This window comes from Euprymna scolopes, chromosome 9, assembly GCF_053919585.1.
Source record: "Euprymna scolopes isolate OS-2025 chromosome 9, ASM5391958v1, whole genome shotgun sequence".
Classification (NCBI taxonomy): domain Eukaryota; kingdom Metazoa; phylum Mollusca; class Cephalopoda; order Sepiida; family Sepiolidae; genus Euprymna; species Euprymna scolopes.
The window spans coordinates 13,093,923-13,238,101 of record NC_136490.1 but is presented as its reverse complement, the minus strand read 5'-3'; the positions used below and the strand labels follow the sequence as shown (position 1 = coordinate 13,238,101).

Here is a 144,179-nt window from a genome sequence, read left to right as displayed (position 1 = left end):
CTTGGTGTATGATTACTATTTCTTGTTAATTTCACTGTTATGTGACCAATAGTTTAAGAGTTTATCAGTTAAATATTTTCACACATACATACATCTACAGTTTTATTTATGCAGATTACTAAATGAGGAATTATTTCCATTTAAAATTCGTTTAGTATTATGCATGTAAAATTGAGAAAAGCATGCTTGAAATGTGCCAACATCAAATGAATAAGCTAAATCAAAACTTGATCACCTAATTTGACCTGATGTCTTGTTTATCTAAAAAAACAAAACTTGAATTTTCACTTGAAATAATTCCTTGTTTAATAATATTTATTAATAATAAATAAAATATAATGTTTAACAAAAACAATGTCTAAACAGATATTTTCTCATCTTTTCTGACTGAGAGCTTTAAACATTACGATGAAGATGCAATATGGCAGCGATGGAACTGGAGTTTGGCAAATTGTGTGAAAAGTTCTAAAAAGAAATCAAATACAAGGATTATTTTTGGTTAAATTTAGATTGAAAACCTAAAATTTGACTTTCTTTTTTTTTTTTTTTTCAATTTGAAAAAAAATTGAACAAGTAATTTTTTCAAAGATATTTTTTATATAATCTGAAAATTTTATACTTAATCAGTGGCATTGAGAAAATTGAATAACAAAAAAAAAAAAAATGAGAGATTAGTGTATAAGTGCACTGAAGATATTAAAATTATTGTGCCAATTTTGTTAAAATCTCTGACTTAATAAATATTACCTTTTTGTTCAAACCAAAGATGGCAACTAATTTTAAGTTTACTGTTTTGCTTTAAATTGTTAATAAAAATGTAGAAATTAAAAAAATTAATCGAAAGTGTGGTTTTGCTTATCAATTAGCATCAATTAATTACTTAACTATTTAGTAATTGATTAACATTTTAGTAATGAAAATATTGGATTTGTTTTTCTACTTTTTAATCTCATGTAATAAATATTGGTTAATTAGACAAATTTTCTATTACATCAATGATTTGGAGCTGTCCATGTGTGATTTTTGTGATAAAAAGTTTTATAGGCAACATTATTTTTTATTGAGAATTGTTTTGGTATTGACACTTTATAATAAAACTAACAAGCTAACAACACTGCCCATAAATAAATAAGGGGACCTGTTTACTCCTACTCTCAATGCTGATTCCCTCTGTTAACATTGTTATTCTTATTATTTAATTTCGATAATTTTCAATTTTAATTTCTTCTGAGAAACCACTTTAAAAGCATTGTATGGAGTTATTTCCCTTGATTGTTTTTTGTTTTTTCAATAGAATAAAATGGTTTGGGTTTTTTTTTTTTTTTTTCGCAGTCACTAAATTTATTCTCTGATGACCCTCAAATGAATTAATATTATAGTATTTTTTTTTTTACCATGACCAGCTTAAGGTCACACTAAATCAAAATATACAAGGTTTTTAGCTGGATAGATATGACAAATTTTCTTTATATAATAGATGGTGGAATAATGTCAATCAGATTTTGACCAATGAAATGCCAGTGCTGCTGCTGCTAATATTTCTCAATAACAAATAATGTGATTTATAATCGTTGTTGAATTTATTTTACATTTTAAAAAAAAATTGAAAATTATATGTGAGAAATAGAATGCATGAATCAATTTGTTTGATTTTTTTTTTTAATTGGAAATAAATGTTTTATTTTTATTAATTTCTTGTGTTTATTTATTTAATGAAACATTGGTGCAATGGGAGGAGCAATTCCCAGTTTAAAAATCTTTTCTTTTTTTTTTTTTTTTGCTTCTTATAAAAATTTTTTTATTTCTTTAAGATTTTGTAAGAGAGAAAATTCATTATTCTTATGTTTCTATTTCGTATAAGACGCAACTGGATCAATTCTTAAGGTGCGTTCATTCTATCTGCTCATTTCATAATGAAAATGCAATTTTAAACAGACGTGACAGATCAACCAAAATGCTATTTCAAATTCTGCCCTGCTTTTATGATCTTATAGATTTTCACCGCAGAACTAAGACCTCGGAGAGTGTTGGGAAGTGATTCATGAAAATTTGTTAGAAGTGAATGACCAAGGACGATGGTTAGAAATTATTCACCAAGGCACACAAATGTGGTAGGATGAATATGGAAATACGATGAGGATGAGTCATTTTCCACTTAGACTAAAACAAAAGACTGGACATAGGATTTCCAATCTTGAAGTATATTTAGAAGTTTTGAGTTTGCTTACCAGACGCAAAATAAGCTGACTTTAACCAAATGACAGTGATGGCCCTGACAGACAAATTATTTCAATTGGGTCTTAGTTGATACACTGAAACTTAACCAAGATATGGGTATTAACGCTTGGAGGGTTGTTTTCCACAATGACATCACACACCCATACCCAGTGTTGCAATATTTTTGATTATTAATGGGGTATGGTCCCTCATAGTTGGGAGATTTTATTTATGAATGATACTGCTAGGAACTGACGAATCAAATTAATTCACGTTCTGCTACCAACCAATCAGAAACCAGAATTGCTCCATAAAAATGAAACCTTTTCTCTAGCAACCTTGCATGTGTTTTCTTTGCACCAACACGGGGGAAAAATCTTTTGCTCTATGGCTACAAAATTATAAAGTCGGGAACCTGTACAAAACAACTGTTTACTGAGAACCAGTCATCTCCAGGACTTGTATAGAACAACTAACCATCGAAACTGTTCTGAAACTAAACATGGCTTCCAACTCAAGATAAATGATATCTACACAATGTGTCAGAGTTTGTGTTTTTTGTTGGCTTGCATTGTTTTTTTTGTAAGCCAGTGATTGTTCCTTTGATGACAACTCTGCCAGAACAAGAAGAATAGAAGACAATTAGAAAATCACAACAAACAGCATTGTGATCTCTGGTTGTCGAGAGGGACAGTATAGTTTTAAACTTAAGCATGACAGATCCTGGGATGCTTTCATGAATTTAAAGTAAGATGCCACAATTCAATATGGACATTTACTATGGAAATACTTTTTTCAGTTGAAATGTGACAGATTGACAGACCAAGCTTTTAATAGAAATGTGCATTTCCAAAAACAATATATGTCACAGCAAAAGAAAAATAATTTTTTTAAATTGAATCATTTTTATATAAATTGTATTCTCTAGACCAGGGTTTCGTAAACTTCAGGACACTATGAGGCCCCTGGGCAGAGCAAAGATTTTTCACAGAGCCCTAACAAAATACTTTCTATAATAAATATGAAAGACATTAATTTCAAATTTTAACACAAACTAATGATAATGTTTATAACCATTTTTTGTTTTTAATTAATCAAAAATTGTTGCATTTTTTTTTTTTTTTTTTTTTTTCATGAACCATCCTCAAACTGTTTACATCTGTAGTTATGTATCATATGTTTTCAGTAAAAAAAAAAAAAAAATCAATAATTAAATGTCTGCAGCCATTTCATTTTTCAAAATAAAGTATTTGGTCATCTTTGAGGCGCCGGAAGCCATTTCTTAAAGCCTCACTCATGGAGCCCCAGGGCTCTGTGGAGCCCACTTTGAGAAACCCTGGTTTAGATTTAGCACCCATGCATTAGCATCCTTTTAAAACTTTATATAATGATTTTAGTGACTCTCACTTACTTCTACAGAAGAAATCTAGGTGCTTGTGTAGTACAATGGGATTTCACGAGATTCATTTTAGGTAAAAACACTTCCATACTTGTGTCATGTCGAAATTAGTAAAACCTCCAAAAATTATGAAAGATGATTGCGTAGAAAAATAATTACAAGTAAAAATAAATTTATCGAATTTTATCATTTTTATTATTTTTGTTGAAAACTTCTTAAAATTCGGAGAAAATATTTCAAGATAGAATATGGCAGACTGCTAATATTTGGTTTTGGATGCGTTAAAATTAACCAGCCAATTTTTGCCTCATTGCACCACATGCTTAAGGTCGGGGAAAAGAGATCTTGGTTGTTGTTGGCCTTTAAAGTGTTGCCATAGATGGTAGTATCATCAGCGTATATGTCAGTGAAGGAAGTTAGAATGTGATTTGGGAGATCATTGATGAAGATAAGGAAGAGTTACCCCTAGGATAGATTGAGGGATGCTGACATTGATACTGTGAACTTTGAAACTTTGCATATCGATAACTACTTATATAAACTTATTGGAGAGAAAAGATTTGATTGTTGAGAAGACATTTCCAGATATTTCCTTGCTGGAGATCGTTTGAAGTAGACTTTTATGCCAAACCCTGTCAAATACTTTTGATATATCAAGAACTATTGCTCTATAAAGAAAACCTCCATCAATAGATTTATTGATCCTATGTGAAATTACAGTCAGTACATCAGCTGTAGATTTCGCAGGATGTAAACCATATTGCTTGTCACTGAGTAGGTTGTTTTTGCTGAGGTGGTACATAATTTCTTTACTTAACACGGATTCAAGCAACTTACTCATGACACACAGAAGACTGGTTGGTCTGTACTGAGATGCAGAAGACCAATCTCCAGTATTTTTAAATACTGGGCAAATGAATGAGATTTCTTTATTTTTATTTGAAACAGACAAGAGTTAAATACATTCTAGGATGGAACACTCCTTTCACATATGGAGAAATTCTGCTCAACGCACTCTTTTTTGCTTTGAAAGAGTATAAAATTCACTTCACAATCTAGTGAGGAAATGATGTTTTTTGTTTTCTATCATCCATTTTTCATGGAAAAGACGTTGCTACTCTATCATTTTCATGCTCGAACGTGCTCTAATCTCTGATTCTTTTGTAAGACACCCACACAGCGAGAATTAACTTTGGTATCACAATGGAAAAAATTCCCTTTTCTTCATTCATGTGCTTAACATTAAATGCTTAACTTTAAGGATAAAGCGCGCATCGTTGAACATGTGAAAGGATCTGCTCCTATGAAAGCAACAGTGATAACGAAGCAGTGTAGTGGTTTAATTATTGAAATGGAAAGATTATTGGTGTATTGGTTAACAGTTCAAAATCAATGGTGTATTCTGGTGAGCCTTATGGTGATTCAAGAGAAAGCAAAAAGATGGTTCAAAGTGTTGAGAAAAGAAAGGAGGGAAGAAGTGAAGAGTTTGCAACTAGTAGGGGTTGGTTTATGCAATTTAAGACTCAGGCCAATTTAAGTGAAAGGTGAAGCTCCTAGTGATGATGAGAAAACATTAAGTGAATTTCCTAAAGCGTTGGCTGAGATGATTAAGGAGGGGGGGGTATTCTGCTCAGTAAGTGTTCAACGTGGATGAGACAGGTTTATTTTGAGAGCATATGCCTAACTGCACATACATTGCCAAGGAGAAGTCGGTACCTGATCATAAAGCCAGCAAGGAGAGGCTAACTTTTTTAAGGGAAATGCTACTGGTAACTTCAAACTGAAGCACTAGGTGGTGTACCAGGCTCAAAATCCAAGGGCATTTTGGAAGAATCAACTAACAATCATTTGGAAATCAAATAAGAAGGCATGGGTGACACTTGCGGTGTTTAAGGACTGATTTGTTAACCATTTATGTGCCTAGTGTGGAGCAGTATTGCACCTCCAAGGGTATCCCCTTTAAAGTGTTGCTAGTTCTGGACAATGCCCCTGGACACCCTGTCCAGCTGGGGGATTTTCACCCTAATGTCAAGAGGGTTTACCTTCCACCTAATACCACGGTCCTTTTACAGCCTATGAACCAAAGAATGATTGCTTCATTTAAGGCCTACTACCTCCAAAGGACAATTGCTATGACATTACTGGCAATTGAAACTAGGAAGAATTTGACTCTGAAGGACTTTTGGAAATCCTACAATATCGTTAATGCTGTAAAGAACATTGGTGATTCCTGGAAGGAGGTTAAGATAACAAACATGAATGGTGTTTGGAAAAAAACCGTGTCCTCAATTTGTGAATGATTTCCATGGGTTTGAGGACACAATTGACAATGTTATTAAGAACAAGTTTGCCCTGAGTAAGGAAATCGATCTGGATATGAAGGTTGATGATGTTATAGAGCTGCTAGAATCTCATGGAGAAGAATTATCTGCTGATTACCTGATACAACTGGAAAAGCAGATCATAGAGGAAAAAGAAGAAGCACCCACCTCAGAACATAAGGCTTTCACAAGGCAAGGCTTGGCAAAAGATTTTGCTGAGATGCAGCAAGCGTTGGCAGCTTTTGAGGCTCAGGATCCCCACTTGGAAAGGTTCACTAGGGTTTCCAGAGGCATCATGGATTTTCTGCAGTGTTACAAGGAGATCTTGGATGAGAAAAGGATCATGTCTGTCCAGTTTATTCTGGAGCCATATTTTAAGAAACTAGAGAGAACTGCATCCGATCTCTATCTTCAACACCATCTTCTATAGGTTCTTCCTCACTTCCAGAGAATCCAGACTCACCTGCCCCAGTTTCTCCAGCATCTTTTGCAACTTCCTCTCCACAATAAAACTATCTCCCCGTCCCTTGCAATGTCCCTTCCAGTGTGCAAGCCAACCAAAGGAATAAAGGTAAGGAGTTGTTCTCTTTTTTATTAATATTTACTTTAATTCATGTAGTAAAGAATTTTTTTCTTTTTTTTTAAGTATTTTTTGTCATTGACTGTTACATTTTATTATAGTACAGTTCTTTGCAGCACTGTATACAGTATTTTATTTTTGATGTTTCGACTTGCACTGAAATTCAGGTTACAACACATCTTAAGAACAGATTAACGTCGTAACTCAAGGACCTCCTGTTAACGAGACAGTCTATTTTTTTATTTGAGTCTCATATAAATGTTGGCACAGCTAGATTGTTTTCTTTTTTTGTTTTTTTTTACACAGTGATCACCACTTATCAAGGCCCGGAAGCCACTCAGGGATAAGGGTTATTGCAAGTACATCACGTTAGTGAGGAGATTTTATGAAGTGTTTAATTAGGGGGGCGGTTCATTAGGAATTTGTTAACATTAGACTTGAAGACATCCAAGTTGTAGTCCGGAGGGAAGCAGGCAGACGGAACAGAGTTCCACAGGCGTGCAGTTCTAAGAAAGAAGCTTTGCTCATGAAATCCGCGTTTTGATTTAGGCACAGATATAGAGTGGGGGAAATTTTTCACAGTGGATTCAGCTAGACGGGTGTTTTTCGTGAAAGATTGGCGAGGGGGGACCAGGGATTGGAGTTCAGACGAGCACCTGCCATGAAAATAACGATAAAACAAGGATAGGCTCGCAACGTCTCTTCTGTGGGAGAGGGGTTGCAGGGTAGAGAAAAGGGCATCCCCCACTAAACCACGAAGTCTATTTTGTACTCTGTCAAGGCATGATAGGCTGTTTTTGGCAGCTCCTGCCCAGATATGGCAACAGTATTCCATCCTTGGCCGTACTTGGCTTTTATATAGATAGAGAATTGCATCAGTAGTGAGATATCTTCTGGAGCGGTAGAAGGATCCCACCATCTTTCCTGCGACCTTGGCAACAGACTTGATGTACGTGTTCCATTTCAGATCAGGAGTAAAGGTCAAACCCAGAAGCTTGTCAAAACACGGGGCCTCACCCAGACGAGAGCCATCCATCACAATTGATGCCAGCTGGGGATCAGAGCGTTGATGATGTAAGGATAGGAGTTTGGTTTTGGATGCATTAAAGGTAACTAGCCACATCTTCCCCCACTGAACCACGCGCTCGAGATCAGAGGAGAGAGAATCCGAATTGAAAAATACAAATGACTGTGATTTGTCATTGTTAGATGAAACAGTTCTTCACAGCAGTGGTGGAGTCTGTCCTTGTTTGCGTAGCTACAACCTTGGCACTCACCAAAAGATTGGAAAGAAAACTAGACCGCACATACACCTGCATGCTACGAAAAGTGTTAAATATATCTTGGCAAGATTATCCCACAAAGCAGAAACTTTATGGCAACCTATCTGCCATATCTACTACTATCAGGGAGCAACGTCTACAATTTGCCAGTCACTGCCAGAGGAGCAAACAGGAGCTGGTGAGAAATGTATTGTTCTGATCTCCATGGCACAGGCACATGAGAATAGGACGGCCTAAATCCATGTACATGCAGCAAATTGCACATGATGCCAACTGTGATGCTGAAGATCTGAGGCAGCTGATGGAAGACAGGGAAATCTGGAGAGAGAGTCGCATTGGTCTGGGCAAGGAGCCCAACCAGATAGATAGAGATAGATGAAACAGATTTTCATCAAAGACCATGTTAAAAGGGAAGTATCTCTTTGCCGTGGTGATCTTGCTTGCCTCAAAGAGATTTGGAGAGTAGAGCTATGTCCCCTTACAGATTCCAGAAAGAGACAATTTTGGATTAATATGTGTTACAGGCCTCTATCCAAGTATGAGGTTTTGAAACTGAGAAGAAAGTCTTTTCTTCACTTGCAGTGAAGAATAAATGTTTATGGTTGTTTTATTTAATTTTTTATTTTTTTATTTTAGAGTTCGCTCAGTCACTCATCTTTTTTTTTTTTACACGGCGGTCACCACTTATCAAAGCCCGGAAGCCACTCAGGGATAAGGGTTATTGCATGTACAGTATGTTAGTGTGGAGATTTAATGAAGTGTTTACTTAAGGGGGCGGTTCATTAGGAATTTGTTTACGTTGGACTTGAAGACATCCAGGTTGTAGTCAGGTGGGAAGCAGGCTGACGGAATAGAGTTCCACAGACGTGCAGTTCTAAGAAAGAAGCTTTGTTCATGAAATCTACGTTTTGATTTAGGCACAGATAAAGAGTGGGGAAAATTTTTGACAGTGATTTCAGCTAGACGGGTGTTTTTCATGAAAGATTGGCGAGGGGGGACCAGAGATTGGAGTTCAGACGAGCACCTGCCATGGAAATAACGATAAAACAAGGATAGGCTCGCAACGTCTCTTCTGTGGGAGAGGGGTTGCAGGGTAGAGAAAAGGGCATCCCCCACTAAACCACAAAGTCTATTTTGTACTCTGTCAAGGCAGGATAGGCTGTTTTAGCAGCTCTTGCCCAGATATGGCAGCAGTATTCCATCCTTGGATGTACTTGGCTTTTATATAGATAGAGAATTGCATCAATAGTGAGATATCTTCTGGAGTGGTAGAAGGATCCCACCATCTTTCCAGCGACCTTGGCAACAGACTTGATGTACGTGTTCCATTTCAGATCAGGAGTAAAGGACAAACCCAGAAGCTTGTCAAAACATGGGGCTTCTCCTAGACGAGAGCCATCCATTTCAATTGATGCCAGATGGGGATCAGAGCGTTGATGATGTAAAGATAGGAGTTTGGTTTTAGATGCATTAAAGGTAACCAGCCACGTCTTCCCCCACTGAACCACGCGCTCAAGATCAGAGGAGAGAGAATCAGAGAGAACTTTGTCATTTACAGCCTTTGATGTGTTGCCGTAGATGGTTGTGTCATCAGCATAGATGTTAACGAATGATTTAAGTATGTGTTTAGGGAGATCATTGATGTAGATCAGGAAGAGAGTTGGGCCCAGGATTGAACCCTGAGGGACTCCAGCATTAATACTGCAGGCCTCTGATTTTTTTCCATCGACCACTACTCTCATGAGAAATGATTTAATGATTGAGAAAACATTTCCACTATACCGTAGCTGGAAATCTTGTGAAGTAAGCCCTTATGCCATACCTTGTCGAAGGCCTTTGATATGTCAAGAGCAATTGCCCTAGAAAGGAAGCCTTTGTCAAGAGATTCACTAATCCTGTGAGATATAACTGTTTTCACATCTGCGGTAGATCTTGCAGAGCAGAAACCATATTGTGTGTCACTAAGAAGGTTATTTCTGCTGAGGTGGTTGACTATTTCTCTATTTAATATGGATTCCAGCAACTTACTCATAACACACAGGAGACTTATTGGTCTGTACTGAGAGGGAGATGACTTATCACCTGAATTCTTGAATACAGGGAATACTGATGAGGTTTTCCAGGGAGTCGGAAAGCACTTCTCCTTAAGGCAACGCTTAAACAGTTTCGTAAGTGTGGGAGCAAGTTCTGGTTGAAGCTTTTTTAGCACTATAACTGGGATGCCATCAGGGCCAGTTGCTTTACTGGAATCAAGGTTCTTGATTAGCTTGGCGACCTCATGCACAGATATTTGTATGTTACCTAGCATGTTCTGTGTTATAGGAGGAAATATGGGGAGTTGATGGTCTTCGGCGCATAGTGTAGAATTAGCTGCAAAGTTCTTTACAAATAGTTTGGCCTTGTCTGATGCTGACCTCTGGTCCATTGATAATGGTTGGGATAGAACGCACACTTCTGTTCAGGTTCCTATTTGTTATTTGCCAAAACTGGTGGGAACCAAGCTGCTGATCAGCTACTTTGGATTTAACAGACTGGGCATATAGCTCTCTTGCATTTTTTATTACTCTTTTACAGTGGTTGCTGGCGTTCCTGAAAGCAGCTTTAGTCTCAATGCATCTATTACGTTGGTAGCTATGGAAAAAGTGATTTCTGTGCGTGATAGCAGCAGCACATTCTAGGGAAAACCATGGCTGGCTGTTAGGTTTTTGTTGGAATTTTTTAGATGGTATGAATCGGTCTATACCTACAATTAACCATTCGGTCAGGTCTGATACTATAGAGGACATCTCCTTTTTAAACATGGAATGCAGAGGTAGATCAGATATGAATGTACGGAAGCTATCCCAGTCAGCCATAGAGTATCGGTATACAGTACGGTGGAGGGGTACGTCTGGGGACCTATTACATTTCATTTTTATCTTAACTGATACGACGGAGTGGTCAGAGGATCCTAGAGGAGAATGAACAGAACATGAACATAGCTCAGGGGAAGTTGAGAGAAAAAGGTCTAGGAGGCTTGCATATTGACTGGTAGTATCTGGCACACGGGTGGGTTCGCGAACAATCTGAGTGAGGTCATAAGCAATGGCAAAATAATGACAAAACCTCCCCTCATCGTCTGTCTTATTTGAATGGGTCAGCCATTCCACGTTATGGACGTTAAAGTCACCACAGATGTGGATATTAGCCGAGGGATGTGCAGACAGGATCTGGTCTATTTTCTCAGATATACTCTTAAAGATAGTAACTCCGCTGTTATGGGGCCTATAGAGGGCAAATATAAATGCAGTGGTGTAAGCAAGTGCAACCCTGAAGCACATATAGAGTAAATCAGGATCTTCTCTAGAGATATCCCTGCCACACGGGAAGCCATCTTTAATGTAGACACATATTCCATGCCCATGGTGATCTTGGGGGTCAGATTTAGCTATTAAGTTAGAAAGTTAGAGTATCCGTTAATTATGAACTCATCTAGGGAAGTGGTTGGCCCTATTCCAGTTTCGCTTAGAAAGAATATGTCCGGTTTCATCTTCTGTAATTGGGTTTCAACCTCTGGAAGGTTGGAACGTAGACCCCTGATGTTGGAGAAGGAGACCTAGTAGTAGAGGTCTACCTTGGAAGATGGGATTCTAGGTTTATTCGAGTTTTTTTTTCTGGAGATATTTCATGTTGAGGTTTTGGGATTTGTAGAACAGGTTGGCATACTTGGTTATAGCAGGACAGAAAGGGAAAGTAAGAGAGAAAAAGACAGGAAGTTTTTTTTTTTTTTTGTAGCACATGAAAAGGTAAAGCCGTAACAATTACCCACTACTATAGCATCGGGAGGCCCCACCAGATACTACTGCATGGTCCAGAATCCATTCGCCAAATGGCAATACAGCATTCCCAGTACTTTGCGCCTGCTGATAGGACAGTCTCCTTAGTGGTTAATCCAAGATTCGGGTCCTTGACTATCAGGCGGATAACGTCAACCCAGACAAAACATTTACCTCCAGCACCCTTACTAGTGACATGGCCACAAGGATAGACATAGAGACAGAAAAATTTCCAACGTCTCAGACTACTGTTCACCAAGTACTAACGACCTTTAAAGCAGCTTTTTCTTCAACCTTTGTCAGAAAAATCACTCATTTGAATGAGGACTGAATGACAAAATAGGAGAAGCAAGAGTTACTGGAGCTGCCGATAACACATCCACTGTATTATCTACTCTCTATTAAAAAGAAAAAAAATTGATGCCAACTTAATTGTTTCTGTTTTTCTCTCACTGAGCTCTCAACATGATTGCAACGAGTCACGTCAACTTTACTTTGTTCTGGGAGGAAAGTTCTTCCTTGTTTTATCTGAACGAGAATTCGCCTGTGATAAAAAATACTTATATGCATAAGTGAACTTTTGTCATCGCACAAAAATAAGATTTTATCTTGTAAGATGAACAACACACAGCACGACCCTCACTCATTTTCCTTGTAGACCTACATGGTCTCTGCTACAATTAAACTGCAATTTCCTTTTGTTTTGTGTAAAATAGCAACTTGTGTGCAATTAGTTGCTTACAGTACTCCGTTTTAGGCTGTAATCACATTGGTAGTGAGATTTGGCAATAAATAAACTCCCAAAATAATTAATACAGAAATTTGTATGAATCAGCATTGTACGATTTTTTACTAACTGTTGTTGGGGTTTTTTTTTGTTTTTTTTTTTACTCTTTTTCCACTGAAGTAAGGCATGTTGCAACTTGAAAACGTAAGAGGCTACTAATTAGGATCGTGTCTAACAGGGAACTGTGCGGAGTTGAGCAGCAAAATATTTGTTCACATTACATTTAAACTCCTGCAGATTAGTACAGTCAGAGAAGAAGGAAACGGAGAGAATTCTAAAGCCTAGCAGTCCAAGGGAGAAACTATTATAGTAGAAGGCTTTCTGGCACTTACAGACCTCAACAGTGAAGGGGTGGGATTTTGCTGCTTGGTGGATCAGTCAGGAGTATGTATGTTGAGGGACTATAAGTGCTATGAATTCATCAGAGCACATTACATTAAAATACTTGTAAAACAGGCACAGTTCTATCTAGTGTCAAGTATTTACAGGAGGAATCACATGAAGGTTGCCAACATCCATAGTGAAAGTGGTACTTTGCAACTGACAGTATTCGAACCTGGCACACAAGTTGTTGCTGTCTACTTTACTACCACCACCTCCCAATATATGTCGTGAAACAAACTAATCTTCAACAGATGGAGGTTACAATAAAATGGACAGTAAAAGCCAAACAACAGTTTTTTATTTTCTGGGGGTTTTTCCCCAATTATAATCAACCGTTTTATTTCTTTTTTTTTTTTTTAATTCTTTTTTTTTTTTTTTCTATTTTCATTCCTGATGGAAGCAAATTTGAAAATTGCTGATTTGTTTTGCAAAATATTTGATTCCAACTTGGCTGATGCTACCATCTCCCCTCTTCTCTCTCCCTACCCCAGCAGACTACTGAACGTCTGACCTACATGATGTGTCAACCCGATATGCAACTCATGACAGCATTCTGAAAGTCAAACTTTTACCAGTTGCACCAAACACATTCCATTTCCCTGGAGACACAACATAATATCAGTCATCATAACACTTGCGAATCACATGATTACTACTACTACTACTATCAACTGGCTAACATACACGTTTGCAAAGGGTAATAATTTATTAAAACTAACCCTACAATATTAAATCTTTAACTAAATTGAATATTAAATTTTGCTAACCAACATACTCTGTTAAATATAAGGGTTGTTCCAAAAGTAAAGAATGAAGAGATGAAACTTTTAGGTCATGAATGCATAAGTTCAGTCATCATAACAATCCAATTTGCAATCTCCACTGATCCATTTGGAAGAAATAAAAATAGAAGACATTACTTTTGGAATGCCCCTCGTATTTATTAAATTTTATGTTTTGTTATAAATAGAAAATGAAACGAGCCAAAATCAAAAAACGTGAAATAAAAATGAAAACAGAAACCACACTTTTATTTTTATAAAGTTTCTGAATTTATTCGGATAGGAAAGTGCTTGTTTTGTTTACTGCTTCAGTTTTGGATTACAGCGTTCTGGTTTTTAAATCAACAAGTCATAAGTTCAAATGAGATATTAGATAATGTTATTCTTGACCTAATGTTTACATATTTAAAGTGTGTATTTCTCAAGTTTGGATGTGTAATAGTAAATAGATTTTAACTTGAAATGATTCATGTAATAATATTTAACAAAAAAAAAAAAATGTTTTTAATGTCTACACCGATTTTTGGTCCACTGACTTAGTTGGATTTCACCCTTGTCTGTTCGTCCATTTGTTCCTGAAATTCTCAGTAACTACTCCTTACATTTTCTGAAATTTTGCATGAAGTTACAACTACCCAAGGGAGGAAATGTAACATTCTCGGATTTTTAATAAAAATTCTTGTTGCGTCCCCAGGGGATTAAAAGGGGTAAAAATGGCCAAAAATAGCACTTTTCGGAACATAGAATATTTTCTGACCATTAGATTTGGCTGAAAATCACCCAAAAGGAAGACCACATGAATATACATTTGGAAACGTAATATTTGACCCTGTGAAAATTCTGGGGTTCAAATTACACCACTCAAATTAAGGTGGTATATCGAACTTAATTCTGGATACAGAACTTTTTCTTCACCAGCACTGTGTCTTCCCAGACCATTTAGTGATCACTTTTTGTACTTTCATGTGTGATTACTTTGTTTTCATTCATTTACTTCATATCGATAAAATAAAAAATAAGATATGCAAAAAAAGCTCCAAAAATGTAACATCTAGAATATAAATTAAAAAACAAAAAAAAAACATTATTCAAAAGCAATACGTTGTCGTGGTTATAGTTTTTACTAAAGTTGCTTTGTTACCTTTTATTCAAAAAAATGACGAAGGCATCAGTCGGAGGATCATATAGTTTTTGTCTTGTTTTTTTCGCTTTCCACTAACGCCATAATTTAGTGACATTAACCAGATCTCATAATTCACCGTTCATCAGACTATAGGAAACATCCGTGTGCTAAGTGACAAGCAAGATAAAAAAAAACATCCTCATAGTTTTAGTCGTATAAAAATTATTCAGAATTAGAATTGACATCATAGAACAAATTCATAATATCAAGAAACTTTCACAAGAAACACTCGTCTAGTTGAAAACACTATCAATAATTCCCCCCACTCTTTATCTGTGCCTAAACCTAAACGCAGATTCCATGAACAAAGCTTCTTTCTTAGAACTGCACGCCTGTGGAATTGTCTTCTGTTTTCCTGCTGAGTACAATATGATTGTCTTCAAGTCTAACGTAAATAAGTTCTTGATGAGCCGTTCCATATGAGTTAACAAATTTACCGGATTTTCATTACTAATGATTACTATATTTTCCAATTTCTACTGTACACTCTTTAACCCTTATCCTTGAGTGGCCTCTTGGCCTTGATAATGTGGTGATGCCTGTGTAAAAAACCAAAAAAACTCTTAGATCTATCGAATTGTTTATTCCTTATATGATGTGTCTTATTGGTTTTACTTAGACTCGCCGTGTGTGGACCATGAATTTGATACGCCTTTTTTTTAAAATTCTATAAAGGACAAAACTAGTTCATTAAAATACCACGTGATATAAAGAGACAGTCACCCGAGTGGTGTCGTACTAATGACAAGTTTCCAATTCAAATAAGGCACAATACAATTCAGAAAGGTGATTGGATGTTCAATAGTTTCTGAGGATAGAAAAGATCAACGTTCTAAATTCAATTCTAACATCTGTTTTTAATGTAGGGAAAATACTGCCCCCCCCCCCCCAAGTTTTGTACCATACATTAAAAAAATAATTATTTCACCACCATTTTTCTTAAAATCAAACTTTCTCTATATCAACAATCGATTTGGTAACAAAAACAACTCGATTTTTCTTATCTAAAAATTAAAATGCAAACCAAAATAATGATATACAAAGTGCCTTAAATAAGTTTCCAGACTTTTTTCGTATGGCCACTTTTATTGATCGTACATACATAAAACTTTAGTCCCCTTGAAAGTAATCTCCTCTGGCTGCAATGCGCTTGTTATACCGTTCTATAACTCGACAAACACCCCAAGGAGTGTTCGGCGGTATAAAAGTTCAGTTTTAGGCGGTTCTGATTACAAAATGGACGGATGACCAGAACAACTTTCACAACACGATAGCTTGCCCTTGATTGATCCACACAAGGACAGGGTTGCTTGCTTGCTTTTGATTTTTTCACTCTCTTTCTCTGAGAGTCTACGAGTGACATAATCGATCTTCTTAAGTCAAAGATGCCCCACGTTGTGATTAGGTTAATTCCATGTACTGCCACTCAGTCTCAGGCTTAGCTCCTGCAACTGGGCACATTTATCCATATAGCAATAAAAAAAAAAAATATGCCAATGAAGACGTTAAGTTTTCTACCACTACAGAATAAATTACCAGATAAATTATCTAATTATAAAGTCTATTGTAATACAACAGTACAAAAGGCTTGAATATATGTATACATGTTTGAAATCATCACGCCAATAGTCCGTTTGAAGAAATACCTTTTTTTTTATATATCATAAATCTCTGGTAGTCGTTGTACAATCAACATTCACAAACAAGTTAGTTTGTTCTTTTATTTATTTCTGGGTGCATTAGCTTGAATCGAAATCAAAATAAAAACTTATGATTATATATATATATATATATATATATATATATATATATATATAAAATAAAACACCGCGGATTAAGGACTATCCACTTATTTAATCCGAAAAGGAAACACTTAATGTTTTTAACTCTTTTTCAAAGTGTTTTTTAACATGTTTTATTAACTATTTCCTCTTTTATATATAAAATATAAAAAATTTGAGTTTCTTCAGCCATAATCGAAACCGAAACTTTTTTTTTTTTTTTTTTTTTTTTTTACATGGGGGTCACCACTTATCAAGGCCCAAAGGCCACTCTGGGATAAGGGTTATTGCGTGTACAGTAATCAATGAGATAGTATTGTAGTAATCATTAGTATTAGGGGTTTTGATAGAGTGTCTTACTTAAGGGGGCGGTTTGTCAGGAGTTTGTTTATGTTGGACTTGAAGACGTCCAAGTTGTAGTCAGGTGGGAAACAGGCAAGCGGCAGAGAGTTCCACTGGCATGCAGTTCTAAGAAAGAAGCTTTTCTCATGGAATCTACATTTGGATTTAGACACAGATAGAGAGTGGGTAAAATTATTGGCAGTAGTTTCAGCCAGACGGGTGTTTCTTGTGAAACATTGGTGAGGGGGGGGGAGGGATTAGAGCTCAGACGAGCACCTGCCATGGAAATAACGATAAAACAAAGACAGGCTCGCAACGTCTCTTCTGTGGGAGAGAGGTTGCAGGGAAGCGAAAAGGGCATACCCCACTAAACTGCGAAGTCTATTTTGTACTCTGTCAAGGCAGGATAGGCTGTTTTAGCAGCTCCTGCCCAGATGTGGCAGCAGTACTCCATCCTTGGACGTACTTGGCTTTTATACAGATAGAGAATTGCATCAGTAGTGAGATATCTTCTGGAGCGGTAGAAGGATCCCACCATTTTCCCAGCATCCCTGGCAACAGATTTGATGTACGTGTTCCATTTCAGATCAGGAGTAAAGGTCAAACCCAGAAGCTTGTCAAAACATGGAGCCTCCGCAAGACGAGAGCCATCCATTTAATTCTTGGTAAAATTATTTATGACAAGAAATGGAAATACATAATTAAATGACCCGGATGTAAGCGCGACATATAAAATAACACACACACTATCGTATTAATATATAGATATTTAAAAGTGTTCTTTATTTTCATTATGTTGTACAATTGTCTTAGAAGTTTTTTTAATGATCTTCTTTAACTGATCCATTTAGGATAATAAGAGCATTTGCTGATGGGCCAGGAGAGTAAGGGTTCAATCTTTGATAGAATCATACAAGACTTTAAAAAAAAAAAAAAAAAAAAAGTCTCTTGCTACCACATATTCATTTTACCTGATACACGTTTTTTTCTTCCTCCGACCACATGCTGGGCACAGCCGGCCTATTCTCATCTTTACTTATCACGTCCATTTCTTTAGACATACACTTTACTTCTGCTTCGAGTATATTCTGCATATTGTTTTCCTTTTTATTCTTGCGCCAACTTGTGCACACTTCCTAATTTGCATATGTGCATTTTTGGCTATTGCTGCTGCTAGCCTCCTTGCAAGCCAGCCATTTCTCAGTGTTTCTGATATTCCCCCCACCCACACACTCATATGCATTATGTTACACTTTATGCACCTTTGTTAAACACTCAGCTTTATCAGGGGAGAATCAAGAGAAAGTGGAGTAATCCTGGATCTGGAATAGCATACTCCCCTATATCTTGTGTAGCAGCTAATGAAAAGGAAACCTTCAGGTCGTCCTCGACTATAGTTGGCCAATTAGCTTAGCTTTGTAACAGAAATTGTTAAAAAAAATAAATCTATAATATAAAGGGCAGTTGTTTTTGCTTTTTGTTTTCTCATCAATTTGTTCAAGCTGAGAATGGGGCAAACATTCACTCGCTAATTCGGATATTCCAACCGAAAGATCTTTATAAGATTCTGACTGTCCCTTTAAGTACAATTGTTTGAATCTCTCTTGCCCTTAGTTCACTGAGTATATTTGCCAGGTAGTTTTTGAAATTTTTTTTCATGAGTCCACTTGCTCCTATTGGAATAGAGATCTTCCTAAGATTCCAGTTTCTTTCCCTATCATACATGAGACCTTGGTATTTCGTTATCTTTTCCTTTGTAGCTTTGTTTAACCCACTTCTACTAAGGTTGCTTCTTTCTCCATCTTGTCCCATATCCCATATCACTAGGCCAGATTTTATGGCTCCGTTTTCTTAGGTATGTAGCTGAAGCAATTGGATAGTCTGTATGTCCAGCTTAAAAAAAAAAAAAAAAAAAAAAAATTGGTATTCTTGATCAGCGTTGCCCAGGATGAATAATATCTAAAATTTAGAAAAAAAAAATTAATTTTCTAAGGATCAACTGGGCCAGGTTTTGTGTCAGGAAGGCGGTAGCTTTTAATTTGAAAACAAAATCCGACTAATTCAACAAGGAATCTATTATATAAAAGGAGAGTTGTCTATGTGTCCAGCTAGGTAGGAATAGACTGGACAGAAAAGAAAGAGGGGTTGGAGAAGGGAAGAGGAAAGAAGAGAAAGATAGTGAGAGGTAGAGAATAGAAGTTTTAATAGAAATATATTATACTTTTGCACTGGGCAACGCTGGGTAGCCCTGTTAGTTAAAAATAAATTTTAAAAAGTAAGACTCAAGTTGATATATTTTGTAACAAGATTATATTTTATGATTTTTATTCTCAAACAATCAAACCTTAAATTAATAAAAATAAAAAAGACAAACAATATGAACAGCCAATCTGAGTATTTAAACATGAAAACCATTTGTATACAAAAAAAATCTTCCAAATTTTATAAAAAAAAAAACAAAAAAAAAGAACAAATTTCCGAATTTCAGTAAAAAAAAAAAAAAAAAAAAAAAACAGAAAAAAGAAAGAAAACAGAAAACTTCGGAATTTTATATAAAAAAAAAATATCAAACAAAAAAACAAACGTGGTCTTTGATAAAATTTCCTCTTGAAATGATGCACAGATAAGGATTTTAAATAATCTTTCGATTCTTCTATAGAACAGAGACTAAACTAAACTTCTTTTTGCTTTTCTAAGTTACCTCTGAAAAATTAATGTTTATATTTGGCACAAAAGAACCATAATACTTGAATTTTGCTGTTAAATTTTAATTTAAGCTAGACATTAATAATATTTAATCAAGAAAAGAATAACTAACATATATGGTTTGGAGTTGGCCACTCACAAAAGGATTTATTTGCCACTCAAAAAAAAAAAATTACAATCTTCGAAATTTAATCAAGTTTATTATTCAAAATGAATTTCAAACATTTTAAATTCACACATTTGTAAAGATAAGTCAGACATTTTGGAATGTTAATTATATATTCCAATATGACCGACTGGTTTTACCAAGTCAAGTGTAGCTTAAATTGAAGTTTACCGACAAAAATATTTTGGTTCATTTGCGATGCTAAATGAAAACAGAAAAAGAGTTTTTTTCTCCAAGAAAAAGAAAAATCTTTTCTTGAAAAGTGATGATCTTGAATTATTGCGAATGGAATTCAGTCTCTGGTTAGTGGGGAGCTCTGGCAGATTAGCAGTGGGTTTTGCAGGAAACAAAATATTAAAAAAGAAATAATAGACATCAGTTTCACACTTGTTAAATTAATGTCAAAAAATGATTTCTGTACAATAATAACAATAATAAAAACATTAAAATGAAAGATTTATTCGTCAGGACAATCTAACAAATGGCATTTTTATTCAAAATAATTCTCCAACCATGATCAGATAATATTATATGAAAATCGATTTAGAATAAAGCTAAAAGAATACCCGTCCCAGGAAGGGTATAAGCTACATGAAGAGCATTAGTTTTTAATTTTTATCTTTTGGCAAGTTAGAATGCAATTTTGAGGGGCACACTCCAGAAATGATAAACTTTACAAAATACATATAAGCACCTTGAGAAAAAAAAAAAAAAAAAAAAAAAAAAAAAAAAAAATGGCTGTTCTCATAAAATGCAGTTCCAGCATTTTCTTGATTTACTTTTTGAAACAAAATATTAACGGCAACCATCATCATCAACAATTTTTTTTTTTTTTTTTTTTTTTTACTTCTTTTCTCTTTAAGATCAAAATAAAAAAATATTGCAGCCATAAATTTTATACTTCTAATAAAAAAAAATGACTAAAATATTTTTTTGCTACTAAAGAAAAAAACAAAAAATAAAACACTTTTTGACCATGATTTAAAAACTTTAACTTGATTTAATTTAATAAAAAATACATTTAGAAGATTTTTTTTTATATTAAAAATATTTTTTACCAAATAAATCAAGTTATCACAATATTTTTAAAAATTGAAAAAGAAAAATATTCTAAATTTGTCATTGTATAAGAAAAGCAATATCATAAATCGTCATTATTTGGCAGAAGGAATCACGTTTAATTTTCGTGTTAACCAAATCCTTTCAAAAACGATATGTGTGGGATACATTCATTATTTTTTAAATGTTCTATGAATAACTTGGAAGAAAAATATAGCACAGTTGAATGGCTGTCTTGATATTTCCCTGTTTTAAACATTTTCTCACAATTTAACACTAAAAAAAAAAAAAAAAAAAAAATCATTGCACAGAACATTTGATATAATTAGAATCAGTCATGCACCTTAAACTAATCCTAAAAATAAAAGAAATTTTATTGTTTTTCTAAACAGTTTGAAAAAAATATATAGACAGTAAAAAGAAAACAAAAAACAAAAAACAAAATAAGAACAGAAAATTAAAAAAAAAAACAAAAACAATATTTAGACTTACAATGGGGGATCACTTTTACATATAAATATAAACAAAATAATCACTAACTCTGAACCAGAAAGCCTTTTAAAGGCAGTTCTTAAAAATGCTAAGTAGATCATCATTACTGTCTGATTGGCTGAAAATGATCCCCCACTAATATATCTATACTAGCAGGTCGCCCAGCGTTGCCTGGTGTTAAAATATGCTTAAAACGGATATTTCAATTTATGCAGATTTCGTATTTATTATTATTAGGGCTATGACAACAGCATATTCTTTTCATTGTTTTTGACTCTCGAGTATATACCTGACCCAGTTAGGCACAGTTAATCAACTGAAAACCACATCACTATATAAAAGCATATAAGATATCAATGAATGCACACTAGAGAGTCAAAACAATGAAAAAAAATATGCTGCTAATTATTATAGATCCAACCTAATATATAGTAGTGATTTCAAAAGTTAAAAAAAAAAAAAAATAATAATTAAAACTATGTTTTGGGTGCCATCAGCTAGAATCGAAACGAAAACATACAGCTCTCCCGCATTATTTGTTACTATCGGAGTTAACTCCATATAAAAACTTTAAAAAATAACGTTGTTCAACTTATAAATGTATACCCCTTAGCAGCTATTTTTACCAACTAAAAAAAAAAAAGATCATTTCACAGTTTCGAGTCTGTATACCAAAAAATAACAGTTTAATAGAGACCATTCCACATGCAGACAGACAAGGTCATATATATATATATATATATATATATATATATATATATATACAAATTATTTCTTTTTAATGCCTATTTCTTTCAGGCTGGTTTTGATGTAATCACTCTACTTTCCTTAAAAAGTAGAATGACATTTGTGTTTTAGGGGGTGGGGAGACTGGAGGAACGAATTAGAAAACGGTGCTGCTACATATTTACCCTTTTAATACAAGATTCATTTACAGATTAAATTTTGAAAAATATTTCATCCAATAGTTATAAAAATAAAATGCCTTCTCGATTCCATACTTTATGTATAATTTTATTAATTCTGAATTCATCCAATTGCATCATAAAACTTTTTTCTCTTTTTATTTTTTTTAAATCTGATCTGGCAATATGTTCCAAAAATATACTCTATTAACAAAAACAAATCAATGTGCTAATAGATTTAGTTTTTTAAATTTGCCTTCCAAATTGAGGAGATATATTGAAAAACAAAATGTCTATCGTAGTTAGAAAATAAATTTATTATTTTGAAAGTTTCAATTCTTACATTCAACTCTCCAGGAAATAATCAAATCTTTATTCTCTCTCTCATAATTTATGTCATGTAAAGTGTAATTTTGTCTTAAAATGTTCTAAACTATTGCTGTTCTTATAATCTGACCCGGAAAACTGTTAAAAAATAAATAAATAAATAAATAAATGTACAACTCTATTAAAAAAAAAAAAAAATTCGATTGATTAATAGATTAAGTTTTTAGAATTTTCCTTACCAATAAATTTCCAGATTGAGGAGAAAAAAAAGTATCCTCCAGAGTTAGAAATTCCATTAATAATTTTTTAGGTTTCAATAAAATCACTTGTCATTCTATTTCAATTCCTAAATTTTCTTATTTTGATTAAATAATCGATTGTTCTTGAAACAGTAAAGAACAGAATTCATGAAATGATTTTAGTTTTGAGAAATTTTTAAAACTTTTATATAGAGATTGATTCTATTGCAAAGGCCATCATCTTATGAATTTTTATGAAGATATATATATATATATTTACCAGCAAGCCACCCGGCAGTGCCTGGTTGTAAAATATACACAAATATTATATTTTAATTAATGTAGATTTCTTATTTATTTTAAACAGAAATATTGTAGGTATTAAACATAACACTATATTCCTTTTAAAAAAATTTTTTTAAATAAAAAGAAAAAATGTAAAACAAAAAATGTAAAAGAAAAAACGAGAAGGAAATTGAGACATGTGCATGCGAGTATTATGTTTTTTTCTAAACCGTTCACTTCTTGTAAGTAAAAAAAAAAAAATACTCAAGCTGATATCGAAACCAAAACCTAAAGACAGTGATTCAAGTATGATAACCATTAGGTCAGCTTGACTCAATCTTTAAAAAGTGTTTTCAAACCTACTTCTTAACATAAGGAATCTGTCATGTGAACCATTCACGCATGCACATTCATAAAACAGTTGACAAACAGATCAAAATCTGATGCCCCCCCCCTACATACCAATTTTTAAATTTTAACCCCTTAGCAGCTCTTTTTCTGGATGAAAACCGATTTAAGAACTTTCCACGTGTCTGAATACCCTATATACCAAATTTCAAATTTGATAAAAAATTTGTGGAGTATATAGGTTAAGAAGTGTCCTTACGCACACATATTCTCACTTATATACATATACACATACACACAGAGAAATTTAATATGTCAAAAATAGACATGAATTAATATAAACTGTGTCTGCTTCTGATGTTGAAAATGCTGGAAATAGAGGAGAGAGTATTCCTCAAAATTTGATGGGTTAATGTCGACACAATAATTTAGAAGAAAAATTAGATTTGGACATTTTGTTTTAGAGGTGACTTCATAAGTAATACACTCCTCATTTCCTTCTCAGATATTTTTTAAACTTCATGTCTGTACGTATTTTTTTTGCTGAGGCATGCAAACTGTTGTGTATAAAAAGCCGAAATTTGATAAGAATGAACTTCTTTTGTCATCCCATAACTTCAGTTATGTAATCTTCAGCGTTCATCAAAGCAATCAATGGTTTTTATTTCTATGGTGCATTTTTTGTTGTTTTTGACGCGTTAAAAGTTCAAAATGTGCCTCATTATTACAAACTTTGCTGCTTGTGCATTGTAATCAAACATAAAAAAAATGCATTTTAAGTTAAAACATTTCTGTTCCACCGTATCATATTGAAATTAGTAAAAAAATAAAAATACAAAAATTACATTTGCTAAAACGAGTTTTACAAAAAATAAATAAAACCCAAAAAACATCGCTATTATCGTATACTTATTCTTGATCCACCATTTTCTAATTTGAAATCACAGAACTAAAAACAAGGGAGATAAGTCAGTTTGTTATACAGAATTGGTTGCAATCGAAGTCGATCAAACTGCATTATTTAATAAATTTTATTTTTTCTTGTAATTATTTTTCTATCATATTTTGTAATTTTTTTGAATTTTTACTAATTTCAACATACTTACGTTAGTGTTTTTTTTTCTTAATTTTTATTCAAAGTGCATTTTTTGATTATCAATTATAATGCACAAGCATCTAAACTTTTTCTGAAACGAGTATTCCAGCTAGTAGATTGATAAAGTAACTAACTTTTTGACCTTTAAAAGATTAACTTATAGAAGGTCGACCATCCAAGGGCAGGTAACTCTTAATACAACCACAACTTAACCGTTCTTATTCATAATGCATTCATTTTTGGTTTTAAATATTCAATAATAAATCTAGCAAACTTTTTACAAAACGTTATTTACAGCAGAAAAACAAAAGGTTTAAAAGGATGATTTCTAGATGCATCTATATTTCCATTTTATTTAAACAGTGGAAAAACAAAAAATATACAAAACATAAATAATTTAGAATATTTGAAAAAAAAAAAAAATAGAATTGGAAAATTTCGGGTTTGTATTACATTCCACAGAGGTACGAAAAAGTGGTAAAAAATGCAACAAATAAATGTTATCAAAGACAAGATAAGTTACTCTTCTACCCATCTGGAAAAGTTTTTAGTGGTTTTATTCACTTTAAAATTGGTTCCAAAATCCTAAAGTGTTTATCGAGTGGTGCGAACATGAAAAATGGTGGCAAGCTGATCCTTAAACATGTAAAGTTTGGAAAGTGAGTTAAAACTAAAAATATATACAATCTACTGCTAGAAACCTACAAAGTATATGTTAGTGTGACTTATATTTGGTGGGTTTCTAGCAGAATTTTGTATAATTCCTTTTATTTTCAACTCATTTTCAAGATTTCAAATATGAAGGGGTCATTGTGCCATCATTTTTCTTGTTTGCACCTATTGCTAAATACTGTAGAATGTTTGAACTGATTAAACGTTTTAAAGTGAGTAAAAGCACTAAAAACTTTTCCAGATAGGTAGAAGAGTAACTTATCTTTGATGATATTTATATATTTTTTAAAAATATTTTACCACTTTTTTGTACCTCTATCGATTGTAATACAAATTCAAAATTTCTCTTTAGAACTTAAAACAAAAGCCATCAAGTTTAAAAAAAAAAACAAACAAACAAAAAACAAAGACCATGTGCAAATTCAGTATGCCACTCATCGGAGTCAGTGAAAGGAATGTCATTAGACGAATGTGATCCATTTTCCCAATGATAAATAAAACACAAAATAACGTGAAAATATGCTTTGTACATTTGAGTGATGTAAGATATAGTGTTGTGCTAAACTCGTTCCTTTCACATTTCCTGATAATTAGGGATGAATCTGAAGTTACGCATGGCAGAAAAAAAAAAAAAAAAAAAAAAAAAAATCGATGAAAACCCACAAAAGTTCAATTTTGATTTTTTTGTCATCTTTTCCTGCCAGAAATTTGTCGTTCATTATTAAATTAAAAGTACGATTCGATGCTATGAAAGTGATACAGTAAAAAATACTTTGTTTGGTTTAGCTACAGAAAAAATAAATAAATAAATAAATAATAGGTTGACTGTTGCCTTTAAACTTTAATTTAAGCCAAAAAGTACTTCGACAATTTAAAGGTTTCAGAATAACTTTTTAAAAATAATTTTTTTTATTCTGTATTCTGCTGTAAATAACATTTGTAGAAAAAAAACAAAAAAAACATACAGCAATTTTTGTTTTTATCATCTAAATAACACAAATTATTTTGGTCATAAAAAAATTGTCAATTGGCTGGAATTAAAGTTTATCAGCAAAGTCAAGCATTATGGTTGTTCTGTGTTTCTAAATCAAAGCAAACAATTCTTTTTAACCAATCCTTCATCATATTGTTAAACAGAATTTTTTTTTGTTATAAAATCGTTCATTTCAAAATACATTAATTTTTTCCTTTAAGAAAAAGGTTTGAAAAATGGAATCAGTTTATAATATTTAAAAATTTCAAATCTACAAAATTTTTTTTATCTTCCTTTTATTTTTTTCAAAGTCTCTTTCAAATTTTTCTAAAGATCATCAAAAAGACTTCCTTTTGAGTGGGCGGGGGGGGGGGAAGAGATTCTTCGGTGTATATTCGAGAGTTGGTAAATAAACCTGATTAGGTTACATTTTGATGATTAAAATATCACATAAAACCCAAACTTAAAAGAAAAAATAATTTTTGAAAATAAAATAATTTTATCTATAAAGTTATTTAAGCTGACAAATTAAACTTTGTTTTTGACAAGCAAATTTTCAATTGTTATTATTATTGGCAATAAAATAAAGTACTTTGTTACAGTATTAAAAAAAAATAATGGAGCAACTTTGCTATAGTATGTCGTCCGATCTAATCGTGTATTTCTGAACAAAGGCATTTCAGGGAAAAACATTATGTGCTTAAGTGTCATGGCAAAATTAGTATAAATTCCAAAAATTACAAAAAATGGTCTAGTAGATGTTTTTGAGGTGATTTTTTTGGGGGAAAAAACGTGCAGTAGATAGAGAAAAAGCAAGATGACCAACCTGAAAGATAGAGTTATTGGATGCTGTGAAAAGCAACTTAAAATGGTAGAATGCAGTTATCTCCACCTGTTTTCGATCTTCAAGGGTTACAAGGTTTTTACAGTGAAAAATCGCAACTTCAAAAAATTCTGTTTTTACTTATAATTATTTTTTTACTGGCCCATTTTTCATAGTTTTTGGAATAATACTAATTTTGGCATGACATGTAAGTGCGTGATGTTTTTCTCTGAAATGCATTTTTTCAAAGACACTATAGTAAAGTTGCACCAAAATTACTTTGTTCAGCACAGACCTGTTTAAGATCTGTTTTTCCAACTAATCACTTGTAAATCAAAATAAAATAAGAGCATTGATTCATATTTTTATGTGAAGATTTATCTCCCTTACCACTAAAATTTTATTTCTTTTTATGTATAAGTTTTAAAATATATGTGCAAACAAAAAAATAAATAAATAAATAAAAATTAAAATGATTGCTTTGCATCCTGAACCAGGCCAGGTATGGATAGCTAGTATTTAATATTTTAATTCTTAATGCTTACATATTTTATGATTGAAAACAAGTTGATAAAAATTAGATTTTACTTTATTTAATTTCTGGCTAAAAAATATTAAAAGAAAAAAAAAATGTCTGTCGGAAAAGATGTGAATTGTGAGTACATCGAGAAGAGGAAATGAAAGTTTTTGTTGTTATTATGAAGGGGACATGTCTTCTTTGGAAAAAATCTGTGGATTATCTGGTAACATCCATGAAAGACCCGTTGAACCATCCGTGTGACTTGCAGTCTTTTCCTGAGAATAAACAAAATTAACATTAAATAACAATTAAAAGAGTTTAAAAACAACCAAATCCAAACTTGGAGAATTTCTAACAAATTTTGATGCTAATTCAAATTGGCACTCATAGCGATAAACAAAAAATTAGCATCCAAGCAAATTAATTTTTTTCCTTTCAGTTCCGTCAACGCAAGGAAATAATTAACCAAGCCCATTCCTCCCCATATTAAGAACAGTTTTATAAATTTGCCTGGGGATGTTAAATGTACAAGCTGTCATCTAGGCTTCAGCCTCTGTCCCATTGACGAGATGTTGCATCCCTCAGCCTGTTCTACAAATACTTTAATGGTGAATGCTCTGACGAACTGCAAACACTTGTACCTCCCCGACGTAACTACCTCCGACAAACCCGACAAGCTACTAAGTCTCATCCCTTTACAGTAGAGATCCCTAGGTGCAAGAAAGCCTTTTACTCCAATAGTTTCTTCCCCAGAACTGCGGGTCTTTGGAACTTCCTTCCGGGATTCTGCTTTCCCAACTGCACTGATATGCAGAAGTTCAAGTGTAATGTTAACAAACATCTTTCTACTCATCTCCCTTCATAATGACCCCGCTAATTAAGTCCCTGATAGTAGCCCCCTGCTTCAAAGTGGCACTGTGCCTTGTTTGGGGTGAAAATTGTATAAAAAAAAAATTTTTAAAAAACAAAGCGCCACTTTTCTCATAGAAAACTTGGAAAATTCTTATTTTAGTCACGTAAATTCTTTAGAGCAAAATGCACTGTTTTCAAATAACTCGGTGTTAAATGTTATGTTCAGCAAATAATACACAAACATTGGATACCAATGTTTAGAACGAGTTTGCGAAAAGCAAAATTATTTCGATTAATTTCTTTTAAAATAATTTGTGTTGCTGCTTATTCAAATTGGCACAAATAACGATAAACGAAAATGAAGAAAAACGGTTATATTGTACCTACTTGTCATGGAATGAAGATCTTATATTCCAAAAATCAAAAAAAATTGATCAAGTTTTTGTTTAACGAAAAACAAATTTGTCGCTTTTTTAATAAGTGATAAACGAGGCCATGTATCTCTAGAGAACAGTCAGGAGAGGTAGCCTATGATTATTATGACAGTTTCCACATGCATTAGGGTTGTCTGTCCTTATCCACTGATTTGTTGATTTAATTTTTTTTCACTCTCATTAAAACAGAGTAATATTTTATTAAACTACTTGCTCAAATTACGTGATTTTCAGAATTTTCATTTTCATCTACATACATTGTACAGACATTTTTGTATTTTCTTTAATTTTAAATGTCGCCTTAAGTGCCAATCTGAATAAGCACCCAAATAGGAACTTTTAACTTTAAAAAGAAATTTTTTTTAAAATGAGCACAATCGCATAGATCCGAAGACTATTTTTATCATGTGTTATGATATTAGATCCATGTTTGATTTAACAGCATTGAAAGAAATAAATGGTAAGATGAATCACATCTTGGAATATATATATACATTATATATATATATATATATATATATATATATATATATATATATATATATAAATGATGTGAACTGAAGATCTGCGATACAACAGAAAAAATCTGTCTGTGCATGACTAAAATCTGATTCCTTTCTTGAGTTGAGCATACTGGTGAGTGAAATAATAAACTGTCACTATAGCATATATAATTACAGAAGTAAACAACTGGAGCTTACAGCATTTAACAATGTTTATCATTATGATTTTAACTATCATCTATCATAGCAGCAGTCAAATGGCTTGGGGTTTGTAAACACCGACTGTTGTCTAGACTAAGTTTCAATCCCAGCTTAAGGCAATTGCTTGTTTAGCCGCACTGAAGAGCTGTGATGGAGCGAAACAATATCTGTGGATGACCCTCTCTTTCTCTCTCTCTCTCTCTATATATATATATATATAGAGAGAGAGATAATAATCAGTACTAGTAAGATTACACATCTAAAGTAAGAATAGATTTCAGATTCTTAAAAGTCATTCTAGAATTGTCTGCAACAGATAGAAGTGCTAAAAAACATAATCAGTTCTAAGTGACAGTTTTCTTGGGGGTTGAAGGTTCAATCCTCAGTACAGACGATACTAAGAATGTAATTACAAGTTACATAGCTGACAGAATGAGAACTACCTCGTGGTCCTGTTTGAAATTCTGTACCGATTCTAGAGTTCGACAAGACACACCTGAAAAAGGTCAGAGGTTACATTGGGCGAAATGTTGTGAAAACAACACCCAAGATGAGAGCAGTAGATTGAATAATTTTGTTTATACAAAATTTTTAAACATGATATATAATACAAGGTAACGCACTTAAAAGTAGCCCAACCATTTTTATGTTGTATGTTGAATAGGCTGCATTCTTATCTGAGAATTTTGACTTTTGTCTTATTTAAATCAAATTTTAAACTGGAAATTCTGTTCCATTTTTTCTGCTAATTCTTCCATTTTAAAAATAATTTCAATTTTGACAAAAATTTTTTTTGAAAAAATAAAAAATTAATAAGTTGCAATTTATTTAATCGATCTGGATTGAATATATATCGTCAGTTATAATTCCAAAACCAGAAGATGTATTTATTTCACACTTATAGTATTTTATTCATATATTAACGTAGCACATTTTATTCATATGTTAACGTAGCACATTTTGCACGTTTCGTGGAATAGCGGAAGCTCACCAACAACTCAGATATGCGTGTTCCTCAGAAAAATAAAAAATATATATGCACACACAATTTACGAGGAATAAATGCATAGAGCTCATGTTTGTAAGAGCAGGATATATATTTCTTATAGATGCTACTACTATAAATTGATTTTTTTTTTTACACAGAAATCCCCACTTATCAAGGCCGAGAGGTCACTCGAGGATAAGGGTTAATGAGTATACATTAATCAATGTGATTATAGTGTAGTAAGCATAAGTAGTGGAATATTTGCAAGTTGGATTACTTAGGGAGACGGTTCATCAAGAACTTGTTTACATTGGACTTGATGACAATCAGATTGTAGTTAGCTGGGAAGTAGGCAATCAGAAGAGAGTTCCACAGGCGTGCAGTTCTAAGAAAGAAGCTTTGTTCATGGAATCTACGTTTAGGTCTAGACACAAACAAGGAGTGTGGGAAATTATTGATAGTTGTTTCGGCTAGACGAGTGTTTTTCATGAAAGTTTGGTGAGGGGGGACCACAGACTGAAGCTCAGATGAGCACTTGCCATGAAAATAACAATAAAGCAGAGACAGGCTCGCAACATCTCTCCTGTGGGAAAGAAGTTGCAGGGAAGAGAAAAGGGACATCCCCCACTAAGCTACGAAGTCTATTTTGAGCTCTGTCAAGGCAGGGTAAGCTGCTTCTAGCAGCTCCTGCCCAGATTTGGAAATAGTACTCCATCGTTGGCCGTACTAGAGATTTCAAAGTAGGTAGTAAATCTGGCTCAGATCATTGTATGTTTGTTTTTTGTTTTTTTAAATCAGTCAGCAAATTTAACAGTGTATTCATATGTCGCCATTGGTCATTTATATGCTCCTCATAATACAGTGCCGGCTAAAAGAAAGTCCACACTTGTAATTTTTTCAAAAATTGCAAATTTAAGCTAAATTTAATGTAACTGTTCAAACAACCTATACCTCATTTGATTCGCCTTTTATTCTTGTAATAATTTTACCTGTTCATATTTGACTTTAAATTGAAATATTCTAGTGTTCACGTCAATTCAAAAAATAATAAATCTTTATGCCCCCTGTGTACATCATTAGCTAATTAACTAATGAAAAGATGACAGCAATATATCATTTACTTTGAAATCTTGGCTGTTCAAATTGTACAACACTTTATATAGTGTTATATATATATTAGTGATAGGACGATTCCAATATTTCTTCTCATTCTGATACAATTACTGATTCCGTATTAAATTCCTGATTCTGATTTTTTATAAATCTCTAAATTTTCAATAAGTTGTTATTTTTCCTGATTACCATAAAAACACATGTTAAATGCGCAGATATTTCTTAAACGTAAAAATACACTCGTAGGGGACGATCGATTTTATTTTCACTGGTAGTTTAAAATTAATAAATATTTTATTATTACTACTAGCAGTGAAAGATTTTGTTTTAAACAAAATCAGATTAAAAACAAAGGCAATTAAAAGAATCGTTTTTGGCATTGGAAAATAGGCACAAATTATTCTGATACCATCAAAAGTTCTGATTTTTTTTTTTTTTACTGAAATTCACCCCTTACAAAGCTACTATTTGGGACCATGCCTAAAAAAGATAAACAAGATGTTAGTTTACATTACATTTAAACTCCTGCATATCAGTACAATTAGGGAAGCAGGAAGGGAATTCCAAAGTCTAGCTGTTCTAGGGAAGAAGCTATTAGAATAAAAAGCTTTCTAGCATTTAGAAATTCAATAGTGAAGAAGTGAGATTTTGTTGCTAAGAGGGTTTGTCAGGGATATATACTTCGAGGGGGCACAAGTGCAATGAGTTCATCAGAACACATTCCATTATAATATTTGTAAAACAAGTACAGATGCAACATCGCGGTGATGGGACAGGGGTTGGAGCTTAGTTGACAAAGTAAGACCTATTAGATTGAAAACTCGTTTTGGGGCCCTATCCAAGAGAGAGAGAGAGGCTAGTGGTAGATGCACCAGCCCAAATGTGGCAACAATACTCCATGCATGGATGAATAGTGACCTTGTAGAGGTACAAGATACTCTCAGGTATGAGTAGTCTTCTAGCTCGATAGAGGGGACCTACCTTCTTTGCAACAGCCTTCACAATGTCCTCAATGTATTCGTTCCGATTCACATTGCATGCAAATATTAGGTTGTGGAGTTCGAAGGAAGAATTCTCAAGTAGGATGTTATTTGTCATGAATATCATTGGTTGGAGAGGTGTCTTATATTGTTAAAGTCTAACTAGCATTAAATGTTACCATCCATTTGTGGCTCCATTCCACTACGGTCTGGAGGTCATTTTCTAACAATTCCGCCATTGTCTTAGATTTGTGTACATTCGTTCTTCCCTCATGCAGATTATAGAGCATTGTATCACCAGCAAATATACCTATATCAGATACAATATTATCAAGGAAGTCGTTTATGAATATCAGGAATAATAGTCGGCCAAAGATCGACCCCTGATGCATTCCCACATTAATGTTATGCTGTTTGGATGTACGTCCATTAATGACAACCTGGATGGTCCTATTGTCTAAGAAAGATCTAATTATATCTAGTATACGTCCAGCTATAACATAGGATTAAATTTTCATTAGCAGCCCTTTGTGCCAGACTTTGTCAAATGCCGTGGATATATCAAGGGCTACAGTCCTGGTTCGCCTGCCTTATTCAGAACATCCAGGTATATGCATTCAGAGATGACTGTTAAAATATCTGCAGAACGACATTGCCTAAATGTACGGCACAATCACGTTGACACACCGGTTCTTGCCAGATCACCAAAGTTAAGCCTGTTTGTTGGCTCTAAGGTGGAGTTGGAGGCGAATCGCCGGGAAAACAGTTCCGCCTTCTTGGTTGCCGTGCATGCGACCTTCTGTTTGTTGGATAGTGGAGGAATTACTGATTGCCCTTTATTCACTATACTATTATAGATTTCCCAGAAATCATGAGTTCCTATCTTCTGCGATTCTATGCAGTTCTTGATTATTTCAGCATGCTTTCTTTTCGTTGTCACTATTTCTCTCTTACAATGATTTTAAGTAATCATCCCAACATTAATATATATATATATATATATATATATAAGCACAATAATCATAAATTTTATCATTCGTTTTAAAAAAGGCAAATGCCAAAAATAAAAGGAAACAAAAGGTTTAGAGCAACTAAAAGTTAATTGATTTATTAAGAAAAGAGAATGCAGATAACTTGTCAAAAATTTTTTCAATCAGAATAAAGAAAAAAATGACAAAAAGAAAAAAAACGACAAAAAAATAAAAACACAAAAAAACACACACATAAAAAACAAAATCAAGAAAAAAAATGAAAGAAAAACAAAAACAAAAACAGAAAAAAAAACAAGAAATAAAAAAAAAAAGTCAAGAAAAAAAAAAAGTCAAGAAAACAACAAAAAAGTTAGTTCAAATATATAAAAAATCTCACTAAATGTTTAATTTTGGTTGTTTGTTTAAAAAAAAAAACAAATATGAAAGCAGATTCACTTTTTCAAAAAAAATGTTAGTACAAGTACGAGTGCGAAAATGTCAGTAATAGTAAGGATCATTGCTCCCATGGATTACCCCCAGTGCCTCATTCCATAAATGCTTCTAGCAATTCTAGTAGATCTGGCCTCATTTTTAGACTACTCATGCCTCAAAGCTTTCCAATTCTACATTATTAATGGCAGAAAAACATTGAAGAATAATAAACATAAGTGAAAAGCAACTTGTCTTCATCAGTTGTGTTTACAATCAGTCACAGTTAAAGAGAAAAATACGTTTGCTGAGAGTGAATTCCTTGAGGTTTTCATTTCATGCCATTTTCTTTTTGTTCAAAGGACAGGGCATTTTTTTTATTGATGGTTCACCACCTATCAAGGTCTGAAAGCCACTTGAGGATAAGGGTTAGATAGATCATCGGTTGGACGATGATGGACACTATACAAAAATTAGAAACAATGGATAGAATGGGCAGAAGACCACTTACAAGGAATTGATTATCAAAAAGGACGACTCAACAAGTATTGGTTTCAATGAGACTTGAAGACAACCATTTGCAGTCATTGGGAAGCAAACTCGTGGTATCTTGTTAATAGATAGGATGTTTTAGGAAAGCAACTTTGTTCATGGAAGTTCAATTTGGTTTTTGGTACAGAAAGAGAAAGGAGAGTTTTTTCTGTGGTTGTAGCTAGATGAGTTCTTTCTATGAATGTGTTATGGGGGATGGCATGGATTGGATTTCGTCAAGTGCTTATCATGAACATAATACAATAGAAAAAAGCTAGCAACATCTTTTGAGTGTGAAAGAGGCTGTAGGGATGATGATTCCCACTAGATTGCAAAGCTGATTTTGTACTTTGTCAAGACATGAAAGAGTGTACCGAATTATGCTTCTCCAGATATAACAGCAGTCCTCAATCTCAAGACATATCTGACCTGACTTTTATGCAGTGTTTTTTTTTTTTTTTTTTTTTGCCATTTCTGAATTTTTTTTAAATGAGGATAAGTAGACCTAGTATAGAATTCAATACGATATGGGAACCAGTAATTACAAACAATAGATAATATATACAAGTAATACGTAAAAAAACAAAAAGAAACTTTAATATATACAAGTAATAAGTATAGAGATAGATATACATTAATAAATAGTAATAATTAGTAATAAATGATGATATACACAACTAGAAATAAAAAGTAGGTTTAAGGCTCCAAAAATTCGTACTAGAATTGTCCGCAAGGACCCGTGGTGCAGTGGTTAGAGTACTGGGAAAAATCAATTGTGAAAGTGATATTCTCCTGAAGGTTGAAGGTTCAATTCTTAGTGTGGGTGACCGAAATATAAATTTGCGAATTACTTAAGATCTTTATCCAGTCATGGCTGACAAAACAAGAGCACGCTACCCACGTGAATTAAATAAAGGGTTCCGCTCGAAATTCCGTCCAAAATCCTAGAGTTCGACAAGATACACCTGAAGAAGGTCAGAGGTTATATCGAGTGAAACGTTGTGAAAATCACACTCAAGATGAGAACATAGTCTGATGAATAATAATATGTTTTTTTTTATTTTGCTTTTTTTAGAGGTGGCAAATTTAAAATTTTTAACTATTTTCTTTAATTTCAGATTTGGCAACTATTGGTTATTTTGAGTTTAGCTTGGTTTGGCAATTCATCATGAAGAGACTGACACCAGAGCAATGTTTGCAAATGATACAATCAATTTGTTTTATGTCATATCAACCCATTTCAGGTTATTTAATGATGACTTCAGTAATTTTGGAAAACAATTTTATGTTTCGAGTTGTTTATATCTTTATCTATTTATTCAAGGTGTTTGGTTTGGCTGTTTTGTAAAGAGAGAAGGGAAAAGGGAGACTGTTGTTTTTGTTTTTTGTTTAGCAGAAACATAATTAAGTTTTGCAAAAGGGAATAGAAAAACAAAAACATCAATGTTAGGTGCAATTTATCTCAGGAAGCCAATATCTTCAGACAGCATGATCTGGTAGCACCTGAACTTTGTCTGAAACATAGTATAAATATATCAATGTGTATGAGGACAATAGTCCAAAGAGAAAATAATATCAATAAAGATGCATATAAAGTTGGCTTTTGATTGAAGCCCCCCCCCCCGACACACACTACACCTTTAGCATTATTGTGAAGATAGAAAATATTTTCAAATTCAATACATTCCAAGCCTAGTATTGAAAAAAAGGAAAGAAATTTTAAAAAAAAAAATGTGACTACTTAATGACGTTAATCCAACATTAGATGTATTTACTGTGAAGGTCATGTCATAATTCGAATAATGAAGTTGATAAAAAGTTTTTTTTCTATATTCTATATCAATCGTACAAAGTCAATTAAATTGAATACCAAAATTTATCAACAGAACTACAAAATAAAATAAAACAAGCCACGCTTGTGTGGTCGCCCCTCTGGCACTGCATGCGAGATGACACCACAAAAAATAGTGAAGAAATGATGAATGTGAGAAGTGTGAAGGGCCAACGTTACCTTCACATTTTTGCCAAGTTTCAGAAAAATCTAACGGATGGGGCAAAAGCTTTGGGGTAAAAAGTGTCAGTTTTTGCAATTTTGGGGCATTTGTGACCCCTTTTGAGCTCCTGGGAACACTGAATCCCAGTGAAAATGGACAAACAGTGCAGTTTCACACCTTCAGACATGTATATTTGAATTCAGCACCATGGAAAACCACTATATAAACATAAATATCAAGTTTTTGAGTAATATGAAAAAAGAGCTCCAAAAAGACATTTTTTATTTTTTTACATGGTAGTCACCACTTATCAAGGCCCGGAAGCCACTCGGAGATAAGAGTTATTGCGTGTACAGTAATCAATGGGATATCATAGTAATCATTAGTATTGAAGATTTGATAAAGTGTCTTATTTAAGGGGGCAGTTCATCAGGAATTTGTTTATGTTGGACTTGAAGACACCCAAATTGTAGTCAGGTGGGAAACAGGCAAACGGAAGAGTTCCACAGGCATGCACTTCTAAGAAAGAAGCTTTGTTCATAGAATCTACGTTTTGATTTAGAAGAATGGGGAAAATTATTGACAGTGGTTTCAGCTAGACGGGTGTTTTTCATGAAATTGGTGAGGGGGAAACGAGAGATTGGAGCTCAGACGAGCACTTGCCATGGAAATAACAATAAAATAAAGACAGGCTCACAACATCTCTTCTGTGGGAGAGAGGTTGCAGGGAAGAGAAAAGGGCAACCCCCACTAAGTCACAAAGTCTATTTTGTACTCTGTCAAGGCAGGATAGGCTGTTTTTAGCAACTCCTGCCCAGATGTGGCAGCAGTACTCCATCCTTGGACGTACTTGGCTTTTATTTAGATAGAGAATTGCATCAGCAGTGAGATATCTCTGGAGCGGTAGAAGGATCCTACTATTTTTCCAGCGACATTGGCAACAGACTTGATGTACGTGTTCCATTTCAGGTCAAGAGTAAAGATTAATCCCAGAAGCTGTTTTTTTAGAAAAACCATTATATAGTCAGACATATCAAGTTTTTGCTTAGAAATAAGAAAAAAGAGCCATAAAAGGATGCGTTTTTAGCACAGAAAGTCTCTGAGGACGCGAATCAGAATGTTGCCAGGGTTACCCATACTGGATTTATATTAAGAACATTGGGCTCCATATTTTGGCCAAGTTTTAGAATATAATGGATGGATCAAAAGTTATGGGGCAAAACGTGTCATTTTTAGCCATTTGGGGGCATTTTTGACCTCTTTTGAGACCCTGGTGACGCAACGGGAATTTAAAAAAAAATTTTTTTTTTTACTGTGCACATCTATTTAATGAATAACAATTTGTGGAAAAATTCAGGAAAAACTAATGGACGGTTATCTGGCAATAGTCCGGACTAACGGATGCACGGAAGCCACTGAAAACATAGGTCCCTCTCCAATAAATTGGGGGACCAAAATGAACAAACTGAAATTAGTGAATTGATATTTTGTAAAAAAAAAAAAAATGTATTTTTTTGTTTTTTCATAAGTTTATAAAATCTTTTTTTGTTTTTAAGTTTGTTTCAAATCAAAACTAAATAACTTTGAATTTTATTGATGCATTTTTTTGTTTTTTTTGTTCTTATTATCTAATAATTCTCAACATTTGTTTCAACATTATTTTTGTGACGAAAAAAAAATCACATCAAAAGAGCACACGATTAATTTTAAAAGTAGGTATGTTTAGAAGTATCTAAGCTGGTCTGCAGTTTAACTTGTTGCTGGCTATCTTGCTCTTGCTTGTTGCTGGATCTCAACATTTCGAACCAAGAGAGAGACTTAGTTGTTGTACAAAGCTAAGACTATGTAACATCATCTGTGTATAGATACTCCCTCAGGCATCTGTCTATAAAAATGGTCTTGTGGCGATGGAAAAGTTGTGACGCGTGGAGGCTTGAAATGCTGGAAGCATGTAATAATTGATGTCAATGACTGTCTTCAGTATCATGCCTGCTTGAGCGTGTAAATTCACCAGTAGGACTTTAAAAAAAAAAAAAAAAAAAAAAAAAAGAAGAAAAAAAGTCATTTTTGGGCTCATGGATATTGAGTGTCTGAGGGAGTGGCACTCGTCTGACAAGACGTTGCAATCATCATGATGCTATAGTGTGGTATGAGTTATGAATGGATGAGCATTGATAGGAAAGAGAGTAAGCACAGGTGAGAGAAATGGAGGGGTAAGGAGAAATAAAGGAGATATATAGGGAGAGGGAGGCACAAAGAGATGTAGGGGGAGGCACAAAGATGTAGAGAGGGAAGAAATGAAGGGAGGAAGGAAAGGACGAGGGGAAAAAAGGAGGGGGAAAGGACGAGGGGAAAAAAGGAGGGGGAAAGGACGAGGGAAAAAAGGAGGGGGAAAGGACGAGGGAAAAAAGGAGGGGGAAAGGACGAGGGAAAAAAGGAGGGGGAAAGGACGAGGGAAAAAAGGAGGGGGAAAGGACGAGGGAAAAAAGAAGGGGGGAGATGGACAAGGAAAAAAGGAGGGGGGAGATGGACAAGGAAAAAAGGAGGGGGGAGATGGACAAGGAAAAAAGGAGGGGGGAGATGGACAAGGAAAAAAGGAGGGGGGAGATGGACAAGGAAAAAAGGAGGGGGGAGATGGACAAGGAAAAAAGGAGGGGGGAGATGGACAAGGAAAAAAGGAGGGGGGAGATGGACAAGGAAAAAAGGAGGGGGGAGATGGACAAGGAAAAAAGGAGGGGGGAGATGGACAAGGAAAAAAGGAGGGGGGAGATGGACAAGGAAAAAAGGAGGGGGGAGATGGACAAGGAAAAAAGGAGGGGGGAGATGGACAAGGAAAAAAGGAGGGGGGAGATGGACGAGGAAAAAAGGAGGGGGGAGATGGACGAGGAAAAAAGGAGGGGGGAGATGGACAAGGAAAAAAGGAGGGGGGAGATGGACAAGGAAAAAAGGAGGGGGGAGATGGACAAGGAAAAAAGGAGGGGGGAGATGGACAAGGAAAAAAGGAGGGGGGAGATGGACAAGGAAAAAAGGAGGGGGGAGATGGACAAGGAAAAAAGGAGGGGGGAGATGGACAAGGAAAAAAGGAGGGGGGAGATGGACAAGGAAAAAAGGAGGGGGGAGATGGACAAGGAAAAAAGGAGGGGGGAGATGGACAAGGAAAAAAGGAGGGGGGAGATGGACAAGGAAAAAAGGAGGGGGGAGATGGACAAGGAAAAAAGGAGGGGGGAGATGGACAAGGAAAAAAGAAGGGGGGAGATGGACGAGGAAAAAAGGAGGGGGGAGATGGACGAGGAAAAAAGGAGGGGGGACATGGACGAGGGACAAAGAAGGGGGGGAAATGGACGAGGGACAAAGAAGGGGGGGAAATGGACGAGGGAAAAAGGAGGGGGGGAATGGACGAGGGAAAAAGGAGGGGGGGAATGGACGAGGGAAAAAGGAGGGGGGGAATGGACGAGGGAAAAAGGAGGGGGGGAATGGACGAGGGAAAAAGGAGGGGGGAATGGACGAGGGAAAAAGGAGGGGGGAATGGACGAGGGAAAAAGGAGTGGGGAATGGACGAGGGAAAAAGGAGGGGGGAATGGACGAGGGAAAAAGGAGGGGGGAATGGACGAGGGAAAAAGGAGGGGGGAATGGACGAGGGAAAAAGGAGGGGGGAATGGACGAGGGAAAAAGGAGGGGGGAATGGACGAGGGAAAAAGGAGGGGGGAATGGACGAGGGAAAAAGGAGGGGGGAATGGACGAGGGAAAAAGGAGGGGGAATGGACGAGGGAAAAAGGAGGGGGGAATGGACGAGGGAAAAAGGAGGGGGAATGGACGAGGGAAAAAGGAGGGGGGGAATGGACGAGGGAAAAAGGAGGGGGGAATGGACGAGGGAAAAAGGAGGGGGAATGGACGAGGGGAAAAAGGAGGGGGGAAGGATGAGGAAGAAAAAAGCAAGGGGAGAAAAGAGAAGAGAAGCAATAAAGAGAAAGTTATAAAACGAGAGAGAGCGAAGCAAGAAATGTAATTATAGCAATCGGTAAGCGAGTCATGCACTCAAAATCTGCAGTCAGTCATGGAATATCATGGATGATTATTAGATGCAACAAGGGTTGCAGCAATGTGCATCACGTCGCAGTGCCATGCTGAACAAGAGGGCAAAAATAACAAGATGAATAAATAGACACAAACCTTACAGGCATTTATTGATGAAGATCAGACTTTTTATTGTTACAGAATAACCAAGGACATACCTATAACAGGCCTGTAAATCATGCAGCTGAAGTCCACGACTGGGAGTGAATTATATATGGCGATCATAATTACAACTCAATGACAATTACAGAGAATATTTTTTAGGTATTTTTTTTTTTAATGTTATTCTAATCCACTTGCAATGGTCACCCGAGGATAAGTGTTAAATGAGTGTTAGATGGACGGTGAGACAACACTGCGATGATTGATAATGATCGTGTTGATTGGGCAGAATTTGATTATAAAGAAGGCGGCTCTGCAAGAATTTGTTTACATTGGACTTGAAAACGACCATGTTGTAGTCAGCTTGGAAGTAGCCTCACAGTATTGTGTATCACAGACAGGCAGTCCTAGAAAAGAAACTTTGCTCATGGAAGTTTCGTTTAGTTTTAGGTAGAAAGAGAGAGAAACTATTGATAGTGGTTGTAGCTGGACGAGTTATTGTTGTGAACTTTTTACAGGAGGAATAACCATAGATTTAAGCTTGGTCGGGTCCTTGCATGAAAATGAGTCTAGGAAGACCAGCAATGTCTCTTCGTTAAGAAAGAGATAGTAGAGAGAAGAAAAGGGAATCACCTACTAGATTTCAAAGTCTATTTTTTACTCTGTTTGGGCAGGAAAAAGTGCCCTGGATGGCACTTCTCCAGATGTGGCAACAGTACTGCTGCACCTGAAGTCATTTGTTACTACTCGAGAGTCAAAACAATGAAAAGAATATGCTGTTGTCATAGCCCTAGTGATGACATTCAATCAAAGTGGGTGAGCCAGCACCACATGAATTTGCAGCATTACAAGATGGCTTCATCTACATTCGTACATAGCTAACTTCTCACCGATTGCAGTAAAAAAAAAAAAAAAAAAAAAAAAAAGGATTAAACTTTTCCTATAATGACATAGTCCCTGTTGATTGCGGTGTAGTGCTGGTTCTGTGCAGTTCTAGGAGGTCCACCCTCCCAGGCTTTGCCTTCTTTCTTTTAGAGGGGCTTAATTTATTGCTAATCACTTGAGGCACTCTTACAAGGAAATGCTGACGGGGCTGCCCAGCCACTTGGAGGGGTTGACTTCTCAACCCTGGTGGCACAGTTCTTGCAATGAGAGAAAACTACATACCACCTTTCACAGCCATTACTCCATCATAGAATGCTGATGACACATAGGTTGGCAAAAAAATTCAAAGTCAGCTTTTAGTGTTGCAAGCCAAGTCTTCACTTGACCTCTTTCCTTTTACACCATATCAATAATCAGGTCGGCACTATAGCATTGTAAATCAGGTTGGTTGGAGAATGATGATGAGTTTCCTTATTTATTTATTTTTTTTTTTTTTTTACACGGTGGTCACCACTTATCAAGGCCCGGAAGCCACTCAGGGATAAGGGTTATTGCAAGTACAGTACGTTAGTGTGGAGATTTGAAAGTGTTTACTTAAGGGGGCGGTTCATTAGGAATTTGTTAACGTTGGACTTGAAGACATCCAAGAAAGACCTGAAGAAGTCTGGGTAGCTGGAATTTCAAGCGAATTATGATGTGTAGGATGTGATCAGTGATAAAAAAAACCTGAGGATATGTTGGAGACAACAGCTTTCTGAATATCAAGTTTGAAACTATTGATTGTATTATAGAAATTAAATGCAGCAAGATGTTCGTTTACAGTGCATTGAAATTTCTGCATGTTGCAGCAAACAGTATGACATAATCATATTGACACACCAATTTTCATTAGAACACCAAAGTTAAGCAACGTTGAGCCTGGTCAGTACAAAATGGGTGATCAATTTAGAAATTCCAGGTTCTGTATGTACGACGACGTCAACACCTCTCTGCAAGAGTTGCAAAAACCTAACGTCGTCATCTCCCCTAATGGCGATATAGATGCAATTGGGGACCGCTTGTGAATGTTATACTCCCATGGAACTTCCACCTTTGGAAAAAGCTGGTTAAACCTGCATAGGGTTAGTTCTGTTTCCATTTCACATTCCATGTTGCATGAATATGGATCTTGAGGAAATTCCAAAGGTAAGCAGTCAAAAGAAAGAAGCTATTAGATTAGAAAGTTTTCCAGCATCTGGAGACCTTTACAGTTAAAGGGTGGGATTTTGCTGCTTGTTGAGTTTATCCAGGGTATTTATGTTGAGGAGGTACTAGTGCAAAGTGAAGTAAGTTCATCGAAGCACATTCTGTGGCTGTACTTGTAAAACAAGAAAAAAAAATTCAACATTGTGGTGATGAGACAGGGGTTGGAGTTTGGTAGTGCAAGACTATATTAGGTTAACTAATTACTGAGTATTAATAAGTTTTGTTAGAAATGTCTTCAGCAATTATTATGTAATCATAATTTAGGTGAACACATACAGATCCCTACCCCCTCCAACCTCAGTCATGGGCTCCTAGTTGTATAACTGCCAGGCCTTTTATAGATATTACCTTGAGGAATTATAGGTCATTACCAAATGACCTATAATTTTACTCCATTTCTCCTGAACACTAGTTCAACCTAATAATACCAAACCAGCAATAATTTGGATGTAAGCATCGGATATAAAATATGCATTTAAATAAGTGATGCTAAGACAGACAATCATAAATGCATTAGAAAGAACAATGAGTGTCAAGAAGCCAGCAGAAGAAGAAGAAAAAAAAAAAAAAAGAATGAAAATGACTAGGCTAAGATATTAAGAGTATATATAAATGTCAAGGCCACTGCTGGTTTAGTATTATTAGAATGGGTTAGTGTTAAGGAGAGCTGGAGAAACCCAAGAAATATAGGTTATAAGGGACGTCTGTAATTTAAAAAAAAAAAAAAAGTCGAGATTTATCAATAAATGCTTGTAGAGCTATGCCTGCTCATGTTGATAACGTACCACTTAAGGTAACGGCTTTCTTCACGGCCACTATGCTGTCTAAAAATTGGCGAAAACAAAAAAAAAATTTGAAAATACTAGAAATCGACATGATTTCTGAAAAAATATCAGCCAATCAATTTATAAAACAAATTTAGTTTCATTCTTCGTTACAATACGATTTTTTTTGTGTGCCAATTAAAAAATGTTGGATTGTTGATTTACTTTACAGCACTTTCAGGATTTGTCCACAGAAAACAGTTGCAGATGTGATTGCCAAAGTCTTGCATCTTCAAGAATCGATGAATGTTTTATTTCATTATATTTAGATAAAGATTTTTTTTTTTGCAATTCAATTTATTTGGAAAAAAAATATAAAACATTTGTGCTTCAATTGCCATGTAGATAAAAATTTACATAGAAGCGGACACGGCAGCTCAACACCTGTCCAAATTCACCTTGAATTATTGCGTAGTTGGTGCATTTATAATGTCTCTTAACAGTCTATTCCAAGATCCAAAAACCTTGATCAAGAAAGTGGCTCTTCTCCAGTTTAATTGAAATCGGCAGTGAAATAGTTTCTTATAATATCTGCATAGACCTTTTTCTGGTGCAGGAGTGAATAATAAGTCCTGACGTGTATCATAATAACCATTGAGGAGATTGTAGACTAAAACAAGATGAGCACATAATCATTAATGCTTAAGGAAAAAATGTTAAGCTTTTTGAATCTGCTTTCATAGAGCAGATCAGATAGACCCCACACTATTCAAGTAACCAGTCCTTGAGCTCCCTCCAGATGCTGGAGATCACGTATTAGATATGGAGACATGGTGTGATTTGATTCAATTTTAGGTATTTCTCAAAATTTACATTGCATATTTCATAGCTCCAATAAAATAGATCCTTGGAATTGCAATTCTATTGTCTGCAAACAAACTGAAAACAAACCGAAAACGTTGTTTGGAGTCAATTTCTTCCAAATAAAGAAATCACTTCATGCAACAATTGAAGCCAAAAAATATGCATCTTCATTCTGATTGCTGGTCGTCACAAGAAATAATATTGTTGGATATTTTGGTACTTTTTACTTAGTGGTTTCATCTTATCTATGAACACTTCATATAGTTAAAGTGACCATTATCTAGGACTTTTATTATTCTAGTAGGAAGCAATCTTGGAATGAACAGATGAACATAAACAGCATTAAATAGTCATATTTATTTAATTCTTCAAACAATCACCACCTGACCACAGAGTCATTTCTGTTAGCGTTTCAGAACCAAGTGAGCCTCTATAAGTCCATGCTATTAAAACATTAACTGATTAATGTAACTGCTGCCTATTAATTGAAATAGAAAATTAAAAAACAACAAAAAATTTTAACTGATTTTGTTCAACCAATAAAAATCTCATACCTCCTCCATTCATTATCAACACTCAATCACAAAAAGAAAACATTTAAAAATAAATTGAACAAAAAAGAAAAACTCACTTTACTTCTAAAAATGTGTGTATATATATATATATATAAAAAGTGGTAGTACAATTAAGTTTACAAGGTGAACTGATACAATAAACTCCAAAGTATTATAGATATTAAGTTTCTGATACCCATAAAGCAAATGTAACCAGATGTAAAAGCTCAATAAAACCAAATAGAGAATAGAGTTTATTATAAGTACATAGGTTTAATAAAATATGTTAAGAAACACTTTAGTAAGAGTTAAAAACATTATTATTCGGAAAGGAAACACAAATAGAGGTGACAGTCCTTAATCGGTGGAGTTTCCAAGAAATACTTTCCTTTTCGTCAGAAGAGAGGAGTTAACAAAATGTGTAAAAAAACTTTTGCTTGTAAAGCATTTAATGAAACTAGATATGCTTTACAAGCAAAATTTCTTTACGCATTTTGCTAACTCTTCTCCTCTGATGAGAAGGAAAGTATTTCTTGGAAACTCCGCGGATTAAGGACTGTCACCTCTATTTGTGTTTCCTTTCCAAATAATGTTTTTAACCCCTACCAAAGTGTTTCTTAACATTTTACTAAACCCATATATTATGGAAAGATGAAAAAGTAACAAAATAAATTATATGTTCATCAACGTTTCGTCTTTCAAGACTTCTTCGAAATGAGTAATTTGAAGAAAATAAAATACCAGTACAATATTTGAAAATATACTTGTGTTTGTAATGTTAAAAGGATTATATATATATATACACACACACACACACACACACACACACACACACACACACACACACACACACATTCACTCACCTGAGGTGATTTGCTTTTAAAAATAGCTTTTCGTATGCCATCATGAATCGAAGGATCCCATTTTGTAAATCTGGAACAAGAATCATTTTCAATTAAAATTGAATTAGATAAACAAAAAAACAAAAACAAACAAAAAACATTAAAACATTTTTCAATAGATGGTCATATTTTTCTTGATAGATTGGTTGGTAGATTTGTCACTTTTATGGTGCATATCTGTACTGTACCGACCATACCAAAGTAGCACTTCCATAGACAGATTAAACTGGCTTCCTCCAAAGGAAGAAGTTTCATGGGAATATCAAATTTACAAGCAATTCCTAGTTGTTTCTATATCCCTGTCAGGAGAGATGATGAGGTTAGGTTTTTGCAGTTCTTGCAGGAAGGTGTTGATGTCCTACATACAGCGCCTAGTATTCCTAAATAATCATCCATTTGGTACTGACCAGACTACATGTTGCTTAACTTCAATGATCTAACAAGAATCAGTATGCCAATATGATTATGGTATATCAATCCTTTTCAAGTTATTTAATGCTCAAGGGCAATATCTTATTGCAGTGTATACAATAAATTAAACACAAGTTGTTCTTTTTATCCATTTCTCCAACAATAGTGCACAATCGATCTGTGTATATTTGAATGTTGCTTAATTGATTGCATAGTCTGAAATGGTATCCATTAGGCCCATCATTCATCACCAATCAAAATTTACCCTCAGAAAGAGATTGCGAGACAATAAGATTTAACTCATGAGAAGGAAATAAAAGGACTTTTTTAAAAGTGTCTATTTGAAGGATTTATTTAAAGGGAGTTGTCATTTCACCTGTATGAGCCATACTATTGCTGTCATATGACTTCAATTACCCTGAAATCAACGATGCAAGGGAAATAACTCTGTATAGCAAGCAACAAATGACAATTTATAATTTTTAGATTGATTTCCTCAGCACAACATTTCAGTCTAAGAGAAAATCAAAAACTAAAGAATACAGAGTGCTTGTCCAGAAATGCCCCTCATTATGAAAAAAAAATCTGTATATACTAATCCAATATACAAAGTAAAGTCAGTGTACCGTTTTTTGTTAGTCGCTTTCTTCTTACAAAATAAAAAGTTGGTTCCGTCTTGTAAAATTTTTTGTGGATCATTATAGCATAAATAAAATATAATTTGATTTAATTCCTTCATAAAAATATTATGTCCTGGTTGGAATTATTTTTAATGGCCGGCATCTTTAAAAGAACGTGTTGTAACTTTGTATTTGACCATACAGATTTACTTCACTTTGATTGAAACAAAAAAATGAGGTGCTTGTTCAGAATCTTTCAAAAGCTTGAATAATATCAACTGTATGAGTTAATCTATAAGTCAAATGACGTGGTCTCTCAATTGGACTGGTTGACCCTGACCGTTGATCAATGATCGATTTTTCTGCTCAGCATCGTTGACCGGTTCTTTAGTTCTTCCGTCTAGACGCGCCACTGTCATTCTGCTCCCCATGACATCACCAGAGCCCAGTTAGCCAGTTCAGGTTCTACACCAGTCATGGGTGGCCCTACCAAATTATCGGAGACTATATTCTCATTCTACAACAATTTAGGTCTGAAATTAGAGTTTCTTTCATTAGACAGTATAACCTAATGAAGTAATCCTGGACTGTTGCCACCTTCGCATGAACTATGACGTGGGGTTGGTATTTACCATCAGGGAGCAAGATCTACGATTTGCGGGTCACTGAGGAGCAAGCATAGCTGGTGAAAAATGTATTGCTGTGGACTCCACGGCTCAGCTGCGTGAACATAGGACAACCTAGATCCACGCACATCCAGCAAATTGCATATAACACCAACTATGATCCTGTAGATCTGAGGCAGCTGATAAAAACAAGGAAATCTGGAGAGACTCACGTTGGTCCAAGTAAGGAGCTTGATCCGATAGAGATAGATAGCTTGTTCAGAATTCTCCCCCCCCCCCAGGATAGATAGAAAATATTGTGCAGCAAAAATGTTAATTGATAACATTTTTATTTTTAAACAAAAAAATCAAATTTTCTGGCTACAATCTAGCGACACCATCTAGAAAACAGTATAAAGGAACAACTCTAAATAGGTCAAACTTTGAAAGATTTTAGAAAACCATTCTTAACATGAGGAAAAAACTAAAATTTGCTTCGAAAATAATTTCCTTATTTAAAAAGAAAAGTACTAGATCAATTTAGGTGATTTTTGTTTGTGCAATATTTTCCTTTATTTTTGTTTTTTTATGGAGGTGGAGGGAATCCTGGACAAGCGCCAAATACAGAAATTTGTGACGGTTTCATTAATTGAACTCGATCCATCCTTTAGTTGGATATCCAGAAGTATGGTTAAATATATTTTGAAGATTGAAAATTTTTAGCAGTCCTTCACTTTTGTGAGTTTAGAAATTATATATATATAAGGGTAGTTCCAAAAGTAAAGCCTCCTTTTTCTTTTTTAAACTAAAAAATTTGAAGAGTTATGAACCCAATACGAGATACTGATCTGTTTAAATTATGTGCTATTGCTACCAGAATTTTAGCAAAGTCACACATCATATAAAGTCCTGATTAAGAATGAACATTAAAATCCATAAAATTTTTTCTTATACGTAACACGAAAAATAATAAAAGGCGGGAGGGGGGGGGTTGTATTATATGAGGAACTTTCCAAAAGTAATGCTTTCTATTTGTTTTTATTCCACCCGAATGGATCAATTAATTGCAAATTGCATTGTTCTGATGATTGAACTTTAAATTTAATATTTCATATGGGACGATTCCAATATTTTTACCCCCCCCCCCTACAATTACCAATTCCATTCGAAATTCCTGATTCCAATACAATTACAGATTCTGATTCTTTATAAATTTTGAAATATAGAGTTGTTTTTATGTGAAGGGAGTGGATTACAGCAAAAAACCCTATGTAATACGTGCATATATTTTTCACAAATATATAAATACACTTATGCATGTAACCTATAGATTTTTTTGTTTTATCAATAGTTTGAAATCAATAAATATTTCATCAGTAATACGAGCCATGGAACATTAAGTTTTAAACAAAAGCAAAAAAAAAAAATAAATAAAAAAAAAAAATAAAAATAAATAAAAAAAAAAAATAAAAACAAAAAAAGGAACCATTTTGGGCAATGGAAAATAAGCACAAATTTTTCTGATTCCAATAAATAAAAAGTTCCAATATATTTGATTCCTGATTATTTGTCCCAATACTAATTCATATGAACTCCCTTGGTGAGCTACAGTTTGCCAACACCTTTTATAAACCAATACGAATGAGTGAACAGAATAAACTCACCGAATGGCATGGACGTCATCTGTGTCAGGAAGTTCGTAAAGTCTTTCTTTGCATGATTTCACCGTTTCTGCAACTTTGGATTCATACAAATCAATTTGATCATATCTTAAAAAAAAAAAAAAAAATGCTTTTAAACAGACGGAAAATGTTTCTGCAAGTAAATTTCTTTTATAAACTTGTTCAAATGAATAAATGCAAAATCCTTACTCTATTAACATAAAAACTGTTTGTTGCTTATTGGTCCCCCGACAAAAGGAGGGTGGACCTGTAAATTCACCCTTGTCCGTCCGCACTTTCCTCAATAACTACGCCTTGGAATTTTTAAAAATTTTGCACAAACATCATATGAGTAAAAAAAGTAACAGAACAGATTTTCCAGGAAAACACGGGGCTCTTCAAGGGCTAATAAAAACATTCCATTTTTCGAACTACTCTACCATATTTGTCCAAAATTTTCTCTGTATGTCTAATTAGCAGATTTTTATGGTGTTGAACTCAAATCAAAATATGTTAAGGCCTTGGGGATTTTGAGGCTAAATGGGGGTGGGGGGTAAATGATGGACTTAGTCCTGAACTGATAGGTCCTGAACTGTCATCTAGGCTTCAGCCTCTGTCCCATTGACGAGATGTTGCATCCCTCTGCCTGTTCTACAAATACTTTAATGGTGAATGCTCTGACGAACTGCAAACACTTGTACCTCCCCGACGTAACTACCCCCGACAAACCCGACAAGCTACTAAGTCTCATCCCTTTACAGTAGAGATCCCTAGGTGCAAGAAAGCCTTTTACTCCAATAGTTTCTTCCCCAGAACTGCGGGTCTTTGGAACTCTCTTCCGGGATTCTGCTTTCCCAACTGTACTGATATGCAGAAGTTCAAGTGTAATGTGAACAAACATCTTTCTACTCATCTCCCTTCATAATGACCCTGCTAATTAAGTCCCTGATAGTAGCCCCCTGCTTCAAAGTGGCACTGTGCCTTGTTTGGGGTGAAAATTGAATTTAAAAAAAAAAAATTTCTTTTTTTGCATGGTGCAGGACTCAAATTTACATATGTTAAGGCCTAAAACTGCACCATTTGTTCATTTTCACCAGGATTTGACGTCCCCTGGGAACCTTTGGAGCAAAATGGGGGTAGAGGTCAAATGCTGAACTTAGTCATTTTTTATGCCTCGTTCACTGTGCCCCCCCCCCCAAAAAAAAAAACGGATTTCATCAAACGGGAATGGAATCATGTCATCTTTTCTAGTGTGACCATTTTATCGTTCCACCCTGTATAAACAATTTTGTTTATAGTAAAACATTTTATGTTGCCATAATGATGAAATATTTGCACAAAATATCAAAAATCATATTTAAACGAATTAGGCACAAGGACAAAGTCTGAGAAAATGGATGTCGCTGATGGTCATCCTTTGTTACAATAGAAAAATGTTAAGACTACTCTTAACTAGACTCATCAATCACCATAATACCACATTTACTCTAAGATCCCTCCTACTTAAAATTTCTCAAATGTTTAAAAGTTTTATTGTCCTTGAATATGAATACAGTAGAACCTGGAATATGGTGATCCGAGGATATGTTTTTTTCAGGTTACGATGTAGAATACAATGTTTTTCCGGCCACTAGTTACATTATTTGCCCTGCCTTACACTGTTATTTATAATGTTATTTGATTATATACATGTGTATTATATACGGTATTGTATTTTGTTACTAATTTTTTATGTCGTATCCCGGGGTTCTACTGTATGTCTACAATAATTTCATTTGATTTTATCTAAAAAGGCCAAGGAACAAACAAAAAAAAAAACAAACCCTTGGTTTTATCTCTTATTACATTATCTTTTAATAAGTTTAAGTAGTGTAGTATCGGCTATTTATTGTTATAAAATCATCATCCCATGAATTATCTCCTTCGTTTTTATCGCAGTGAGGTTAATCTACTCAATTATTACATTCTTCTTTGGAAGAAGGAATAATGTAGTATTCTGTTGCCATGAGACTATGCTCATAGGCATTACCTTCTCCTTTTATAGGAGCAATCTTGCCAGTTATTACCTTCTCTATTTTGGGAGGAGGGGACAGATTAGTGTCCTATTCATTTTGTTATATCATTTTCTCAGTCACTATGTCCTCCTTTGAAGGCCAGTGTATTATGATGAACTAAAAGAAAAAAATGCGATCTGAGGGAGCATATATATTTTGATAGTTTGTGATACAAACACGTTAGTTGGTTGATAGTCATAAAAAAAGGGGGGGATACAAGCATATATATCTATAAAAGTGAAATTGTGTGTACATTTCCCTACCAAACTACTTTGTCAATTTTTGGTCTGCAGACTCAAGATTTGAAATAAGGGTATTGAGATTTGGGAAAATTATTTTAATCAGTTTTTGGCCAGAAATTTCTTGGTCAAGGGGTTTAAGTTCAATGATTTGACCTTTGAAAACTCTACCAAACTCCTCTGCCAATTTTAGGTCTAAACACTTGAAATTTCAAATGTAGGTTACTTGGATATGGATCAAACCTTTTAATTTGATTTGAACTCAAAACAAAAGGTGTCAAAATTGGGTTCAAAGTTAAAAAAAAAAGTGTGACCTCTGCGATCTTTTACCAAATTACTCAGACAATTTCTGGTCTACACATTTGAAATTTTACATAAAGGGTATTCAGAGATAGGGCAAGCCTTTTAATTGGTTTGGGTCGAAAATTTGAGCTGCCAAGGGGTCAAAGTTCAAAAGATTTGACCTTTGTGGTCTCTAGCAAACTACTCAGCCAATTTTTGGTCTAAACATTTGAAATTTTACATAATGTGTATTCAGACATATGGCAAGCTTTTTAATCAGTTTTCGGGCGAAAATTTTGCTGCCAAAAAGTTAAAGTTGAAAGAGTTGACCTTTGCAGATTCTACCAAACTCCACCGCCAATTTTGGGTCTAAACACTTGAAATTTTAGATGTAGGTAACTTGGACATAGGTCAAACTTTTATTTCGATTTGAGACCAAAACAATAAATGTTAAGGGGTCAAAGTTTAAAAAAATTTACCTCTGCGGTCTCTACCAAATTACTCAGACAATTTATATATTACATTATATATACAGATATATATATTATTTATAATTAAATAATTATTCCTTTTTACTTGCAGACACTGTTTCATGCTTACACAATCATCAGTATATCGTAATTCCTGTCGGTCATGGGATTCAAACCCAGCCACAAAGCCACATTTTTCTCCATTTGCTAAGTGTCCACCAAACAATTGCCATGGAAATGAAGAGAATTAAGAACTATTAAATGCTCAATTCAGATAAGTATGTTAGATAATCTAGAGTGTTCGCATGACCGGAAGTCGTGAACATTGCATAGACACTAGGTGATTACCTTATACACACACTTATGTCTTTCCGAATTCAGAGGTATATATATAGTGCCATGCAAAAGTATTGGATATAATATATTTTTCTTCATAGCTAATTAGGGTTTAGGTTCTCTGAATTTGGAAAGATACATCTAAAGAAGGTTATATCAGCTGCAACGTAAAAATAATAAACCAAAATGAGAATGATAGTCTGAATAATCGAAATAATTCATCATTTCAAGAAAGCTTTACATTTACAGTAAGGGAAATAACTCAGCAATTACTAATTTTTTTTTTTTTTTCAGTCTTCTTAACTCGAAAAGTCCTGTTTATCGCAAACTTTGTTGATTTGGTAATGTTATTCTCGGTGTCTCTAAAGAATTCACAAACCTTCTTAGTGACATGCAATATGGTTTCCGTTCTGCTAGATCTATAGCAGATGTGCTAATGGTTATATCTCATAGGATTAGTGAATCTCTTGACAAAGGCTTCCTTTCTAGGGCAATTACTCTTGACATATCAAAGGCCTTCATTAAGGTATGGCATAAGGGCCTACTTCACAAGATTTCCAGCTACGGTATAACTGATAGGTTCATAATAGTGGTTGATGGGCAGAAATCAGAGGCCCAGAATATTAATGTTGAAGGCCCTCAGGGGTCCATCCTGGCCCCAACTCTTTCTGATCTACATCAATGATCTCCCAAAACACATACTTAAATCATTTGTTGACATCTATGCTGATGACACAACCATCTATGGCAACACATCAAAGGCCGTAAATGACAAAGCTCTTTGATTCTCTCTCCTCTGATCTTGAGCAAGTGGTACAGTGGGGGAAGAGGTGGCTGGTTACTTTTAATGCATCTAAAATCAAGCTCCTATCTTTGCAGCATCAACGCTCTAATCCCCATCTGACATCAATTGTAATGGATGGCTTTCGTCTTGGGGAGGCTCTAGGTTTTGACAAGCTAGGAAGGACTGAAACTTTTAAATAAAATAAAATGAAATGACAGCTCAAGCAAAAGTTACGTTTAAACCAGGACCAAACTCAAAGAAAACCAACCTGCCTCCTCCCTTGAGGCTTGCATTTACTAATATCCGCGGGCTTAGAACTAACTTAGATGATGTTGAGTCATTTCTCCTTGTAAACATCCCGGATATCTTAGCATTAAGTGAAACTAACCTTCACTCCTCCATTCCCTCTAACCACTTTAACATGCCTGGTTATCTCCCACTCTACCGTAAGGACTCGGACAGACATATGCATGGGCTTGGAGTCTATATTATAACACCCTCCCCCTGACTAGAGAAATAAAACTAGAATCAGAGGACCAGGCTTTTATGTGCTTCAGACTAAATATGCAACACAATATTAGCTACTTGTATTTTCTCTACCGCTCTCCCTCAAACCAAGACTGTACCCAAATAAACAAAGTCTCAGACAGCATAGATATAGCACTCTCCCTCGATACTAGCACACAAATACATGTATTTGGTGACTTCAATGTCCACCACAGTAACTGGCTAGGATTCTCTAATCACACAGACGTAGCTGGTAGCACAACACAGCTTCTCTATATCCCATTCCCTATCTCAGTTGATTACATTTCCGACACGGTTCCCAGACCAGCAAGATCAACATGCCTCACTTCTAGATCTCTTTCTGACAACGGTTCCCAATGACTGTACAATAAATGCCCACAGCCCACTCGGGAATACTGATCATGCTGTGATAATGGTAGAAATCAGCCTAAATTCTCTCCCTAAAACTGAAGATCCACTACTCAAAACAACGAGGTATTACAAAAAGGCTGATTGGGAAGCCATCAGGGAACTTATCAGAGATGCCCCATGGCAAAATATCTTTACTCTTCCAGCGGAACAGTGTGCAAAGGAGACCACTAAATGGTTCAAAACTGCAATTGAAGCACATGTTCCTGCACGGAAATTCTATAGCAAGCCCCACTCTCCCCAATGGTTTACTTCTGCTTGTGCAGCTGCCATTTGTCAAAGGCAGCATGCGTTCCGCAGATTCAACTGACATAAGTCCAGCTCAAATAAACAGAAGTTTATAGAAGCTAGAAATAATTGTAAGAGAGTGATAGAGATAGCTAAGACAGATTACTCTGAAACCATCAGAAAACGCATCAAAGCACAGAAATTAGGAACCCGGGATTTTTGGAAAATCTACAACAGCGTAGTAAATAAAGGACAGTCAACTATTCCCCCACTATCAAACAATCATGAGGTTGCTTGCACAGCAACTGACAAGGCTAATCTGCTTGCCAGTCAGTTTGCCTCAAACTCCACACTGAACTCGGTACACCACTCACTCCCTGATTTTCCTCTGCGAACAGACGCCACACTAGACGATTTGAAAATCACCCCTTCTCAGGTACATGCTATTATTAGCAATACACATGAAAAAATTGAAATAGCTTGAAATATTTCAATATTGGTATGCATAGAAAGAGCTTGATGAGCTAAGAAAGAATCTTTTTAAATTTTTAAAATCTGATTAAAATTAAGGAAGTTATGGCTATTTTTGTGCCTCACGCATTTGGATATTTTTCCCTCTTTAAGACCATATGCGTTTCGTCACATTTTTTACACTACTTTTTCAGTAAAAATGTCATATCGTTGTTAAAACACAAGACTAAGAAATGAAATTTACCATATAAGTGTATTTTTGTACAAGGAATCAGAATATGCAACTGAAAATCTCCCAAAGTTTATGGTTTCCAAATAATCTGCAGTAAATGTGCATAAATATGCAGCAATTCCTTAAAAATGCCATGTATCCATAAACAGAAAAGAAGTTGGAGAACTCAAAGTTGAATTGTAATGTGCTTTATGTACAAAAAACTTAAATCTAAACATAAGACCATTTAAAAATGAATATATTGCAATATTTCTTTGGTATTATTGTAGATTAACACCTTCTGTTTAACCCCACTCAACTCCTTCTGACCACCCCTCCAAAATGTGATTATACCTTTTTAGGAAATTATGTATGAAATGCCATGAAAAACTTTAATGAAAGATAAACAAATTATTTTAGAATTGAATGTAAAATAATTTCCTATTACAGGTCATTCTAGCATTTTAGGGCAGTTAACTGTTTTTTTTTTCTATGGGAAAATATGCATGCTTTTTTTTTTTTTTTTTTAAAGATGATTATGTGTAGCTTTAAGAGGGTTTCTATGCAATGAGAATATGGGGAGGGTTGCCATTCGGACTTTGAATTAAAGGAAAATGATAAGGAAAATTATGTGTGGACATACTGAAAACTTGACAGAGACAAAGCTAATAAAAACAATATTAGAGGGGGGAGCGGTTAGTTTCACAAAAATTTAATGTAAAATAATTCACCATTTCCTGGCCATTCTAGCATTTTAGGACAGTTAACCAATTTATTTTTATGTGTATTTTTCTTTAAGGAAGGATCTATTTTTTGTTTGTTTGTTTTAGATGCTTGTATGTGGGTTACAGAGGTATTTTGTTGGGGGGGGGGCTTGCCATTCGAACTTAGTGTTATTATTAGGGTTAAAGAGTGTTTTAGGAGGAGACTTGCCACACATAATTTGGATTAGAGGTGAAGTCAAAGAAAATTCCATAAATTTGTTGATTTCTATTTTCGAGGTTGAAGGTGTTAATTCCATAGGCCGTTTATACTACGCTGGAGCAGGTTGTAAAAATATCTTTCACTAGAAAAAAAAAAAATAACGAAATAAAAAGCTTCCTAATTGTAGTTTGATGTGTTTTCTAACTGCTTTTAAAATTTCAAGAATATTGATATAGATTTTGAGGGTTTGTATTACTATACACATAGATTCGAAAAAGTTGTCAAAAAAAACAAATATATAACAAATAAATGTTATCAAAAGCAAGTTACTTTTCTACCTAACTGGATAATTTTTTAGTGTTTTTATTTAATGTAACATGTTTATTCAGCTTGAAAACAGTGTTTACCGATGTTTTGGAAAATTTAAAATGGCGCCCGACTCTCTTGAAACGCTAAGTTTGGGGAAAAGAGTTAAAAATAAAAAAGTAGACAAAATACTGCTAGAAACTCGCTCAATATATGTTACCGTGACATAGGCTGACATATATTCGGTGAGTTTTTAACAGTATTTTGTATAGTTTTTAAAAATTTTTAACTCCTTTTCTCAAACTTACCGTGTCAAAGAGAGTCGGGCCGGGCGCCATTTTTAATTTTCCAATACATTGGTAAACACTGTACGTTTTTCGAGCTGAATAAACATGTTACATTAAATAAAAACACTAGAAAATTATCCAGTTAGGTAGAAAAGTAACTTATCTTGCCTTTGATAACATTTATATATTTGTTTTTTGACAACTTTTTTGAATCTATGTATAAACGAGATTTTGATACTTATTTTGATTTTGAAAAAAAAACATTTGTGGCTGTTCGCAGTAAAACATTGGTTTAATTCGCTGTTCAAAACTAATTTAAAGAATAAAAGTGCATGCAAGCTATATATCTACAAAAGTTTATTTTGTTTTTTTAACCATGTTTTTAAATTTGACGAGAAATGTGAGAAATTGCAACAGATTCATAATGCCGAATTGGTTGGGATTGTTGTTATTATACATTCTGAAAACCGAATAGTTCTAAACTAATGTTATTCTGATAACAAAATAGCTCTAATTAAACATAAGAACATTTATATTCATATTTTCATGTTTTTCTTAATTCGTTCTTGAATAAAAATTAAAGAACGCGTGTTGTTTACACTGCTATAGCTGATTCTACAGGCTGGAGCTGCTGCTGCTGCTTCTAGTAATACTAACTTCATTTGACCAAATTCGAGAAATAGAAACAATTTTTTTTTCGGGTAGGTCCTTTTAAATTATCAATTACCGCGGTCCTACTCAACATAAAATAATACTTTTAATTGATAAAGATAGTAAAAAGATTGATTTACTTACTACTGGGTGTCCGATGAATTTTTTTTTCAAAATGTTCGATACTCGTCATATTAAAGTCTTATTTTTAACACGACAAAAAAACAAATGGTCAGAAATATTTTGGACACTTGACAGTATTAAGATTAACACCTCTTCTGATTGGTTCCCAAATTTCATGATGAAATTCTTCATACAATCACGGTACGGGCCTTTAGAAAACGGGGGGGGGGGTCATTACAAAACCTTACCGAAAACGCCATTTTATGACGTTCACATTTTTATCACTTTATTTGCTTAAAACTCTTAAAATATATAATGTACATTCATATTTATTAATTCATTTGAAAGTACATTCATTTCCAAACAAAACAGTAGTAATTTGAAGACTTGAAGTGCTTTGGTTTAAAAAATATGGCTATTTTAGTAGAACTACCTTGAAATCTGTGATTATCCAAAACGTTTTTTCGTCCGTGTGTATTACTACTATTATAAAAAACCTAGACACCTCAAAAGCATGTGGACCAGATCTCATCCCGGCTGTGCTATTAGAAAAATGCTCTGCCGAGGTTGCTCCAGTTCTCTCCAAACCTTACAATAAATGCCTTAACGAATCTTGCTTTCCCGACTGCTGGAAAACCGCCTCTGTGGTACCAGTCTTCAAGAATTCTGATAAAAGAACTGACCCACTAAATTATCGCCCCATTAGGCTCCTCCCGCTTTTCGCCAAAATATTTGAGTCCTTAGTTAATCAAGCCCTAGTCCAGCACCTAACAGCTGCTAAACTCCTGACTGACAAACAATATGGATTCAGGCAAGCCCGTTCAACAGCAGATATCTTAACTGTAGTTTCTGAACGTATATGCCGTTCATTGGACAAAACAGGGGAGGGTAGAGCGGTGGCCCTTGATATATCTAAGACTTTTGACAGGGTATGGCACGATGGTCTTCTAAGGAAAATTAGATCATATGGAATCACTGGAAGAATTCATAATGCAATTAAATTCTTCTTAAGTAATAGAAAAATCAAAGTTGTCCTCGACGGTCGTACATCTAAACAATATGACATAAATGCGGGAGTACCTCAGGGGTCTATCCTTGGACCTCTATTATTCCTGATATTCATAAATGACCCCCCTGATAAAATTGTTTCGGAGATGGGTATATTTGCCGATGACACCACTCTCTATAACAGATATGAGGGGAAAACAAATGAACACATATCCAAGAAAATGGCAGAAACACTAGAGGATGACCTCCAATCTGTAGTGGAATGGGGACAAAAATGGTTGGTCACATTCAATGCTGCTAAGACTAAGCTTGTTTCCTTCAATAAATACAAGAAACCTTCTCTACCACCAATAGCAATGGCCAAGAACACATTGCCTGAAAGTACTTCTTTTAAACTCCTCGGCCTAACGTTTACAGGGAATATGAACTGGAATAGATACATTGAGAGCATTGCCAAGGCTGCTGCAAGGAAGGTTGGCTCCCTCTACCGTGCTAGAAAACTACTTACGCCTGCCAGTATCCTATACCTCTATAAGGCAACCATTCGCCCATGTATGGAGTACAGTTGTCACATCTGGGCTGGTGCATCTGCTGCTGGTCTTTCGCTCCTGGACAGGGTTCAAAAGAGAGTCGCCAACCTGATAGGTCCTGAACTGTCATCTAGGCTTCAGCCTCTGTCCCATTGACGAGATGTTGCATCCCTCTGCCTGTTCTACAAATACTTTAATGGTGAATGCTCTGACGAACTGCAAACACTTGTACCTCCCCGATGTAACTACCCCCGACAAACCCGACAAGCTACTAAGTCTCATCCCTTTACAGTAGAGATCCCTAGGTGCAAGAAAGCCTTTTACTCCAATAGTTTCTTCCCCAGAATTGCGGGTCTTTGAAACTCCCTTCTGGGATTCTGCTTTCCCAACTGCAGTGATATGCAGAAGTTCAAGTGTAATGTGAACAAACATCTTTCTACTCATCTCCCTTCATAATGACCCCGCTAATTAAGTCCCTAATAGTAGCCCCTTGCTTCAAAGTGGCACTGTGCCTTGTTTGGGGTGAAAATTGAATAAAAAAAAAAAAAAAAGCTTCTGGGTTTGACCTTTACTCTTGATCTGAAATGGAACACGTACATCAAGTCTGTTGCCAGGTGCTGAAACTGGGCCAAAATGTGGAGGCCATTGTTCTTAATATTAATTCAGTATGGGTGACCCTGGCTAAAATTCTGGTTCGCATCCCTCTGGGACTTTTAGGGCTAAAAAACAGCTTCTGGGATTGATCTTTACTCCTGACCTGAAATGGAACACGTACATCAAGTCTGTTGCCAAAGTTGCTGGAAAAATAGTAGGATCCTTCTACTGCTCCAGAAGATATCTCACTGGTGATTCAATTCTCTATCTATATAAAAGCCAAGTACGTCTAAGGATGGGGTACTGCTGCCACATCTGGGCAGGAGTTGCTAAAAACAGCCTATCGTGCCTTGACAGAGTACAAAATAGACTTTGTGGCTTAGTGGGGGATGCCCTTTTCTCTTCCTTGCAACCTCTCTCCCACAGAAGAGACGTTGTGAGCCTGTCTTTATTTTATCGTTATTTCCATGGCAAGTGCTCGTCCAAGCTCCAATCTCTGCCCCCTCCCTTGCCAATCTTTCACGAAAAACATCTGTCTAGTTGAAACCACTGTCAATTTTCCCACACTTTATCTGTGCCTAAATCAAAACGTAGATTCCATGAACAAAGCTTCTTTCTTAGATCTGCACACCTGTGGAATTCTCTTCCGTTTGCCTGTTTCTCACCTGACTACAACTTGGATGTCTTCAAGTCCAACATAAATAAATTCCTGATGAATCGCCCTTTTAAGTAAGACACTTTATCAAATCTCCAATACTAACAATTACTATGATACTATCCCATTGATTAATGTATACGCAATAACCTTATCCCCGAGTGACTTCCGGGCCTTGATAAGTGGTGACCTCGATGTAAAAAAAAAAAAAAAGTTTTCATTATATAAACTTTCAGTCCATGTTCAACTAGGTGTGTGTGATGACTCTGAACCTGGATCAAGTAGTGAAACTGGTCTGACTTATCTTATCCTTGCTAGAAAAGGGCTCTTCTTTGCTGGGCATTTTGTTTGAAAATTAATGAAATGTCAAAATCATAGGTTACTAGCAAGGATTGAACTCACAACCTATGAGTAACACAACGGATGGTTAGATGATGGGTTTACTTTTGGTAACCATGTAATTTTTGCTTCCCTTATTTTGTTCTTTAATCTTCAAATTCCATGAGCAATGTTTCTGACAAAGAGAGAAAAATTTGTTTTCTTGGTCATCTAACACAAGTTTTTTTGTTTTTTTTTAATACCTTTTTTTTTAGCTCCTTACATTAAGTGGCTTCATGCCTTGTCTGGATCGATTTCCATAAAAAAAAAAAAAAAAAAAAAAAGCAAATTTATCTTAAAAAAATTAAAATAATGAATTATCTGTATTTTTATTGGTTAAAAAAGAATTATCCGAAATTATTTCATGTTTGGAATTTGCTTACTTAATGAAAAAGATGAAGAAAAAAGCAGAAAAAAGAAAAATGAGAGAAAATAGTGATTGCGAGCCATAATTTTTGACTTGAGTGACAAATTCATTATTATTTTTGACTTAAGCGACAAATTCATTATTATTTTTGACTTAAGCGACAAATTCATTATTATTTTTGACTTAAGCGACAAATTCATTATTATTTTTGACTTAAGCGACAAATTCATTATTATTTTTGACTTCAGCGACAAATTCATTATTATTTTTGACTTCAGCGACAAATTCATTATTATTTTTGACTTCAGCGACAAATTCATTATTATTTTTGACTTCAGCGACAAATTCATTATTATTTTTGACTTCAGCGACAAATTCATTATTATTTTTGACTTCAGCGACAAATTCATTATTATTTTTGACTTCAGCGACAAATTCATTATTATTTTTGACTTCAGCGACAAATTCATTATTATTTTTGACTTCAGCGACAAATTCATTATTATTTTTGACTTCAGCGACAAATTCATTATTATTTTTGACTTCAGCGACAAATTCATTATTATTTTTGACTTCAGCGACAAATTCATTATTATTTTTGACTTCAGCGACAAATTCATTATTATTTTTGACTTCAGCAACAAATTCATTATTATTTTTGACTTCAGCAACAAATTCATTATTATTTTTGACTTCAGCAACAAATTCATTATTATTTTTGATTTCAGCAACAAATTCATTATTATTTTTGACTTCAACAACAAATTCATTATTATTTTTGACTTCAGCAACAAATTCATTATTATTTTTGACTTCAGCAACAAATTCATTATTATTTTTGACTTCAGCAACAAATTCATTATTATTTTTGACTTCAGCAACAAATTCATTATTATTTTTGACTTCAGCAACAAATTCATTATTATTTTTGACTTCAGCAACAAATTCATTATTATTTTTGACTTAAACAACAAATTCATTATTAGTTTCATATTAATCCAGTGAAATTAAGTTTTAATGGTCCCAGTGAAATTAAGTTTTAATGGTCCCAGTGAAATTAAGTTTTAATGGTTCTATTGAAATCAAGGTGTAAATAGCTCCTCATCAAGTTTTAAACATTTTTCAAAAGCATCCCTTCCTTCAAATTTTTTGTACAAGTTTGATTCTAGAGACAGTAGACTCACCAACCATAAACATGACACGAACAAAAATAACAAACAACTTACAAAACAGCGGCTTCTGGATTCCAAGGTGTTTTCGTATCAATTTTATAAAATATTCTTCTGGCATACAATAAAACTTGCCATAAGTGATTTACATTTTTTCTGTGAAAATAAAATAAAAATGTTGTGAGAGAAATTTAAAATAAAAAATAAGGATTCTTTCATAGGTTAAAAAAAAAAAAAAAATATTGTTTAGTTCTTATGAGGACATATCTGTATCTTATGAAATGTATGAAAGAAAGGAAAAACAATTAAACACAGGAAGAAATAAAAGCAAAGAAAAATTGGACTGGTTTCATTCGGATCAACAAACATTTTCAGGTGAAAAAAAAATGAAAAAAAAAAATGAAAAAGAAAAAAGAAAATAAAATGAAGCAAAAAAAAAAAAAAAAAAAAAAAAACGAAAGAAAAAAACGAAAATAACAGAGGAAAAATAAAATAAAATAATGAACAATCGCGTTGACACACCAAAAAATAAAATAAAAGATTAATGCCATTACCTCCATTTTGGGAAAGCTCTTTTCACATCCAATTCTCCGGTTTCAGGGTGAACAATTGGATGGAACAATGGTGGAATAAAGAAAAGCGTCTGAAGAAAATAAATAAATTAAAAAAAAAAAGGAATCCTTTAAAAATGGTATACATTAAATCAGTTGATGGATTCTTAAAGCAGGAATCCCAAATCAAAATTTTATCAAGAAATAGGACTACATAGATTGATTTTTATTTATTTTACTGTGATTCACCTCAAACAAGGCACATTGCCACTGAAAAGTAAGAAGTTACTATGAATTAGGGGTCAGATACACAAGGGGCATTCCAAGTGGGGAGTGGGGCAGCATGATGCTTACATCACATTTAAATTTCTACATATTGGAAAAAACCAAGGCGGGAATTCTAGCTGTTAGTGGAAAGAAGCTATTAGAGTAAAAAAAAAATCCGTCTTCTGAGGACATTCAACGTGAAGGGACGGGATTTAACTGATTGTCGGGTTTGCCAAGTGTATTTTTGTGTCAAACAGACACCAGAGCAGCAAGTTTGTTGAAACACATTCCATTGAAGTACTTATAAAACAAGCACAAGGATGCAATATGGTGGTGATGGGACAGGGATGGAGCTTGGTAGACAGTGTGGGACGTATTAGATTACAGACTTTCTTTTTGACCTTGTCTAAGAAAGGGAGGCGTAATGGATGATGCACAAACCCAGATGTGACAAAGGTGACCTGCCAGATATATACAATACTGCCTGGTGAGAGAATGATTTCTAGCATGGTAGATGGATCCCACATTCTTTGCAAGACAAAAATACAAAATTTATTTTGCTAGCCCAATTAACTGCCGAATTATGATCATCCAAAAATTGTTATAAATGAAAAAAAATTTCACATTTCCAATAAGTAAAAAAAGTCTTTAAAAAAAATGTCATCGTGCGATAATCATTATGGAAGAAAACTATAATATCAATTCTGGTAAAAGAGTAAAAATTAGAGAAGTGGATCTTGGATTTACTTCTGACAGCCGTATAACTTTCACATCTCTTATTTTGTCCTTTAGTCCTCATATTCCATGAATAATGTTTCTGATAAAAGGAAGAATCACAATAAAAATATCAAAATACCATTTTAAAGAAAATGGTATTTTGAATCAATTCATACTAGTTTTATATTGATTGACGTAAGAGAAATATATCAATTACTGTTTTAAAAACAGTGACTGTCAGATTAAGTAGCAGAATGTGCCTTGTCCAGCGCTAAACTGTACATTGTTTGGTATTACTAATTGTATATGAAGGTTGTTCCGAAGTAAAGTATTTTATTAACTCAAAAAGTTGAAGAGCTATGAAGACTGGAGTGATACCATTAAAACGAGTGCCCTTTTGTCCTCCAGAATTAATTTTTCTACATAGTTACAATAATAAAATAGCAGGAATTACTTTGGAATGCCCCTTGTATATATATGCATCACATAGAATAAATATAGCAAATGTTTCAGGAACCACAAAATTCAGGTACTGATATTTATCAAATTCATGAAAGCAAAAAACTTATATTCATACTTACAGGACTGTCACAATTTGGATATGTTTCTGAAACTTTTAGGATAAATCGAAAGATTCCACCTTGATACATTCCTTTTCTGACAAATAACATTCCATTCCATACTGGGGGGGAAAAAAAAAAGAAACTTATAGAATGACAAGAAACATCCAAGCAGAGGGAGAAGGTACAAAAATACAAAAGATTCAACGGAACATTCCTGCTCTCCATTTCTTTAAACCATATTAACAAAAATTTAAATGTAATGCAAACAAACATTTTGTTTCTTAACTCTGCATACAGTTTTTAGTAATCTTCATTAGATGATATGTAACTCTTATGATGTATCTGTACATCATGTAATTTAAAATAATACACCACTATGCAGTAGTCTTCCTATGAGACTTACATTTACTTGCCCTCCTGACTATTTGTTTTTCATCTCAATGATTCAATATCGTTGCCGAATGCTGGTACGGTTGTGAACAGCTTCTTAAAACCAACGCAATATTGTAATGAAATAATGAACAAGGCCAAGTAGGTTCTCTACTTTATCTGGAAATCCTTTCTAAACCAGCTAGCTAGCCAGTGGCATTAACCGTAGGCAGGTTGAGACCCCCTACCCACCCCAAAAGAGAAAGTGTCTAGGGAATATCAAATTTGGTTAGGAGAGATGACGTTCTGTTTCTGCAGTTCTTGCAAGGATATGTTCATACATACAGCGCCTAGTATTCCCAAATGTTCATCCACCTGATACTAATCAGACTTAATGTTGCATAACTTCGGAGATCTAACAAGATCCATGATTATGTTGTATATGATGGACTCTCCCATCGATTTCAACATATGAGTTCCCGCCGCAACAACTAAGTTGCTCGGAATTCCACATAGATGATTTGTGGTGGTGAAGGCTTTGTGTAGAACCAACCACACTTTATGGTATTACTACTAATTTTTGTCGGTGCAGATGACTGCCACAGGACAGAGTATACAGTACACCACAGGTTTTTACATCAAAGTTTCCTTTTCTGATATGCATGTTTTAATGAAAACTGAGAGTGCATCTCTCTCAGTGAGTTAATGCGCACCCAGATACTTACCTAGAAATTTCTACAACTCGTCACAGTACATACAACGCCTAGCTTTCCTAAACGGTCACCCATCTGGTACTGGCCAGAGTCAATGTTGCTTAACTTCGGTGATCTGGCAAGACCTGGTGTATCAACGCTATTGTGCTGTGTGTATATAATATGAAGCTTATGTCTGTGTGTGTGTGTGTGTGTGTGTGTGTCTGGTCACGAATAGGCTCCTATATGGTTGACTATTTTAAAAACTGATTACATATAATGATAGAAGATGTATCGAGACACAGGAATGGGTATGTTTGATCTGGCAGAACAGTGGTTCATTAAAATTGTGGGGTTTGCATTCGCACCTGGTCCACGAAGTATGGAAATAAAAAAAAAAAAAAAAAAAAAAACGTTTACAAGTGTTTTTGATATAGATGTATATAAGAATACTTTAATAAGTATGTTTTAACTTAAATAAGGATGGTATAATAAAATTGTGGGGTCTGCGTTCACGCCTGGCCTCCATAGAATGGAAATAGGCACAAACTTTAATAAAGACTTTTCATATCTATCTGCGTAAATATACTTTGATAATTATGTTTCGGTTTGAAGAAATATGGTATAATAAAATTATGGGGTGTTCGTTCGCACCTGACCTCCATAGAATGGAAATAGGTCACAAAGTTTAACAAGGTTTTTTAATATAGATCCACAGAATATTGTGATAAGTGTTTCAGTGTGAACAGGTATGGTATAATAAATTATGGGGTTTAACTATTTTATTTTTACTTTCATCATATTTTGCTTTGGTTTTGATACCCCCAAATTCAACCCAAATTTACAACTCTTCCTTTTCGTAACCTATCATACTTTCATAAATCAGAGTTCATTTTCTGTAGGCTGTTTTTGAACCCAGTCAACAACGGGCACTTTTGCTAGTATATATATATTTCTGTAGAAATATATTTTCTTATTATATATCAATCCTTATTTAAGCTCAATGTAATCAAAGAGCAATATAGAGAATAAATGATAAAAAGTTATATTCCAAAATTCATGATGTTGACCATCTTATAATTTATTTCTTTAATTCAGTTGACTTATACAATTCTTGACAGTATCTGTTTCATAGCGCAAATCAATCACTTAATTATTATATCAATCAGTGAATCTATAATGCCCTCAACTCATCAGAAGAAATAGCAACAATAATGTCAAAAGGAATTGAAATGTGATTTGACATGGTAAAAATCCGAAAATTAGAAGAGAAGTTGCAGATCCCTTCATATTTTTCCATTACGCCATATTGAATTTTTATCAAAGTCATTGAACCCAACTATTCGTACTAACAATTTTAATTAATTTATGAATCTTCTATCAAAATGTTCTATTTAATAATTAGTAAATTTATTAATTCTAAGTTGTGTATAGATACTTATCAAAATAATAACAAATTATAAACTATTATACATGTTTGTATATATATTAGTGTTGGGACGATTAATCGAAATCAGAAAAATCAGAACTTTTGGGGATATTGGAAACAGAATTGGAATCAGAAAAAAATGGTGACTATTTTCCGATGCCAAAGCAATTCTTTAATTATCTTTTTAATTTATTTTAGACAAAATCTTCCACTATTGGTAATAATATATATATATATATTCATACGATAGCTGGTGTGTTATTTTCTGTGTCGCGCTTACATCTGGGTCATTTAATTGTTATGTACTTCCATTTCTTGTAATAAATAATTTTACCAAGAATTCTTAATAAGTTTTGGTTATAACTAGTGGCACTCAAGTCATTTATTTTTTTTATAAATAATTTTACTAAGAATTCTTCATAATTTTGGTTTTGGTTATAGCTGATAGCAATAATCTATTTTTTAAAAATAATTTTATCAAGAAGTCTTCATAAGTCTTGGTTTCGGTTTTAGTTGATGCCACCTTAGTAATCTATTTTTTTTTTTATAAATAATTTTATCAAGAATCAAAAATTCTTCATAAGTTTTGGTTTCGGTTATAGCTGAAGGAACTAAAGTTAAGTTTGGGATTCGGTTTCGATTATAACTGATGAACCTAAGTTATATGAATATATTTTTTATATTTGAAATCGCACCTTTATGATATATAAAAATCAATAGAACATTAACGCTTTAATAATATATATGAAATCTGCAAGAATTAAAATATTGTATTCAAGCATATTTTTCGACCGGGCTACGCTGGACGTCCCTGCTAGCTTAGATAAATACTTTTGTAGTTTTAACAAAAGAGCTACAATAATATCAAAGCGTCTCCATTTATGCTGAATATCTATAGAATGCCAACATCAATATATTACATAGGAATCAGTCCCCTGTGGAATTTCCAGAGGTCCCGCTAGTAAAAAAAAAAAATAGACATTTATTGATTTTAAACTACCAGTAAAAACTAAAATCTAGAGACCCTCACCATCACTACAAATGTGTTTTTGCGCTTGAGAAAATATATGCATATTTAACATGTTTTTTTTTACAGTAATTGGGAAAAATTAATAATTTTGGAGTAAAATTATTTAGATTTATAAAGAATCAAAATCGAAATTAGTAATTGTATCGAAATCAGGAAATTTAATACGATACCGGGGAAAATATTGGAATCATCCTATCATATATATATATATATATATATATATATATATATATATATATATATATAAAACAAATAATGACCGACAAACAGTATGGATAAAACAAGATTTTTGTCCATGTAAAAAAAAAAAAAAAAAAAAAGGAGCAATAAAAATTTAATCTTTGTTGCTTTTCAACTGATAAAATAAAACATGAAAATAAAGATTCATAATACATCCAATCAAGTTAAAAAAAAAAAAGAAAAGAAAAAGGATAATAGAGCGTCACTTTTTTTTTTCTAAATGACGTGTGTTCTTTTTTGTCTATTTTCTTTTTTTTTTTTTAGAGGTCAGATTGAAAAGCTGCGGATTGTGGTCAACATCAAAAAGGATTTTTGGCAACAGGTTGTCACGGCTTATTTTACTCTTACAAGTTAAAAAGAAAAATGGTTGATCAATTATTAAAGGTGAACAAAAAAAAGGATCATTAAAAACAGTGTTTTACACGACGCAACGCTTTTATGGGATTTTCATGGGTGACTGAATATGATTTGAAAGAAACTAAAGAGCAACAGAAGGAACAACAAAAAGTTATGAAATTTTACTTCAAAGCAAATGATGATGATGGAGAGGGGGGGTACCACGTGAATAATGAAGAGGAAAAAAAAAGATTTTATAATAAGCAATATTTTTATTGAAAAGAGAAAATAATACTTGGTAGTAAATAATAAAAAAAAAGGGAATGAAATGTAGAGCTCCACGAGGAACCGACCCCTTGGGTTAATGCCACAGGCAAAGTGGTGGGAGAAAAAAAAAACAAAAAAACAAAACAGCAATTTTCTTCTTCAATGAATAAGTTGTTTTAACAACAAAAGTGTCAGAAAACAAAAAATGATTTTAATCATAACATTCGCTTTTCTAGATTTTCAAATTAAACTTGTGAAATGGTGTTTTGAAAGACGTGACATACTTTCTTCATTAAAAAATAAACATATTGGACGATTAAAGACATAAAATTTAAAATAGATTTTGTTCAAGAGCACCCTATCCCACCTTGACAAAATTAAAAATCAGCTTTGAAACTTAGATGATGCCTTTTTCTCCTCCTTGCAACTTCTTTCCCACAATAGGTGTTGCAAGCCTGTCTGAGCTCTATTTTTATTTCCATGGTACGTACTCGTCTGTGCATCAATCTATGGTCCACCCCACCCCACCCCCGTCAATCTTTCACAAAAAAAACACCCATCTAGCTATAACAACTGACAACAATTTCCCCCACTTTCTATGTCTAAATCTTAAATTCCATGAACAAAGCTTTTTTCCTAGAACTACCCATTTGGGGAACTCTGTTCTGATGGCTTGCTTTCCAGTTGACTAGAACATGGTTGTCTTCAAATCCAATATAAACAAATTCATGTTGAGCTGTTCCCTTAAATAATCAAATTCTACCCAATTTCAACCACTAACAATTGCTACTCGTTTCAGCATCCACCGTATACGAATTTACTCGTATCCTAGAGTGCTCTTCAAGTCTTAATAAGTGGTGAGTTTCTTGTAAAAGAAAAAAAAAAATTTAGGCATTATAAAATTTATTTAATTTTGAATTATGTCATAATAACAGACACATCGATTCACGTTTTATTTATTTATTTTTTTTTTTACAAGGTGGTCACCGCTTATCAAGGCCCGGAAGCCACTCAGGGATAAGGATTATTGTAAGTACAGTACATTAGTGTGGATATTTAAAGTGTCTACTTAAGGGGGTGGTTCATCAGGAATTTGTTTACGTTGGACTTGAAGACATCCAAGTTGTAGTCAGGAGGGAAGCAGACAGACGGAACAGAGTTCCACAGGCGTGCAGTTCTAAGAAAGAAGCTTGGTTCATGGAATCTACGTTTTGATTTAGGAATAGATAAAGAGTGGGGAAAGTTTTTGACAGTGAATTCAGCTAGACGGGTGTTTTTCGTAAAAGATTGGTGAGGGGGGACCAGAGACTGGAGTTCAGACGAGCACCTGCCATGGAAATAACGATAAAACAAAGATAGGTTTGCAACGTCTCTTCTGTGGGAGAGAGGTTGCAGGGAAGAGAAAAGGGCATCCCCCACTAAGCCACGAAGTCTATTTTGTACTCTGTCAAGGCAGGATAGGCTGTTTTTAGCAGCTCCTGCCCAGATATGGCAGCAGTATTCCATCCTTGGACGTACTTGGCTTTTATATAGATAGAGAATTGCATCAGTAGTGAGATATCTTCTGGAGCGGTAGAAGGATCCCACCATCTTTCCAGCGACCTTGGCAACAGACTTGATGTACGTGTTCCATTTCAGATCAGGAGTGAAGGTCAAGCCCAGAAGCTTGTCAAAACATGGGGCTTCATGTTTGATCACCAAAGTTAAACGACATTAAGCTTGGTCAGATACTAGATAAGTGATCATTTCGGAATACCAGGCCCTGTATACAGGAGGATGGCGATACCTCCCTGCAAAAATATTGCAGAAGACAAACACAAAATAATAAAAGCTGATCATTCATAATAAACATGTATCGACAAGAAATTTGAAGAGATAAAAGAAAAGTAAAACGTTATATCTAGACACAATGTCTTAGAAAAAAAAAAAATGGCTGCCGAGTTTGAGTTTTATGTAAAAACTGAAATTGAAAGAAATTCTTACTCCACATATAAATTATAAAGATAATTGTTTGTAAGGAAAGTTTGCTTCACTCAAAAAAATTTTTTTTTTCGTATTGAATGATGAAATCCATCTTTTAAACATTATTATCTTCAACCATTAATTGACTAAATAACTATCCAATGCATATGGTAAATTACAGATTTCATAATTCCACGCATCGGTTATTAACCGACACTTTGCAATGCATAGAATCATTTAAAATTTGTCAGCCATCTTCCTGACAAATTGGAATATTGTTATTTTTTTCAGTCCACATGAAATCATTCTTATAAACATAATTTACAAAACTTGTTCCTATTTACAATGCCTCCCCACGGGACAGAGTTAGACACCAGGGTCGTTTTTTAACGTGGAAAAAAAAGGAACAAAAATAAAAATTGTCTCAGTCGTGAAGGATTTCTCCTCCACTAACAGAGAACAAGAAATTAAAGTGTAGCATCTGAAGAACAGATACTACACTTTGATCTTGACCCAAACGCCAATGTCTCTCGGTGGCCATTTTCTTTCTATGCAACTGTGTCTACACATTACTGATTTAAAAATCTAATATCAGACCATTCTGTGGGATAAATGATGCGTGTGTGTGCGTGTTTTTTTTTTTTATTATTTTTATTTTTATTTTTTTTAATTTTCTTCCTTTGAAGATTGTAATGCTGGGTTCTCTTAAGTGCAATTGTCTGGATCTTTTTTACACTTGGTTCTCCAGGAATATTAGTTAGGTAGGACTTCAGGTTCTTCTTCATAAGCCCTGTAGCATCTATAATAACTGGTATGATTGATATCTCCCTAAGATTCCAGTTTCTTTTCATATCAAACATGAGACCTTGGTATTTGGTCTGTTTTTCCCTTTCAGCTCTGTTCAGACCTCCATCATTAGGAACACTCACTTCAACCAAGGTTGCCACTCTTTCCAACTTATTCCATACTAGCGGGGGTACCCGGCGTTGCCCGGGTATTTAGAGGTGTGTGTTGGGGTGGTGGGGGTTTATATCAAAACAAAAGAATAAGCAAAGTAATAACCCTGTTTAAGTATCATATAAAAAAAAAACGTTAAAACTTCTTTAAAAAATCGTTGCCCGGATGTTTGTGTTGAAGGAAGGGGGGGGGGTAAAACAGTTTTGGTAGTTAGATAGAAGCCTTGAGGCGAAGGTGGAAGGTGGAAAATAAAGTGTGAAAAAAACCTGTCACATTAACCTCTTGGCCAGTAAGAAAGACTAACTGAAATACGTTTGAATTTATTTTAGTATTAAAAATAGAATTGACAGGTGCCCGCACTTAAGGTCAAATAGAAGTAACTTTTACTGTGGGGCAGTTTCTGGGGTTTGTTTACCCACCTTTGGCTGGTTTTGTTTCCCCAACTCTTTATACCATGGTACTTTGAAGCCACATTATATATATATATATATATATATATATATATATATATATATATATATATATGCATGGCTTCAAAGTACCATGGTATAAAGAGTTTACTTATCCTACACCCCTAATTGATGTATCATCCTTATTGAATAGACAAATAAAAATCTATATGCATTAGTATATATTTTTATATTGTTGTTTCCTTATTTTATTGATAGTCTCTCTCTCTCTCTATATATATATATATATATATATATATATATATATATATATATATATATATATATATATATATATATATATATAAATATAATGATCAAAAATTTAAGACCACTTAAAAATCTTAAAAAAAAAAACAACCTTTTTTTTAAGGACAGATTTCAAACTTTTCCAACTTAAGGTTACTAATACTACAATCTAAAAGGTTATGGAAACAAAAATGTTTCTTTTTAAAGATTTTTAAGAGGTCTTAAATTTTTGATCAGCAGTATATATATATATATATATATATATATATATATATATATATATATATATATATATATATATTGAAGAATTTCCATTACTTATTAATGTTTTATTTTATCATTTTTTTAATTTTATAATTGTGCAATGGCAGCACAAGAAGGCGCCTCCTGCAAAAAAAAAAAATTAATGAATAAATAAAAGTGAAACAATACAATGGTGACTTCTTTTTATTAGGATTTGTCAACCAAGTTGAAGGCAATAAACCAGTTTGTATTGAATGTGGTTTTGTTATGAGTAATGCTTCCATGAAGAAGGCAAAGTTAAAGATCCACCAGAAAACAAAGCATCCATTATTTGTTGGTAGAGGAAAAAATACTTTTAGTTAAAATTGAAAGCTCAACCAGTAAAATTAGTTGACTTCTTTATGAAAGTGAATGCTTATCAGGCTGAAACATTAAAGCCTTGTTATATTGTGTCAGAAATGATTGCTAAAGTCGGTGCACCACAAGGAGACAGAGAAAAACTGATTAAACCTGCTATGCTAGCTTGTGTTGAAGACTTTATCGGCAAAGGTGGTGTAGCAGTGCTTTAAAAACAGAAACAAGAAGGCAAGATGAAATGATCGGATATGTTCAAGATAAATTTAATAGAAATTCTTCATAGAAATAAATTTTCCATACAAATTGATGAAACAACAATTCATAAGCAAGCACTGCTGCTTTCATGTATCAGATTTGCATATCAGAATGACATCAGAGAAGAAATGCTATTTTATAAAAGTTTGCCAGAAAGAACAAGTGGAGGAGATATCTTTTCAGAAGTAAACAATTATTTGAATAATAACAATATTCCATTAACTAAATTGATTCAAATCAGCACAGATGGTGCTGCATCCATGACAGACAGGATTAAAGGCTTTGTAACTCAGACGAAAACTGTTGCTGCTTATCTAGTGCATGTACACTGCATTATTCACAGACAACACTTGGCAGCAAAAGTCTTTGTGACAATATGGAGGAAGCTGTTGATGCAGTTATATCAGAAATAAATTTCATAAAACCAAATTCCTTGAATGACAGATTTGAAAAATTTTGTGAAGATGAACAATTTAAAAAGTTAGGTGGCTCTCCAAAGGTAAGCCTTGATAGTTTTGCTAGTATGTGGCAAGCTGTACTGGACTTCTTAAAATTCAAAGCTAAATCTGCTGACTCTACTCAAAAACGAGGGTGAATTCTAAGGTTCAAATCCAACTACGTCAGTGGACAAATAAAAGACAAAAGCTCAGAATATTTTGGATAATCTGAATAAGAATGCAGTTAAATCCAAAATATTTGACCTCGGTGACATTTTTAACTTTTGTAAATGAACTAAATTTGCAAGGAATGAAATCTGACCATGTCACTTGCTCACAAAAGATTAAAGGTTTCACAAATGTTGAAATACTGAAAAATACAACTTGATAAGCAAGTTCTATCATTGTTTAAAAATTTAAATAGCATCAACTCAAATCCAGAATGTGTCATATAATGTGCTGAACATCTGGAAGGCTCAAAGAAAGATTTTGAGAAAAGATATGAGGAACTCATCAACACAACGTATCCACTGTGGTTTTAAGATTTGAACCTACTATGATACTATGGAACCTGAAGAACTTTTGGATTAAACAAAAAATTCAAAGTAGTCCAGGAGAGTTTAAGAGGAAGGAGGTTTTGGATATATTGAAATAAAATTAAAAAATCCATGAAATTATGACTTAGTGGAGTCCAGCATATTATCCTTTCTGACAACCTGGCTACTAGAAGCAGACTTTTCAGCTGTTGCTGACATCTTTATAAAAAAGAGAAACAAATTGCATGTTGATGAAAGAGGTTTGTTTGTTTAACCAGCATATCGACCTTGTTTGGTTCATTTAATGCGGTTTATAAAATTTAAATTTTTAGATGCTTTTGGAGTTGATTTTTTGCTAGGTATATTCCAGTAAGGTTTTGGTATAGTTTGTTATTTGATGGTATTTATATTTTATGGTAAAGATTTGCTCTTTTTAGGAAATTTAAAATGGTTTTAGGGTTTTCTTTATTGAAGAGTTCTTTTAAGTTTGTGGCTCTGCAGTAGTGTTGACGAATTTGTGTGAGGTCATAGGAGTCAAGTAAAAGGTGCTTCACCATATAAGGTTCGTGACATGGGTCCAGAGTTTTAAAGATAACTTTTTCTAGTTAAACCATATATAAAGCTTCCATAGTCTAGTTTGGCTCTTATCAAGGTTCTATATAATTTTAGGAATGATGAGCAGTCTGATCCCCACTCAGTATTTGCTAAAAACCATTAATAGTTGTAGGGTTTTGAAACATTTTTGTTTGAAATATTTGAAGTGAGGCATGAAGGAGAGTTTGTTTTTTTTTTTATCAAAAATAAGTCCCAGAAATTTATGTTGGTCAGCTATCTCGATTTTTGTTCCTTTTAGGTTGAGAGTAGGGTCATTGTGCATTTTCCTATGATTACAGAAATGGACATTTAGTTTTGGTTGTTGAAAATTTAAAGCCATTTTCTGTGGTCCATTGTGTTAGTTTGTTTATGCACATCTATAGTTGGCATTCTGAAGTATGAATATTTTTTGATCTATGGCAGATTATAAGGTCATCCACATACAAGGAGCCATTTTCTTTCATTGCTTGGACAATTTACAATATTATTGATTTTTATATTAAAGAGCATAACTAATAAAATACATCCTTGTGGGACTCCTTCCTGTGTTTTTGTGCCTGATAGGGTTGGTCCGATCCTTACTTTAAAACTTCTATTAGATAGAAATTCAGTCATTTATTTATCATTCTTTCGAATGTTTTGCAGAGACAACTTGTCAATGCAATTAGTCTGAAATTTTGTGGATTTGAACTGTCCCTGGAAAGATCATGATAGATGTTTCCCGCTATTGGGTAATTTTCCCATAAACCATATTTTGTTGAGTGTGTTTAAAAGATGTGTTTTGGGAGGAAGTTGTTTCAGAATCTGAAAATGTATCTCATCCGCACCAGTAGCTGTATTATATGCTTTGTTTATGGTTTTTAGTTTATTTTAGTAAAAGCATAGTTGTATTCTTCTTTGCTGTTTGAGCCGAAATTTATTTGTTTATCATTTTTCTGTATCTTGTTTTGTCTTTTGGAAGGACTGACTGGAATTTTTACTGGAGGAATTGTTTTGAAAAGTTTTGACAGGAAGATTCGCTATATTTTTTGCTCTGTTATTTTAATGTTGTTTCGTATGAGATGATTTAAAGGAGAGGGTAAGTTTTTGGTCGAAATTTTCCTTACCATGTTTCACACTTGATTGCGGTTTGTATTCGAGTTTATTTTATTTATATAATCTTTCCATGTTGTCCTTTTTGCTTTTCTGATAACTTTACGAGCTATTGCTCTTTTTTGCTTAAAGTTTAGATTGTACTTCGTTTGTTGGGAATTGAATTTTCGTAAAGCAGCTTTACATAAGCAAATTGCTTTTTGGCATTCATCGTTAAACCAGGGTCTTTGTTGTTTGTGTTAGTTCATTCTTGCACAATGACTAGTAATGTTTTAGAAAAATATTCTATAGATTAATTTTGATTTTCCTCCTTTGAGTTTTTTTGGCATTTTTTTTCTATTCCTCCTAATTTGCTTTTTTTCTTTATTTTCCATTGGGAGAGATGTTTTTTTTCTTTTTTTTTTTCTTTATTTTCCATTGGGAGAGATGTTTTTTTTTTTTTTTTTTTTTCTTTATTTTCCATTGGGAGAGATGTTTTTTTTTTTTTTTTTTTTTTTTCTTTATTTTCCATTGGGAGAGATGTTTTTTTTTTTTTTTTTTTTTTTCTTTATTTTCCATTGGGAGAGATGTTTTTTTTTTTTTTTGTTTCTTTCAGATTTGTTAAAACCACTGGAAAATGGTTGCTACCCCATGAATCTTCTAGAACGTTCCAGCCGTAGTCCATGAAGATAGTGGGCTCACACAAAGATAGATCTAGTACTGAGTAGGTGCATGAAATGAGATGAAGGTATGTGTTGGATTTATAGTTTAATATGCACAAGTTATTGTTGTTTATAATTTTTTCAAGATTTTTTTCCTTTCTTATCCAAGTATGCAGATACCCATATATCATGACTATTAAAGTCAACTAACAGTAAGAAGTGTTTAGGTAACTGATTTATTATTTTGTTCAACTCTCTTTCGTTTATTGGATCCTGAGGTGGGATGCAGATATTTATAGTTCAATGTCTTAAATATCAGTTTTTAGATCTATTTTGCTTTGTGGGATATTATTTCTAATAAGGATAGCTTTTTAAAAGGTTTCTTCGAGACATATGATGGCTGGTTGATGGTTTGTTATAAAAAGTAATAGGTCATTTATGTTAGGTTTTAGGCTCCGGCAGTCCCATGGAATGATTTTTTGGGTTATGGTTTGATTTTATGTATTTATTTTTGACTTTTGTTAGTTGTTGGTGTCTGATCTTTGATCTTCCGTGTCCATTTCCTTAAATCTGTTTTGGATTGAGTTTCTTGCTCTGAAAGTTGAACATGGTCTGTTTATTTTGGTTTTAACTTCTTTGTTGGTTGGTGGTTTGTTTTCTTTTCCTTCATGGGCACTTCTTGGTGGCTGTCTTTTATTTTTTTTAGTGAGAGCGGTTGTTTCTGTGAGTGTTGTAGCACTTTGGGGTTTTGTGGGTCTTTTGTGTTGAGTTTTGGTTTGGGAATTTTGTTCAGTTTTGTAATCTTTATTTTCAATGTTGATTTGTTTTATAGTTTTTTAATTTTTTTAACTCTTCAATTAGTTCCCTTATTTCATTGAATAATTTCATAATATCTTTAGGTTTGATGTTTGAGGGATTTGCTTTTGTTGTTTGATTATTTAGTTCGGTGATATGCTGTATGTTTTTTTTGTTATTTTGAAGTATCTTGTATTTTTGGCTAGGTTACGGGCTTCTTGGAAGGTTATATTTTTGGTATATTCTATTTTAGTAATTTCTTTATCTTTCTTCCATTTGTTGCATTTTTTTGAGTTTGCACTATGGCCTTTTTGACATTACATTTTGGCTCTTTTTGGCAATCTGTATGGGTCTCATTTTCTCCACACCTCATGCATACTGGAGAAAGAATAAGCAAAAACTTCTTGCCCAGGTGTTTGTGTCGGGAGGGGGAGGGTGGGGGGGTTTAAAAAATAAGTTTTGGTAGGTAAGTAGGAAGGATCGAACCCGAACCCTTGAGGCGAGTTGGAAAATAAAGTGTGAAAAAAAAAAAAAAAAAAAGTGCGCCGCTAACCACTGGGCCAGCAAGAAGTAGTAGAGGAAACATGTTTGAATTTATTTAAGCATTAAGAATTGGCAGGTGCCTGTACTTGACAACTTAATGAGGTCAACTTTGACTGCAGGACAGTATTTTATTTACTGCAGGGCAGTTTTTTTTTTTATTTTATTATACGAAAAAGCCGAATCCAGATGTGCCGATCGAAAAATGTTGAATATTTAGCTTTTCAAAGTCGGGCAAATTAAATACACACGCGACCCCCCCCCCTTGTTATCTCGTAGATATTATCATTTAGACGTGATATAAAAAGTTTTCAGAAGGAGCGACTTCCGCGAGAAGGTTTAGGAAAAAACCCTTTTGCGGACATACACGAAAATGCACACACACAAACAAACATTTTCGCTTTTATATATATATAGATGTTTTGGCTTCCTACTTCCACTAGTAGTGTGCTGTTATTTAGTTTCTTGACCATTTTAGGTTTGATGTTTGAAAATATTTTCTCTATTTTGGAGAAAGACACTTTTGTTATCGGTTCTCCTTCGGTTGCTTCTATAATTATAAAATAAGGAAGATTTTTATTTCAGTTTTAGGATTCTGTTTCTGAATCTGAACTAGATTTATCTGAAACTTCAGTTTATTTTTTTTAAGTTTTTTATTTGACATTTACATATATTGGATATTTCATTTCTCCTGCTCCCCACCTGCTTTGGAGCCCTGTGTGGGAAGTGTTGGGGAGAAACCATTTGTCTCAATGCAACAAGGATACAGGAGAAGTATTCTCAATCTGCTGATGGACTCAAGCATGTTTTTTTTCATTTTTTTCTAATGGCCTCATTTCTAGAAAAGATGTTAGTTTTCCAGTCGTGTTTCATCCATTCTTCAGCAAGTTGATTAACCTTCAGCCACTGCTTACTAAATCAGTTTATTGTCTAATGTGAGGAGCATGAGTGTATTTTATTGTGCTTGTCTGATTTAGTGCTAGTCATGACCAAACGATTGATTGGATTGGGCCTATCCAACTGCCCGTCTTAGCCCAAATAAGTCCAAACTGGAGTGTTGCATCCCATGTCCAAATATAACCTTGAATATGATCTTAATTACAATTTCACCCCAAACAAGGCACATTGCCATTTTGATGTAGGGGGGGCTACTATCAGGGACCTAAGTTGTAGGGGTACTATGTAGGGAGTTTAGCAACAAGATGTCTGTTCATATTACACTTGAACTTCTGCATTTCAGTACAGTACAAAAAAATCCTAAACCACCAAATGCTCAACCACCAGGATCCTGTCCTTAGGTATTACAGATTGCTACCCATGGTCAACAGGTGGCCCCATTGAAGGACTTTTACTCTCTCCAGGGGGGGGGGGGGCAGTTGGTGTATTCTAATGCCTCACTGACAGGGTGGTTCATGAAAGAGGAATGCTAAGATTGAAACTTAATAAAACGTTTGTTATTGACTATCAAGAATTGATTAAAAAGCACGAAGAACAGGGATCGCATTAAATACAACTTTTTTAAACAATTTTTTTGCAAAATGTAAAAACTGATTTGATCACAACTAATAAGTGATTTTGTAAAATGTATTTTTCAGTAATTTAATGAAATGGTCCACGGAACATTCCCTTAGGATTTGTGGTCCATGGGATAAAAAAGGTTGAACGTCACTGCTCTAAATGATATAAGTTAGGATTTCCATTAGTCCTTAATAGATTGGGAAAAAGGCATGCAGAGTTATCTCCCCTCATGATATCTTTGGAGCACGGTGGGACTCCTCTCTTTATACAAGTAGTATTCTGTCTCAATGGCTTGATATGTGTATTTTGGCAGTATACCAACTCTTTTTGAGTGATTTAATGCTGAAACAAGACCTATGATTCATTGCATATGATTAATAGAAGAAAAATAACTTTTATTCATAACTGTGGGATCAGGTGGGGTGTATTTCCCAATGTTATTAGCGTCCAATTTGATTTGTTAATTCATCAATGTTAACTATTAAACCAATTGTGCAACCCCAGTTCTATTTTAGGTAGAGACTTTTTTTAAAAAAAACTCTTATTCACACAAAATAAAGAGCATCGCCACTTGGACGGATGGGGACATTATTAGGAATCGTGCCTATAGGTGACTATATGGGGAGTTGAGCATCGAGATCTCTATTCGCATTACATTTAAACTTTTGTGTGTTTGTACAGTCAGAGAAACAGGAAGTCAGAGGAAAGGAGCTATTAGAGTAGAAAGCTTTCTAACATCTAGAAACCTCAACAGTGAAGAGGTAGGATTTTGCTGATTGTCAGATAAGTCGGGGCTATGCAAGTTGAGGGGGCACAAGTGCTATGAGTTCATCAGAGCACAAGTTTTGGGAGATAGAAAGGAGATAAAAAAAAAAAAAAGAACTTACCAAATGGATTTACAGCTGATGGAACTACGTAGACACCTGGCAATTTTTGTTGACTAAGGAGATTGCTGCAAAATGAAATGAAAGTTTTTAAAATGAAAGACATGAAAATAAAATTATGTTGCTGGTGTTATTATTATTATTATTATTATTATTATTATTATTAATATTAGCTAGTCTAACCTAATCAGCGTTATCTGGGTCTCTATTTACTTCACTCCCTTCCTGTCCGAAAAGATTTTTCTTTGTTTTAAATAATGAAAAAAGTTAATTTTATTGTAGGTTGTTTTTGTTTTTTGAGATGTTAAATGTTACATTTGAAAACAAAAATATAGCAATGTAAAAGATGTGAAAACCAGTTTCACTAAAAATAACCAACTTCAATAATCAAAAGGTGATAACTTAGAAATTTAGGTCATGTTATTTATCTCTTGTTAATCACCTGAAAAAGCTAACGTTCGTATTTACTGAAACATGGTTTATTAAAAAAAATAAATAAATAAATAATGGAAGAATATCATGCATAGCTGGTCATCCATAATGAATTTTTTTTCTCTCTCTATATCTCCTTTTTTCTTCCTTCTCTCTCTCAAGTTTGTTTTTTATAACAAACTCAGTAATGTGATTTACTTAAACGTGATTTATGCAAAACCAAAAAACAAAAAATAATAATAAAAAAATAAGAGGGGGGGGGGAATAATGGAAAAACTCATATCATAGATGGTATGTCGACCACATTGAATTTATTTTATATCTCTTGCATATTCTATGAAGGTGTTTAATAAGTAATATCCCCTGATCCACTCCTTATAGTAGTAGAGCAACAAAATTTGGCACAATTATTAGTCTTTCTCTAAATAGGAACCACCCAAAGTTACACATCCTAATGTTTAATGCAGCTCTGGAGACTATTTTTGTAGAACACCTCAGGTAGGTCTTCTAAACACAGCACGATCCAGCACTGAGCTCCAATCTCTGGTCCCTCATCGCCAATCTTTCACGATAAACACCTGTCTAGCTGAAACCACTGTCAAAAATTTTCCCTACTCTTTATCTGTGCCAAAACCTAAACATAGATTCCATGAACAAAGCTTCTTTCTTAGAAGTGCACGCCTGTGGAACTCTCTTCCGTTTGCCTGTTTCCCACCTGACTACAACTTGGATGTCTTCAAGTCCATCATAAACAAATTCCTGATGAACCACCCCCTTAAGTAAGTATCAAATCTCTAATACTAACGATTACTACGATACTACCCCATTGATTACTGTATATGCAATAACCCTTATCCCCGAGTGGCTTTCGGGCCTTGATAAGTGGTGACTACCATGTAAAAAAAAAAAAAAAAAAAAAAAAGACTTTGGAAATGAAGGCTGCATCATTTGACAAATGTTTTCCTTTCAAAAACAATTTCATGGTTAGGAACAGATAAAAGTCAGTGGGTGCAAGATCAGGAGAATAGGTTGGATGTGGGAATGGATTTCATAGCCACAGGTCTGTTCTTCTGATCTGGCGAGATGCATCTTGTGGACTGGAGCATTATCTTGCTGAAGAGGAGGACACACCTTTTCTGATATTGCGTCGCCTTTTGATTTGGATAGCTTCTCTTAATTTCTTCAAGAATGAGGCATAATAGGTTCCTGAAATTGTCGTACACTTTGCCAGGATATCTGTCATCAGAAGACTGAGCATGACCTTGCCAGTGAAGGGCTGCATTCCTGCCGTCTTTGAAGGTGATGTGTCCAAATACTTCCACTGCGTCGACTGGACTTTGGTCTCTAGATCATAGTGATAGACCCAGGTTTCATCCTGTATAATCAGTTTTTGAAACTCTTCGGCTCATCTTAACACATCTTCAAATTCATCCTTGAGTGCTCAACATGTTCTAACTTTTGGGAAGGTGTCAGCAATGTAGGAATCCATATGGCAGGCACCTTATGCATGTGGTTATGGATGATTGTTTTTACAGACTAATTTTGACTTCTTGAGCTATTTGACGAATAGTCATGCGACTTGACTGACAGATACCTCATCAATGGCAGAAAGGGGCGACCAGGTCTAGGAGCTTTTTCCATAGATTTCTGGCCATGTTTGTATTCATGATTCCAGCATTTTACAAGGTCATATGATAAAGCATCATTATCATCTGTTTCTTTCAGTTCATTAAAAGTTTCCTGTGGTGTGCATCCTTTCGAATACAAAAACTGGATCACTGCACAACACTCAGTTCAAAATTTGAGTCCATTCAGATTATGTAGTTTACAAATCACAGCTATTTAAGTGACACCACTGTTGCAAATTTTCAAAACAAACTGAAAAATTTGAATTCTCTATGTTGACAGAACATTGCTTTCTGATGGGGAAAAATACTGTTCAAGCAAAACAGTGGTTGATAAATATTATTTGGACTCTGCTCAGAAACAATGATTAAGGGATGATATGCTGACTTTAAATGTGGACATACAGACACAAATGATGCTGAAAGTTTAGATTACCCAAATTAGTCAGTTTACCCAGAAAACATAGTCCATAAACTTGTGAATTGAAATTGCGTGAAATAGCAGAGATATCAAAAATATCAGAAGGCAGTGCATTCACTGTTTTGCTAGAACATTTGTCAATTAGAAAGTTGTGTTCAAAATAGGTGCTGCGTTTGGTCACAATCAATCCAAAAAAAAAAAAAAAAAAAAAAAAAAAAAATGCATTAATAATTTAAAGCATTTTTTGCAACTGCTTTGAGACAACAAAATGAAATTTTTACATCAACGTGTGAAATACGGATAAAACGTGGATCCATCACTTCACTTTGGAGTCGATGTACAATGTCACAAGTTGATTGCAACATTAGTAAAATTATGGTGATATACGTCCTGGGCAAAGTTGAATAACTGCTGATAAATTCCCTATGAGTCATCACTTAAGAGGAACGAGCAAATTCTCAGGAACGAAGTTGAAGCACCCCAGTAGGTGAAACAAAGGTGAGTTACACAGGTCAAGTTGGAGTGTGATTGACGATTTATTGAAAGATAAATTCTCATGTTTAAACTGACATTTCTCTGATAATGGGAACGTTATTTCAGTAAAAAAAAGAAAAGGGAAAAGAGAAAAAGATTGTTAATTTAGGAAGAAGAAACAGCTCCATATGAAACAGGAAAGGGGAGGATAAGGATAGAGTGATTTTTGAAAGGTAAAAGGAAGATAATATGACTATTAGAAGGAAAAAAGATAATGTAGAGAGAAGTCATTGAGGTAGATATGGTAATCGCAGAGAGAGAGAGAGAAAGAGAGAGAGGGGGGGGGAGTGATGCATCAATAAAAATGAGGGTTTCGGGACGATTAATTCCTCTGTATTTCCTGATGGATCCATGCTAGTGTCGCTTGCAAATTACCCAAACTTTTGGATCAATATCGTCAACCAAACTTTGCCAAGAGGAATTAGAAAGAAACGTTAAGTTGAAAGACAAATCTAAGCCGATCCAGAAATGCTTTTCTTAAATTAGAAAAATATAACCATCAATTTTCTTTTTATATGGACTATCATGTATGTGTGTGTGTATATATATATATATATATATATATATATAAATGAGATTATGTTTGCTTGAAGCATTGTGCGAAATAGGTATGTAGAAGAGATTGAGAAGGCTATCACAATGCAAGGAATGAAATGTAACCAGTGTTGAGGAAGAGACTTCCAACCAGCATGCTTTAAATAGATCTGTTACATCCATCGTTTGAAAAAGGGAATCCTCCGAAATATATTATGGAAAATTATCACAGAGTAGACCTCTTCAAGTAAGACATTGATACTTAACACAATTGAATATATATATATATATATATATATATATATATATATATATATATATATATGTTTTACTTTTTTATTACTGTTTTATCTGTTTGGTTACATATGTTTCGGATGTTGGACAATGTTTACGATCCAACAGCCATGTCAGACCTTACAGAAATGGTTGTTTGTATTTGGAAGAAGTGTTTTAGAAGAAATACAAGAAAAAAAAAAGAGGGTGGGTGGGTGTAGGAGATGATAAGGTGGAGGGAGACAGGTATCGACAATATTTCAGTTTTGAAGGTTAAAATACATTAGATTGTATTGTGCGTGTGGGGGTAGCAGATTCAGGTAGGCGTGGGTGGAGATATATGGATATAGGGAGGGGGAGGTGGAGAGGGGATGGTAAAGAAAAAAGAAAGGGAGGGTAAGGAGAGGAGGAGAGAGGAGTTTCAATTTTTAGGTTTTAAATTTCGACTGCTTTTTGCTTGTTCAGCCAGGTATATGAAGTAGATGAGGGAGAGAGAGAGAAAGAGAGGGGGGGAGAGAGAGAAAGGGGTTTTATAGGTGTCATGTGTTTGACAAGTACAAGGTTTCATTTAAAATTTTCGTAGTCACTATAAGTCGACTTGTTCATTTCAGTTATTTTTAGGTAGTTAAGGATTAATAAATATGCTAATGCACGTGCAAATCCACATACATACATACACATACATATGTACATTTCTACACATCCATATACAGACACATATACACATATATATAAACAATGTATATGCAGACATACCTGCATCTATATGCAAACATACACACAACTCCTATACACATATATATACTCACATTATATATATATATATATATATATACACACACACACACACATATATATACATATATGTGGAGATATAGATCTCCAGTAAGATGTAGATGTACATATACATACATACACATACATGTACCCATATATACGTATATACAATTACATAAATATATTTATAAAAATATAAATATACAGACATACATAAACATTATATATATGTGTGTGTGTGTGTGTGTGTGTGTGTGTATATATATATACATACACACAGAGACACGTGTATATTTATACCAAGTAAATAAAGTAAATAATAATAAATAAATAAGTAAATACATGGGTGTAGTTAATAATGCGAGGTTAGGCAGACGCATCGTTAAGTTCATATATATATGGGGTGGGCTCCTAACATGGTGCTTTGGGGAGTGGTTATGTTTAACTTTATTTTCAGTGTTAAATGTATTGTGGATACAGGCATATACATACATACAAACACATACATGCATATAAACTCAGATATAGCTTTACCTGTATACATATGTTCAGCCAATCATACCCATAGATACACACATATATACAGACATTAACACCCAGATGTACGCAAACACATACATGTGCACATAGATATAGATATACAAATATACATTCATGCATATACACACGACCTATGAGCACATACATTCATATACGCGCACATAGAAACATATACATAAACACACATAAGGATATATATATATAGACCCAATCATGCCCGCACATACACATATATATACATATGAAGATACATGTACGGATCTCCAGTAAGATGTAGATGTATATGTGCATACACATACATGTACCCATATACACGTATATACAATTATATAAATATACATATTCATAAAAGTATAAATATATATATATATACATACACAGAGATGTGTATATTTATACTAAGTAAGTAAAGTTAGGGTATATAAATAAATAAACAAATAAAAGGATAAATAAACGAGTGTAGTTAATAATGTGAGGTTAGGTAGGCTGTTGGATCGTAAACATAGTCCAACATCTGAAACATATGTAACCAAACAGATAAAACGGTAATAAAAAAATAAAACACATATTTGCTCTGCAATAGTATTGAGCACTCTTCAGGTTTTTACTAATTACCAGTTTTACCATACATACACACACACACACATATATATATATATATATTATACACACACACACACACACACACACACACACACACTTATTGATTTGCAAATTGTCACTTGTTTTCGTCTTCCTCAACACCGACTATATTCTGTTCCTTGTATTGTGATATCACAAATTTCTTCTATATATATATATATACATATATATATATATATATATATATATATATATATCGGAATAATTAACCGAATAATTATTTTTGATGTGAAAATGATTACCTATGACTTGTAAATTATTTGACTTTTTGTGTTTGAAAAGGATTCAATTTTTCACATATCATTCTGATAACCAGTACCAGAAGATCGACCTTGCAAACCAGCAACAGTAGAAGAGCAGCATATCAACAAATGAGAGTTTCCAGTTGAATGGTGACCTTTTATGAAAGGAGAAGTCTAATTCTCAGAGATGTCATGGTGAATGAAAATACTGGTCTAGTATAACCAAATACCCGTTGATCTGAAGGGTGTGTTGCCACTCAACTTAGTAGCCTACACGTTTTGTGCACCTCAGAAGTTAAACTAACGTTATATGCATGGTTTCAACAACCAGTGTTCAAATACATTTGAATGGTCCGAGACGAGACGATGTTACATTTGTGATTCCATGGTTAGGGATCACATTTAACTTGTAACCGCTGTGATTGTGGACAACAGTTCGTGAAAGCGGTAGGGTTACAAAACTGCATCAATTACACTTTGAATTGCTTCCACATCCACCCTATTCTCTAGAACTAACCCCCAATGATTCCTGACTGTTTTAGGATCTCAAAAGAATTCCCCAGGAAAAAAGATTTGGCTTCAATGAATAAGTGATATCAGAAACTTAAATAGTTCTACAAAAAAAAAAAAGCAATGGAATTGTAATGTATCACCCTAGAAGGAGACTGTTTACAAAGTTGAATTTTTATTAGTTAGGCCTGGGATTTATTGAGTGATATTAACAAAATGAGGTATGTGTATATGTTTATATATAAGTTTGTATAGAATAAATTCCTGAACTAATAATTATGAATTTTTGAATACAGTTGCTAGGCTTAAGGATGTGTAATGTGGGTTATATTTATATGAACCGAAAGTCGGTATAGGTGCATATTATGAACCAGATTTCTCATAAATGTCCGGTATGACTGAACTGTAAACTGATCATATTGTTGATCAGCCAATCAGAAAGCAATAACAGACACGGTTAGCCAATACAGAGCAAAGCAGACGACTTTTGATAAATTGTGAAAAAAATAAATAAATAAATAAAAAAAATAAATGGTTGTCTTCAAGTCCAACGTGAACAAGTTTCTGATGAGCCGTTCCACTTAAGTTAACAAATTTACCGAACTTCCATTACTATCGATTACTATATTGTCCTTTTGACTACTCGACACGCTTTAACCCTTATCTTTGAGTGGCCTATCGGCCTTGATAAGTGGTGACGCCTATGTAAAAAAAAACGGTACATAAGGTGCCCAAGTACCTTATATTTTAATCAAGTAAAAAAAAAAATTATATATATATATATATATATATATATATATATACACATATTTCTACACAAAATAAAACTATTTATTCATAAAGCTTACAGCAAGTTGTTATATTTAATTTATTAATTTTCCATTTTTTATTTATTTTTTTAATTGGAATTCGTATCTGATGTCTGTTTCCTAGCATTTTGTAATTAGATTGAGTTTCCTAGCTTTTTTAACATTTGGTTGGCGCTCGGCATATTCTGGCAGTTGATGTCAGGTGCCGGTTGAGCCTGAGCAGACATTTACGAGATATCCGGTTCGTAATATGTACAATGACCAACTTCCGGTTCATTCATAAAATGCACCATTTACAGCCAATAATTTTATAAACAAAAATTAAAATAATTAGTTATAGCTTTGGCTAACACTTTTGTTTAATTATTAATTTAATGATCAAGCAATACTCTAATACTAAAATTAATTCAATTTTGAAAACCGTATTTGAAATTTTATTTAAATGAACAAAAATGAAAGTAAGACTCCCGGGCAACACCGGTTAGACACAACTAGTTATTATAATGATCTGGACTCATTTGTAAACGAAAAAGAAAAAAATAGAAGAGAACGATCAAAGAATTGAAATAACAAAGAGAATCTAAAAAAAGAAAGCACTCATTTCTGATGTTTAATGTGAAAAGCAAGTTTCATTAACCATGTTTTTTGTTGTTTTATTTGTTGTCATTGACATGAAACAAATGGTAAAACAAAGATGGCGAAATCAAACAGGTGATGTGAAATAATTAATGAAACCTTTTACAAACGGAAACAGTTGGATGATCGATTGCACAAAATACCCAGGTGTAATCAAAGGGAATTTTAACATGTATTCTTTTTAAAACGATACATAAATTCAATGAGTTTTCTTTTTTATTTCACCTGTTGTGTTAGGAATCAAAACTACTTCAAAGGACATACGTTAGATCAGAAGTTTTTCTTTTTTTTTTTTGCTTATTTATTTTTATTGTGAATCTAAAGCTGATTGGGCAATAAAATTGAGTCACAAAACATAAAAATAATTTTTAAGTTGGGATATTAAAAGAAAATAATTTTAAAAATCAATTTAAAAAAAATCGATATACCTACATTGAGAGCGATTGAAAGATGTAAACTTTATGTGAATCAATAAAATTATCAAAAGATTTTAATGAGTAGTGAGCGACAGAGAGGGTTTATCAATTCATAAAAAAAGGAAATAAAAAAAAAAACAATAAAAGGGGGGGGGTAAAAGAAATCCATCACTTCATGAATCTACACTATATATAAAGAAAAATGTGATCCTTTAGATCACCAATTGAGCTTGGGTTGAAAATTTTTGACTCAGAAATGATTATGCAAAGCTAGTTAAATATAATTTCTCATTTTAGAACAGAGGATTCTTAAAAAAAAAAACTTACAAAAATGACAGTTTAATAGCGTTAACATTTTTATCACTTTATTAAAAACTTTCCAATAATGCAGATTATTTATTAATGCATGTTTTTTTGTTTTTTTTTACACAGGCATCACCACATTATCAAGGCCAAGAGGCCATTCGAGGATAAGGGTTAAAGAGTGTACAGTAGAAATTGGACAATATAGTACTCATTAGTAATGAAAATTCGGTAAATTTGTTAACTTATATGGAACGGCTCATCAAGAACTTATTTACGTTAGACTTGAATGCAACCATATTGTAGTCAGCCGGAAAGCAGGAAAACGGAAGACAATTCCACAGACATGCAGTTCTAAGAAAGAAGCTTTGTTCATGGAATCTACATTTAGGTTTAGGCACAGATAAAGAGTGGGGGGAATTATTGATAGTGTTTTCAGCTAGACGAGTGTTTCTTGTGAAAGTTTGGCGAGGGGGGACCATAGACTGAAGCTCAGTCGAACACTTTCCATGAAAATAACGATACATCAGAGACAAACTCGCAACATGAAAGGATATTTATTTTTCAACAAAATAGTAATATTTTAAGGACTTAAAGTACTTTGATTTTTAAAATATGACTATTTTAGTAGAACTCCCTTGAATGTGTTTATCCAAACCGCTTTATGGTTGGTGCATATTGCTACTTGAACTAAGCCGGTTGCAGAAGTTATGTAAGCTCAGTGCTTAGGCCTCAGAGTTGATCACCTTGATAGTAGAATCTAGGTTGGAGAAAGTTAACAGTGCATACAGGGAACAAGGCTGGGTCGGCATAACACTCGAGATGTAAACACAGTTTCTTATTTCACAGTTTCAAAAGGTAGTTTTTGTACACCTAACTTCTTTACTACAGGGTGGCCCACTTAAAAGTAGCCCATAAAAAATGTAGTAGAGAGGAGGAACATTCTTTTATTATTTAAATTACCTGTAGTGTTAGAAAAGATGTTAGAAGTGCACCCCATTGACATCTATATGCATTTCTCGACACGTTTAATAATGTTTGCAGATATTGCCTGTAGATCTTCTCTGGTGATTCTCCTGATAACGTTGGTAATATTCTCCTTTAGTTGGGCTAGATTGTGAAGATTATTTGTATAAACTTTTTGTTTTAAAGTCCCCCAAAGATAAAAATCACATGATGACGAGTGCGCGTGATCATAACCCTTTGCTTATTGTTCTCTTTTTCCATAACCATGTCATGAACCAGTGTTAGTAATCTTGTTGGAAAATGAATTGCATTTTGTCTTGTGGTGAGATTAAGAGAAAGAATAAAGAGTTTGGGCTACTTTTAAGTGGACCACCATGTATATTTATTTATTTGCAGACTGTTATTGTTTCATCATGTTTCAGCCAACTATTTAAGAATAGTTGGCTGAAACGTGATGAAACGATAAATATACAACTTTCTCATCTGGAAGGATTCCAATAGAAAAATAATAACTTCTTCTCATCGTCCAATTTGTATGATATGTCAATATATCAATAAAAGTGTCAAGTTTCATACTTAATCCATCTGCTGTTTTTGTTCGTAACTAAAACTTCATGGATGAAAATTTTCAGTGAATAGTGTTAGATATTCCTTTATGAATCTCTAATTATAACAGTGCTGGTACCTGGCGATTAATTTACTAGTACACATTTGAGAATCTGCACCGCGAGAGACAAAGACGAATTAAATTTCTTTTCACACAAAAATAGAGAATGTTTGTATTCTGAACTCTGGAGAGATATTGTTTAAATTAGAATTGTTGGTTGTGGAGACCCACGGGAGACCAATGGTCAGCCGAACTAGTGGAGCTGTCATGAATTCACAGATGTCAGACTCAGGATCAGGATGTAGTCCATGAGAATAATGTTGACGCATGACAGGTGTTGCAATATTTTTGACTATTAATGGGGGTATGGTCATTCACAGTTGGGAGATTCTATTTATAAACGATGCTGCTAGAAACTAATGAATCAAATTAATTCACGTTCTGCTACTAACCAATCAGAAACCAGAATTTCTCCATAAAAATCCAACCTTTTCTTTAGCAACCTTGCGTATGTTTTCTTTGTGTCAACACAAGAAGAATCTTTTGCTCTTTGGCTACAAAATTATAAAATCTAGAACCTGTATGTAACTGCCTACTGAGAACTCGTCATCTCCAGGACTTGTATAGAATAACTAACCATCGGAAACTGTTCTGAAATTAACTATGGCTTCTAACTCAAGAACAGGTGTCCATGTTAAATGATTGAGGTGAGTTCTGTGAATAAGTGACCAATCAGATCGCTTAGTAGATGGGTGCAAGATTGGCTGGACTATGCAAAGTTACCTTGTATGGATATATAAAGTGTAATGGAGCGCAGATTTATTTAGAGACAGTACAGCTTTCAAAGAGTAGAGTTGCCACACCATCTTCCCCAGGGGAGTGGAACTTCAACACTGGCATCCTGTGAAGAGGGCCAAAACCCAACAACACCACATTAACTAATGCCAGAGATATTAGTCCAAGACATAAAGGGAAGTGCATGAGCATGAAGCTGACATTATTTGGTTGCTGTGAGGGAGAACAGGGTTACATAATATCTTAATCCGGATCCCATATGTGCACGGTTTCGCCATCTTGGAAGATATTTCTCAAAGCTGGAACATTTGAGGACACATTGAATATTAACACAATTTTATTTAATTTTTCACTAATTTCCCCAATTAGGTAATAAGGTCATAAAGTGGACCCCTAGAAACCTTTGATGAAAATGTCCATTCTATGCTGGTCTTGATGGCAGACGCCCAGAGAGCTTTCATATGACACCAATGCTAAACACCAACTGTTACTACTGTGGCATAGTGCATAAAGTACTTGGTAAAATTCAGTTGTAAAGTTACACTATTCTGGAGGTTGAAGGTTCAATCCTCAGTGTGAGCAACACTCCAAAATATAATTGCTAATTAGACTATGACTGTCGAATAGTGCAAAGCAGACATTGAAGCACATGTTTCCACATGGAAGTATTATAGCAAGCCCCACTCTCTCCAGTGGTTCACTTCAAATTGTGCAATTGCCATTGTACAAAGTCAGCATGCATCCCGTCCATCATAAATCAAGTTCAAAGAGGTAAAAATACACTGGATAAGGCCGAGGAAGCCAGGGTTGCAACCCTTTATATATTCAAAGCCTTTGACAAAATCTGGCATGAAAGGAAATGAATGAAAATTAACTCATACGATATTAATGTATGAATGCTACATATAATTAGATCCTCTTAGACGAGGAAAATCCAGGTTGTCCTTGATGGACATACATCCAAACAGGATAATATTAATGCAGGAGTGCCTCAGGGGCCAGTCCCTAGAATTCAATTAATTCTGATATTCATAAATGACCTCCCTGATAACATTGTGTCTAAGATGGGTATATTTGCCGAGAATAGGCATAAGAAAACAAATGCACACATATATCTAAGGCAATGGCAAAAACCTTAAAAATCCAGATTCTATAGTGGAATGAGGTCATAAATGGATAGTAAAATTTAATGCTACTAAGAGTATAAGCTTCCTTTTAATAATTACAAAAAAAACCTTCTCAACCACAGATAGCCATGACTAATAACACCCTACCTACTTTTCAGCTTAATATTCACGGGCAACATAAACTGAAATAAATACATTGGAGACATTGCAAAAGCCACTGCAAAGAAGGTGGGTTCCCACTACTATGCTAGAAAATTACTCTCACCTGAGAGTATCTGTCTGGAGTATTGTTGCCACATCTGGACTGGTGCATCTACCACTGGTCTCTCTCTCTTGGATAGTGTCCAAAGGAGAGTCACCAATTTAAGAGGTTCTGTACTGTCAACTAAGCTCCAACTCCAGTCCCATCACTGCAATTTTGCATCCCTGTGCCTGTTTTACAAGTATTTTAATGGAATGTGCTCTGATGAACTCATAGTACTTGTATCCCCTCAGCATACGTATCCTCAACAAACGCGTTTAGCAACAAAATCCCACCCCTTCATTGTAGAAGTCCCTAGATGCCGGAAAGTCTTGTACTCTAATAGCTTCTTCTCTCGGACTGACAGGAATTTCCTCTGTACCTGTTTCCCTGACTATAATGATATGCAGAAGTTTAAATGTAATGTAAACCAACATCTTGCTTATTTTCTCTAAACATGGTCCCAAATAGTCATCCCTTACAATCTGCCGCGTTTAAGGTGAACATGACTAAACAAAAAACTTAGGACTTCTGCCCAGTCAGGGTTGATGGAATGAGAGCATGATACCCTCCCATGTGGATTCAATAAAGGGTTCCATTCAAAATTCTGCGCAGATTCCCAAGTTCAGCAGAAAAATTCCCCCAAGTTCGATGAGATACACCTGAAGAAGGTTGGAGGTTACATTGACTGAAATGTTGTGAAAATGGTGGGATTCTTCTATTGCTCCAGTAGATATCTTACTGCTGATGCAATTCTCTACCAATATAAAAGCCAGGTATGTCCAAGGATCAAATACTGTTGCCACATTAGGGCAGGTCGATTTTGGAACTCCGGTGAGGCAATGGTGATGATAGTTGGGGTTTGACATAGAAAAGACCTACACGAAATATCTTTCTCAAAATCGTTATCTTTGCTTGAGGAAATGACTTTAAAAGTTGAAAAATTGAAGTGATTAAAAGTTTTTCGGTGAATTGTCAAGAACGTCCCATCATCAAAACCATCCGTTCTGTTAAGAAAATAGAATCATTATTTAGAATAATTTTTAAACTACATTTTTTAAATAAAATGAGTGAGGATAATGCATTAATAAAATAAATATTAAGTGTAAAGGTAAAATTATGTTTTTTTAAATAATAACGGCCAAAGTTCGCTTTTTCATTTCAGGAACTTTTTTGGGATGGAAACATTTTAGATTTCACTGTCGCAAAACACGCTCGTTATTGATATTGAAAATTAACGTTTGTTTATTTAATTTGAAAATATTACGATTTAGGCTTAATTATTTCGAAAGGAAAAACGAAAAAGACTTGTTTAAAATATATATTATTATATTTCAAGTGTCTGCAGTGAATTTAAACATGTTTGTTTTATCTTTTTTAATTTGTTTTTCTATTAGGTTGGTGCAAAAACAATGTCATTTTTTGACGTTCAAATGAACATCAAATGCATTATTTTTGCACCAACCTAATATTTCACATCAAATTCTATTTGAAATTTTTATTAAAATATGGTAATACTCCAGTTTTATATTAAAACAACCAAAAAAAATAGTCCATACAAGTTTATTCTACACATTCTTTACGAAACATAACCACATAAATTTTCAAGTTTTTCTACTTAATAAAAAATACTTTGCAGAAAATTAGTGTCAAATTTTAATTTCTTTTATTTTTAAGAAGTAATTGTTTTTAAGCAGTGTTTTTCTTCTAAAATTATAGTTTTAAAATCAGATAACCCACAAAGATTAATACAAGTAAATAAGGAAACTCCTTTAACGGTTTTTCGTTATGTGTGCATCTATGTTATTGTGCTAAAATTACTTTGTTATTTAGAAAGTCATTCTTAATATGGGAAGGAGGTTATATTGTAACTATTCTGTACTTTCACCTAAAAATTTAATAAACAAAAATTTCATAAAAATTAAATTTAACTTGAAAATACTATTAAAAATAGCATAGTAACATAGATGCACAAGCACTGGTTTTTCAAACTCTAAACACTCGTTTAAAATGGCACAGCTACAGCAAGAATGAATCTCTTTATGGATAAATTCATGTTATCGAAGGCTGAGCTAAAATCTGCAAAAAATGTCTAAACTAAACACTGCTATGTCTCTGATTTGGTTTCGTCCTCTCTCTTCAATACATCTAATTCAACTCTACAAAGTTTTTCATTATTTCTTATAACTAGCACTTATTTCTTTACGTATGAAACTGGAAGATGGCCTAATACAGTTTCCTTCAGTTATAAGCCATTTATTTATTTTACTTTTCAGATTAGAATGTCAGTAAAAGCATGACGTTCAGTTTTAACCCGGGGTTCACAAAATTTGCTGGTCCACCTTGTCATTTGGATGAAACAGCACTCCCAACTTCCCGACAAGTCATCCAGTTTAGTTATTTCATCGAAAACAGTTATCCCCACTTAAAAAATAGTGAGATTTCTAAGTTAATTGTCAAAGAAATAATTAGTATTTAGCAAGCAGTCAATCCAAAATTGCCCTTGTTAAGGGAACATTATATAGGACAGAAGGTCAATATATTTTGCTATAAGAGGGCCAAACAAATTGACAGGAAATCTCTTGTAGCAATCAAAGTGAAAAGAATGAAGGAACAGCTAGACAGACTATTTGATATATTTCCTTGTAGCTGTAAACTTTCTGTCTGGAGATGTGATGACTTTGCAGTAAGTGCAAGACATAAAATTGTCAAACAAGGCACATAATCTGCACTTGTCCTCCTAACAAGGAGGTAAAATTAATTCTATAGATTCACCTACAATTATGTTCCTTTTTTTTGTGGAAAATAAAATAATATATTGGTGTTTATTATGTAATCTAGCTCTATTATTAAACATGCAAATTTTCCAATTTTCAGGTTCCACTAGAAGAACTGCCATTTACAGCAATTTTGAAATTAATTGATGGAACAACAAAAAGCCTAACAACATTTACTGGTCCTTTGGGGAAACTCCTGATCATCATTATCTGACAGCAAAAGAAACAAATAATTTAAGTGTGAAGACCAGAGGCTACTTTTTGAGTATGCTGTTGGCATTTCTTGTGGAGAAGTTAACTTAGAAAATTGGGCCCTTGAATCAAGGTAGATGGCTAACATAAGCCACAAGATTAATGTATTTGTGGACTAGAGTTGTCTATCCTCAAACACTATGATAAATTAAACATTTTAGTCAAATTTATCATCCAAGTGTATGCAGTTAGTTGGTTTGAGATCAAAACCGACAATATTTTTTTTAACCAACAGAAGTATATTTTAATATGATTCAGAGAACAAAACAGTTAACTGAAATCCAAGTTATTGGTTTAAACAAAATATAGTGCTTTTGCACTACTTCCGGAAAATATAATATCGATAATAAACTCAGATGAATTGGATGTGAGAGAAGAGGACATTCAAACGATTTTGCCCATTAGGTAAATAAATATTTATCCATTAAATTTTATTAGTTTTCTTAATTTACCCAAACAATAGTTAGTTTTATTCATATTATATCGCAAAATATAAAAAAAATGTTTTCAAATAATTTTTTTTTTGTGTTTTTTTCCAGAAATAGTGAACAGCACAAAAAAAAAAAATGAGAAGATTACTGCTATCAATTTTGCAGCCACACACTGGTCAAATTTGATTGATTTTTCTCAAAAAGTTGTATATGGCCAGAAAGCAAGACATAGACACATTATTACAAAGTCATCATGCCAGCAAATTAGACCTTCATTTTCCTCAAAAGGAAATTATACAGAACAATTTAGTTCTATTGTAACAGTTTATATTATTACATTTAATAAAAAATTAAAATACATGGTTCTGTAACTTGTATCAAGTTGTTATATTGTGTAATACATCTCCACATATCTTTTTGAATTGTGAAATTTAAAAGACTTAGTTGCTAATTAGCTTCTTTTTTTCACAATTTTTGTTTAATCAATGCAGTAAAAGTTAAGATATTTTGCTAGGTGTGATTCATAATTAAAATTATAATTCATATATATACTTTTCTTTCAATGTATTTCATATAAATATATCAATTTTAATTGAATATTTTATAAAAATAGTGAAATTTCAAAGTCAGTGTTGTGAAAAATGCTATAAAAATGAAGGATTTTTTAGCATTTTTCTACACGATTTTTAAAATTAAATGCTCAATTTTCTGTTCAAGATAGGAATCTAATTTTTGGTATATGTTCTTATCACATCAAATCCCAACTATCATCACCAGTGCCGCCATGTTGATTTTCTGAAAAAAGTTGCAAATCGACCTGCCCTATTGCCACATCTGGACAGGAGCTGCTAGAAAGTCTAATCCTGCCTTGACAGAGTTCAAAATAAACTTCGTAGCTTAGTGGGGAATACCCTATTCTCTTCCCTGCAGTGTCTTTCCTACAGAAGAGACATTGCAAGCCTGTCTCTGCTTTATCATTATTTTTATGGCAAGTGCTCGTCTGTGCTTCAATTTATGCCACTCCTCCCTTGCCAAACATTCACAAAAAACTGCTGAAAACATTATCAATAATTTTCCCCACTCTTTATCTGTGCCTAAACCTAAATGTAGATTCCATGAACAAAGCTTTTTTTCTTAGAACTGCAAGCCCGTGGAACTCTTTTTCATTTGCCTACTTTCCAGTTGACTACAATTTGGTCGTCTTCAAGTCCAGCATAAACAAATTCTTGATGAGCCGTCCCCTTAAATAAGCTAATTTACCAAATTTCCACTACTAACGATTACTACAATATTGTCCCATTGACTACTGTACACTCATTAACCCTTATACTCGAGTGGTCTCCGGGCCTTGATAAGTGGTGACTCCTATGTAAAAAGAAAAAAAGAAAATTAAAAAAATAACACTGAAGATGAAAACAATAGTCTAAAAAATCCAAATGAAACTAATAATCAATCCTCATCTCAAAAATTCAGAAATGTAACTGCTACTAAATTTTAAATATTTCAAACATTTCTTTCCAAACACATGATCTCATTTAACCAATCAAAATGCTTTGCATCCGTCAGCCATGTTTCTTTATACAGCAATGTCAAAAATCATTTATAATGACTTCCTTTCCATTCAAAAATGAAATCTATAAAAAGCAAGATGCTATGTTTACTTACAATTCGGCCATCAACGCGTACTCCTGAGTGCATTTACTGAGTTCGTTTAATGTTTTCGATCCTTGTGTCGATTTCTCATCTGCTGGAGCAGCTCCATCAGACATTGCTTGCTGGGTAAACTCTGGCATTGTTGGGATCGACGGCAGCATTTTGCGGCCTTCCCTAACTGCCATCACACCTCGGGCGCTACACACGATCTGACAGAGAAAGAAAAAGAATACAATAAGTCAATTCACCAGAAGATGATCGGGGTTAGCAACAGTTTTAAAAAGGAAAACAAAATAAAATCTTGTAATTGAAGATTAATCTAAAGATTGATTTTTTTTTTTTTTCACAAACAAGAAAGGAAAATAATCTTAAAAGAATGGTTCCAAATAGTAGGCCCTTACATTCCAAGTGGCAATATACCTTGCTTTGGGTGAACAATAAAAAAAGAGTAACTGGAGATTATCAAAAGAAAGTATATGCTGCCACATTTGCCATTTTTGACAGCATTTGTCAAAATGTTCCCCAATTTCATGGATAAAACGCATATTTACTTTTTTTCTGAGGTCCTAGACATGGCCATAAAGAACATATTATTCCGAGATCCCAATTTGAGTTTTCAGGAGTGTTGAGTTACTCTATAGTTACTATTACTCCGAAGTTTACTCTGAATCTGAATGGTTGTACCTGTCAGGGTTTCATCTATACATTAAATAGAATTTGTTTCAGATATCCTTGGGCAAATTGTTTGCGTTTACTATCCTTATTTTCTGCCTACTCTATTTCCCAAACCTATGAATTATTTAAGAGCCCCCCCCCCCAAATTTCTGATACGTGTTATTGCTTTTAATACTAACTCAAAAATAAGCAGAGGACAAAGTTATAACCTTTATCAGATTTATTCAACAATTTACAGATTAAACGGTAAAGTAGAAGCTTCTAGATGCATTATAATTAAAGTCCGTAATGGAGACGCATTTTGTTTACCTTTTAAATTGTCATAGCAGGTATCCTTTTCTCCAAGGGCGATAACTCTCCCTTCTTTGGTCCAAGAGAAATAACTAGGTTTTTAGGTTGATACCTAACAGTATGACACAAAACTGCACCTAGTGGTGAGGCTCTAATTTGGGAGTTACCAGAAGTATAGAGTCACTAACAGTTACTAATACACCTAAGTCCCCTGTGCACCTACAAAGGTGAATCATCTTTAGGTGACTGACTTAGCTAACAAGACTACAAGTTGGTTAAAGAGATGTCACTTAAAAATGTTCCCTTATCACAGGCAAAGGTATGAATACTAACCCCAAGTTTCATTTTTATATTTGTGAAAATTTATGTTCCCAGCTCATTTTTTAGATAAAAATTTATTTATTCTACAGAATAAATAAATTTTTATCTAATAATGGTGCTAAAACTACAAACATAAATGTCCCTAATTTAATTTCCGCCCCACAAAAATCCATCTACCAGAACGGCAAAAACCATCTGATCATCCTAGAGTTGATGGATAACTTGTGCCGAGAGTTTGTTTAAAGTGAAGCTGGTTTGCACGGAACCAGCCTCGCTCTTTTGTCCCAACCAGCCTGATCCAGCGATAGGACAGACTTGAGACAGCTAGTGGGATGTAGGAGCTGCCAGAGATGTCAACGTTCTCCGACATTCACTGCCTGCTATTCCTAAATGATCACACATCTCGCACTGACCAGGCTCAATGTTGCTTAACTTTGGCGATCTGACGAAACCTGATGTATCAATGTGATCATGCTGTCTACAAAGTTAGGTAGGTACAAGGTCGGTTTTAACGTGGGGAAAACCCAGTTCTTAAAAAGGATTGTGTCAAAAATGTTAATTACGGCAGTCTAGAAAGATTCTACCATTTCCTGGCCAAGTATAGAAAACATGTACTACACTTTACTCCTAACCAAAACTATATCAATCAAAAAGCAATCGTATACACAATATGTAATAGTTAAACATAAAAAAGATTGAATCAATTATATCTCACAATCAATTTTGAAGATTTTCTGTTCATGACCTTTAATCTAGGTCAGATCTTTATTAAAATCATTGAAGAATTACTGTTTTTTTTTTTTTTGTCATTTAACAGTTAATCTAATCTTTAACCTAGTTACCCCCTCCCCATTCTGAAAGACTTAAAAAAGAAACACAATCATGCTTCAAACGATTAAAAAATATATTTAGTGGCTGTCATATCAGAACTAATCAAACTACAAAAAAATCTACAGTGTGATTGGAAAGCAATTCCTTATAAAACTTTAAATTTATTACTGAAATAAAATCCTTACAAGAAATAAATTATTTGTTTGTTGTATGGCATTCATCTTAGAATGAACTGACTTCCTCTAAAGGAGGAAATGTCAAGGGAGTATTAAATTCACAATGGTTCTTGGTTGCTTGTAACAAATTTATTTTTTTCCTTTGGTCCTCACATTCCATGAGCAACATTTTTTTTATAATGGAAAAAAAAAATGCTGTTTATTGGGTCAGCTGTTGTGAGGTGGTGATATACCCCCCCCCCATATTATTTATCATTGTTCATCTGTCAATCTAACAATCTCGTTCAACCTAATCTTCAAATAGGTTTTTGGCCTTGATAAGTGTTGACTCATTAGTAAAAAAAAAAAAAGAAGAAGAATTCTCTGTGAAATCAGTTAATGCAGTTTCCTAACACTAATGTTGGCACCTATACTGAATACTAAATAAAACCTCATGCTATGGATTTTCTTATTAAATTCATTTCTTGTAAGAATTTTATTTCAGTAATAAATTATAAGCACTTAATACAGAGTTATTATATATATTTTTTATTGGAATCCTTTGCGATGAGTAATTTGTGTCTTTATTTATTCACAACACTTCATAGTTGTTGTTTCACCACATTTCGGTCAACTGATCCTTCGGCCTTCTTCAGGTTATTAACTGCAACGTGATAGGAATGCTGAGTCTCGTAACTGTATCCCCAGTAATTACTGCCTTCCATAGTTGTCTCACTGCGTTTTGGCCAACTAAACTTCTGACCTGCTTTGGGTAGGATTGAAACTGCTATCTTCAGACAATGCTGATCTGGAACCATAGAGATTCAACGCTTTTATCCATTGCACCACAGGCAACAACAACTATGAAAATGAGGATAACAATTCGCAAATAAATAGCAAGGTACTTTCACATCACCCTATATAATATTTGTAAAGCTGTGCGATTATTTCTTGTGTGAACGTTTCTTATCTTTATTTACCTCATCTATTTTATTATTTATTATTAATTGATTAAATTTTAATTGATTTAATATTAATTATTTAATATTAAATTTATTATTAATTATTATTAATTTTTAATTGATTATTTAATATTAATTTATTATTTATTAGACATAAAAGATTAAAAAAGATTAACTTAATCATAGTTTTATAACAATGTGGTGCAATTAATAATTTAATGACTCAAATGATCCTATGAATAATGGAATGTAACTTTCAAAATTTTATTTAAAGAAAAAAAAAACTTAAAAATAGGGGAAAATGAAACTAAAAAGTGGCAAGAAATGCTGAATAGGCAGAATTAGTTATAAATTTGAATTTAATGATTCATCCTAAACTAGTTTCTGAACATACACATTGTGACTCAAGCTAATTAAATGTATTATATTCTTGTAAAAGTTTATTTTTCTTTTCTTTCTGATAATAAAAGCTAAACTCCTGGAAAGTTATATTTGCAAAAAATTTGAAAAAAAAAAAAAAAAAAAAAAAAAAAAAAAAAAAAAAAAAATCAAAATTTTAGTTCTGTTTTGTTTTATTTCTCTTTTTGTGCAAGAATACTTAATGTAAAAATTTTGTAATATTGGTCTTAGAATGAAATGAGGAACCGTTGATAATATATATAATGTAGTAATTTTTAATTAGGGGTAGGCTATAGAAACAAAGTTTTCAAATAAATGCCAAAAGTGGCTTATTACCTTCATTTATATGTAAATAGATGGGAACAAGTGATTTTGTTCAAAACGGGTCAAAATTGGAGGGTCGCTGGCCCCAAACGTGATTTGACCGCGTCAACGCGTGAAAATGGCCCAAATTTCGCCCCCGAACACACTTAATCACTTATTGAAAGCCACAGGGTGCATTTTTTGACTATAAATGCATTTGTATCATTAAATCTAACATTCCCATTGGCTATCCCACAAGTATAGGGTTTTTTAGGGTATCTCAGAGTCCAAAATGGGTCAAAATTACCCCAAAATTAGCCAAAAATGGTCGGAAATCATGGATTTTCCAAAATGCACCTCCCATGGGCCCAAAGACACCTCTACATGGCAGAAACTGTTGGGAAATGCTTGAAGCAGGCACTCTCCTAACTTTTGCACTGTTAATGAGGGGTATAAGGACCTTTAAAAGGGGCTAAATATGGCCAATTTAGCCAAAGAGAGTCAAAAAGTCCCTAAGAATCAACATAGGTTGTCAAAAAGGGGCTTAATTTGAGTTATAGATGGAAAATTACCAAATAAGGAAATGTTTTCTTTCTGTAACAATGCAATGGCATCTTTAAATAGACACGATAACATTGCATTGCATTAATTGTGAATTTGATTGAACTTTGCTTTCTTTTTCAGTTAGTAAAATGCAATGAACATGGCTGGTATAGCAGGGCAGATTGACGAAGATTATAATTACGACGATTCGACTTATCTTCTGCTTGATTCTCTTCCAACTGAGGCTGAATGTGTTCAAGCTGTGCAACATCATGCTGCCAAATATGGTACCACGACACAGAAAAATCATATTCACCAGTTCTCCTTGCGATTACTACAATTGTGGCAGAAAGCCTTTGGAAGTGATGTTCGTTATGTTACAATACCTGGGATAAAACATAAACTTGATCGATTGCTAAAAATTTACGACAAAGATGTCTACAAAGCAAAGGGTTCCAGACGTGTGAATATGATTAAATGGAAACGAGAGCACCATGTCCTTCTCAATATACTTTCAAAAGATGTGAATCCTGATGAATTTGATGTACATGAACAAAGATTCTTTGTCGATCAAAAGTCTCTCTCTCGCAAATGGCTCATTGACACTTTCCACGTCGATATGGAACATGAACGGTTTCTGGCAGAGCAAGAATAATTCCTTTGCTAATTACTCATACCTTTTATCAAGTTATTCAATATATTGGTTACAAATCGAGAAATAGCGAATCGAGGGCCATTTTCATCAATTTTGGGGTAACTATGAGAACAATATGAATTCAGACTCTTCTTGGACAGCATTTTATTGACATTCAATGTTCAATTTACAATTAATTACTTTCTGAGAAGTTGATGTAGTAAAGTTACGATGTTTCTAAAAAGTATCATTGATGAATGAACTAATGATTCATATGTTATGTACCGTAAAGCGTAATTTTGTCATTTTTGGATTGTTTTGACCCTTTTTACATCCCCCAAAGATCTCTAAATACCCTAAATACAAATGGATAAGATAACAGGGTGGTTATTTCAGTCTTCCAACTGTAAAAAGCCATACAGGAGTGTTTATAGGAGCCCGATGAGATATAATACCTGCATTTTGGAGATTATCCGTGATTTTCGTTCATTTTTGGCTAATTTTTGGGTAAATTTGACCCATTTTGGACCCTTAAGATACCTTGAAAAGCCCTATTTAGGTGGGATAGCCAGTGAGAATGTTAGATTTAATGATATAGAGCCATTTATGGTCAAAAATTGCACCCTGTGTGGCTTGGGAGGTGCATTTTGGAAAATCCGTTATTTCCGACCATTTTTGGCTAATTTTGGGGTAATTTTGACCCATTTTGGACTCTGAGATACCCTAAAAAGCCCTATACTTGTGGGATAGCCAATGGGAATGTTAGATTTAATGATACAAATGCATTTATAGTCAAAAAATGCACCCTGTGGCTTTCAATAAATGATTAAGTGTGTTCGGGGGCGAAATTTGGGCCATTTTCACGCGTTGACGCGGTCAAATTACGTTTGGGGCCAGCGACCCTCCAATTTTGACCCGTTTTGAAAAATATCACTTGTTCCCATCTATTTACATATAAATGAAGGTAATAAGCCATTTTTGGCATTTATTTGAAAAATTTTGTTTCTATAGCCTACCCCTATTTTAATGCATGTTTGACCCAGTTTTCTTTTTTTTTTTTTAGAAAACTGTAGTCTTCACAAGGAAACACAAATTAACAGGGTCACCCCGCATTGCCCAGAGTCATAAAAAGAAAAGTTAAAAAAGTGTAGTAACATCTTTATTTTAAAACTTTTATCACTTTTTATCTTTCTTTAACCCCCCCCCCCCCCTACTCTTCTTTCCCTTCTACTTTACCAAATAAAAGAAATGCAAATAATTACACTCATTTGCTTATTTGCAAAGCCAGAAGTATTTGCAGATGTTAAAACCTTCTGGTAATTGAACTAATTTGTTTAAGAACTGAAATAGTAAATATCTACAAGATCACTTTAATATTTATAAGAATTTTACATTTCTTAAGTGTTCTTACACACAAAAAACGATAAATAAACAACAAAAGAAAGAACTAAACCCTAAAAGTAGAAAAAATAAAAAAGGATTTACTTTCGCTTACAAATAATACACACAAAAATTATGCACAGCCGTTAAAGTGTCTTAATATATTTATACACGAATAAACAAAATTAGCAAGATGTACTGATCTGTTTGGGTGAGGAGATCAATCACATCTTACAAGATTATTCCAAGAAACTTAAAGAAAAAGATCAATTTGACAAATTTGTTGTTACCTCAACATTCTGACCAAAAAGGAAGAAAAAGACTTCTAAGGCACACCTTTTATATGGGCATTTTTTCACATGGTTAAATCAACCAACGGTCGACTATATCATCACGTGATCTGCCAACAAGGTTGTTGTAAACTGAACATTCTGACCAAAAAGGGAAAAAAGAGAAAGACTTCTTTGTCACACATTGCTTGTTCATAATATTTGCTTAAATATGTTTTAATTTATGCAGATTTCGTATTTATTATTATAGAGCAAATTCTATATTGATTATTATATTGTACCCAATATATAGTAGTGATGATTTAAAAAATAATAAAAAATAAAATTTTGGTGCCATCAGCTGGCATAGAGACTAAAACATTCAGCGATCCAGCCATAGTCATTATTTAGCGCTTCAGCCTTTGCCAATATCATTTTTTTTTTTTTTTTACAGTCATCACCACTTACCAAGGCCCGGAAGCCACTCAGGGATAAGGGTTATTGCAAGTACATTACGTTAGTGTGGAGATTTGATGAAGTGTTTACTTAAGGGGGCGGTTCATTAGGAATTTGTTAACATTGGACTTGAAGTCCGGTGGGAAGCAGGCAGACAGAACAGAGTTCCACAGCTATCCATAGCTATCACTAGGTGGATAAAAATGTATATCACCAGATGGATAAACAAAGACCTAAACTTAAGTGACTCCAAGATAAAAATATGTATACATGCTCAGAAGATGGTCGATTTACCTCTGCCAAGGTCAACTAGTTTGTCAATTTTGACCCCTTAGAAGCTATTTTTACAGGCTAAAAACCAAATTGAATGTGTGCTACAGATCCAAAGACGCTTATAAATCAAATTTCAACTCTGTAGACCAAATATTCAGGAGTTTTGTAAAGATTTTCGCACACACACACTGACAAGGTCATATATATATTTCCATGTGCTAGAACATTTTCATCTTAAATTCTATGCAATTATAGAGAATGTAGAAACTATGCATAAATAAAAGTCAGCATAATAGTGAAGTAAAACCAATCATTTAATGAAAAACCATAAAAATGAATAAGTAATTAATTAATCCTCGTTTTTCAAAGGAAAATGTAAATTAGTAAACATTTTTGTAGTTGCTTACATATGATTGACTAAGTATATTAAAAGGTTTGTTTTAATAATTTTTAAATAAAAAAGTTGGCTTTTGATATCAGTGTCAGACTGAGGAAAAAAAAACTTTACAGGTATACAAGCAGGCTATCCGGTTGTAAAATGTGCATAAATATTGCATTTTAATTCATGCAGAAACTGAGATATGTGCATGTAAGTATTAAGTTTTTTCTAAACAGTTCATTTCTTATATTAATTTATTTTATTGCGGACTATTATTCTCATCTTTATTGGTTGAGAATAATAGTCCGCAATAAAATAAATTAATATAAATAATATTCATCTCAATAATGAATTCCAATTAAAATAATATATAGTTCACTTCTTGTAAAAAAAACAAAAAAAAAAACACTCAAGCTGAGATCAAAATCATAACCTAAAGACAGTATGATAACCATTAGGCCAGCTTGATGCGATCGTTAAAGTGTTTTCAAAAGTTGATAGATAAAAATTCAATGACTCCCACGTACCAATTTTTCAATTTTGATCCCTTAACAGCTTTTTTTTCTGATGAAAATCGATTCAAAAATTTTCCCCATGTCTGAATACCCTATATACCAAATTTCAAGTCTTTAGATTTATAAGTCGTCGAGTACATAGGTTGAAAAGTGTCCTCACACACAGATTTTCGCTTTTATAGAATACTAGATGTACCCGTTGTTGCCCGGTATTAAATGTAACATTAAATTCCTAAAAAAAAAAAAAAAAAAAAAAAAAAAAAACCTGAGACATGTTCATGCAAGTATTATGTTTTTCTAAACAGTTCACTTCCTGTAAGTAAAAAAAAAAAAAAAAACTCGAGCTGAGATTGAAACCAAAACCTAAAGACAGTGAATCAAGTATGATAAATATTAGGCTAACTTGATATGATCTTTAAAAAATGTTTTCAAATCTACTTATTAACAATGTGAACAATTTGTGCAGCAGCCCTTTTTTTCTAGATGAAAACTGACTAAAAAGTTTTTCACATGCCTGAACAACCTATATACCAAATTTCAAGTCTGTAGATCAAAAATTCATTGAGTATATAGGTTGAGAAGTTCCTCACACACACATACACATCCTCACTTTTATAGATATATATAGACTTTACTATAACATTTAAATATGTCATATGTGAAAGATTTTAATTAAAAACATTTTTCTTTCGAAATGTGGAAGTGGTGTCATGTCCTCGACTCATTATGAAGAAAGTTGATTATTTATAATCTTCATTAGTTTTCTTTAATTAAACATATCTCCATCTGTTACCAGTCTTTCTTTAGATACAGTTAAAAAAAAAAATCAATATCATTCTTTATAAAAAAAATGCATAAGAGTTACTTTCATAATATTACCGAAAAATACTTTTGACATTTTAACAAAATAATCAAAACAAGATTGACATTTTTTTTTAACAAAGAAAACAGAATTTAAAAGTTAAATTAAAAAAAAAAAAATAACCTTGCTTACTGACCCCCCACCCCCCAAAAAACAACTGGTGTTTTTATTTAACTAAAAAAATACTCGCCCCAAAACGTGTAAACAATTCTGCACAACTTAAAAAAAAATTTTTTTAGTCAATTTTCACCCCGAACAAGGCACAATGCCAATTTGATGTAGGGGACTACTATCACGGACATGTTGCAGGGATACTATGTAGGGAGTTGAGCAGCAAGAAGTCTGTTCACATTACACTTGAACTTCTGCATGTCAGTACAGTTGGGAAAGCAGGATCCCGGAAAGGAGTTCCAGAGTCTAGCAGTTCCGGAGGAGAAATGCTTCACGACCGAGACAATTTTTAATTTTTGTTCTTTTTCTTCATGTTCATCTTCAACGACCTTGGTGTCTAACTCTGTCCCGTGGGGAGGCATTGTAAATAGGAACAGTATTTCAGGAATGTAACAAACAAACATTAAATAATATTAAGAAAAATGGAGAAACAAATAATCTAATTTATAAAATTTTTTTGTGTGCATGTCTGGGTCTCTATTTATTTAAAGTGCATCTCCTCAGAGACATCAGAGACGCAAGGTCACAAAGCGTTGAAAATCAAACAATTGCATTGGGGGGGGGGGCTGTTATTTTAGAGGCCTTTAGCCGGTAAAAATAGTTGCTAAGGCGTAAAAATTTTTTAAAATTGAAACCTGGCAGCTGTAAGTCGACTAAACATGTTATTTCTACGCATGCACAAATATACATTTATACGTTAAAGTCGGTTCATTTTTAACTATTTCTTATCCATTTGCTGACAGCTCACACAGTAATGACTAAGGTTGGAGTGCTATATGTTTTGGTTTCGATTGAAGGTGATGCCACCCAAGTCATTTTTTTCCCCTTTTTTTAACTTTTGAAATCATTACTATATATTGGGTACAATATATAGTAATCAATAGAGAATTGAAATCTGCATAAATTAAAATATCATATTTAAGTGTATTTTATAACCGGGCAATGCCGAGCACCCAGCTAGTAATTAATAAATTGACCCTTCCTGAAACCAACGTGCAAGTATCAGGAAATTTCATCCAATGTCCAGATGGTGTAGAAAACTGAGAGAAGGCTCAAGACGTTTCCACAAATAGTGGCAATGAAGACGCACTCAAAGTCAATTATTAATAGACTCCGGATGTTGAGGCGGTTGCATATGGTGAGGTCTATCACACCACTGGTCTCATTGGCGATTGGTCGAAACACAAACCTGTCGAGAAGGCCGGCATATTTTGATTGCTTGCTGTTTTCTGCTGCATGTCCAAGGTTTGTTACCGATTCTATCAGTGATGAGGACGCCAAAGTGTTGATACAAGTCACATCCCATATAAATGGCCTTGGCAAAGGGAAACAGTCATGAGGATAGAAAAGAAATGCCGTTGAAATCAATTTTTGCTTTCATTAATTTGAAATAACATGACTGGAAAATATTTCACAAATCTTTTACGAGCAAAGTGTTCTGACGCTACACTTCATCTTTTTGGTTCTCGGTCAGTGAAGTAGAAATCCATCTAGACTGAGGCAATTTAAAAAAAAAGTTACAATTCAGAGTAACTCTTTTTTAGGTGCTGGATTTTCCTCCACATTAAGAATCGATCCTGTATCTAACTCAGCCCTTGTGGGGAGGCAAATAAATAGGAGTGCAAATATGAACGACGTTAAAAACATCATTATTTCAGAATTTTCATGTGACAACTACATGAACAGATTATCACATGATCATCATATGACCCAACTTAAACTCTAATTACAATTTATCAACCCAATAAGGAATTTAAACAGACTACATTAAAGTTAATGTCAAGGATACAGCACAATTTATACATATATTATCTATCACTCTAATGAACATATATATAGAATCAGGCTTGTTCCTCACACGTGCATACAAATCTGGCGGTTACTGATTTAAAGTGCATAATACAGGTCTTTATATTTTAAAACTACTTGTATCTGCCAAATATAAATGAGATTTTCTTAATCAGCATAGTAAAAAACCTTTAAAAGTCAGCATTTTAAAGAAAAAAGTGTGGAGGTGGAGTTATGGTAAAAATTTATCTTTAAAAACAAAAAAGTGGCGTGCTAATGTGTGCATAGGTAAGTGTAGGGTTATCAGCATTTAATTTTCTGTTTTTGAGCGGTTAATATGTTTGTATTTGGTTTATTTTTTAAAAATGATTGTCTCTTGTAGAGAGTGCTGCCATATTTGAAAAGTTCTGGAGCATTTATTTATGTATTAAGATGTAGATTCCAGAATAATTGAATTGTAAGCGCTCACTAAATGAGAATGGGCGGAATTTTAGAAGAGAGGATTTATTATTTTTGAATCAGAGAAATGGAAAGATTATATTATGTCTGAGTTTATGGCCCACTTACGAAGGGTGCAAGCACAATATTTGTAGAATATCTATATTTCCTCCCGGTCTTGACTGGGGTCAGTAAGAGGACTTATTATTTAGGGGTAAAAATAGGAACTACTTCCTTTAAAGATACGGCGATTGTGATGGTGTTGCTCCTAGGATGAAATGTAGAATTTTATTATAATGACTAAATGTGTCTAAAATTTTGTTCTAAAGTTATAAGATCTAATTGTCTAGACATAATAAATTTGTATGTTGGATCTGTTCGTCCAGAGAGGAATTTTTGCCATCAAAATATTATATATGGAGATAATATTGGATCCAATATATAGTCATGATTTAAAAAGTTAAAAAAAAATAATAAATTGTGCGGCACCACCAATAATCGAAACCAAAATGTTTAGCTTATGATTTACTTTTTCCTTTGGTGTTAATGTCTGAGCAATACGAAAACATGTTTGCTGCAAGGCTAAAAATCAAAACATGAACTAATAACTATTACGTTACACATGCATATTTGTAATGCTGTCATTCGACCTTCACCTGGCAAATTACATTTTTTTTTAATTTCACTTTTGCATCGATTTTTCCCTGCTAAAACAAAAATATAAAGTTTTGCAGGAGTTCAAATACCCTATATATTAAGTTTCATGCCTGTAGAGCAAAAACTGGCAGAAGAGTTTGGTAGGCAAATTTTTTAAACAAATATATATATGCATAGATAAATATATAGAAAGGTTTGTGATTACTATAATCTTTTTATGCAAATATTATGCAAGCATAAATCATGTAGAATATCTGCATGAATACGTAATAGTTAACTAAAGATGATCATCCCATGAGAAAACAAAAAAAAAACTAATAGGGAATTAAGAGGAATGTTTAAAACAATATGCAAATTAGCCAGATCTTTTGCTGATGAATGCAATTCCACAACCTATATATAGATTGTATTTTCTTTTTAAATAAATAGAAAAAAAAGGGCTTTTATATGAATATCAATGCACAAAAAAGAAAAACAAATCTAGGAATGTTAATGTTGGGATGATTGATTAGAATTGAAAAAAAAAATTTGGAGTATCAGAATTGGTATGGGGAAAAATTTTGCCTATTTTCTGATGCCAAAAAATATTCTTTTTTGTTTAAAACTCAATTTTCCAGTTTGAATTAACGATGACATAAATATTTATTGATTTTAAACTACCAGTAAAACTAAAATCTAAAAGGTCACACCCACAAATGTAGTTTTACATTTGTAAAAATACATGCGCATGTTAATCTGACCCCAATACAAAAGAAAAAACAAAAAAAAAAACTCCATAATTTATAAATTTAAAAAGAATTGGAATCTGGAAAATTATTGTAATCATTCCATTACTAATATATACAGTTGTGCCCGATATTATTCATACCCCCCCTTGAAAATTGAGTTTATTAGGTGTAACTTTGTTAGAATTTATTGTTTACGTCCATATTGATACATATTCTTAATAAACCTCTTCTGATCATTTTAGTCATTTTAAAATCTCGGGATACTTGTAATAAAAGAAATATACAGCTATTTATAAAATCTGCAATGTTCAAAAATAATCATACCCCCTTATTTTTTCAGTATTAATCGAGTTTCTGACTGTTTGTTTCCTGTTTGATTCTTATTTTGAATGCTTTTATACAACCTTTGATTAATTTCATTTCGTTTTTTGCATTTTTCAGAAATTAAAATGATATCAACTGAAAACCAATAAAAGAATAAAAATTATTAGAATGGGGAAGAAAAAAGAGCTTAGTAATGATCTTAGGACTAAAATTGCGAATTCACATAAGGATGGTTTAGGTTAAAAGTCAATTTCCAAGAAATTTGAGGTCCCTACAGCAACAGTACAGAGCATCATCAAAAAATTCCAGAGTCACCACACAACAAACAACTTGATTGGCAGAGGAAGGAAAAGGAAACTGTCTGCTAGAGCCACCAGGAATATTGTAAGAAGTGTTAATGCAAATCCAACCACCACTACTAAGGACATTTTAGAAAATCTGGAGTCTTCTGGCATAAAAATATCAAGGCAAACATTGCAAAGGACTCTGCATGAAAATGGTCTGAAAGGAAGAAGACCAAGAAGGACTCCATTGCACACCGGAAAACACCTTGCAGCACGTCTAAAGTTTACTAGGAACCATGTGAATTCTCCAGAGTCCGTTTTCTCAAGTATTTTGTGGACTGACGAAACAAAAATTGAATTGTTTGGCCATATGGATGCTTCTTACGTTTGGAGGAAGAAAGGAGAAGCTTACAACCCAAAGAACACCATACCCACGGTGAAACATGGTGGTGGTAGCCTAATGTTTTGGGGCTCCTTTTCGGCTAGTGGTCCAGGTAGTTTGGTCAAGATAGATGGAACCATGAAGAAGGAGCAATATTTGGAGATACTCCAGAAAAACATTAGACAGGATGCGGAGAAGCTCCATTTAGGACCAAACTGGGTCCTTCAACAGGATAATGATCCAAAACATACTGCCAAAATAGTCAAGAAATGGTTTGAGGATAATCAAATTAATGTTTTGGAATGGCCTAGCCAGAGTCCCGACCTGAACCCTATCGAAAACCTCTGGCACATATTGAAAACTGAGGTTAAAAAGCGGAAACCTAGAAATTTGAGGGATTTGGAGAACTACTGCATTGAAGAATGGTCAAAAATCAGTGTTGATGCTTGTAAAAACCTTGTTGATAAATATCCAAAACGGTTACAGGCAGTTATTAAGAATAAAGGGCATGCTATTGACTATTAGTAAGAGAGGTATGAATAATTTTGAACTAGTGCCATTATTGTTTTTCTTTGTATAATGTTTCAAACTTGCATAATTTATTTATTTGTTGAGTTTAAATTAAATGCTTATGCTTGATTTATTGTTTGAAATCCCTTTAATATTGTCTACCTTCTGGTTTGAGCAATAATCTTATAGAAATCTCAAAGATCCGAGGGGTATGAATAATATCGGGCACAAGTGTAACTACTTAATTTACTCACATAAAATTAATATACGAAAGTATAGATTTATGCGTAAACTTTAAGTATTTACTTCAAAAGTGCTCAATACGTAGGTAGAGCTAGTGAGTAAGTTATAAAATGTATATGGCGATTAAGCTACACTGAATATTCCGCGTTTCATTCACTCTAGAATTCTTCAGGCTTATGCGCCTGAAGAATTCTAGAGTGAATGAAACACGGAATATTCAGTGTAGCTTAATCGCCATATACATTTTATACATTACTATATATAAATATCTCAAGGTAAAAGTATCACCTTGATATAAATATGTATCCATCCTGTCACACTAACGTCAGTGAGCAAAAATCTGCTGCACGAACCTAAATTTTTGGTTATTATTTTGAATATATGATAGTTTATCTACAAACACTAATGTTTCATGCTTACACAATCTTTAGTGTAGGAAATGATAATTACTACAGCTCGAAGGATTCAAACCTAGTTGCAAAGTCACCTTGAACTTTGCAGTCTGGTATTCAACCACCAAGCCACCATTAATTAACATGAAGAAAAGAATTTAAACTTCATATCATAGCGGATATATACAGTAAGCTTTATCATATAGTGTTCAATGACTGTAGCTGGAACATTGCCTTATACATAGATTGACATCTTGTTTATAAATTCTCATAGAGGCCTAACCCTTGTAGAAAGGGGGCAACAACAATATTTTTTATTCTAAATATTATTTAAAGAATTTTTTTATCATAAATTATTATTATATATACATACATACATACATATATATATATATATATTACACACACACATAGACAGTTGTGTGTATACAGACTTTTTCCTTTCTGAACCATCGGGTTATAAAACCGTTAGCAATGGACAGATGCTACTAAGCTTATTAGGGAATGCAAAAAACTTATACATCACAATAGTTAGGCAATACAGGACTTCCAAAATGTGATACTCGTTCATTCACACAATTCTGAGGCAGCACATTCAGGACTATACCACCGGTACATCTCTAAGCAAACATTTGATCTGATTATGTAGAGGGTCTAATGTGAATGTATATTGTCGTAGGTTTGATCTATTCAGCCACAACACAGGGCAGTTTTTAAGCATTGCGGTGGGGCAAGAACCATGAAATAATCTGTAGGTAACAAAAGCAACTGTTAAATTCCGGCGATTGAACTGCAGATCTAATCCAAGCAGATCATATACTCCAGAGGGGACAGTCACAACAGGGAATATATATTATATATCTGATGGTACAACACTGTAGACGCTCAAGAGAATCGGAGAACACCTTGCCAACTCCGGCAACACTATGAACCCATATTCCATGTGGAGATGAATCATTGCCTTGTAAAGCCTAGTCAGTAAACGCCATTCATGAGGAATTTGGTAGCTCAGAATATGCAACAGATAAAGCTCCTTATTAACCCTATTGGATATATAAGACAAATCGTTGTCAAACCTGATATTGATAGATATTATTACTCCCAGATATTGATGACATTTCGATAATGGTACAAATGTGTCTTGAAACAAAATCCCATGGAGAGGAATAGGAGATAGAGAGATATCTAGAGGACAAAAGCACAACTGTTTTTGCTGGGTTGAACACCATGCTCCAGTCCCCTGTCCACTCAAACCCAAAAACAAGCAGCGACTGCAGGTATGTCGACGCTATGCAAGTGTCTGGGTGTGATACAAATGTGTGTATCATCTATAAATATACTTCCATCTCATTATGCAAAAGTTAGCAATCTAAACATGTCCTCTAGACAAAACTATTTCAAGTAGTGAGAGAAAGCAAGAAGACAAATAACAAGTCAGACAACCACCTCAAATTTACCCCACCACCTAAAATGAATTCAAAAATAAATTCTTCACTAATAAAATTTACCCCAGGTTTATCCCACCACATAAAACACCACATAAAATTTACTTCAGATTTATCCCACCACCTAAAATGAATTCAAAAAGAAATTCTTCACTCTGTAATAAAATGGTGAGCATTTTTTGTTGATGTCATCAAAAACCATGATAATTTATAAAAAGTTAAATTACTGACACAATTCCATGATTTTATATGAATATTTTAGTGACAACCAATATGGATTTTGTCCTGCAAGATCAGATTATGTACTGACTGTAATATCACAGTATCAGTCAATCTATTGACGGTGAGGGGGGGGGGGCTTCGTTTTTAGAGTAATAGTTTTTAACCTATCCAAGTTTTTTATATGGTTTAGTATAAAGGTCTACTTTACAAGTTTACTAGCTCTTGAAATGTTCTCACAGCCATCAAATCCTTTCTCTCTGATATGATTATAAAAGTAGTCGTTAATAGACAAAAATCTTATGCACATAGTATCAATGCTAGTGTGCCTCATGGATATATTCTGAACCCAATCCTCTTCTTGAATTTTATCAATGATCTCCCACAGCACATTCTAAGATCATTTGTTGACATGCAGATGAGACACCATTTATAGCAACATTTCAAAGAGTATTTATAATCAAGATCTTTCTGATTCTGTCTCTTCTGACTTGGATTATGTGGTGCATCCCCAGTCTTAACAAACTAATGAGAAAATGGGAAAAAAGGGGAAGGATATTGCTATGGATCACATTTCAAACAATGTCAAATAGTTAAAGAATTAATAAATTACTTGACATGAAAAATGCCTTAAACAATGGAGAATGTGTATGTATAGACCGTTTGTAGATTTACATATGCCAGTATTCAAAGCAGGTCAAGATGACTTATTTTTTTTTTTAAACCTTTTACTGACACAAAAGAGAGGGGAAAGAATAAAAACTAATTCCAACAACATTAGTCCACTCATCAGTGTAACACTAGTCCAGACCTCATAAATGCTCAACCTTCTTTCTGATCAGTAGTATGGATTTAGGCAAGCCCATTCTAATGTAGATATCCCAATGATCACCTCTGGATGAATATACCACACACTAGACAAGGCAGGGGAAACTAGAGTGGTAGCTCTTGATGAATCTAAACTTTTACAAAGGTTTTTTTTCATGAAAATTAGTTCATATGGTATTTCTGGATTAATATTCAATATAATTAGATCTTTCTTAGACACAGGAAAGATCCAGGTTGTCCTTGATAGGTGTAGATTCAAACAACGTGACATTAACACAGGTGTACCACAGAGGTCAGTCCTTGGACTTTTATTGTCTCTAATTTTCATAAATGACCTCTCTGATGAAATTATGTCAAAGACAGGTATGTTTGCTGATGACACCATACGCTACTTTCAGCATATGGGTAAAATGAATGTGCGCATATCCAAGGCAATGGCTGAATGCTTAGAAAATGATTTCTAGTCTTTAGTGGAATGTGGCCAAAAATAGATGGTTGCACTTAATGCTACTAAGACAAAGCTCCTTTCCTTTAACAATTTTAAGAAACTTCTTTTAACCACTTAGCAATAAGCATCCTACTCAAGAGTACATAATTCAAACTCATTGGTCTAACATTGACAGGTAACAAATACATAGAAGATATTGTTATGGCTGCTGCAAAAAATGGGCTCCCTTTACAATGCTAGAAAACTTATATCTGCCAATATCCTATGTCTCTACAAAGCCACCATCTGCCCATGCATGGAGTATTGTTGTCATGTCTCGGTTGGTGTATCAATTACTAGTCTTTTCCGTTTAGACATATTATGATCCTTTAAGAGGGGGGGGGGAATAACTAAACACCCGTTCATCACAGAAATAACACAAGAATACAATGGAATAACCAAAAAAAGGTAAAATAATTGTAATAGCCTAGATACCAAGCCATGTTAGTATCCCAAGAAATGAAAAAGCAGATAAACTAGCTAAAAAAGCTACAAACCATTAAATAAAAAAATAAAAAATAAAAATCTCAAATGCAGACTTAAAAAGAAAAATTAAAAGAATACCAGGAAAACAAGTGGCAAGAAGAATGGAACATGTGCACAAAAAACAAATTACGTGAACATCAAAAAAATCAAAAACCAAAACCCAAAGACATTATGGAGAGTAGATAATGCACTGTGGATGTATTATCGGCAGCTCCAGTAACTCTCGCTTCTCCTTTTTTGTCCCTCAGTCCTCATTTCCAATGAGTATTTTTCTGACAAAAGGTGAAGAAAAAGCTGCTTTTCAGGTCAGTAGTACTTCGTGAACAGTAGCCCGAGATGTCGGAAATTTTCTGTTTCTATGTCTATCCATGTGGTCATGTCACTAGTAAGGGTGCTGGAGGTAAACATTTCATCTGGGCTGGTGTTACCCGCCTGATAGTCTGGGACCTAAACCTTGGATTAAACACTAAGGAGGCTGTCCTATCAGTGTTACATGATAAGGGCTGTCCCCTTTTCATGTAAGTATAAAAATAGAGAGTTTAGTTAAAATGAAAATGAAATAGCAATAGACGAAATTCGAACCTCGTAATTTAGGTTTAGAAATAGATTACGTGTGAGAATTTAAAAATGTAAAACAAACGATTGCTTAGAATAGAGATAAAATATTTCAAGAAAAGAATGTGAACTGTCAAGTTTGTTATGAAATTTTAAATTGAAAGAATGCAGCTTATAAGATAATGTTTTTAACATATTGGGAAAATAGGTTACTGAGTATAGGTTAAAATTCCTTTTGTAGAAATAGGAAAAGTTTTGGACACGCATGTCCAGAACACGTGAAAGAAGGCACATGTTTTAACATGTGTATGACGTCACGGAAAATAGAAAGTTCTAGGGATAGAGAAAAAACTTTAGAGTAAAAGAAGTCAGTCAGTGAGAAACTCAGAGAGGGTCTGGGAGTCAGAGTGTCTAGAAGCGAGATGATCACTTTTAAAAGTAATATGTGAAGCTTTGAATTCTTGATGATGGAAACGACGGCCGGTCGTGAAGAAATAAACCTCATCTTGTGTTTTATAAAAACGTCGTCTTGTCTTATGATTCTTACAAAAAGGTAAAGTGAAATTGTATTATATATTTGTGTTATAAAATGTCTTTTCATACACATCTCGACTTCTCATATTACAATGTGAATCTACATCAGCATGTCTACACAATGTCTGAACAGTGAACACTATCCCCTTCACTCAAAGAACTTCCCCTTCTTCTTCTTCCATAAACACAATTAAGGAATGAACATTTAATATATAAGAATCGTAATAACATGAACAATCTTATAATAAAATGAACTCTCTCTGAGTCTTTCAACATTCCTCTTAAACACTCTCTCTAAGATACAACAAGCCATATAGTAAGACTCTCTCTCTTTTAATGAAACCCCTACATGTAACATCAGCAGGTGCAAAGTACTGGGGCTGCTGTATTGCCATTTGGTGAATAGATTCTGGACCATACAGTAGTTTCTGGTGGGGCTTCTCGATGCCATACTAGTGGGTAATTGTTATGGCTTTACCTTTTCATGTGCCACAAAACAACAAAAAAAAAAATTCCTGCCTTTTTCTCTCTTACTTTCCCTCTCTGTCCTGCTCCAACCAAGTCTGTCGACCTGTTCCACAAATCCCAAAACCTCAACATGAAACATCTCCAGAAAAAAAAAACATGAATAAACCTAGAACTCCATCCTCCAACATATACCCCTACTACCATGTCTCCTTCTCCAACACCAGGGGTCTATGTTCCAGAGGTTGAAACCCAATTACAGGAGATGAAACTGGACATATTCTTCCTAAGCAAAACTGGCATAGGGCCGACCACTTCCCTAGATGAGTTCATAATTAAAGGATACTCTAACTTAACATCTAAATTTGACTCCCAAGATCGCCATGCGCATGGAATATGTGTCTACATTAAAGATGGCTTTCCATATGGTGGGATATCTCCAGAGGAGATCCTAATTTACCTTATATGTGCTTCCGGGTTGCACTTGCTTACACCACCGCATTTATATTTGCCCTCTATCATCCCCACAACAGCGGAGTTACTATCTTTAAAAGTATATCTGAGAAAATTGACCACATCCTGTCTGCTCATCCTTCAGCTAACATTCACATTTGCGGTGACTTCAATGTCCATAATGTGGAATGGCTGACCCACTCAAATAAGACAGATGATGAGAGGAGGTTCTGTCATGATTTTGTCTTTGCCTATGATCTCAAACCGCACACATGTGCATATATATAATAGGACAAGCAGTGGACAAAGAACGCAAGGAGGGTACAAGAAAAGAGGTAGAAAGAGTATGAGGAAGAAAGGATGTCAAAGTGGTTAAAAAAGAAAAAAAGAAAGAAAATCTGACTCTTGAATAAGTTTATAAAAACAAAACAAAACAAAAAAAAATAAACCCTGACTAATACAAAAATGTGTCAATTATAGAATCTCCATCTAAAAAGTGAGAAGTTGACTAAAAACTCAATTTCTGTAAATAATTGCTTTTAATAACTGCAACATTATCAAAAACCATGCAGTTTTATCACAACCGTGTTGTATAAGTCAGGGGACAAGTTTGATAAGATCTTGCCTTTAGACATTCCTTTGATTAAACTTTGATTTGCTAAGGTCACAAAACTTGAAAATGTGTTAATCAACCGAAAATATAATTATATTTTTTTTATAGAGTAGGGAGACATATTTTCAAGGAGTAGAGGGAAGAGCTTGCAATCAAGTCAGAAACTTTTTTGTTGCTCAGTTGTGTTAAAAATTAACGTTGCCTTCCAAAGCCCCCCACCCACACCCAAAAAAGAAAAATGTTGTATTTTCGTCTCAGCTAAATTGCTCTTAGGCATTTTTCAATTTAGGTTACACAAACAAAGCAGCAAATGTCATGTAACTTCCTACGGTATTTAATAAAACAACAATCCTTATTAAAACCTGACAAGGACGTTAAACTCATTTCAATATAATCCGGTCATATGTAGGAAGGGAGAGCCAGATGGCATTTTATCAAGGGAAATATTAAGATTAAAAATTAATCTTTTCATGTATAATAAACGGTGTATAAGCCGAGATTAGCTTTTTCCTCCCTCTTTTTTTTTTTTTTTTTTAGTTTTATTTAGATACTTCTGCTGCATATTCCTTCAATCGGTACTATGCAGGGCTGTGTAGTCGAGGAGAAAAAGCATACTCGATGTTTTAGGAGTCTGAGTCAGTTAAGTTGGATGACTAACTTAGATTATTTAAAAATTATTTTTTAAAATAATCTAAGCTAGTCTAATTAAATCTTTGCGCTATTATTAAAATTACCATTATTTAAAGATTTTTGATATTTTTTTTAGACATTTTTCAACATGCAAATTTTTTTTTCAATTCAGTTGTGATTATAATTAGAATATAACACATGAAAGAGATGAATATAGAAGGTTCATTAAAATATGGGCAGATAACTCATCTTTTCTATTCTAATAATCAATGAACATACAGTCAAATATGCAGCATTTCTGCATTTTAGACAGCCAGGATAAATTATGTTTCATTTTTGAAGAGTTCCATTTAGGACAAGTGCAGACAATCTCTAACTTTACTAAAATTATTCAATGATCTCAAAGGAAGAGTTAATTTTTTTTTTTTTTTTTTTACATAAGTCATCACTTATCGAGGCCTAGGGGTCACTCGAGGATAAAGGTTAATGAGTGTACAGTAGTCAATGAGACAATATTGTAATCGTTAATAGTGAAAATTTGGTAAATTGGATTACTTAAGGGACTGCTTATCAAGAACTTGTTTACGTTGGACTTGAAAACGACCAAATTCTAGTTAGCCGGAAAGTAGGCAAATATAGAAGGTTCCACAGACATGCACTTCTAAGAAAGAAGCTTTGTTCATGGAATCTACGTTTAGATTCAGGCACAGATAAAGAGTGGGGGAAATTATTGATAGTGGTTTCAGCTAGGTGAGTGTTTTTCATGAAAGTTTGGCAAGGAGGACCTTAGATTGGAGCTCAGACGAGCACTTGCCATGAAAATAACAAATCTAGACAATATAGGAAAATTTGTGCAAACCAGGAGACTTGGATTATATGGCATTGTTGAAAGAAAAAAATGAGAGTACTTCGATTAATATTAGGTTGATGAGAAAGTTCTTGCGGAATTTATCATTTTGATATCAAATAATTTTTCGTTATATAATATTATAATAATATAATACCTTTACTTGATATATCACTTTAAAGAGCAATGGTGGTTGAAGAAATTTTGTGGCGGGGACAAAAGTCTTGACCACGAGCATAATGGTTAGCCATCAGATGTTGACAACGATCAATTAAGAGCCTTAGTCGAAGCCAATACATGCACAACTGTTCAAGAACTGGCTTCTGAATTAGACGTAACATATACGATGAGTTCCAACCGCTTGAGAGAGATTGGAACGACAAAAAAAACTTGATAAATGGATGCCTCACGAATTAAATGACAACCTAAAGAAATACCGTTATAAAGTGACATCTTCCGTTCTTTTACGCAACAAGAACACATTTCTCGACTGGATTATGGCTTGCGATGAAAAGTGGGTTCTTTATGACAACCGGCGACACTCCACTCATTGGTTAGATGCCAACGAAACTTCACAGAATTCCACCAAAAGATCATGCTGACTATTTAGTGGTTTGCGACCGGTCTCATCCATCAGTTTTTTTAATGCAAGCAAAACCATTACAGTAGAGAAGTACTGTCAACAAATGGATGAAATGCATCAGAAACTTCGACAACACTCAGCATTAGTCAACAGAAAAGGCCCAATTCTTCTCCACAATAATACCCAACCACACGTTGGTAAATCGACCCCCGTAGAAGTTGAACAAATTGGGCTACAAAACTGCCTCACCTGCCATACTCTCCAGACCTCTCACCTACCGATTACCACTTTTTCAAGCATCTCGACAACTTTCTGCATGAGAAATGGTTCAAAAACCTAAATGATATCAAAAACGCCTTCAGCGACTTCATCACCACCAGAATGTAAGATTTTTACGTTACTGGCATAAAGACATTTGTTTTTCGTTGGCAAAAGTGTGTTGATTCTGATGGTGCTTGTTTCGACCAATAAATTTTTGTTTGAGCTGAAATATGTTCATCTGAATTTAAAAGTAAAAAATCCCAAGAACTTTTTTGTCAACTTGATAAATGTATAATTGAAAATAGCAGGTTCAATTCACAAGGGAAAATTAAGGAAAACACAAGTGATAAAATGAACTTAATTAAACCAGGGGTCAGCCTGACCTATATTGTTCTTTTTTTTTAAGCCATGATCACTCCAAACAAGGCATACTGCCACTTGGACATAAAGCGCTATTATTTAGGACCATGTTTAGGAGATGAGCAAGATGTCGGTTTTATTACATTTAAACTTCTGCATGTCAGTACAGCCAGGGAAGCAGGTAACAGGGAGAGAAGTCCAAAGACTAGCAGTCTGAAGGAAGAAACTATCAAAGTAAAAGGCTTCTAAATACCTCTATAGTGAAGGGGTGGGACTTTCTTGCTAAACGGGTTTATCAAGGATATGTACGTTGAGGAGAGTGCAAAGAATTCAGAGCACATTCCATTAAAATATTTGTTAAACAGGCATAAGGATGCACCATTGTAGTGATTGGGCAGGGGTTGGAGTTTAGTTGACAGTGCATGACCTATTTGATTGGGCACTTTTTTTGGACCCTGTTCAAGAGGGAAAGACTAATGGTAGATGCACCAGCCCAGATGTCATAATCAATGATTGCTTTGTAGAGATAAAGGATACTCTCAGATGTGAGTAATTTTCTAGCACAGTAGAAGGAACCCACCTTCTTTGCAGCAGCCTTTGCAATGACTTCAATGTATTTGTTCCAGTCTATTTTGTCTATATTTAACCGAGGAGTTTGAAGGAAGAACTCTGAGGTAGTGTAATTAGTCATGGCTATCAGTGATTGAGAAGGATTCTTACAATTGTTAAAGGAAAAAAGCTTAGTCTTGGCAGCATTAAATGTTAACATCCATTTACAGCCCCATTCCACTATGGATTGGAGGTCATTTTCTGAGGATTCTGCCATTGCCTTACCTGTAGTTGTGTTTTTTTACCAAATCTATGATATATCCTCACCAATCAGTTCTACAGAGTTTTAGCCATGCAAATTAGGTGAGTTTTTTTTTTTTTTTTTGGACTGAGTTATAGTTTTGTGGAGTTCTAAGAGGTCTGTACTTTGAGAAAGAATTAGTTTGTTTTTTAGTAAAAGTCTGAAGCACCCTTACCAAGGAATGCTGACATGGCTGCTCAGGCCTATTTTGTAGGTCAGAGTGCTCTTCCTCTTAGCTTTTCAATCCCCACCTTCCGAACTTATGTAACATTTCCTGCAGTGGAAGGGCAGTAAATAATAAATTAAGTGGGATAAATAGAGACTTGGTCAGAGATAGGTTAATTTCTTTTTTTTAAAATCAATTTCTAAAAGTCGTCCAACACATGCCAATATGCAAAACACGCATTAAACTAAAAAGTATGCATTTTTGATTTCAATAAATAATCTCTTAATAGCAAAAATCAAAAATTCATGTGTACCTCACATAGGTGAGAAACACATTGTGCCCAAGAATTAAGTTTTCTACATAGTTAACACTATTCTTAATGTGTTTTTTTTTTTACATTCTCACACCATCACTATTTGCAACAGAGAGATGACACTTTTAGGTCATCTATGCATAAGTTCAGTCATTATGACAACGCAATTTGCAATTCATTCAGGCGGGATAAAAAATAGTAGGCAATAGCAGGGGATAGAGCCCAGCTTTGCCCGGGCATAAAATACACTTAAATATATTTTAATTTGTCCAGATTTTATTATAGAGTCGTGATTTCTAAAGGGGGGGAAAAAAAAAAAAAAAAAAAGAGTATTTGGGCGCCATCAGCTAGAATCGAAACCGAAACGTTCAAAGCTGGTGACGCTATCACTGCACCAACGTGACACGATTATATATTATAAACTAAAAATAAAAAATAAACTAAGATAAATGTACAAAAATGTTTGACGATTTTTTTCAATTTTTACCCATTTGTAACCCCCTTAAGAACAATTTGTAACCCCTTAAAAACAATTTTAACCAGCTGAAAACCCATAAAAGAATAGTTTGTAAAAAATCCGATCATTTGAGGCCCCTAGCATTGCTATGCGACTTTTAGTTTTGGAGGAGATAGAGTTTGAAAATATAGAGACAGACAGACCGACCAACAGACATACAGACTGACTGAACAACCAACAGACAAACATATCTGTTTATATATTAGATTACTTTTGGAAAACCACTCGTATATAAGATTGTATATGTAATCAAGCAGAATTCCTGCACCCTTTCCTTGACACAATTGTTTGGAATTTTCTTAATCATTAATTCTTAAAGTTTTTTGGTTTGCAAATCAAATTCTTAACACTAAGCTGCTGTTACTGCTGTATTCTTCAGTGAACATCAAATATTTGTGGTTTGAAGAAGGGGGGATTTAAAGTATATTTACAGATTCAAGGTTACAAAACCCAGTTAGATTGACATGAAACAATCCCTAATGCAGCCCTCTCTGCAATTTTGTTCCGCAAAACAATTCAGCAGCTGAAATCAATAAAAATGAAAAATATTATTTCGTACTTCTGTATTTACCGACCCCGCGGTTTCCACAGAGTTTCTCGGCTGTGCTCAGCTACGGATGAGAATAACCGGAAACGGCTGATGCTCAGCTACGGATGAGAATAACCGGAAACGGCTGATCGCAAAACGTTAAACCTCTACAAGAAAATTATAACGATAAACAGGAAATACGTGGAAATAGAATTGTTGGATATAGAGAGGTGGCAATGCATATTTGAAAGCAGCAGAGGTGTGCACACATGCACATTCCAGATGAAGTTGATATACATTTTTGTGTCCCATAAAAAGGACCGAAATTATAATTAAATGAAAACAAAGGGCTTTTTACATTCCAAGATTAGAAGTTATGAATTGTGCAATGCAAAATAGCACAGAAGAATGTAATATCTTGATGTTTGCAATTCCAGGAATGTCGATTTGTGACTATATAAGAGAAATATAAACAAAAAATGGAAAAGAGCAGACTGACAGCGCTGAACGTGATTGAAATCTTGACACCTCTCCGTTGTACAGCCACACACCAACCAATCCTTTACAACTAAGGTCTTCCTCTCTCTTTTTGTCAATGAACTAGAAGCGTAATTGTAAATAAAACTTATACTTTGAAATTTGTCTCGGTGTTGATTTTGAAGGTAGCGATAAAAGACTTGTCAGATGTATAGATTATATAAATTATATGTACATTCAACAACGCAACACAATAAATACAATTACAAACATCTATCTATCCTAACCCTAACCTGTGTGATTAAAATTAATTTTTTATTTCTTCCAATTTATAAAAAAGTAGCTTCATAAATAGCTAAAGACAAAAAGTGCTTTCATTAAAAAGCTGAAGAACACTCGAGCCTGAGGCAACTTCGTAGCAATCGCTGGTTGGTAAATGTAAAAGCACATAATATTTACCAATATAATCTCAATGATTAATTTTTTTTTTTTATTACAAAGAAGTTACCACTTATCAAGGCCTAGAGGCCACTTGAGGATAAGGATTAATGAATGTATAGTAGTCAATGGGACAATATCGTAACCGTTTGTAGTGGAAATTCAGTAAATTGGGTTACTTCAGAGGACGGCTCATCAAGAACTTGTTTATGTTGGACTTTAAGATAACCATATTGTAGTCAGCTGGAAAGCAGAGAAACGGAAGAGAGTTCCACAGGTGTGCAGTTGTAAGAAAGAAGCTTTGTTCATGGAATCTACATTTAGGTTTAAGCACAGATAAATAAATAAATAAAAAAAAACGAGTGATTTGTCAAGCTCACATTATTTTTTGCAAATTGCTTTGATGTTAAAATACTGATGAATTCTTAATGTAGATTTCATCTTGAAACAAGATTTTGAAAGGAGAGGAGCCGTGGTGAAAGGAATAAATAAAAAAAATTAACTTTGTTCTTACAATATCATTTGTCTACCAAACACACCTAAAAAAAAAGTCTTTCATGGAATCTACTTATATATAAAAAGCACTGTGTGTGTGTGTGTGTGTGTGTGTGTGTGTGAAAGTTCATCCCCTATGGACTCCAAAACAGTTGGGCCGATTCTTTTTCAAATTTAACACAAATGTTGTTTATGTGTTTCAGAGTGTTCTCAGATAGGATGCTTCCAATAAATATGGAAAAATCGATAATCAAGAAAATCCGATTAAAGAAGAAACAGTCAAAAATTAACATTCTTATACAGCCTAATATCACAAGTGCATTTGAGAAGTTTGATCACCACACAAGTAGAAGAGACCAGCATATAAAATCAACAGTATATTCTTTGATGAGACAGGGGCATGTTTGAAATGAATATTTCTGTTTAAAGCACAAGTGAGCCATGATATTTGACGTTTGCATTTTAAACATGTCATTATACGAGAATAATTTTATAAAACCAACAGTAGGGTCTCTACAGTGCAATGTAGATTACAATGTATTGTGGATTAAGTCACTGCGGGGAGGCATATGAAGCTTTCTCCTGGTGCAATGCAGTGGGTCCCAATCAGAGCAGGCAATCAATCAATTTGATTGAAAAATGGACGATTTCACCAATGGGAATGCGGAACATTCATTGATCCTCATTTAATCCCAGGCAACAGTAGGTCTCCTTGCTCGTCATTAATAAAATTTATAGTTCTTTCTGTGATTCAACCATATGATAACTATTATTCCTGATAGTCATCAATGACTTCCCTGATAATATTGTGTCTGAGATGGGTATATTTGTTGATGATACAACACTATATGCATGAGGGAAGAACGGTGGTACACAAATCTAAGACAATGGCAGAATCATTAGAAAATGACCTCCAGACCATAGTGGAATAGGACTGTAAATGGAGGGTAACTTTAAATGCTAGTTAGACTAATCTGCTCTCCTTTAACAATTACAAGAAGCCTATCCAACCACCAATATCCATGACAAATAACTCCCTACCTGAGAATTGTTCCTTCAAACTCCTCGGCTTAACATTCACAGGAAATATGAACTGGAACAAATACATTGAAGGCGTTGCAAAGGCTGCTGCAAGGAAGGTGGGCTTCCTCTATCATGCTAGAAAAGTACTCACCCACACCTGAAAGTATCCTGTACCTCTACAAAGCCACGATTCGCCCATACATGGGGTATTTTTGCCACATCTGGGCTGGTGCATCTACCACTAGTCTCTCCCTCTTGGATAGAGTCCAAAAAAACGGTCTCCAATCAAATAGGTCTCACTTTGTCAACTAGGCTCCAACCCCTGTCCCATTGTCGTAATGTTGCATCCCTGTGCCTGTTTTACAAATATTTTAATGGCATGTGCTCTGATGGACTCATTGCACTTGTGCTCCCTCAACGTACATATTCCTGACAAACCTACTTAGCAGCAAAATCACACCCCTTCACTATAGAGGTCCCAAATGTCAACGTTTTCTACTCTAATAGCTTCTTCCCTAGAACAGTTAGCCTTTGGAATTCCCTTCCTGCTACCTGCTTCCCTAACTGTACTGATATGCAGAAGTTCAAATGTAATGTAAACCAGCATCTTAATCTTTCTTAGGCATGGTCTCAATAGCCCCTTACGTCCAAGTGGCAATGTGCCTTGTTTGGGGTGAAGGTGAGAAAAAAAAAAAAAGGGTCTGTGTATGCCTGACCTGTCCACCAACTTTCAATCATGAAAGTACAACAGTCAAAGTCGTGGTTCAATGATAAGCACACCTGGATCATGGCATCCGTTCCATCTTGAAAAACAATAGATACTCCTCCTCTGTAAAAGTTGCTGTGCATGTAATTGTGAGGCAAAGATTGCTCAATCTCCAACTACATCTCTCCTAAACCTGTACTGCTTGATACACCTGGATGTGATGTGCAACACTGCCAATAACTTTGACACGCTTCTCTTTTGGCATTAGCTTCATTTCAGCTGTAATGGTCTTGTTCAGTTCAGGAATAGTTCATTGTTTTGATAGACTTTATCTTTGAAATAAGCCTAAAGATAGAAACTGAAGATTGTTTATACCAAATATGGTCGGACTGCAGAAAGCTTTGTGAACTAAAATAAAAATTCCATGGTTGGTATTGGGAGTGTTTGAGATGAGAATTTATCTTACATTAAGAAAAAAAAAAAAAAAAAAGAAAAAATCCTTTTCTATACTGGTGAAAGCATCTCTTATGAACAAGTGCCAGCAAGACATAATAGCACTTTTGTCTGATGAGGTTCAAAGCAAAAGATACAATCCTGCCAATCATCTGAAGGAATGCAATTAAACAATCGCCAATGATTCCAGAATTTTCCATTCCCACTGGAGCAAAAATAAATCAGTTTCACAAGAGATGAATATTTATTTTATAAATTTTCACATCTGAAGCAACATAACCCATTTCAAATGCAGGACATTAAATTTCCAGCTAAAAATTGCATTGCTGCAGGTGACAAAAAACTCCTAATTTTTGACAACTGACGAAAAGTATTGGTTTTTACTAGATTTTATTTAAATTCTTACTTTTTTACCCAACGAATATTTAATGCTTTAGATATGCACTTTATGACCGAACAAAATAATAATAATAATAAAAAAGGGTAACAGATTTTAATCAAAACATTTTAAGATAGAATACGCAAATCAGAAGAACAGGTGACTCAAAGTCCGCGACAGACAGTGTCAGAAAAAAAAAAAAAAAAAAAAAACACATCACATTATATTTAATTGCTTTTTACATTAAATAATAAATATGTTATTGGTTCACAGTTTTGATTTTGTTTTTACTATTATGAAAAATATTTTATTATATATCATTTTTTTTTTTTTTTTTTTTCAGAAAAATAGAATAAACTTTTATCCGACAATTTGCTGCAGACTTTGAGTTGCCTGTTCTTCTGATTTACCAGATTAACATTCTGTTTTGTTATTGTCATGTTTTTAAAGATGAAATTGTCAAAATGAAGAAAAGAAAGAATACCAATAATTTTCAGTTCTTCTTCGTTATTGTAGCGAAATCTGACATCATGAATAAATTGAATTTTCCATCAAATGCAATAACTACATACTTTTTTTTGTCCATTTCAAAAATAACCAATGTTTATCTACCTAATTATCATGTCACAATTAGTTAAATATTTCTGGAATATTACATAAACATATTTCCATGATTCAGTGAGAAAATGATTTCACCATGTTTGTTTTGTCACGTGTGACGTAAACATAAGGGAAATAACTCATAGTTTGAATTGGCCTAACTTTTTGAGTTTTTAAAAATGAATTACCTCCCTTACTTATGTGTGCTTTTCAGTTATTATGTTAGTTAAAATTTCTAATTTCTTCAAAAACTATTTTATTTTATAATTAAATTTCTACCTTATTGTTTTTTTTATAGATTTCCACAGGCTTCAAAAGCTATGAATTTCTTCTCTTCTTTTATTGGTATTTGAGGATACGAATTCTGCAAGTCCAGGGTAGTAAAAACGGAATAGCGAGTAACTTTTTGGACTAGTTCATCAATTCTTGGTAAAGGATAAGTATCCAGGTACATGAACCAGTTGATGGTCTGACTATAGTAAAAGACAAGACACTTCTCGAGTCACTCGTTAGTGGTTATTAGAATCTGTGCTTTCAGGGAGAGCAAGAGGATTCAATAACACCATCCTTTAGAAAGTTATAAATTTTGGATTGTATAAACTGCTGATTGATTGACGAGCGTCTTCTGGATTTTGTAGCAATAGGCTTGCAACCAGGCAATAAATGTTTGAATAGCGGTGAAGAAACAAAACGGGACATCATTACAGTGCATGCAGAAAAGGGATCTTTGTGACCCCCAAAGGGTGTTTTTACCTTTGAGTGTAGTTTGAGAAAGTTGTGGTCAAGTAAGACGTCTGAGCAAAGAGAAGAAAGGACTGAAAGTTTGAAACGCAGGTAGGTAAACCCTTTATGTGCTAATGTTGCATAGCAGTGACCTAACGTACTGCTGGATAAGGCTGTGGATGCTATTGATATCTTCCTGCGCAGATATTGTGTCGGCAAGTTGTACTTATGGATGATGTTTGATGATATATAGCTTTCTGAGCAACCAGTATCCACCAGAGCCTCCAGGATGATTTTAGTCACTGAAAGTTTAATTATAGCTTTTGACAGAATCAGGTGATGCAGCGGTTACAACCGATGCGATTGACGATTCATAAACAGAAGTCACCTTCTTAAGGGAGTGATTTGATCAGCAGACTAGTTAGAAATGTCCTCTCTTGCCACAGCTTCTACAGGTGGGGCATTTAATTTGTGGATTACATCGATTACTGCAGAAGAAACATTTTTCCCCCTCGCTGCAGCTGAAACATTTTCAGAAGTACAAGAAACCTCATAAGTCACTGGTGTGAGGTTGATATAAGATTCAGCTTGTTTCTGGGCTGTTTCTAGAGAACAAGCTAAGTTGGAAGCATCTTTCAAATTGAATGTCCTCTCTAAGAGTTGTTGTCGAATTATATGAGAGTGAATGCCTGTTATGAGGGCATCACAAACTGCTTGGTCATAATGTTCTTTAACCATTATTGCCTCAAAGTGACGATCTGCAGTAAACGAATTTAACTTCTACAAAAAATCATCAATCGTTTCACCAGGCACCTGCCAAGAGGTTACCAAAAAATATCTAGAATGAACGATGTTAGAGGGCTTTACGAAAAGAGACTAGAGTTTAGTGATGATGGATTCATATGAGTCACAATTTGCTATTATTTGTGCACTGAATGGGAGATGTAATTGTTAAGAAAGTCTAGTTGACTGTTGATTGATCTCAGGAAATTGTTGAATGTACACAGCCAATGTGTCCAATGGTCTGTGGAATCAGGGTTATCATCAAAATGCTGTGTCTTCAGAAATTGGTCCATTTTAGATTAGATTCTAGACGAATAAATTGTAATGATACGGAAGACTAATGAAAACCAGTTGATAATGCTTTATTCATCTAGAATCATAGGTTTGCATGCTGAAATGGAAGAATGAAAAATTGCTAAGATGTTATAAAGTAACAATGCTAATATGACAAGACTAGCGATTACAGATAACAGCAGCGGCAGCTTGCGGTTTACGATTGATCTCTCAGGCAAACTAAGCAGGTGATAGAAGTTGGGAACACATGGCTTACTTCCCCTTTTCTGGGTAGGAAACCAAAACGAGCTGACTTATTCTATGCCGTTTCTTCGAGCCCCAATCATCTCTCTTGGGTCACAACCGCCTCGACCTCCACTTTGCCAAGCTCATTCCACCCTGGGATTCGGCAAGACTCAACATGGTTACTGTAGCCACACACCCATACACATATGGACTTGCTATAACACATGTACATACCTACATGACTCTAACTTCAATACCTGTGTATGCTACATATCTGCAATGAACTGGACATGTGGCCAGAATGGAAAACAATCATATCCCAAAAATCCCTATTGCATGGAGAATTGGAAAATAGGTACAAGAATACTGGCGGGCAGAAACTCTGCTACACAGATGTGATAAAGGCAATGAATATGAACACGAAAAATTGGGAAGAGTTAGCAGTAGACGGAAGTTGGTGGTGCAGTAGCCTTCACAAAGGAAAGGCAGAAATAGAAGCAAAAATAAAGGCCAGGTCTGAACAAAAACGTTACCAAAAGGATAACCCTGGTAACTACCCATTAACTACTTGTGGGGAAACTTTTCACACTGAGCGTCGAATGCTATAGCACCGTAGGATAAAGCACCGAGACCATGACTAGTCATCTTCAGCTGTGAAGGACTGCGTGATGATGATGCTATGTATGAACACTTTCATCCTTTTTTCATAAAAGACTTATTTCAGTACTAAAACTCTTCTCTTTTCTATTGCTCTTTTATTCACCGGTTAAAGATGATCCAATAAAGTTGTTTTAAATGTTACAATGAAACGATTTTCAACGAAGTGAAAATCAAGAGAAAGATACAGTGCGTGTGTGTGTAGGGAAAGAGACAGGAAGTCATTCTTTGATGAAACAATAGCTTTCTAATGTCTCTCCCTCTCCCTTCATGAATTGTTTAAAGTCTTAGATTATGTGGCAAAAGTAATGTACTCAGTGAAGAAAAAGGAAGGCAAGGCAAGAGAGGAAAAGAAAAAAAAAAAACAGGAAGATAAAGCAAGAAAGATGAGAGGTTGAGAGAGAAATAAAATCCAGCCAAATAGCGATGAAAAAATAAAGTAAAGCTCTAGAGATTTTTGTTTGAACAAAAAGTGGAATTCAACCAACACGTGAACAAGTCACATTCATTATCTGCATATGGATGAATATTTAATATAGATCCTTCTTAGACAAAAGAAAGATCCAAGTTGTCGTCAGTGGCCGTACATCCAAACATGACTTTAACGTGGATGTACCACAGAGGTCGATTCTTGAACTTTTGTTACCGATTTTCATAAATGACCTCTCTGATGAAATTATGTCAAAGATGGGTATGTTTGCTGATGACACCATGCGCTCATTTCGACATGCGAGTAAAACGAATGCACACATATATGAAGCAATGGCTGAATCCTTGAATGTGGCCAAAAATAGATGGTGACATTTAATGCTAAGAAAGATTTGGCTCCTTTAGCAATTCCTTTCCAGTCACATATTGCCATGGTTAATAGCAATCCACCTGAGAGTTCAACATTTAAATTTCTCTGCTTTACATTCACTTGCAACATGAATTAGAACAGATACATAGAAGATACTACCAAGTCTGCTGCAAAGAAAGTTGCCCCTCCCCCACTAAAAGGAGTTAAAAAAACTTTTCTTATATCTGCTATTATCCTATATTTCTACAAAGCCCCCCCCCCTTCATCCACATACAAAGTATTGCTGACACTGCTGAGCTGATGCACTAACCATTAGACAGGTTCCAAAAATTTTAATATATTTTCTGACCTAGTTTTCATTTCGGCGTTTCACATGTACGATGAAACTACAGGGTTCCCCTCAAAAATAGCTGACGGATAAAAAAAATAAAATTCATAACTTCCTTAATTTCTTTCTTTTATTTTTTCAGAGTATCTAGAGTAACCAAAGTCATCATGAATCGTTACACCAACGAACGGATATTTATCGTAGAGTGATACTTTTGGTTGAATGAGTTGATATCAGAAACTCCAAGAAAATTTTGATGCCACTTCAACACAAAGAATTCTAGTGCCAATGCGATTAAAGCCATGTAGACGTGCTATCATAAGCAAGGATCTGTATATGACCTCCCTAAATCTGGTAGAGACCACAGAGCAAGATGAAAATCGTCAACGATTAGCAGAAAGTGTGGACGAAGATATAACAGACAACACGCTATGCAACATACAAATATCTGTGCATGACGTTGACAAGCTAATCAAGAACCTTGATTCCAGTAAAGCAACTGGCCCTGACAGTATTCCAATTATAGTGTTGAAAAAGCTTCAACCAGAACTTGCCCCCATACTTACAAAACTGTTTAAGTGTTGCTTTAAGGAGAAGTGCTTTCCAACACCCTGGAAAACCTCATCAGTATGTCCCGTATTTAAGAATTCAGGTGATAAGTCATTTCCCTCTCAGTACAAACCAATAAGTCTCCTATGTGTCATAAGTAAGCTGCTGGAATCCATATTAAATAGTGAAGTACTCAACCACCTCATCAAAAATAAACTTCTTAGTGACATGCAATATGGTTTTCGTTCTGCTAGATCTACAGCAGATGTACTAACGGTTATATCTTGGCAAAGGCTTCCTTTCTAGGGCAATTGCTCTTGACATATCAAAGGCCTTCGATAAGGTATGGCATAAGGGCCTACTTCACAAGATTTCCAACTACGGTATAACTGGAAATGTATTCTCAATTATTAAATCATTTCTCTCTGATAGGCTCATAATAGTGGTTGATGGGCAGAAATCAGGCTCACAGTATTAATGCTGGAGTCTCTCAGGGGTCCATCCTGAATCCAACTCTCTTCCTGATCTACATCAATGATCTCTCAAAACACTTTAATAATTTGTTGACATCTATGCTGATGACACGACCATCTATGGCAATACATCAAAGGCCGTACGTAAATGACGAAGTTCTCTGATTCTCTCTCCTCTGATCTTGGGTGTGTGGTACAGTGGGGGAAGAGGTGGCTGGTTACTTTTAATGCATCTAAAACTAAGCTCCTATCTTTACATCAATGCTCTGATCCCCATCTGGCATCAATTGAAATCGATGGCTCTCGTCTAGGGGAGGCTCCATGTTTTGACAAGCTTCTGGGTTTGATCTTTACTCCTGATCTGAAATGGAACATGTACATCAAGTCTGTTGCCAAGGTTGGTGGGAAAATGGTGGGATCCTTCTACTGCTCCAGGAGATATCTCACTACTGATGCAATTCTTTATCTGTATAAAAGCCAAGTACATCCAAGGATGGAGTACTGCTGCCACATCTGGGCAGAAGCTGCTAAAAACAGCCTATCCTGCCTTGACAGAGTACAAAATAGACTTTGTGGTTTAGTGGGGGATGCCCTTCTTCTCCCTGCAACCTCTCTCTCTCCCAGAAGAGACATTGCGAGCCTTTTTCTTTTTACTGTTATTTCCATGGCAAGTGCTCGTCTGAGCTCTAATCTCTGGTCCACCTTCGCCAATCTTTCATGATAAACACCCGTCTAGCTGAAACCACTGTCAATAATTTTCCCCACTCTTTATCTGTGCCTAAATCAAAACATAGATTCCATGAACAAAGCTTCTTTCCTAGAAGTGCACGCCTGTCGAACTCTCTTCCGTTTGCCTGTTTCCCACCTGACTACAACTTGGATGTCTTCAAGTTCAACATAAACAAATTCCTGATGAACCGCCCCTTTAAGTAAGACACTTCATCAAATCTCCAATACTAACGATTACTACGATACTATCCCATTGATTACTGTACACGCAATAACCCTTATCCCCGAGTGGCTTCCAGGCCTTGATAAGTGGTGACCTCCATGTAAAAAAAAAAAAGAAAAAAAAGATCCATCCACATTAGTAAGAAAATCAAGTCAAATTTGTGTCTCTAGATCATCTTTTCATCGAATGCTTCATGAAGAAGGCAAGTACCCATACAAAATTCAATTGGTGCAAGAGATCATGAAAAAAAGGTTGGATTATTCCATGCAATTCCAAAATTTGGCCAATGGGGATCCAAACTTCCTCAAAAAAAAAAAAAAAAAAGAAGCGGATATACGCAAACAAACTGGCCACAATAAATGCCCTAAAAATAACATTGAGGAGGAAATTAGGGACATAAGCTTTGAAACATTAAGTAATATGTTTAACATTGCTCTGAAGAAAGCACAAGAGTGTGAAAATTAAAATGGTGGACATCTGAGTAACATCAATTTTCATAACTAAAATTAGACCTTAATGAAAACATACCCTAGATTAAGTTGTGTAAATACACTAATTTCAAAAAAATAACGAAAAGGCTCACCTACCTACTGATGAAATTTGATGAGTATAACTTAAATATTAAAGTTATTCAAATTTTAAAACATCAGCTCCTTGGGGAACGCCCTATAATTATATATATTTTTTTTAATGTGTTTTGAGGGTACGTGTAACGAATGGGTATACAGAGACTTTCAGTACTTTGACGGAAAATCCAAAGTCATCAGAAATGGCAGAAGCAGTTTACGATTTGAAAGCGGGACAGTGGGGGGTAAAAATGCAGACGACCCTAAACATGAAAAGGTTTAGATAAGAGTTATATTTTTTTAGCCTATTAAGAAAAAAAAAAACATCCTAAACTGATTCGGTCAAAGTACTAAAATCCTCTGGATATTCATTATAGGAACTTTTTTTTTTTTTGATCTTTTACTAAAACATGGTTCAAGTTTTTACTAAGTTTGATAGCAAAGTCGAAATCCATTTCACTCTAAATAATTTTGATGAAATATAACAAAGAGGTACTAGTGCAGAGAGTGATCTGATCCGGACGTTATTATTTAAAAAGCCATTCTTAACATGGGGAGGGGAGGGTGTTTTGTACCTATTCTATACTTTAACCTTACAATTGAATAATAAAAAAAAAACATGTCATAAAACTTTAATTAAACTTGGAAATACGATTTAAAAAATAGCGCGGATCACTCTCTGCACTAGCACCAACAAAGATTCTTGTTTTATCTGCCGCAGTGCCGCAGCAAATTTGAAAAATAAGGATTTTTTTAAATAATTTCTAAAGTTTACTGACTTAACACACAAAAAAAGAACATATAAAACCATCTGTTTTGGGTGAAAGTCACGAAATCACGGTACGAGTTCATTGTGAGGAAAATTTGTGTAAGCATTATTTTTTTTATTTTTTGTTAAATATAATTTTATGAGGAATCTTTTCAACGAGAAATACGTTTTAAATATGTAAACATTAGGCAAAGAATGACAACTTATCTAAAATGAGCGTCACTTGAACCATATTGGATAATTTTTCCATAATGTTTAAAGCGTGTATTTCTCAATACAAAATGTGTATTTCTCAATAGATTTTAACTCGAAATAATTCCTCCTATAATTATATTTAACAACAATTTTTTTTTTGTAAATTTTTTCCTGGTTTCCACCCTAAGATTTTCTTTTAAAATGACTACTCACAGGTTTTCGGATATGCTAAAAACGAATATTGCATTTAAATTTTCCGCAAGTAAGTAGTTTCCGGATATTACGCAATGTCATTTGTTATATTATTGCTGGTGGCCATCTTGGTACGCGCGCTTGCACGTAGTTTCTCGGGTTACGTTTGCGCGCGCCCGTGCGTACCCAGATGACCACCAGCAATAATATAAGAAATGATTGCTTAATATCCGGAAAGCTACTTATTTGCGGAAAATTTAAATGCGATATTCATCTTCAGCATACCCGAACACCATAGAGTAATGATTTTAAAGGAAAATGTAAAGGTGGAAACCAGGTAAAAATTTACCTTTTTTTCTCGCAATAAACGCACGCCAGGATTTAGTGACTTTGCCCTACCGCGCTGCGCTGCGCTGCCCTGTTTTGTTCATATTTTCTTGCCTCCCCACGAGGGCAGAGTTAGACACAAGGTAGGTTCTTAATGTGGGTAAAATCCAGCTCCCCAAAAGAGGCACTCGGGATAGGAACAAAAATTAAAATTGTCTCAGTTATGAAGGATTTTTCCTCCACTGATCGAGGACAGCAAAGGTGAAGTGTAGCATCAGAACATATACTACACTGTGATCTTTGCCCTGTTTTGTCATCCAGAAAAAACGCACAATCTTCACTGCAAACAGAAACGAAAATAGTTTGGTACTTCTGCAGTTTACGGACCGTGCTGAAATAATAACGTGGTATTTAAGCAGAGAAGGTACCGTGCTATTTTTAAGATAATATTGTGAAAATTTCAAGTATTACGGTATCTTTTGTTTCTTAAACTGTTTGGTGAAAGTACAGAATAGTTAAAAGGTTCCCTATCCATGTTAAGAGTGGCTTTCTAAGGGTATTATTTCAACACTGGTCGTATTCTGCACAAAACAACTAGGATTAAAAAAAAAAAAAAAAACTCGTTTAAGTTTTCTATTATTAAAAACTAAAAAAAAATAAAATAAATAATAATGTGCATTTATCAAAGTTACGTATAGGCGAGAAACATAGATACACGAAATAGATTTTTACATATATATTTTTAATTCACATTAAAGAAATTATGGGCGTTGTCTAATTTAAATAAACAAATACTTATTTATATCAAATTTTATTTCTGTTTTAATTTTTTTTTTTATCAAATCCAGTCACAGTTGTCTTTTTTTGATGTTGGTTCAAAGACAAATATTCAAGGAATGTTTTAGTAATTCCAGAAATAACATCAACAAAAAAATATAAATATGATGGCGTTAAATCTTTTTTTTTTTTTTTTTTTTCTAGTTCACCAAAGATTCGAACGGGGAATTAATATAATCTTGACATTTATTCTTACCTTTGTAGATTAATTTTTAAGTCAACAAGATCCGTGCGGAATGTTTTCAGTGAAAACAATAAATAAATAAATAAATGAAATCTATTTAACAAGGGAGACAATCGAGTTCAACTTCCGGTTTAAAAAAAATGACATTCAACACGTAACCTTGTGTTAATTCCTATTTCAGTCACCTAAATTAGGTGCTTGTTAATTGGTGATCTTTTAAACTAATGCATTTCAGAAGAAAACATTATACTTTCGTGCGATGTCGAAATTAGTGCACATTCTAAAAATCATGAAGAATATAGAATATTTGCAAGAGAAGATTTACAAGATGTAATTTTAACAAAACGTCATCCATAATTAGTACGTTCTAAAAAATGTGGGACCCTTAATTTAAGCCAACTAAGATCAAGAGAGATAAATTAGTTTGTCATATTGAATTAGTCGCACAACTATTCCACGTTGAAACATATGATAAAACTCAATAATTCGATAAATTTTATTTTTACTTCCAGGGAGACCCGACGTTGCCCATGATTGAATGAAGATCAACTATGTTTCACACTCCCATATTTTTATTGTCAATGAAATCGGTGAAATCGCACGTTTTTTAAACAATTTGATTGATTATCTGCTCTAGTCGGAGACCCATCGTGGTGCACCGGGAGGAAGCTTCACATGCCTCTCCACAAGGACTTAGTTCACAATAGATTGTAGTCTTCATTGCACTATAGAGAACGTACTGTTGATTTTATAAAATTATTTATATATATATATATATATATATATATATATATATATATATATATATATAGGCTTGTATCAAAATTTAAAATGCAAAAGTCAAGTATCATGCTTCAATTGTGCTCTAAACAGAAACATTCATTTTAAACGCGCCTCTGTCTAATCAAAGAATCTACTGTTGATTTTATATGCCTGGACTTTGTGCTTGTGCAGTGATAATGGCTTGAATTTAAGTTTAAAATGAAAAAGTCAAGTATCATGGTGCAATTGTACTTTAAATAGAAACATTCATTTCAAATGTACTCATGTCATATCAAAAAATCTACTATTGATCTTATATGCTGGGCCTTTCTGCTTGTGTGGTAATAAAATTTCTCAAATACACTTGTGATGTTGGGCTGTATACGGTGTTATCTTTGGTCAAAATCGCCTGTTCCTTCTTTCATCGGATTTTTTCAATTATCAATACTTATCAAAGCCATTCTGATACAAAACCTATCCAAGAACACTCCCAGATACATAAAGTGTAAAATTTCATAAAAATCGGCCCAGCCGTTTTAAAGTCCATAGGGAATGAACTCACACACTCAGACACACACACACACACACACACACACACACACACACACACACTTATATATACACACAGATGAAGTTCCTTTTATTTAATATAAATCGAATTCGTAATTGTTGGAATCTATACTAATTTCAACATGACATGCAAGTACGTAAGAATGTTTTCACCTGAAAAGTGCTGGTTTGAAAGATTACTAATCTACACAAACACCCTAAATTATTTAGAATGAAATGAGTTTCGGCATTACTTTTGATACAAGACCAGAATCCAACATAATTAAATGAAAAAATACTGGAAATCTTTATGATGTACATACCGGTCACAGAACGAAAATGTCATATTTCAAAAATCACGTAAATTGATCAAGTATTTATTTTTTTATATAGAAAATCATTTTGTACGATTTTTTGATAGCAAATTGTAGCCATTATAAGGTTTATTTTGATCGCTATTTCTGGAAAGATTGTTGGCCCGATCTTATCCTTGCTATTCTATTTAAAAAATGTTCCGCTGAAGTTGATCTCATTCTTTCCAAGCTCTATAATAAAGCCCTTAACGAATCTTGCTTTTCCAAGTATTGGAAAATTGCTTCTGTTGTACCAGTTTACAAGAATTCTGGCGAAAGAACTGACCCACTCAATTATTGCCCCATTAGCCTTCTCCCTCAGTTCGCAAAAACCTTTGAGTCCTTAATTAATCAAGCACTAGTTCGCCGACTCACAGAAATAAACTTTTATCCAACCTAACTGTAATCTCTGAACGTACTGAATAAGGCAGGTGAAGCTAGGTCAGTAGCTTTAGACATATCTAAGGCTTTTGACAGGGTTTGGCATAATGGTCTTTTCATGAAAATCTAATTGTATAGTATTACTGGAGTATACTTAAAATAATCAAATCCTTAGATAAGAGAAAAATACAGGTTGTCCTTGATAGTCGTACATCAAAACAACATGATATAAATGCGGGTGTGCCACAGGGGTTAATCCTTGAACCTTTATTATTCCTGATATTCATAAATGACATTTTGATAAAATCTTCTCTGAGATGAGGATATTTGCTGATGACACCACGCTCTATAACAGACACGAGGATGAAACTAATAAACACATAACTAAGAAAATTGCTAAAACCAGAGAGGAAGACTTCCAGTCATTAGTGGGATGGGGCCATAACTGGTTGGTAACATTCAATGCTGCAAAGACTAAGCTTATTTCCTTTAATAATTACAAGAAACCTTCTCAACCACTGATTGCCATAGCTAATGATACACTGCCTGGAAGTACTTCCTTCAAGCTCCTATGGTTAACATTCACAGACAACATGAATTGGAACAAATATATCGAGGCAATTGCTACGAGGAAGGTGGGCTCTCTCTCTACCATAACTATTCACACCTGAGAGTATTCTTTATCTCTACACGGTTACGGTTCGCCATAGATGGATTATTGTTGCCACATAGTTTCTCGCTTCTAGACAGGTTTAAAAAAAGAATCACCAACCTAATAGGCCTTGAACTAGCAACTAAACTCCAACCTCTGCTCCATTGCCGAAACGTGCCATCCTTGTGCCTGTTTAACAAGTATTTCAATGGCAAGTGCTCTGATGAACACTGAACACTAGTACCCCCTTTACGACAATACCCTTGACAAGAAGAAAAATCTCACCACTATACTGTAGAGATCCCTAGATGCCGTAAAGCTTTCTACTCGAATAGCTTTTCCTCTCAGACTGCTGCATTTTGAATTCCTCCTGGGCCCCTGCTTCTCTGACTACTGACATACAGAAATTCAAGTGTAATCTGAACAGACATCTTCCTGCCCAACTCCCTAAATAATATCCCTGCAAATCTGGTCTCAAATAGTAGCCCCTCATGACTAAGTGGCCCTGTGCCTTGTTTGGGGAGAAACAACAATAAAAAAAGGAGCAGGGTAATCAGTGATGATTTTTAAATGTGTAAAGTTAGAAACACCATTATTACTTCATAAAATTTGATTTTCTAAATTAAAAATAAAAATACTAGATCAATTTATGTGATTTTTGGAATATGATATTTTCATTCCGTGAAGAGTATCTATATCATAAATATTTTTCTGTATTTTTGCTTTTTTAAATAGGTTGAATTCTGAACTTGTTCCTTACTTTTAAACAACTTAAATCATATTTTAGTGAAATATTTGAAAAAAAAATTTTTTTTTTTATTCAATTTTCAGCCCAAACAAGGCACAGTGCCACTTTGAAGCAGGGGGCTACTATCAGGGACATAATTTGCAGGGGCATTATGAAGGGAGGTGAATAGAAAGATGTTTGTTCATATTACACTTGAACTTCTGCATATCAGTACAGTTGGGAAAGCAGAATCCCGGAAGGGAGTTCCAAAGACCTGCAGTTCTGGGGAAGAAACTATTGGAGTAAAAGGCTTTCTTGCACCTAGGGATATCTACTGTAAAGGGGTAGGACTTAGTGGCTTGTCGGGTTTGTTGGGGTAGTTACGTCGAGGAGGCACAAGTGTTTGCAGTTCGTCAGAGCATTCACCATTAAAGTATTTGTAGAACAGGCAGAGGGATGCAATATCTTGTCGATGGGACAGAGGCTGAAGCCTAGATGACAGTTCAGGACCTATCAGGTTGGTGACTCTCTTTTGAATCCTGTCCAGGACCGAGAGACAAGCAGCAGATGCACCAACCCAGATGTGACAACAGTGCTCGATACATGGGCGAATGGTGGCCTTATAGAGGTACAGGATACTTTCAGGCGTAAGTAGTTTTCTAGCACGGTAGAGGGAGCCAACCTTCTTTACAGCAGCCTTGGCAATGCTCTCAATGTATCTATTCCAGTTCATATTTCCTGTGTTGCAATATTTTTGATTTATAATGGGGTATGATCCCACACAGTTGGACGATTCTATTTATAAACGATGCTGCTAGGAACTGACAAATCGAATTAATTCACGTTCTGCTACCAACCAATCAGAAACCAGAATTGCTCCATAAATATTAAACCTTTTCTGTAGCAATTTCGCATGTTTTTTCCGTCTCGACACGGTAAGAATATTTTGCTCTGTTGAACTGTTTACTGCAAACCAGTCACCTCTCAAGACTTGTTTAGAACAATGAACCATCGGAAACTGTTCTGAAACTAAATATGGCTTACACTTCTAGACCCTGTAAACGTTAGGCTGAAGAGTTTAAAAGAAGTATGTTCAGGCAATGTGTTCTTGGCCATTGCAATTGGTGGTAGAGAAGGTTTCTTGTAGTTATTGAAGGAAACAAGGTTAATCTTAGCAGCATTGAATGTGACCATCCATTTTTGTCACCATTCCATTACAGATTGGAGGTCATCTTCTAGTGTTTCTGCCATTTCCTTGGATATGTGTTCATTTGTTTTCCCATCATATCTGTTATAGAGAGTGGTGTCATCGGCAAATATACCCATCTCCGAAACAATTTTATCAGGGAGGTCATTTATGAATATCAGGAATAATAGAGGTCCAAGGATAGACCCCTGAGGTACTCCCGCATTTATGTCATATTGTTTAGATGTACGACCGTCGAGGACAACTTTGATTTTTCTCTTACTTAAGAAGGATTTAATTACATTATGTATTTTTCCAGTGATTCCATATGATCTAATTTTCCTTAGAAGACCATCGTGCCATACCCTGTCAAAAGCCTTAGATATATCAAGGGCTACCGCTCTACCCTCCCCTGTTTTGTCCAGTGAACGGTATATACGTTCAGAGACTACAGTTAAGATATCTGCTGTTGAACGGGCTTGCTTGAATCCATATTGTTTGTCAGTCAGGAGTTTAGCAGCTGTTAGATGCTGGACTAGGGCTTGATTAACTAAGGACTCAAATATTTTGGCGAAAATCGGCACGAGGCTAATCGGGCGATAATTTAGAATTCTTGAAGACTGGTACCACAAAAGCGGTTTTCCAGCAGTCGGGAAAGCAAGATTCGTTTAGGCATTTATTGTAAAGTTTGGAGAGAACTGGAGCAACCTCAGCAGAGCATTTTTGTAATAGCACAGCCGGGATGAGATCTGGTCCACATGCTTTTGAGGTGTCTAGGTTTTTTATAATAGCATGTACCTGAGAAGGGGTGATTTTCAAATCGTCTAGTGTGGCGTCTGTTCACAAAGGAAAGTCAGGGAGGGAGTGGTGTGCTGGGTCCAGTGTGAAGTTTGAGGCAAACCGACTGGCAAGCAGATTAGCCTTGTCAGTTGCCGTGCAAGCAACCTCATGATTGTTTGATAGTGGGGGAATCGTTGACTGCCCATTATATACTATGCTGTTGTAGATTTTCCAAAAATCATGGGTTCCTAATTTCTGTGCTTCGATGCGTTTTCTGATGGTTTCAGAGTAATCTGCCTTAGCTGTCTCTATCACTCTCTTACAATTATTTCTAGCTTCTATATACTTCTATTTGTTTGAGCTGGACTTATGTCAGTTGAATCTGCAGAACGCATGCTGCCTTTGACAAATAGCAGCTGCACAAGCAGAAGTAAACTATTGGGGAAAGTGGGGCTTGCTATAGAATTTCCGTGCAGGAACATGTGCTTCAATTGCAGTTTTGAACCATTCAGTGGTCTCATTTGCACACTGTTCCGCTGGAAAAGTAAAGATATTTTGCCATGGGGCATCTCTGATGAGCTCCCTGATGGCTTCCCAGTCAGCCTTTTTGTAATACCTCATTGTTTTGAGTAGAGGGTCTTCAGTTTTAGGGCGAGAATTTAGGCTGATTTCTACCATTATCACAGCATGATCAGCATTCCCAAGTGGACTGTGGGCATTTGTTGTAGAATCATCGGGAACCGTTGTCAGAAAGAGATCTAGAAGTGAGGCATGTTGATCTTGCTGGTCTGGGAACTGTGTCGGAAATGTAACCGTCTGAGATAGATAGGGAATGGGATATAGAGAAGCTATGTGTTGTGCTACCAGCTACGTCTGTGTAATTAGAGAATCCTAGCCAGTTATTGTGATGGACATTGAAGTCACCAAATACATGCACTTGTGCGCTAGTATCGAGGGAGAGTGCTATATCTATGCTGTCAGAGATTTTGTTTATTAGGGTACAGTCTTAGGTTGAGGGAAAGCAGTAGATAAAATACAAGTAGCTAATATTATGTTGCATATTTAGTCTGAAGCACATAAAGGCCTGGTCTGATTCTAGTTTTATTTCTCTAGTCAGGGGGAGGGTGTTACGAATATAGACTCCAAGCCCATGCATATGTCTGTCCGAGTCCTTACGGCAGAGTGGGAGATAACCAGGCATGTTAAAGTGGTTAGAGGGAATGGAGGAGAGGAGGTTAGTTTCACTTAATGCTAAGATATCCGGGATGTTTACAAGGAGAAATGACTCAACATCATCTAAGTTAGTTCTAAGCCCGTGGATATTCGTGAATGCAAGCCTCAAGGAAGGAGGCAGGTTGGTTTTCTTTGAGTTTTA

General features: G+C 34.3%; 1 protein-coding gene across 3 annotated transcripts; it reads right to left on the bottom strand.

The window, feature by feature from the left end:
- Nucleotides 1–27,536: 27,536 nt before the first annotated feature.
- On the bottom strand, nt 27,537–137,543 carry LOC145284437 (AKT-interacting protein-like). 3 transcript variants are annotated; one of them, XM_080133248.1, is made up of 10 exons: nt 137,427–137,543; nt 97,697–97,893; nt 80,145–80,209; nt 64,288–64,388; nt 62,726–62,814; nt 62,229–62,327; nt 49,172–49,276; nt 45,833–45,902; nt 43,573–43,611; nt 27,537–27,760 (listed from the first exon to the last, which is right to left on the bottom strand). In XM_080133248.1, the coding sequence occupies exons 2-9, from the start codon at nt 97,867–97,869 to the stop codon at nt 43,603–43,605; spliced, it is 711 nt and encodes a 236-aa protein (XP_079989374.1). In that variant the 5' UTR covers nt 97,870–97,893; nt 137,427–137,543; the 3' UTR covers nt 27,537–27,760; nt 43,573–43,602. The 3 variants fall into 3 exon arrangements, with proteins under 3 accessions (XP_079989374.1, XP_079989372.1, XP_079989373.1); XM_080133246.1 differs by lacking the exon at nt 43,573–43,611; XM_080133247.1 differs by lacking the exons at nt 27,537–27,760; nt 43,573–43,611 and adding an exon at nt 38,022–38,500.
- Between the last annotated feature and the right edge of the window lie 6,636 nt (nt 137,544–144,179).

Coding starts and splice junctions, on each gene's coding strand:
- LOC145284437 (XM_080133246.1), bottom strand. CDS start 97,869: ATGGCAGTTAGGGAAGGCCGCAAAATGCTGCCGTCGATCCCAACAATG. Junction 64,389..80,144: donor ATCAGCTGTAAATCCATTTG/GTAAGTTCTTTT, acceptor TTTCCCCCCCAG/TATGGAATGGAATGTTATTT. Junction 27,761..45,832: donor TTAAAAGCAAATCACCTCAG/GTGAGTGAATGT, acceptor GTTTATTCTCAG/GAAAAGACTGCAAGTCACAC.